We start from the raw sequence: 141,646 nt of genomic DNA, 5'->3' as shown, positions 1-141,646 counted from the left end.
TGTGTGATAGATCTGTGTTTAAAGTGAAAGGTCAAAAAAAAATTTTAACAACCCCGGAAGATATCAAATTATGTCAAAGTGTGCTAGAAAAACCAAAAACTATTTTTCCAAATAGTGCAGTATGTGGAGCCTGTCGTATAAAAATGTATAAGCGCAAAGCTTCAGAAGCTTTCGATGAAACAGAAATTGAGCCGATTCCAGATTCGGACCCATCCGTTACTTATAAAGTACGGAGTGATTCTAACGAATTTTCAGAACATTATTTAGAACTCTTCATACCAAGAACTATATCTACACATAGATATTGTTTTATTTGTTCAAGCACTAGAGATTTAATTACTGTACCTGACAATGCACGCTTACACTGTTATTCAAAGAAGTCTATTTTCATTCCTACAGGGAACCGTTGTTGTTCAACCCATATAATTAATAATCGGTTTTATGAAGACGATTTACAGTTAATTAAAATATATTCCTATGACACAAAAATTACAGCGAAAGATGTGAAAAATATTTTACACTCAGTCGATTATTCTCAAAAGACAATATCACAGTAACGATTGAAGAAGACAGTGGCGAAGATTAATTATTATTATTATTATTAGTGCTGTGTGGCTACGGCACTAAAGAATTTAGCCACCCCCTCTCTTCCCGTGGGTGTCGTAAGAGGCGACTAAGGGATAACAAGGTTCCATAACCACCTTGGAACTTAAGAAGCCGACCGATGGCGGGATAACCATCCAACTGCTGGCTTTGAAATACACAGGCCGAAGACGGGCAACAGCGTCTTCGGTGCGACAAAGCCAGTACTGCGGTCACCAACCCGCCTGCCCAGCTTGGTGACTATGGGCAAAACACATGAGTTCACGTTATTTTTGGCGTAAACTTGTGGAGGCCTATGTCCAGCAGTGGACTGTATAGGCTGTAATGATGATGATGATGATTATTATTATTATTATTATTATTGTTATTATTATTGTTCTTATTATTAAAATTACATTAAAAAAATAAAAGCAGTATTAATCAGATGCTCAATTATTCATATGAGGATAGTAATAATATTTTTTTTAACACTGATCTACCCTAGAGAAAATTTTGAAAAAAATATATTTTATAGAGCGTAGTAAGGGCTATTTATAAAAAAAAAATCGTGATAGTGTCTCTTAAAATACGTGAGATTTAAAATTTTAAAATTTTGAATTTGTGATATTCCGATATATCAATTGCTGCGAAGACTTCAAAAGTACCTTATTTAATGCTTTTTTAGTGTATCTAGCGATTGGTAGAAAAATTACAAATAAATATTATATTGCAAGAGAAAAAAAATTTTTTTTCAAAATTTGAAAAAAAATTTTTTTTGAAAAACTAGCGCGTTCAGAGGTGTGGTAACCTAGGGAAATGTTCCTCTTAACACGGTGATTTCGTCATCAAAATTTTGACATAAATTCCCCCAGGGGCATCTGACCCGTGCTTATACTGCTACACTCTTTGTAATCGTATGATTGAAATGTCTCAATAGCGTCAGCCTTGTTGCCAAGTTAATAGCAACGTTTATCATTTACACATTTACTACAATGTTTCAAAGATAATCTCTTGCGCTTTACTATTGAATTAAGTTTTTAAACGTACACACGATTTCGACTATTTTGATGACAGATACATTACGAAAACTAATCGCTCCTGTCATCAGGGTTGCCAAAAGTTTTCTTACATGCGATACAACTATCTGTTGGTTTTGACTTCGCTACACTAGCTGTACACCGCGTTTTTACCCATATTAATTTGATGAAAAACGAATTAAATATTGCATAGCCTATAGTCTTCCTGGTTTAATGGACTCTCCGATCACGCAAATAGTTTTTCAATTTAAACAAACAAAAAAGCAAACAAACTCTTCAGCTTTACAATATTATTGCAGATTTCATAGGAATCCCTTTAACAAAATTACAACTACATTAATTTTAAATTGACGAAATAGAACCAGATGCTAAAATTTACAAATTTAACAAGATCCAGTAGCGTGTCGAAGCTGACACACTTGTTTTTGTCCGTATACTTAGAAAATGATTCGTAATTCTCAAAAAAAATTTTTTGGTCCGAAATTCGCGGGGTCATCTTGTATATAATAATTACAACTCATGCACAATAGTATATTAACGTACTTTGTGGTGTAGCCCTGCGAGTGATGGCGAGCGATTGGGCAAGTGCGTGCACGCAACGTAATGGGAAAAACCGATGAATACTGAATGCTCCAATGGTAATTAGATCCTGAGATATCTGTGTCTGTGAGCCGATCTTGTCTCTAACACAGTTGTGATGAGATTGACTAATTATTTTCATTTCTTGAGGGAGTTTGTGGATTAAAAGTATTTTGAATTTGATACAGGGTAAGGGTCAGAGCAAAAGTTATGTTACCCTATGTGGTATGTTGGTGTAATTGGTCGGACAAATGAATTCATTCGGTTTTTCTGTAAATATCACTTTTATTGTATTTAAAATGTGTGACATAAATCGTATCGTCACCATCTTGCTGTGGGATCTCAAAATTGTAATATTTCTTAATGAAACTTGATCAGATTCCTTCTGTTCGGTCATGTATATATTATTTTAAAATGTCAAATATTTGCATCGGCGAATGTTCGTCTTTCTTTGAGCCTTTTTGTTTGTGTTGCCGGATACCCATACAGGTTTCACATCTTATTGAGGGCCGTTATGAGTGAATCGTTTATTTATTATGATTACTTAATTGCTAGGTAATGGCGGTTATTTTATACATAAATAAATATTATGTCTCTAAATTCTATTGTCGAAACACCATAAAACGGTCGTAAAACGTTATATATCCCCAAACAAATACTGATGAGCAATAAAATAACATAATCACATAACGCACGCTCCGGTCAGACAATACGAGAGACTGCGTTAAATCAATTGTTAGAAGACCGTGTAGTCTGACGTAACTGATGTACTTGTAAATGGCGGAAAGTACAAATGTGTGTCACCGTGTTAAGGGCGTGTTCGATCAATGTACTCCAAGCAATATACTATATAATTTAATTATATACACTTTAAATTTATCAAAATCTACTTTTTATGTTAATATATGATTGACGGAATTTTTGATGATTGTATGAAAGAAGTTCCTTATTAGGCCTTGCAGAGGGCCCTAGCCGGCAAAAAACGCCCGTAATGTTAAATTATTAAGCGTGAGATTCTTATGTATAGTCTAGTGATGACTGTTATTATTAGTGATGACTGTTATTGCAGTTTACGATTATTTTTATATCATTCGATAACTATTATATATTTTTATAAATCATTGTAACTAAAATAAAAGTGTTAAGGTAATTTTGTAAAGTAGTTTCTTTGATTTTTATCGATAAAAAAATCACAATAAAAATGTATTTTTTTTATGTCACTAGGTCGGCAAACAAGCGTACGGCTCACCTGATGGTAAGCGATTACCGTAGCTTATAGACACCTGCAACACCAGAAGCATCGCAAGCGCGTTGCCGACCCAATCCCCAATCCCCCCAGGAGCTCTGGTCACCTTACTCACCAACAGGAACACAATACTGCTTGAAAACAGTATTATTTAGCTGTGATCTTCTGGAAGGGTACTACCCCAGTCGGGCTGCTCCATATTTTGAGCAGGAAATTCCTGCTGTGCCCTACCTCAGTTGAATATGTATATGTTGTATACCCGAATAATAAAAGAAAATATTCTTTATACCTCGAACAGAACTTGAAATTAATATTTTATAAAAGGAACGTCGTTCCTATCTGGTGTCTTACGACACCACACGGTTTTTATTAACCGTTGAGTGTCTTGACAATTATTCTCAGCAGAATCATCATCTCGAATCCGATCGTAGTTCCACAATAACTGTAATAAATCAATTAAAATATTATATACTTTGTGTATCTATATCTATATAAATAAAAATGAATGTTGCTAATCGCATAACTCGAGAATGGCTCGACCATTGTATGTTCCTTAAGGACCACAGAAGGTTTTTATCATCATTACAGTCTATATACAGTCCACTGCTGGACATAGGCCTCCACAAGTTTACGCCAAAAATAACGTAAACTCATGTGTTTTGCCCATAGTCACCACGCTGGGCAGGCGGGTTGGTGACCGCAGTACTGGCTTTGTCGCACCAAAGACGCTGCTGCCCTTCTTCGGCCTGTGTATTTCAAAGCCAGCAGTTGGATGGATGGTTATCCCGCCATCGGTCAGCTTCTTAAGTTCCAAAATGGTTGTGGAACCTTGTTATCCCTTAGTCGCCTCTTACGACACCCACAAGAAGAGAGGGGGTGGCTAAATTCTTTAGTGCCGTAGCCACACAGCACGAAGCACAGAAGGTTTTTATACCAAAAAAAAGTTAATAAAAAAAATAACTTTTACTAGTAACTTTTGACAGAACGAAGTCTGTTCGGGCAGCTAGTTTTAGAATATAATAATATTTAATCATTTATAAAGTGCCTTTAAAGCTTAGATATAAAAATTTTCGAATAAATTACTACCAACTAACTTATTGGTTTCAAACAGCAGCGTCTGTTTAATTTCCGCCCCAGTCTGAATATAATATTTATAAACGTATAAGGTTATTACTAAAAAGAAATTATAATGAAACACATTTTTCGGATTTTATTGCGGTTTATTAGGTTTTATACATGCCCGACGTTTCGGATACTCTACAGCAACCAAAGAAATTGAGAATATGTACGTATCAGACGGATGTTACCAAAATACAGGCCATTAAGTAGTCTACTTTAGAAACAAAAGATCTTCTGTGTATGTTATAATATTCTTCATATTACATACACAGGACGTAGGCCAAACTTCAGACAATGCTAAAACTAACTCAACTCGACATCATAAAGTTCGCGGTCAACAAACAAGTAATAACTCATAGCGAGAACGCCAAGAATACGTTAAGTAATTACATTCCATAACTGAGCCAAAGGAACTTTCAACTCATTATTTTAATAGGGCAATATACTTAAAAAGCTTGGTTGAGAGTTGAAGAGGGTTGGCGTTGGGACTTGGCAGTCTTAAAACTTACGTTGAAAGAGAAAACAGAAAAAAAGTTATAAAATTAGTTTTACGAGTATATAGGCCTTGCCCTCAATATTGTTACAAAGAATTTTTTTTTCTATTGCATGTATAATTTATTGCTATTATTACTGTGTGTTAGTTTAATCTATATACTCGTATATATAAAAGATTTCTACCTACATATTAACTCATCACGATATCTCTGGAACCATAAGGCTTGAAATTTGGTATCTATATTATATGAATCTATAATTTGGTCCAACTAGGCATGCGTGTGGGTCTCCTGACAGGCCCGAGTGTCTGTCTGGGTACGGGCCTCGAGGTTACCCTACCCGGGCTTTCTTCACCGGGACCTCGCCTCCGGGGTCACATTCTGTCCAACTAGGGAGATAGGGTAGTTTTTGTCTCAATTGGATCTGGTAGGTGGCGCTGCTATCGGTATGTAAGCTATCAAATTTGGTAGCTGTTTTCCGGGCAGGACAACGTCTGCCGGGTCCGCTAGTACATTAATATAAAACTTAAAAAAATATAACGCTTATTCGAAGTGGTCTCCGTTGGCTGCAACACAGTCCTTTAAACGTTAAATTGTCCAAAAAAAATGAATGTAGAAACTATAAGTTATGGGCCGCGGTTTTAACTATAATGTAGTCTGTAAATGTAAAAATGTTGCTTCATATAAAATAGTTGTGACCGCAACTTCGTCCTCGTAGAATTTAATAAAATATTTATAAAAGTAGCCTATGTTACTCCTTATTTGATCGGCTATCTGCCAGTGAAAGTCACGTCAAAATCAGTCCGGCCGTTTCAGAGATTAGCCGGAACAAACAGACCGACAGACAGACAAAAATTATAAAAAATGTTATTTTGGTATATGTAGCGTGTATACATACACATGAATTTAGTAAGAAGCGGTTATTTTATAATATTATAAACAGACACTCCAATTTTATTCATTTGTATAGATAGTTGTTAGCAAATAATACAATTTATTAAAAAACCAAATACAATGGATGCTTAGAATTTCATCATTTATTTTTGCAAAAAAAAGAGTTAGGTGTATATGCAGTTATAAATAAATATCTGCTATTTGTAACCGACTTCAAGAAAGGACGAGGTTCTGAATTCGACTGATTTTTTATGCATGTTACCTCAACTTTTTGCTGGGTGTACCGATTTTAATGATTTTTTTTCATTTCATAGCTGGTGTTTGTCATGTCTGTTTGTCCAATTTTGATCAAGATCTGACGTACTTTTTGAGTTATCTTTAACAATGCGTATTTACTTGATGTTTTCATTCGTCTACCCTCGTCGTACTTGTCGACGTAATTGAAGTCCGTTTTGTTTACTTTTATGAGCAAACACAATAATTATTGTTACAGTTATATATTCAATTCTAAAAAATGCACGGGTTCATGTGATAGCTTAACATATTGGATAACATTAAAATTTCCCGCATGACTCAAATGGGTTTGTCGTCAAAAGAATCATAACACGTACATGACTTGTGCTTAACGAATACCTTATTATGTTGTTTACGACTGATAGCGTGCCAGCTCTCCATAACTCTGTGGGGTCTCCTTGATCTATTTTTGCGACCTCTTCTATAAAATACTCTATGTTCAGTCTGTTTTAGTGCAGTGGTACGATAGCCGAATAAATGATAATAATCACAGTTTATATTCAAATTCGGAGAGGATCTGGTCGTTTGTCCTTGTGCATGACTAGCCCGTTGGCGCAGTTTGTAGTGACCCTGCTTTCTGCTCCGAGGGTTGTGGGTTCGATTCCCACCCCGAGTCTGGGTGTAATATAAATATTTATTTATATATTTATATATGTATTATTTATAAGTATGTTTATCGAAAAAAAAATGTAGCTATATACCAGTCGGTTGTAACCTATAACACAAGCATTAAGTTGCTTACTTTAGGAACAGACGACCGTGTGTGTATTGTGTAAATATTTATATATTTATTATTATTATTATCTAATCCTGGAATTTAGAACTACTTAAGGCACCAATAAGATTTGTTGTTATGAAAAAGTAAAAGTAATGGTCGCTCGTAGTGACGAAGTTATCCGCTACTAGTTATTAAAAGAATAGCAACGTAGCAGATTGAGATTCCAATTCTTCTTCAATATGGAATAGAAGGAGAAAACTCAGGAGGGTGACACTTACATCTTGTTTTGATTTAGTGTTACAAGTTTCTGATCATAAAGAATTAATGATTAGAGGCAAAATAAATACACATTCGAATAACTTCGACAAGTAGGAGCTAAATTCATAGCTACTGGCGTAAATCTTTGCAATTACAACAATAGAACGATCAGTTTACAATGTTACATTATATATTAATACTAGCTGACCCCGCTAACGTTGTTTTGCCATATATGTTATTAACCCCCTTAATCCTCTTCCCCTTATAGCTTAGGCGTATGAAAAATACATATTGACCGATTCTCAGACCTACCCGATATGCACAGAAAATTTCATAAAAATCGGTCCAGCCGTTTCGGAGGAGTATTTAAACTAACATTGTGACACGAGAATTATATATATAAGACTAGCTGACCCGGCAAACGTTGTCTTGCCGCTAAACGCTATTTAAAAATAGGGGTTGATGGTAGAGGGTTGGAAATTTAGGGTTGTATGTATTTTTTAATGTTGTATCATAAAAAAATAGAAATTAAAAATTTTGTCTAAAAAATAAAAATAAAAATTTAGGGGTGGACTACCCCTAACATTTAGGGGTATGAAAAATAGATGTTGGCCGATTCTCATAGATACCGGATAAGCAGAAAAAATTTCATCAAAATCGGTCAAGCCGTTTCGGAGGAGTATGGCAACGAAAACTGTGACACGAGAATTTTATATATAAGATTATATAAATACTAGCTGTGCCCGCGGCTTCGCCCGCGTGAAATTAGTGTGTCACAAAGTTTTCTCGGCAAACTTCCAGTGAAACTCTCATCAAAATCGGCTTAGCCGTTCCGTAAACCTTCCTCTTGAAGCTCTCTCTCCATTGGTGAAACCGCGTGAAAATCCGTTCAGTAGATTTTGAGGGAATCGATCACATACACTTTTGGGGACTTTGTTTTATAATAATTAACTGTTGCCCGCGACTACGTCCGCGTGGTTATGAAGATATACATTACTATCAAGATGTTTAACGCAAATTATTTATTTATTTCAGTCACTTGAAATGCTTATCACACTGAGTAAGTTTTTAAAAGGCACAATTTAGTATAATTTAATAGTTTTTTTATAAAGCCTCTCTATACACCACATTTTTAGTTTTATTTTTAGGCTGCAGTATAAATAACCTATCAGGCGAACCTATAGCTGCTGTATATGTTTCATACAAACTATCAACCCCAATTAAACCCCTTTAGCGGTGGAATATCGCAAAATCCGTTCTTAGCGGACGTCTACTAACTATAATCTACCTCCCTGCTAAATTTCATCTTTGTCAGTTTTTGAGTTCTCATGATGAGTCAGTGACCTTTCTATTTTATATATATTGATTACGATGCATTATTTGGACATCTTCTCACCATCTATAGAGCATACATTTTAAATTTCAAGTCTCTTACTTCAAAAACATAGGACTTTCATACAAACTTCCAAGCCCCGTTTTACCCCTTTAGGGGTCGAGTTTCGTAAAATCCGTTCTTAATTGATGTTTACGCCCTATAAGAAACCTACCTGCCAAATTTCAAGTTTGTAGGTGTTATAGTTTCGGAGATTTTGTGATAAGTGAGTCAACCTACCATCCCCCGTTTTAACCCCAAAAGGGAGTTGATTTCTAAAGATATATTATTTGGACACCTTGTCATCATCTATAGAGCATACATTTTAAATTTCAAGTCTCTTACTTCAAAAACATAGGACTTTCATACAAACTTGCAACCATCGTTTTACCCCTTTAGGGGTCGAGTTTCGTAAAATCCGTTCTTAGCGGATGTCTACGCCCTATAAGGACCTGCCAAATTTCAAGTTTGTAGCTGTTATAGTTTCGGAGATTTTGTGATGATTTAGTCAACCTGTCATCCCCCGTTTTTACCCCAAAAGGGAGTTGATTTCTAAAGATACATTATTTAGACACCTTCTCACCATCTATAGAATATACATTTTAAATTTCAAGTCTATTACTTCAAAAATTTAGGACTTTCATACAAACTTCCAAGCCCCGTTTTACCCCTTTAGGGGTCGAGTTTCGTAAAATCCGTTCTTAATTGATGTTTACGCCCTATAAGAAACCTACCTGCCAAATTTCAAGTTTGTAGGTGTTATAGTTTCGGAGATTTTGTGATAAGTGAGTCAACCTACCATCCCCCGTTTTAACCCCAAAAGGGAGTTGATTTCTAAAGATATATTATTTGGACACCTTGTCATCATCTATAGAGCATACATTTTAAATTTCAAGTCTCTTACTTCAAAAACATAGGACTTTCATACAAACTTGCAACCATCGTTTTACCCCTTTAGGGGTCGAGTTTCGTAAAATCCGTTCTTAGCGGATGTCTACGTCCTATAAGGAGCCTACCTGCCAAATTTCAAGTTTGTAGGTATTATAGTTTCGGAGATTTCGTGATGAGTGAGTGACCTTTCGCTTTTATATATATTAGAGATAATTTTTAAGAGATAATATAACATAGTCTCAAATATAGCACGTCAATCAGTCGATTTATATTGATTATGAATTAAAAGTTAAATGAACCCGTAGGCCTTTCAAAGGTAGTTTTTAAAGTTAGTACGACTTATACCTAACGGGTAAAACACGAATTTATTTTTATAAAACTAGGTCGGCAAACACTTTACCGTAGCTTATAGATGCCTGCACTATCAGAAGCGTCGTAAGCGCGTTGGAGACCCTACCCGCGACCCATCCCAGGAGCTCTAGTCACCTTGCTCACCACAAAGACACAACACTGCTTGAAAGCAGTATTATTTAGCCGTGATCTTCAGGCCGAAGACGGGCAGCAGCGTCTTCGGTGCGACAAAGCCAGTACTGCGGTCACCAACCCGCCTGCCCAGCGTGGTGACTATGGGCAAAACACATGAGTTCACGTTATGTTTGGCGTAAACTTGTGGAGGCCTATGTCCAGCAGTGGACTTTATAGGCTGTAATGAAAATAATGATGATCTTCAGTAAGGAAGAGGTAGTCCGCAGTCTTGCTGTTTCAATTTTGAGCAGGATATTTCCTGCCGTATCCTTCCTTGTTTAAATTTAGTAATAGTTATGAGAATATGACATACTCAACAGTTTATTGAGACTACGTTTGACATCGGCGAGAATTTCGATATCACAGTATCGGGTATTTGGGTGTATCCCGTGATATGGAAGTCGGACAAGCCAACGGCAAACGGCCTAATTATTTTCTTTTACATCTCAATGTGTTTAGTGTTAGTGACTATGAAAGTTAAAAAAATTGCACGTACCTTAATGTCAAACTAACGAGTGTTTAATTGAAATAATCGTAAACCTATTTCTTTACTATTGCATTTTTCTTTGTACAAAAGTATCAAAAGTTCAAGGGTTCAATTTCGTTAAGGTTTAAAAACGGCGGTATTATACCAGAAAATTTAATGTACATTTACGTTACAGAAATTCCGACATACAAGCGAAATTATATGCATTATCGTAATCAAATGCATGCTCAAGCTTACTCTCAACGTACTTCCTCCACTTAGCATTTCCTTTGTTTTTTTTTTATATCAATTAGGACTATTGGCTCAGTATTAACTTATGGCTAGCTAGATAATTGATCTTTCATCACGCAAAACACCAGGATCGTCATACTCGTACGCGTTACGTACATTATTAAATCCATTACCTTTCCTTTAGTGAGTAGACGGTCGATTGCAATTCAAATGTTATTTTGCAACCAACCTCTAGTATAACGACTTACATTCCTGTTGTTAACGCGAAAGTATGATTGTAATGTCTCGTTATAAAACGTACTAATGCACCGGTAATGTTTATTAATGTTTATTCAAATTTAATTCGACGCCGTTAGCTTGTAAGAGTAATTGTTGAATTTACATGTGTTGTGTAATCGACGCACTGGGTGTTTCGAGTGCTTTTTTGTTATTATCTTACATATTTGTTCTTACGTCGGACATGAGCTTGTTTGACGTGTACATTAAGGAAAGGTAGCAACTCAAAACTGGTCTCATCTTTCTCAACTGATAAAGTAACGCTTTCATCCGCTACTATGCCAAATTCCTTTAGGTTGTGATGTGGTAGTCCTATTTGGTTTGTAGTTGAAATAAACTCATATTGAGATTATACTTTTCATTTTAATTGAATTAAGTAAGTATTCGTCTTAATAACCTTAATTTAAGTAAATGTATTACAAAAATAATTCATCATCATCATCATCATTAGAGCCTATACAGTTCACTGCTGGACATAGGCCTCCACAAGTTTACGCCAAAAATAACGTGAACTCATGTGTTTTGCCCATAGTCACCACGCTGGGCAAGCGGGTTGGTGACCGCAGGGCTGGCTTTGTCGCGACGAAGACGCTGCTGCCCGTCTTCGGCCTGTGTATTTCAAAGCCAGCAGTTGGATGGTTATCCCGCCACCGGTCGTCTTTTTAAGTCCCAGGGTGGTAGCGGAACTGTGTTATCCCTTAGTCGCCTCTTACGACACCCACACCACACAAATACACCACACAAATAATTTTCATCTTCTTTTTTTGCATGTGGTAATAATTTTGTTATTAGAAGTTTGTATGATAATGTTTACAATGTAATTAATTACTCTCGGTGAGTCTAAATTAATAAATAATTTTGTGAATATTTTTTAACAAAACAATAAAAAATGTGTATATCTTGTCTATTTTAAGCTATAATTAGTTATTTAACAAAAAAAACCTTAACGTCCAGAAACAAGTGTAATACATAACTTTCCTCAATACACCAATTAATAGGTTCAGTACAACAAACAAAATTTTTAATCTTACATTTACTAGACATTGCTGGAAATGAGAGGGATTGTCTTTTGCGAAAACCTCATCTATTTTTCGATTGTTGTTCATCAATAAATACGTTATATCACATTTCCTAGATTGTTCACAGAACAGATTTTAATTCTAGATAATGTTTTCTTGCTTTCACAAGCTAAATAGATAAAGAGTTGAAGTCTCTACAATCGTGTACGACGAGGCGATATATTACGGAATATCTCTTCAATCTTTGTCTTTTTATGTAATCTTAATTGCAAATAATACATTTTCAATATCAGACCCTGTGCGAGTATTCCGCGGAACCTTTGTAGGCTATCGATTTATCTTTGCTGAAGTTATAAAATGTATCTCGTAACATCATTATATCATAATGATTTAAGTGACGGGTCACGATGATGCCTGTTGAATTATATGAAATTGTTGATTGGTATTAACTTCAATTGATAAGTATTATGTAAGCTCTGAATTAGGGACGATGAAAGAAGAAGGACGCCTTTTCTTTCTGTAAGTTTTTGTCTAACTTATAATGAATTGGATAAAACTACTAATTCATTAGAATTATTCGTTAGCTGTTGATATAACACGTTTACACTTTTATATTTTGGCTGTTATCTGCGACAACATTTGCGTTGACATTTTTATGTGATACCATTTTAATGCTATCAAGTTGGAACTATTCTGTCGTTCAAGGACAAAAGAAGTTTACGTCATTCTCTGAAGCCTAAACTACGACCACGCTGAAATTTCACATCGGTACTTTGCTTTATGAAAAATAAACTAAATCATTCCCACGGGAACCTTGCATTTTTCGGGATAAAAGTAGATTTGTGTTTTATCAGACTATATGGTATCTACTTTGCCTTACATATACATTATAAGGCCTGCCGTCCCGCCGGGATTGAGTACCAAACATTGATCAAAACTTTCGACTTCGTAATGGTGGTAAGATTAATCAAAGGCTTGAATCCACTTAGGATTACATTAGATCACAGCTAAATAATACTATTAAAAAATGATATTTGAAAATGTTTCAATAATACTGCTTTGAAGCAGTGTTACGATCCTGTTAGTAAGTAAGGTGACCAGAGCTCCTGGGGGAATTGAGATTAGTTCGTTTGCGATGCTTCTGGTGTTGCAGATGTCTATAAGATACGGTAATCGCTTACCATCAGGCGAGCCGTAAGCTCATCTAGCAACCTAGTTATATAAATATAAAAAAGGAACGGTCTAACATAGGATAGGATTAGGTTGTCTAAGCCCGCCTGAAATGTTTCTATACATGTGTTGTAAAATATGAGCGTAAAATTCATATCGTCAGTATGTAACGTAATAATTCAAATTGGTCTCTACATTTGAGTGAAAGTTAAAAACTGAATAATTAACAAAATAACATATATTTTCAAGATAACACGAATAGATAAAACATTTGTACGTTCCTACTTACGGGGAACGTAGATTGCGCTATTAAAAAATAGGAAATAACTGATAATATTTGATGAAAATGTTTTGTCGATTTTTATTTTATTAGTCAGGAAAATTCGGGGAACTTCTTACCGCCTTTTTCCCTTGTCCTGACAATAACAAACCAGACATAAAAAACATTCAAACTGGTGCAGTCGAAGAAGTTAGATACGCACATAAGTTTCAGCGATTTATTTATATTTATGTTAAATTAAATTATTTAAGTATCTCAATAAAGAGAATTAATTGTATATTTAATGTTCTTTTTGATTAAATAGTTTCTTTAACTATAATTTTGACCATATATGTAGTACATGAAAACAAGTGTTATTATACCCACGTATATTTGTCATTTGAGTTACCATAGGTTAATAATATCACCGAAGTGGTAACCATGCGGTCAAAATCACGTGGGAGTCTTATTATCGTGTGGTTTTCGGTAGTCAAGGTGAAACACTGGCTTTGACCCAGTTCCGTGAACCAAGGCCGGGAGATGTCGACCACTGAACATTGTCTTAAAGATCACCCACTATAATGTTATTGTTTTGACTCACGCAGATGCTATGACGCGGGAAATGGTACAATTAAATTGTTACGGTCCCTTAACATACATAACGGCGTATGTACAAGGATTCTTGACAAGGCACCCATGCATGCGTGTAATGAATCGCTTAGTGTTTTAAATGCAGTCGCAAAACTAATGGAATTAATTTGATTGTATGTTAATTTGAATTTTAATTGTTTTTTCACTTTACTCACCAGCAGGAACATGATGTATATGTGTATATACGCTACACATATGTCGTATTTATTTACCTTAACTATAATGAGAATTAAAAACAGCTAGACAGTAAAGCGATCTCTAATCGCATTGCAAGCGAATCGCAAAGGCATCGCGTTATAATTGTTATGACATTTTTATACGGACAGTTAATACTTGATGTCTCCATATTTTCCGTTATTTTTAGCACTTTTCTATTTCGTTTGCGTAAACTAACATATGAGCTACTATATGTTAATATTACTACACGTCGCGTTTGTTTGACTCTCAAATATTTGTTATGTAAAGTTTTATTGTTTGTTTAGATGTGAATTGTAGGGAATTGGGACGTTCAAACTACTTACCTTCTACCTACTGAGCCTATACTAACCGGTAACTAGTATAAGCAAAGTAAATTGTGAGCTGTTAAAATATCCGGTGTTCGTAATTGTACTTTACATTGATAACTTAGAATAGAAGCTATGCTTATTTAGAATTTACTCCACACTGCCACCACTAGTGAAAAAAAGGCCTGGTGCATTTTTAGCCCAGAGAATCGGTATTGCAATTCAAAAGCTGCCGTCAGCATTCTCAAAACCATTCTATGTGGAAATGGCTTATACTGTAAAAATTATCATATCATAATAATATGATATATTTTTACAGTATATGTTATTAGACCATTACTTATTATAAAGTTGAGATGTGAACGAATTTCTGTGTTTTTGTGAAAGAGGCGTGTGGGAGTAATGTAGTGGTAAGGCTTTAAAAACACACCGTTAGCTGTTTTAGGACAAGATGACGGTGCTCTTGGGGTTAATTTAATGGATGCCGAGAGCGGGATATAACGGATCATCATTAGACTTCATCTTTGCGTCGCTTAATACTTTAATCGTTGTGAGTTCAAGTTGAACATCTCGAATATTCTTTTGATGATTTCTAAAAAAGTGTGTAGGGACGAAATAAAATAAAAAATATTTATTTCACCATAAGTTGATTAAATATCCTCTACACCCCTCTGCAGCTAAATACACTAAACAAACTCTAAATATTAATATAATTATATAATTTCATTGTAAAACAGGTCACCAACCCGCCTGCCCAGCGTGGTGGCTATGGGCAAAACACGTGAGTTCACGCCACTTTTAGCCCGAGCTTGTGGAGGCCTATGTCCAGCAGTGGACTGTAATAGGCTGAAATGATGATGATGATGATGATATTGTTTTCTAATGTTTACGTGTATTTCACTCATTATAATAAAACAACCTTTTCTGATTTTATCGCTAGTTTATTAAGTTTTTTAGATTAAATCCGACGCTAAAAAGTCCTCCCGTGACTATGATAAAGTATCCGAAACGCATTTGAAGTCGGTAAAATAAGCTTGCTTCATGATGTTTGTGGTCACACTCCTTCAAAACGATTTTTATTGAATATAAATGTATATTTTAAATTTATATATTGAGAAGAGGTCGTAAAGTATATTTCATACGTCGATCACTGACCTAGGCACAGCACGAAATTTCCTACTCATTATATGGAGCAGCACGCCTGGGGCAGTATCTCGACCTCACAGAAGATCACGGTTAAATAATACTGTTTTCAATCAGTGTTGTGTTCCTGTGATGAGCAAGGTGACCAGAGTTCCTAGGGAATTGGGGATAAGGTTGGCAACACGCTTGCGATGTTTCTGGTATAGCAGACGTCTATAAGCTACGGTAAACACTTACCATCGGGTTAGCCGTACGCTTGTTTGCCGTCCTAGTTATAAAACAAAAACTGTAGGTAATATGATTTCCTATATTTCTTAATTTTTCTATTCACAATTTTAATCAAGAGAAGAAAGCGAGAGGTATTATATAAAATATTGTACATATGTCATACTATTTATTGGTTTAATTATAAAAATTAGGTCGGTATTTTATCTTTGATCCTATATTAAGTCCAAGCGGAAAGGATCTTACCCTCGTTACGTTAATATAATTAAATAATTATCTCTGTTAACTTTAGTAATATGAATTTACACACAGGTTTAGAATTTTAATAATATTTACGTTTAGATAAATATTTTAAGCAACTTCGGACTAAAATTTTTAATAAAATTAAAAGAGATTGAGAAATTAATTGAATTCATAAATTAAAAAAAATTATTGATAATAAAAACGTTATAAATTATTTCGGAAAAATAAAGAAAAAAAGTCTCAAGTGATTTAATTTTTATTTTATACCAAAATGCAGTGGTGCTGGCTCGTCGAATCTATTAACATTTGGCTTTAGATCCAAGTGCCCATTGAGGCTATTCGGTTCAGCACTCTATTAACTCTCTCTTCCAAGCTATTCATTCTATGTGGCTGTGAGGTCAGCATTACTTATTTATCTCTTTCACTTCGCTCTTACTCCGACATCGTCATCAGTTACATCTCTCCATTTTGTCAGGGGTCTGCTTCTGGGTCTTCTACCAGGAAGAGAAAACTGCAGTGCTAAAATGACCATAGTCAGGTGGTCTTCTTTTTACATGTATATACAAACGCAGTCTACTTTCTTGCATGTTATCGGTGCTGTCGTAGGCTACCCCGTACATAATCGTTACGAATCTTATCGAGTTCGCTTCAGCCTGTAATATCCCACTGCTGGACATAGGCCTCTTTACCCATGTAGGAGAAGGATCAGAGCTTACCATGCTGCTCTAATGCTGGTTGGTGGATACTTATCGGGTTCATCATTACAGCCTATACAGTCTACTGCTGGACATAGGCCTCCACAAGTTTACGCCAAAAATAACGTGAACTCATGAACTTGTCGGGTTAATTGTTACTAATAACCGGTAACAATTATGTTAAGTACACATCAATTCTTTCATAAATATATTTGCATATTAATAATACATAAGAACAATTATTTACTATTCACGTCTTGTCTATAAAATGACGAGAGCAACTTGAGCAACAATTCGTCACAACGTATAGATCGGCTCTTGTGTAACGGTCGTCGTGACGCGTCAGAATCGCGTAGATGACGAGCAAATGACCGTCAGTCATTTAGATGACACGGTATTTATGGCGGTTGCACACTGTTGATTGCAGATAAAATTTCTTTTGAATTTAGATTTTATAACCAATTACTACCATTTCATTGAAGGTGTAAGTTTAAAACTGTCTATCGTTCCTCTTGGTTTTAAATTTATTTTCATATTATGTTTTTCTTCCACATATTATTTTTGATATCAGTTAATGTATCCTGTCACAATATTTCAATTATGAAAGAGGTAAATTTATTATATAATATTATTTTGAAAATTTATCTAGTTTAAAAGGGTGTATCTTTTTACTATCTTTTTGGGGTTCATTAGGTTAGGTTACTATTGTGATATCATTCTTTCACTGGTCTGTCTTTATTTAAAAATAATACTTTTTGGCTACAATTATACACTCAATTACTGTCATTAATATGTTATCTAGATGGCATTGAGGAAGCATGGCAAACGAATAGTGCCGTTGACACTGATGCGATATAGCTTTCTTTAAATTACAAATAGTAGAGTACATTACGACATTTTTTAAAAGAAGGTCACAAGAGATGGAGATAAGATTTTAGCACTCACACTAATAACACTAACGGTTGAACTTTAAAAATTAGCATATTAGACATAATTTTATGATTCAATAGATTTGTGGGGAATAAAAATGTTATAAACTTGATAACATAATATGTTAAGCAATAAGCAGACTTAAAGTCACAAGCATTATTTGCCAGTTATCCTTAAGGCCAGACAAGTCTGTAATAGCAACTTATACTTTTCCTTCAAGCTTCTACGAATGCTTTTTTTCTTTAACAGGTAAAAATTTTGTCTTAAAATCACTCTGCTTAAATGTTTGTTTACAACAATACAAATGAACGTTATTTATAAGTATCATCATTATCATCATTCACTGCTGGACATAGGCCTCCACAAGTTTACGCCAAAAATAACGTGAACTCATGTGTTTTGCCCATAGTCACCACGCTGGGCAGGCGGATTGGTGACCGCAGTACTGACTATGTCGCACCGAAGACGCTGCTGTCCGTCTTCGGCCTGTGTATTTCAAAGCCAGCAAATTTATAAGTATAAAGTATAAGAAATTTAAAGTATAGTTTGGCTTTGGGAATTATTATATAATAATAATTTAAGTTACATCTTTCTTTGCAGCGGCTCCCGCTTTTAAGGTTGTTTCCCTGATACGGGACGGAGCAGGTTGCGTCCCACAAAAGTGTCCATTCCCTTTCCCAGAAAACCAACGTCAATCCATCAAGTCTCTTGCCATTATAGCGACTAATTCCAGTAAGTTCGAAAAAAAAAATTAAAATTAAATATTGTGCACTTCTCTTAATTCTAGAATTAGCATTTAACAAAGATGGACGCGTGGTAGCAACTGGTGCATTAATATTGCCAACATTAAACGAGTCTCCAGTACTGAGACTGTTTACTATCGTCACGACTTTTCATGGCAGAAGAAATCACGTGATAGACTTAAGTGTGTACTTCATAATCTTCATCTATTACAATTACACGTAATTCTTGAACAGTATTGCCAAATATTATGCAATATTTTTTCCGAAATTAATAAAGTAAGAACAAAAGAAGAGGCATTTGCTTTAAAATAATTTATGTTCTGCTGTTAGTGTGGACAAAAGATTCACTAAAATCTACGGTTCAATGCCTTTTTTAAGTATAAAATGTCTTTATATATACATATACATTGTTATGGTCTAGGTGTTTGTTCGTATAGATTTTAAAGCGCTTTCCTTAAATTACTTGCTTAAATCTATCAAACCTTCAAACAAAACACTAAGTTTATTGTAATCGTAGGATGATAAGATTAAAAAAAAAGACTTTTTGTATAGATGGCCATGTATGTGTGTGTGTTAAAATTGCTAATCACTTGATTATACATAGTACAAAACAAAGTCGCCTTCCGCTGTCTGTATGCTTAGATATTTAAAACTACGCAACGGATTTTGATGTGGTTTTCTTTAGTAAATAGAGTGGTTCCAGATCCACATGATACATGCATAATATAGTAGGTAGGTTTCTAATCTGATGTCGTAAATAAACACATTTTTTTGCGCTTACATCGCAAATATTTATTTTATATTTTAAATTTAGTATCAGCATTGCACCCGTGCGAAGTCGAGGCGGGTCGCTAGTCCTATGTATTATGATTACTAAATCACATACCTAATAGCATTAAAATAATTTCGATTTACATACAATCATAAATGTAGTTAACATATACAAAAATAACTTTAACATTACACTTACTTGATGTAACATCATTTATTAAACTCAGGTTTTAAGCTAGGCCATGACTAGACTTCTCACTTAGGACACATGTAATACATTCAAATATTAGGTGATTATACAACAGAAGATAATCAAATGACATAATATAAGATAAACATTAAAGTCAATTCTTTTTTTCACGGATTTTAGAAATGAGATTTTCTCGCGATTGCCAAATTGTCGTAAGTAACATTACATACTTCGTAATATTTAAACAAATTCACGTAACTCTGGTCTTACGCGTAATATTGTTTGATTGGACCGTTGGCGCAGTTGGCAGGCAATGACCATGCTTTGTGTTCTACATATAATTATACTTATTTATGTGTGTGCATTATTATGCTGTGTGGTTACGGCTGTAAAGAATATAGCCACCCCCCTCTCTTCCCGTGGGTGTCGTAAGAGGTGACTAAGGGATAGCACAGTTCCACTACCACCTTGGAACTTATAAACCCGACCGATGGTGGGATAACCATCCAACTGCTGGCTTAGAAATACATCCCCTCTCTTCCCGTGGGTATCGTAAGAGGTGACTAAGGGATAACAAAGTTATACTACCACCTTGGAACTTATATAGTCGACCGATGTCACGCTAACGATCCTACTGCAGGTTTTTAAATACACAGGCCGAAAACGGGCAGCAGCATCTTTTGTGAGACAAAGCCAGCCCTACGGTCACCAACTCACCTGCCCAGCGTGGTGACTATGGCCAAATCACATCAGTTCGCGCCATAATGGTTAGCACGAACTTAGGAAAGATTATGTCCAAAAGTGAACTGTGATAGGCTGAAGTGATGAGTTTGAATTTTTTACATACATTTGTAATGAAAAAAAGCCAGTACTGCGGTCACCAATCCGCCTGCCCAGCGTGGTGACTATGGGCAAAACACATGAGTTCACGTTATTTTTGGCGTGAACTTGTGGAGGCCTATGTCCAGCAGTGGACTGTATAGGCTGTAATGATGATGTAATGAAAAAAAGTATATCAGCCGGTTATCATATGTAACACTGGCATTAAGTTGCCATTTTAAGAATAGATGGTATGTGTGTGTTAATTTTTTAGCTATTTATATTACTCGTATTTATACTTGCATAGGTGACATCGCTGTGTTGTAGCGGCGCGTGTGTCGTTTATGCGCCAACCGCCAAACGCGCCCACACCAGGATTCCGGGTTCGAATGGATATTGGTATTTGTACAAATATTTCTTTTGCGCGTGTGTGTCTGTCCTTGTGCGTCTTCCCATCGTGTTTCGGAGAGCACGTCAAGCTGTCGGTACCGGTTTTTATCATGTACACCTGATGGCGATCGTTACTCATAGTAGGGAATATATCCGCCAACCCGCAGTCGAGCAGCGTGGTGGATTAAGCTCTGATCCTTCTCCTATATGGAGAAAGAGGCCTATGCCCAACAGTGGGATGTTACCAAGCAACTATACCTTTCAACCAACACTAAGGACATTAGCTTAATTAATTTAATAAATCTGATGACTTAATATTTTAGATTGCGTGATGTCAACCATGTAATATTACGGATCAGCTCAGGTTAAGTCAAACACTGAAATTAAACTTAAGATTAATGGTTAATATTAAGTACAATTTACTGTGCCTACAGTGTACATAATGTTATATGGGCCAGTGGAACTTGATTCTAATTAAATTCTGATAACACTGGAAACACAAGCAAAGTTTATAATCTCTATTTATTTAATAAAGGCTTATTAATATTAATAAACGTTTATTCAATAAAGTTAATCACTTTACTCAGCACAAAGTTTGGTGATAATCCAGAGTTCAGAACCCTATACGCTACTCAAATACAAACGTGAAGACTACACATACATACACATGTACACATATTGCTCATACAACTATTTGTTGTGATTAAGTCTGTGACCGCTAGCGCATTAATTAGATGCGACAACAGCGCCAATGCGTCGTCAAGCTTAAGTTATATATATGTAATACTTTTGAAGTCTTATACAAAAACTAGCTGACTCGGCAAACGTTATCTTGCCGCTAAATGTTATTTAAAAATAGGGGTTGGTGCTAGAAGGGTGAAAATTTAGGGTTGTATGTATTTTTTAACGCCAAATCATAATAAAATAAAAAATAAATAATTTATCTAAAAATTAAAAAAAAAATTAGGAATGGACTACCCTTAAGATTTAGGGGGATGAAAAATAGATGTTGTTCGATTCTTAGACTTACCCAATATAAACACAAAATTTCATGAGAATCGGTAAAGTCGTTTCGGAGGAGTTTAACTACAAACACCGCGACACGAGAATTTTATATATTAGATAAATACATATCTTAATTATCTTCATCCATATAATATGAGAACATTGTTAACGTAGTTGAAGACAACTAAACACACATTTTCATGGATAACTCAAAAATGTCTCGTTAGATCTTGCTTATATGAGACAAAATGACAAACGAGAAGTAATGATAAAGTGTAAAGTATAATTTAAGGTAAGGTTTATATAAAAAATATTACTATTTGGGAATCTTTTCTTATTGTTATTATCTCTTTTTTTATCTTATTATCTTTATTGTCGACGCGTTGGTGCAGCGCTTACAGCACTGCCTGTTGCGCTGGCTGGATATAGATGTTTGTCGTGGTCTAAGCGTTTGTACTCGTGTATTGTATGTGTTTTCAGACCCCCCACATAGGAGAAAATCCTACTGGGGGCCGTTGAGTATGAAGCATTTATTTTATTATTAATTATGAAATCGTATAAAAAGGAATGTAAATGAGCGGATTTTAAGTGGTTTTGCCACACGTCTGCAATATTAGAGTAATCGTGTGCGCGCTGCCGTCCTTACGAATGGAATGTTTTTTAAGAAATTTTTCAAAAAAACATCCTCAAACAAACAATTGACCATAAAAAAGGTTATACGCTCTGCATGCTAACTACCTCTAACTTGAGGTATTTACTAGATGAGATGACGAAACAGAATCGGTTATAGATATCGTTAAGTATTCAATACATCACTTCGTTAGCTATTATCCATCTATGTCTTAAGTAAGGCCGGTGATCGACGAATTCATTTAAAATTTATCGCATTTAACCTATGTATCCGATGTGAGAAACGAAACTTAAAAACTGCACTGCACGAGGTGGGAAACTCAGTTCGATGAAACATCTTGTAGATTTTTTTATATACGGCCAAGGGGCAAACAAGCATACGGTCTACCCGACTAGAAAAAAGCTCAGGCTCAACCAGATCATGTATCTGGACCGGACCAGGATAGAATGAGGCATGCCAGATCCGGCAAGCTCTATTAGGACCAGGTCTCGCCCAGTCGGGCTGCTCCATATTTTGAGCAGGAAATTCCTGCTGTGCCCCACCTCAGTTAAAGTTAAGTAAGTTAAGTTGTTGTGTAAAATGTAGTACTTCTTTAGGGTATTTGGGCTGTCAAGTATTAGCTCAGAATAAAAAACAAAAATAAAAAATAAAAAAATGAAAAAAATATCTTGTATCATTCGCTAGAACAAGAGCCGTTCGGTGGACTCACGTCTCTGTTAGAGACATTAAGTTAGTCTAACTCAAACAATGATGTGGTTCAATAGCGCCTACCTTGATTTAAAAAAAATAGCATGTTTTAGAAATAAAAAAGGACATGGGTTTCAAAAGCCCGTAGATGTATCTTAATTATATATATATATATATACTAGCTGACCCCGCTAACGTTGTTTTGCCATATATGTTATTAACCCCCTCATTCCCCCCCTCCCTATTACTTAGGGGGATGGAAAATAGATGTTGTTCGATTCTCAGACCTACCCAATATGCTCACAAAATTTCATGAGAATCGGTCGAGCTGTTTCGGAGGAGTTTAACTACAAACACCGCGACACGAGAATTTTATATATTAGATAATAGGTCAGAATGGCTAGCTATTTTGGGGTAAAATAATATTAAAATTAATGCACATACATAAGTACTGATGGCACTTTCGCTAAGTGTGTAAAATCTTTATACCTTACCAATTATATATACACTATGAACAAATAAATATTTTCATGTCATTTCATTATTCACAAAATCTAGCAGAAGGATGTGTTACGCTACTAAAAGTTGAGCAAGGCGTGGTTTTCATACCAGAACACCTCTACTGCAATATGTGAGATATACCCAGTACTAGATCAGTTTACTAATCCTTTAACAGTAACAAAATTAAAGATATCTGTGGTTTAAAGCCAGCCTTAATATGAGAGTTAGGAAAATGTTGCAATGGGCTGGATCTGTCACTTGTGACGTGATCCTACGTGAGCCACGGGGCGCTCGAGGACGACCGTTCTTGTGAATGGTACCTATTAATAGATTATGATGTTACTAGCTCTTGATACTATAAAAAAACGCATTAAATACTTATTGCTTATAATTTGACCAACGTTCCTTTAAAAAATGTTTAGTAAATATACTGAAAAGAAATTATAAATTTATTAATAATGTTAATCTATAATATAAAAATGAGTCGCTCAATGTGTTGCTAAGCGCAAAACTCGAGAACGGTTGGACCGATTTCGCTAATTCTTTTTTTAAAATATTCCTTGAAGTACAAGGATGGTTCTTAGGGAGAAAAAAAAATTTAAATTTCCTGAAAAAGTCTAAAAACAACACTTTTCTATACTCCTATACAAAAGATTTGTGATAATACTTAAAAGTCACTGTTAGGCGATACGAAGTTCGCCGGGTCAGCTAGTTATTTAATAAATAAATTGAAAAAAATAATAATAAATTTATTAATAATGTTAATGAAATGAATGTTATTCAACGGCTTTCAGTAGGATGAAAATATCGTACAACAAAAATACCCAGAGCACGACAGACGGTAAGATCTATAGAAATATTTATCATGAGCGGGGTTCGATCGCACGTGAAACAGGCTGCTCTGTGATGACTGTACGAACTCATCATTTAGACTCTAGATAAATTAAACTTTGACAGAAAGGAAGAAAACTTATTTATTGGCCATTCAACACTTTACAAATGACAAAGGTAAAAAGATGCATAAATAACAAAATTACACAATCAAAAAGGGGGGTGAAGTTGGTATTAGGTACGGGTGGGGGCGCTAAGAACCGAGCTTAGTGTCTTCTATAAAAAGCCCGTCTTCTGACTGCAGTGCTCTGATGGTGGAGCATAAGTATGCAGGTACCAACCAGTCCGATCTGTCCACGTCCACGTCGTACCCCCTGGGACCTTCTGCGCCCGTACTGTAAGTACGATCACCATCCCTTTCTCAGAGCGCAGATGCTAAGGACAAAGGGCGAAGGCGAGCAACCGGCGCCTTAAAACTGGTTTCAACTCGGAAGGGACGATACCTGAAAATAAACGGAGCTAGGTCTTGAGCTCAAAAGTGGCAGCCCCACTAAAGGCCTAGGACGCAGGGGGTTAATCACCCACTCGTCTGAACACAAACGATTGTGAAAGGAAAAGCAAAACTTACGGACCGGATTTTAAACCAACGACCTGGCTACTCAATAATGGCTAACGAATTTACCTTATGTACATGGAACTTAAGAACACTGTACAGACCAGCGGGCCTTCAACTTTTATGTCAACAACTTGCAAATCACAGGGCTGATATAACAGCGGTTCAGGAACTTAGATGGTTGGGACATGGCATTGTTAATAAATCAGATTTCGCCGTATATTATAGTTGTAATGAAAAAGACCATACCTTTGGAACGGGTTTCGTCGTGAGCAAACGCCTAAAACATCTTGTAATTGATTTCCAACCAATTAATGAACGTATGTGTAAAATCAGACTTAAAGGTAAATTTCAAAATTACACAATCATTAATGTGCACGCTCCGACGGAAGATACTGACCTAGAAGAGAAGGAAAGATGGTATTCTGATGTGGAAGGCGTGTATTCTAAATCTCCCAAAGGTGACATCAAGATTATAATTGGAGATATGAATGCAAAGGTAGGAAGAGAAAGTATGTATCGAGCAACGATAGGCTCCCACAGCCTACATGAAACGTCTAACGACAATGGCATACGTCTCATTGATTTGGCAACTTCCCTAGGAATGGTCATCGGCAGCACACGCTTTCCACACAAGAATATCCATAAGATAACGTGGGTCTCCGCGGATAACGTCACCCGAAACCAAATAGACCATATTTTGATAGACGGGAGACACTGCTCTAATCTTTTAGATGTCAGAAGCCATAGAGGAGCAAACATCGACTCCGATCACCATCTTGTTGTATGCAAAATAAGAGCACGAATATCACGCTACAAGTACACCAAAACTGTAAGAACGAAAAAGATTGACACAACAAGGCTAAAGAGCGAGCAGGATGTCAGACACAAATATATGGACACAGTTAACAGGGAACTTATGAAAGTGGGCGAAAGAAATAGCAACAGCATTGGCGATCCTGATAGCACCTGGCGGAAACTTAAGGAAGTTTTATATAAGGCCGCTGGTGAGATTCTGGGATTTGAGGAAAAACTGAAGCGTAACGACTGGTTTGATAATGAATGTCAGAAGGTCACTAATGAGAAAAATGATGCGTACAGATTAATGCAACAGAAGTACACTCGCAGGCGTAGAGAAGATTATAAGGAGCGAAGAAGAAGAGAAAAACACCTACATAAGAAAAAGAAAAGATCGTACGAAGAACAAAAACTGCGGGAGATTGCATCTAGTTACACGCAAAAAGAAACTAGAAACTTCTACAACCAAGTGAATAGGGGACGGAAAGAATTCAAACCCAGAACCACAGCGTGTAGAAGTAAGACTGGACAGCTACTTAATGATAAAGATGAGATCGTTCAAAGATGGGCTGAATACTTTCGTGAGCTCCTTAACAGCTCAGTGCAGACTCGTCCACTTTCTGTACCAGTACCTGAGTTTCTACTAAACGATCAACAGACAGATGAATCTTTGTACCCCACCATAGAAGATACTATACGAGCCATTCAATTCAGTAAAAATAACAAATCTCCGGGAATAGACGATATCCAAGGCGAGCTTATAAAGTATGCCGGAACTGGTTTCGAGAAGGAGTTTCACCACCTGGTTCTCCAGATTTGGTATGATGAAAAAATGCCTGATGATTGGAATACATCTGTTATCTGTCCCCTACATAAGAAAGGCGACATATTGGAGTGCAATAATTACCGAGGCATATCTCTCTTGAACACAGGTTATAAAGTTTTTGCCAATATGCTTTTCAATAAACTAAAGCCATATGTAGAATCCAGCTTGGGGGAGTATCAGTGTGGGTTCCGTCCAAACAGGTCCACAATAGACCAAATCTTCTCGCTTAGGCAGATCCTTGAGAAAACGTTTGAATACAACGTGAACACTCACCACCTTTTCGTAGACTTTAAGGCTGCCTATGACAATGTGCACAGAAGTTTCCTGTACCAGGCTATGATGGAGATCGGCATCCCAACAAAGCTCGTGCGCCTGACGGAGATGACTCTTAGAAACTCTCAGAGCGTTGTCAGAGTTCAAACAAGTGTATCAGAACCGTTCAGAACCAATGACGGCTTAAGACAAGGGGATGCGCTCTCGTGCCTACTGTTCAACATCGCTCTCGACAAGTGTATTCGCGACTCAAAGATCGAGACCAAAGGCACTATCTACCACAAATCCGTTCAAATTCTAGGGTATGCGGATGACCTCGATGTGATAGGAAGATCTCTACCTGCAATGGAGAGTGCATACCTTGCTCTTGAAAAATCAGCTGTGGAGGCCGGTCTTCAAATTAACATGGCTAAGACTAAGTACCTGAAAGCGTCAAAAGACCAGCAAACCGTACTACAAGGAGTTAATATTGGCAATAACACCTTCGCTAGCGTCAATCATTTCGTATACCTGGGATCCTTGGTAACCGATAACAACGATGTGTCTTCAGAAATAAGTAGAAGAATAATGGCGGCTAACAAGTGCTACTTCGGACTACTAAGATACATACGTTCGAAACTCCTTTCAAGAAGCATAAAACTTCTCTTGTACAAAACCTTACTAAGGCCCATACTCACCTACGGTTCCGAATGTTGGGTGCTGAGCAAAAAAGACGAAAATTCCTTGTTGGTATTTGAGCGGAAAATACTAAGACGCATTTTCGGAGCTGTGATGGAAAATGAGAGATGGCGAACGCGTTATAACCACGAGCTATACCAAATGTACGATGAGCCAAATATAATTAAGACCATAAAGATTGGGCGCCTGCGTTGGGCAGGGCACGTATTGCGAATGGACGAGGCCAGAGTACCCAAGCGCCTTTTAGAAGGCCGACCGGAGGGCCGCAGAAGTCGAGGAAGGCCCAAGCTCAGATGGTTGGACGGCGTCGAACAAGACATCAAGACGTTGGGAATAACAAGTTGGAGAAGGAAAGCCTCTAACAGATCGGACTGGAGAGCTTTGCTGGACCAGGCTAAGGCCCACCCGCGGCTGTAATGCCTCAGATGATGATGATGACACAATAAAAAGAGAAAAAAAAAAACGACGGGCGAGGAATATACAGAAAGGATGCGACAGAAAAGAGGATAGCAGCAGAAAGGAAAAAGCCAACTAGGTTACTGCCTCGGCATTGTTTTTGACAGTAAAAATTAGCTGTCAAAAATCCTGTACAGTGTACAATTCAACTACCACCTTGAAACTTAAATAGCCGATATGGCGACATAACCAACCAACTTCTGGCTTTGAAATACACAGGCCGAAGACGGGCAGCACGTCTTCGGTGCGACAAAGCCAGCCCTGCGGTCACCAACCCGCCTGCCCAGGTGGTGACTATAGGCAACACACTCGAGTTAATGTCATTTTTGGCGCGAACTTGTGAAGGTCTGTGTCGTTAATATATTTTTTTAGCTAAAAATATATTAACGTATAAGTAATTAATACTAAAAATTAATAATTATAAAATTTATACAGCGTATTAACGTTAATTATACCCACATATTACATTATTAAACATTTAATTACATTATTACGAGTACATACAAGCAGTATAGAAGTCGAGACTCATCACAGCGGAACATATGATATAAGCATTGTCCACAAAATAATTTTTTTTTAGTAACGCAATAAGCGTGTAACGTGAGTGTGACGTATTGTCATAAAATGTTCAAAATTGTTATTAAATTTAAAATTTATGTATATTTGTTACTATGTCTGAAACACATGCCATATTTTTATCCAGTTTTATAGAACAATTAAACACCGACACCTCCTGTTTTCTGTATATTTCGTGAGAGAACTATATTTATTAGCAAAAATATAAATAGTTACGTACTACTACACTCATAATAGTGGCGAAGTTACCTAAAAAAAAAAACCGATAAAAATATGATAAAACAGATTAACACATTTTATATAAATATTCTTGACAAAACTTTAAAGCGGTTATAATTTCAACGATAATATTAAAAAAAAAAACAGAAAAAACTTTTTAAATTAATTATCGTTGGTATAAAAAGTGTAAAAAATATTTAAAAATAGAATAATTTATACACGTGCATATACACAGATATGTGTCCGTAGAGTACAATCGTGACACAACGAACTGTCAGAACAATGAGTTGCGTAACCAAGTAACGGTCGGCCACGATTCACAAATTGTAACATTAATTTATATTACGCTTCGTAATGTGCAAATATGAGATAAAATCTTTATCGTGTTCAACATTACTAATGTACTTCTTGTCTTAATTGTTTAGCTTTTTTATACAAGAATTTTTATATTAGTTTTTATTAATTGTTTAGATTTTTTATATAAAGTTTTTAGATATATGAGTTTCTCAATTCGACTGCATCCAATAGAGATCTGATAAGTGCTTTTTGAGTAATCTTTAATCATTTCAATCTGTCACAGTCCACTGCTGGACATAGGCTTCCACAAGTTCGCGCCAAAAGTAGCGTGAACTCATGTGTGTTGCCCATAGTCACCACGCTGGGCAGGCGGGTTGGTGACCGCAGGCTGGCTTTGTCGCACCGAAGACGCTGCTGTCCGTCTTCGGCCTGTGTATTTCAAAGCCAGCAGTTGGATGGTTATCCCGCCCCCGGTCGGCTTTTTAAGTTCCAAGGTGGTAGCGGAACTGTGTTATCCCTTAGTCGCCTCTTACGATATCCACGGGAAGAGATGCCATGCCAGAAGAGATGTCGTAGCCACACAATATGTCTATAATAATTTTTAATAATAGATATTAACTTGACTATTTTTTCGTCTACTTACGTTGTATTACTTATAGATGTAATTAAAGTCGGTTTTTTTATTCGTTTGCAAGCAAACAATTATTTCACACCACCAAAGTTAAAGAGTTTGCACAACAACAACATTCGTTCAGTTCTTTTATGGTATGCAGTTATAAGTCAATAGATTCCTAAAACACCATAAACATCACTAGCGCATAGTCAATCTACTTACCAACTTACCCCCGCAGTCAACAGAGTGCATCCTCAGGAGATCTGACTACTTTACTCACCACAGAACCACAACACACTGGAGAGCAATATTATTCGGCTATGATCTTCTTTTAGATTGAGGTACATACCCAGTTATGCTGCTCCAGATTTTGAGTAATTTTTCCTGCTCCATCTGACCTTAATTTTAAGGCATACTTAGCGGAATTTACTTAAGTTTTTTTTGTTACATTTCTGAAAATTACGTGTTTTTTTAAACGACGGGGAGAACCAATAAGACTGACGCTCAGATCGAAATCATATATTTTATAAATACAAATATCCAGCCCAAGCGGGTATTGAACTTACCGCCGTCGGTTTTTGGTGCCTACGCAAAGTACTGCACCAGAGCGGTTGTTGGTGTTTCAAATCATTACATAGTAAAAACAAAGTCGCTTTCCGTTGTCTGTATACTTAGATCTTTAAAACTACACAACGAATTTTGATGCGGTTTTCTTTAGTAAATAGAGTGATTCCAGAGGTAGGTTTATATGTATAATACATGTACTCGTATAATATAGTAGAGAAACACTGATAGTTTTTGCAACCATGCGAAGCCGGGGCGGTTCGCTAGTATTAGTATAAATAAAATCAGACACATAATTATGTTGGTGACACAGTAGAAACGTGCAATTGCGTAAGTGTGTTATTCCTCCTTATTTTAAATGGCAATAATTTCACCTTTGTGTTAATTCCATCTAACAGAATATGGCCGAGTAACCTTATGAAGGTGGTGGCCTTACGATGGGGTATCTTAAGGTCATTCCGCAATCTTCAATGGTGATTTGGTTATATAAGAGCAACTAGCGTCAATTACCACACGTGGTAAATATTTGTTAGCCATAGAGAGCGACATAGATATTTTCCGTGGTATAGGCGTGTGGCGTAGCTGTGTGTGATTGCGCTTGTGTATTGTGGTATTTTGAATCTCCGTATACTGACCTCGATCATTTTGATTATGTTTATAGGATAAATGCCTTAAGCGGAGACAGGAAAACAGAGGTCGTTGCGTACATACGCTTGCCCAAAGATCCAGGACCATGTACGTTTGAGAGCAGAAAGGGAAACTAAGATACCTAATTATTCAAGGCAAGGTTTCCTTTTATTATTTATGGTTTTACGAAGGAAAAGCCATCTAGAAAATTTCGTTTATATAATAATACAGCAGAAAGTGATTTTTTTAAAACTGTATGCTCAAATATGTTTCATGATTCATGGAAAATATCCTTCGAAACATATGTTTTGTAAAAAAATTCATCATTACAGCCTATACAGTCCACTGCTGGACATAGGCCTCCACAAGTTTACGCCAAAAATAACGTGAACTCATGTGTTTTGCCCATAGTCACCACGCTGGGCAGGCGGGTTGGTGACCGCAGTACTGGCTTTGTCGCACCGAAGACGCTGCTGCCCGTCTTCGGCCTGTGTATTTCAAAAATATTAGTAAAAAAATTAGGAAATAACTAATTTAATTCTAAAACTTACCGTTTTCTAGTAGAAAAACTTTTTTGATAGCGGAACTTACAAGCACAAAGTTATAGTACATGTCGGCGCGTGGAAAAGTTATGTTATTACCAATATAATTGAGATTATTAATTAAAAAAAAAGTTATGAACAAAGATTCAAAGACATCATTTTAGTTATTTTTGGTTATCGTTTTTGCTATATGACACAAAAAAAGTTGCGAAAAATGGTTAAAAGTTTTTTCCCGTGTATATAGTTATATACATATGTGTTTGTTTATCCCATACCATGTTGATGATCTTTTTAACGGTAACGGTAAACGCCCGTTATGTAGTTGTAAATACTGTATGCCTTTATTTGTATCTACAACAAAGAGAGAATAAATAACGAATGAATAAAAGTTTATTTTATAAGTGGCTTTATAAATTTATCCACTAACCAGCCGCGGAACAACGTCCGTTCTCTTACATGGAGTAATAGGCCTATGCCCAGCAGTAGGATGTTATAGGCTGAATCGTGATCGAATCATGATTGTAAATGTATCTTCAGCTTAACTACTAAATACTAAAAGATTTGTAATTACTCGATGTCTCGCAACACAATCCCGTGAATTAACATCTTCATTAATCTTTTTACAGTCGATATAACAATTACGAAGATTAAATGGATCTTTTTTATCTGTAAAGTTTTACGTTTCATTGCTTTCGCTCCATACAAGTGTCAGAACATCGGAAACGCGGGAAATGTCCCGGTTATTAGTGACGTCTTTACACGCAAGCTTTAGATCACATTATTCTGTAGTTCGTAGATTAAAAAGTATTTTAAGTGGAAACTTGACTGGATCATATTTTTTATACAACTATTAAGGCACACTTCTACACCACACTATTTGAGGGCAATATTAATTGATCTGTAAATCTTTTGTAAGGTTGAGGTACCTCCCCAAAAATAAATTGAATAAAAATTAATTCAAATGTTATTTAGTTTCAAAAACTGTTTTAGCTACGCTTTTGTCTGTTTTTCTTCAAAGCCATTATATTAATTTAATTGATCTTGATATCTATATATTATTTGATACTTGTCCGTTGTCCTACACCATTTTAGTATGAAATTAAGTTAACAGTTCTGTTAATTACTTTTAAGAGACGCAATTAAAAAAAAAAAATAACTTACGTCAGCTTATTTTAATTAAATATTTTTGTGTGAGTCATTTTAAAAGTGAACATTAGATGGTCAACGGGTTTTGAGTCTAAGAACGACAGTGAGGTATGGTCTAAACTTGATTTTATCAAGTTCTTTGAAACGATTTTTCCGAGTTATCCGCACTTGTTGTTAAAAATTTTACAATTCTGGGAAAACAGTAAGTTTATTAACCTAGTACGTGATTGACGCTTTGTAATCATTAACCATAGTTGGTCGTGAAGTTGATTTCCTCGAGGAAATTTTTTTTGTTTATAGAATTATACAAATTTCTGGTCTAGAATTATCTTTGTGAGATTCCTAACGGTAACTCGGAGAGCACGTAAAGCTGTCAGTCACGGTTGTAATCAAAGTCTCTTGATAGCGATAGTTACTTTTGCTTGGTGTAGTCGTAGTACGAAATAAATAGCTTATCATCCATCATTCCAGCCTATTGCAGTCCACTGCTGGACACAGGCCTCCACAAGTTCGCGCCAAATTGCGTGAACTCATGTGTTTTGCCCATAGTTACCACGCTGGGCAGGCGGGTTGGTGACCGCAGGGCTGGCTTTGTCGTATTTATAGTACTAAAATTTCGTAATGGTATTTATTCAAGGAGTCTAAGCGATTTAAATAGAGCCTTGATCCTCTAAGTGTGGTACCATAATAAGGAAACCAGGATCTCATAATGGCATCCCAGAGAAATCGAGGGAAACCCTAGAAAATCGTAATGACGACTAGCGCGTTTGTTATTTTTTTTTTCGCTTACTTACGTTGTATTCCTTGTCGATGTAATTGAAGTCGGTTTTTTTCATTTGCAAGCAAACACAGATATTTTTTATATCGTTTAAATGGTGTGTAGTAGGTATATGGCTTAATTTATTGACTCTCTGTTACATCTACCTGTAAGTGTTTTTTACTTTTTTCCGTAGAAATTTCATTTAATGTTCTTGTTGTTTTAGGTTAGCGTGTAATAATAAAATTCTCAGTATCTCGTTAATCTCTATGATGTTAGGAGATTACATATTCTGCGAATTGGAAACATAAAAAAACGAATTTTGTACGAGTTTTTTTGTCTTGATTGAAATAATTTTTGTTTATATTAATTTTATTAAAAACGAATTAATTTTTATTATTAATGTAATTGTTATTATCATTAGAAATATAAGTGGGTCGTACCAACATTAAATGTACATTAAGACCTTTACAATAAAAATAAATATCAAAAAAAAAATTAAAACATTATATTCTCCATACATTTGTTGAACAGATGATTGCTAAATGAACTGTATAAATTAAAAAAATATATATTAGACCCCAATTTCATTGTTTGAGTAATACCTTCTATATATTGATACGTGCAGAAAAAACTTTGTCTCCATTTTTATGAAAATTGCGCGAATGGAGGAGTATGAAATTATAAAACTTATAGTTTATATATTATAAATAAGGAGTTCAGAATGCATATATTTTTTTTAATTGTAAATCGATAAATAGAATAAAAAATATAATAAATAAATCAAAAGAACATTACACACGCTATTATGTATTTGACAGACATACACGCGTATACATTCTTCTGTTTATTATTATAGATTTGACAACTCTTCTCTTTGACAACAACTTTGAGTCTTTGACAACAGAACCTTAATAATGTCCAAACTTATAATTTAAATTAATTATGGTGAAATTTCGACCATTGGGCGACCACTAGTAAGTAATAAGTAAGTAGGACAAGAGGGCTAGTGAATTTTTGCACAAAGAATCGGCTTAGCGATTCAACGGGGAATACGATATTTGATCAGTACGTGTAGTGTAACGATTACTTTTACGAATGAATTGTCACTTTTAACTGCGATAGGGTACAGCTGAAATATCCTGCTTATAACCTGAAGCAGCCCGACTGAGGAAGTACCTCGACCATACGGAAGATCACAGCTAAATAATATTATTTTCAAGCAGTGTTGTGTTCCTGGGGTGAGTAAGGTGACCAGAGCTCTTAGGGGGGATTGGGGGTAGGGTCGGCAACGCGGTTGCGATTCTGATGTTGCAGGCGTCTATGAGCTACGGTAATAGTCTACCATTAGGTGAACCGTACGCTTGTTTGCCGACCTAGTGGTATAAAAATGCACACATAATTCACACGCAGACAATTCATACCACAACTATCTGTTAATATTTAGTTCTTAAGTTGTGAATTGTAAATAATATGTAGAATTTCGAAAAAGAGAAAATTTGATTTTGTAAGTATAGGAGTAACTGATAATATTTTCATACATTTAGTCAATTATCTATGAAAGCTATTAAGTACTTATTACTACTTAGCTATTCAACGGACGCTGTCCTATCTTACGTGGTATTCAACGCGTAAAACTAACAAAAAATCTGGACGGTTAAAACCCTAATCACCTTACGTTATGAAATATACTCTGTGACCTACTTTTATACAAAAAAAGGTACCAAAAATTTTACCAAAAATAAATTTTTAAAAATCAATTGAGCCATACACACAAGGACATGATTATTTAAAAGATATTATCTTATTCAATTTTGTTTGTAACTGGAATAAACTCTATATCAATTAAATCAAAACTAAAATTTTTTACTAAATCAAGAGAAATTATTGAAATTAATAATTAGTGTTACTTTTGATTGTAAACCTAAGTAATACGATTATTTATTCAACTAGCCAAAATTAGTACCATTATTTACTACCACATATATATCATATAACTGTGCCCTCGACTTCGTTCGCGTGGAATTTAACAAAAAAGCTATAGTTCAGTTCGCAGAGTTATAAAATAAATACATTTCTAAAATAAAAGTAGCTCAAATTACTCCTTATTACATCAGCTGAGTATACATATAGTACCAGTGAAAGTCCTATCAAAATCGATCCAGCCGTGTCAGAGATTAGCCGGAACAAATAGACAGACAGACAAAAATAGTAAAAAAAAAAAATTAAACATTTTTTAAATGATTCCTAATGCTTGGGTAACACAAAAATAAAATCGTACATATTAAAAAAATATTATTTTAGTATATGTACCGTGTATACATCCATATACATTTAGTAAAAAAGCAGTTATTTTAATATTACAGACAGACACACTCCAATTTTATTTATTTTTATAGACATATTTACTATAGATATATTCTCTTGACATTTTTTCTCATTAGTATGAGTAGATATAATGAATTAATGAATGGAATTTTACTATCCCAGTAACTTTGTTAGAAGGAGAAAGTTGTGTACTCAAAAAGGTGTGAAAATGCCTCTTAACGAATGTGTGACGTAAAAATACATATACTTACCACGTTTTATCCATTAATATGTCTTTATTACATAAGATATAAGTATATTTTACGTAACAAAAGTTTTATTATATGTATGTATGTATGTGTATATGTGATATTTGTGAATCTAAATGAAATGCTGTTTTTATATGTCGCTTTGAAGTAATATCAAGTATAACTATAAAAGTGGAGGGGCAGTAAACACTTCTATTATGAGTCCTAAATAATAATTCAAATATATATATATATATATATATATATATATATAATTTATACTTATAATATTTGCTATGTAGTAACAAATATGTTATTCTAATTTATGAATATTTTTATAAAGCGCTGTACGCTTTTAATAAATTGTTATCTTGCTCGCTTCAGCCTGTAATATCCCAATACTGGGCATATACCTCTTTTCCCATGTAGGAGAAGGATCAGAGCTTAATTTACCACACTGCTCCAATGCGGGTTGGTGGATATATTCCCCACTTTGAGTAACGATCGCTATCAGGTGTACATGATAACAGCTGGGGCTTAATGTGCTATTCGAGGCACGGTGAGGGGACCCACAAGGACTGCACAAACACTCAGACCACGGCAAACATCTGTATGGCCAATACAAATGTTTGTCATGTGCGGGAATCGAACCCACAATCGCTAGCGCAACAGCCACAAACCAGTGCTGTGACCATTGCGCCAACGCAACAAATATTAAACAATATTCTTTCTTTTTACTTTACTATACATATATTGTAAAATTTTATCTAAATAATGACTATACTATATATATTATATTTAAAATAATTAAACAATTTTCAAAAGGAAAAGTTAATTAAATACACAAACTTAAAAATCAATACTTTTTGCGATGTAAGTAATTCAGTTTTCAATTTATTTTTTATAGTCAACTTATGAGGTATCGTATATTCGATTACTTTTACTCGAGGTTGCCTGTTAGAGATTGCAAATCACAATAAAAGCGCCTTTGTGCGCTGAACATTTTGTGTTTTATTTTTCTTTTTTCCTTCAATTACAGAAATGGAAGTGTCAGTAATAAAGCTTTTATATATCTTACTAGCTGTGTCCGCGACTTCGTCCGCTTGTAATTTGAAAAAATAATTATTGTTTAGTTCGCAGAGTTATTAAAAAAAACTAAAACGAAAGTAACCTAAGCTACTTCTTATTACATCAGCTATCTGCCAGTGAAAGTCCCGTCAAAATCAGATTCAGAGATTAGCTGGAACAAAAATACAGACAGACAGACAGACAGACAAAAATTGTAAAAAATGTTATTGTGGTATATGTACCGTGAATCCATATGAATTTAGTGAAAATCGGTTATTTGAATATTACAAACTGACACTCCAATTTTATTTTTTTGTATAGATTATGTAATATGTACACATACATCAATATTGTAAAAAGTTGGACTTGTAATCAATAAATGCATTTGAAAAGATATAATTTATTTATTAAGATCAATATCTTAAAAGCAAGTCGAAAATATGTATGTGAGTCTTGTTCACTATTATCACTTATTATAAAGGGTTCTCTACTAAAGTTTATAAGGATTTTTTAAATAACATTTTTGTTAAATTCGAACTCAAAACATTTAAATTATATTTCTTATGTAAAAGTTATAATTTAATTGAAGCACTACTTTGTTATGAAGTGTCGTCAGGCGGTGACGGTGATGTCAAATTTTGTTAAGCTTCTAATTGTTACCATTCTTGCTTCCTTGTTTCAAGCTTTACATAAAAATGGACAGCGGGCTCTATTTATGTGTTTCGTTAACATCTATTTTACGTTAATTATAAAATCCTTAGCCGTAATATATTCTAAAAGATTGTATGAGTTCTTGTTCTAAAAATAAGAAAAAAGTAATGTTCAAAAAATGAAAATTAATAAATATAATAGAAAACTGGCTTTTGCCCGCGGCTTCGCTCGCGCAGGAAACCTACCTAAGAAGGTACCTAAGGGTTAAGACTATTTATTTTTATTATCGATATGGTTTATATTAGGAAACAATTTAAGTAAATTTGTGTCATGTCCGCCGTCTTAGTCTTTGAAATACTGCTATTTTCACAATCAATGTCCCAAAAGACATAAATAACGACACTCATGTAAATTATTAGGTTTATTTACCCCCACTTCACCCCCTAAGGGGTTGATTTTCGAAAAATCACGAAAGGCGTATTTGCTTATTTATTTTTGGGAGTACTCCTACGAAGTTTCGAATCGAAATGTCTATTTAATATTGTTTCGCCATACAAATTTTGAACCACCATTTTACCCCTTTAGGGGTTGAATTTCGAAATATTATTCGTTATTTCTTGTATACATCATAAAGGAAAACTCTCTGCAAAATTTCACCTTTTTAGGTCCAAGGGTTTGTTGGGCTGGGCGTTGATGAGTGAGTCAGGACTTTTTTATATATGTATAAAAAGATGTAACGGGTCGCTGTCTGTACATTTAAGATATATGAGAAAAAATATCATTGGTAACTTTATCTATGTAAATAAAACCCAAAACAATGATTGTCAGAAATTTTGTCTGTTTGTCTGTGCGTTTGTGCACGCTTATCTCAGAAACGGCTTATCTCATTTAAATATGCTTTTAATAATATATTGTGAAAAGCTTAACTTAACATATAGTTTTTGTTCATGTCAATCGGTTCATAAATAAAAAAGTTATGCCAATTTAAAGAATTACGTTGAACATGTAAAGTGTCTATTCCACGCGGACGAAGTCGCGGGCACAGCGCAGAGCAGTCAATAATAAATGTATACATATAAGCTTCAAAAGCATCATTGAACCGTCATCCTACAAATTTAAATTTTAATTATAGTTAAAAGTGAAGGTAATTAACCACCACATTGCATGAATCGAAGCATAATATTAAAAAGTAAACCCGTTCATACTTATAATTCTTGAACCCCCACCCCCAGTATTATTCGAATCTTTTGTTCGGGTCTAAAGCATTATGTATTCTTATACATAGGTATAATGCTCCGATCACGACGAATGTCTGTATCACCTTAAGTATATATACTATGCTTGGATCGAAACCGTGACCGCTAGATAGACCTGGATCTGTTACCACTAAGCCTAATATCGTCGAATTATAGAATAACTCCAGCAGCGTCTTCGGTACGACAAAGCCAGTACTGCGGTCACCAACCCGCCTGCCCAGCGTGGTGACTATGGGCAAGACACATGAGTTCACGTTATTTTTGGCGTAAACTTGTGGAGGCCTATGTCCGGCAGTGGACTGTATAGGCTGTAATGATAGAATAACTCCAGTATATAAGATATCTTTACATTATATTTAATAGGTACCTAAAACGAAAATTAATATAAATTTCTAATTTGAACTGACATAAATCTTGACTTGTGTAAAATACAAATTATAATATGTACTAATTAGTTCCATAAATCAAAAGATAATAAACAAAATGGTACGGCAATGTGTTGTTACGTTATAATATCATATTCTAATTTAATATAATAATTATATTGTTTGATTTACGATTGTATCAAGAGATATTTATTGCTCGTTGTTTTGTTCAGGCGAATTTTATGTTCAAATACGGTGTTGGATTTATGCATTACGTACAAGTATATAAAGGTATGAATAGTATGGTAATATCCTTACATTTGTGCAAAATTACTTTGTTATGCCTTCACTGCAATTGTTCAGACGTTTATACTTGTAGCTCTAGTTCCAGATGGTATATTAAGGTGAAATGTATATCAGATTATAAGTTTCTAGCGACCCGCCCCGGCTTCGCACGGGTGCAATGCTGATACTAAATAAACTACAGAATGTCTTTATTTATAGTGTGAAGCTAGCTTATGACATGGTTATTAACATAATAACAACAACATTCAAATATGCGTCGTTAGATTACATGTTGTTACAGAATGCGTTGAAGAAATAAAGGCTCACTGCTCGTTCCCCGTAGGTGATAGCGTGATAATATGTAGCCTATATGCCAAATTTGAAGTAAATCCATGCAGTAATTTTTAAGTTTATCCCGGACATACATACAGACAAACAGAAAAACAGACAAAAATTCTAAAAACTATATTTTTGGCTTCGGTATCGATTGTAGATCACACCCCAAGTATTCTTTAAAAAAATATTCAGTGTACAGTTTTGACTTTCCTACCATTTTATTATATGTATAGATATCACCAGGACTACAACTATGTAAATTGTATGTAATTTCATGAGGCGGGTTTTGCGTAATGCTGGAATAAACCTATCGACTTACAGCCAAAAACTTTGAACTTATAGTAATAATTGTTTTCCGTTTGCGAGCAAACCCTGCTGAAAGTTCCAAATACAAAACGATGATTGTATGGGAAGTTATTGTAAACTATTGTGTGTGTGAAACTGGGATTCCAAAATTTTCATACTATTTTTATCTGGATTTATCTTTAGATTCTATCTGAATCCAGATTGCCCAGATAAATTACTCAAAAACGATGAGATCTCGATGAAATTTAAATGGGACCACATGACACGCACCACTTTTCGATTAATAAAGAATCACGGAAATCGGTCCACCCAGTAGAAAGTTTAGAGGTAACTAACATACATAAAAAAATACAACCGAATTGAGAACCTCCTCTTTTTTTGGAATCGGTTAATATAGTTGTGCTATTATAACACAAAATAACTATAAATTATCTTATAGCGTATCAAGTTTATCATTTTAATATTTATAAAAGTAATAAACTTCTCATGAAAGTAAATGACTAAAAAAAAAGTTTTTATTTGCGGTAAAAGATATTCCATGATATAATTGTACCTGTCAGCAACATCACGGTGTGTCTATTTACGTTTTTCGTTATTAAATATTGAAAGGCGTTTTAGTAAAGCACGAAAATTTAGAACAAATTTAGATATTCTTCTGATAAAGTGTCATTTAATGAAGTCTAATTATGAAAAAAATTTAGGATTTGACAAACAGAAATAATACATATCAATAATTATGTATTTTTAATGAGATTCTTCGTAAAATTTTAAACATTTTATTATTTTATTGAATTACTACGTTAACTATGACTCGCAAAAAAAATCGCCAATGTTGAACAGGTAAATTTCCTGCTCAAAATATGGAGCAGCCCGACTGGGGTAGTACCTTGACCTTACAGAAGATCACAACTACATAATACTGTTTTCAAGCAGTATTGTGTTCCTGTTGGTGAGTAATATTCCAAAGGACCCATTTCTCTTATACATACATACTTTATTATTTTTAACTGGAAAAATAATAAAATGTAATATTTACCAAAAACTCGGATAATATTTAAAAGAGTAAACAAATCCTAGTCTAAGAAAAAGATCAACACCCCATCATGTAGTAATTAAACAAGAGAGCCCGTAGAAGTCCGTCATGGAACCAGATGTGTTTAATTCGATTACCACTGTAGTTGCACGATGTGGCCGTCGCGTTGGGGGAGTTTTTAGAAGGGGAAGGGGGAGGGGGAGTGGGCGTGGCGCGCTCGATACCAAGATGATACAGAAAAACCTTCCGATTGACTTCGAATTGGGCTACCCAGTGATATTTATAAGTTTTTGTTAGGTCTTAGGACTTTGGAAGAGATGTGGTTTAATTATTTTTTGTATTTATTAAAATTGCGCGCATATGAGGTTTCGATATTTATTGCTATTTATTTTCAATTAATATGAGTGATGATTAAATAGTGTTGTTTCACAATGTCTATTATTTCTGGGTAGCTTGTAATTAGTAAATGTATTTTAGTGGATATAAGATGAATTGTCAAACAGTTCAGTCCACCGCTGGATATAGGCCTCCCAAAGTTCGCGCCAGACATCCCGGTTTTCCGCAATGCTCATCCAGCCTACACGGGCAAACATACTTAGGTCGTCTGTCTAGCGGGCCAGAGAACGTCCCACACTGCTGTCTTTAAGACTGTCTTAAAAGACAGAATAACTAAAAGTAATATACTACGAGTATAGCATATACATCTATAAAGAAATTCTTTTTTTTTAATATAGTAAAAACAAAATGTGGTTTGAAATTATCCTAATATAAACAGTTCATATGTGTATATGTGAATAGTTCATAATATTAGTAAATGTTTTTTAGTAATTTCAGAATAAATCTTGTAGATTTTTAAGGTTCCGTACCTCAAAAGGAAAAAACGGAACCCTCTTTGGATCACTTTATTGTTCGTCTGTCTGTCACGGCCCTTTTTCTCAGGAACGCGTTAAGGTATCAAGCTGAAATTCATATCAAATACTTAAACTACTATCCCTTGGATCGTGAAAATATCAACTTCTCAACCAATATAACATAAATAGTAATTAATCGAATTTCTAAATCAATTTCACTAGCCCGGTGTTGCAGTTTGTAGTGACCCTGCTTTCTGCTCCGGGGGTTGTGGGTTCGATTCCCACCCTGAGTCTGGGTGTAATGTATATATTATTTATATATTTATATATGTAATATTTATAAGTGTGTTTATCAAAAAAAAAAATGTAGCTATAGCAGTCGGCTGTTACCTGTAACACAAGCATTATGTTGCTTACTTTAGGAACAGACGACCGTGTATGTATTGTGTAGATATTTATTTATTTATTTATTTATTTATACAACAACAACAAAAAAAGGCAATCAAAAGATACAGCCATTTATGCTGCAAATTTTCAACACTCGTAAGGGAATCAAAACTTACAGGGTACTACCGTGAACTCAGAATCTTGAAATTTGGTACGAAGCAACGTTTTGTAGTCCAGATAGAGTGAAAATTGCGAAAAGCATAAATTTTTAGTTACATCAAATAATAAAAATATTTTAATAATTTTGTTTGTACGGAACCCTCATTGCGCGAGTCCGATTCGCACTTGGCCGGTTTTTTTTTTGTTTCATACTTACTCGTAGCAGTCGTAAATCTATAGTACTGATCAGAGTTTTAACAGTCGATTATTAAATATTTTAGTTTAGTCATTATTAACAGAAAATCATACATACACTTTGTAAAATGACGAGTGATGAAAGTGCTTCTAAACTTAGGTAAACAAGTTTTTGAAATTAATTGATTTGACTATTATCATAACATACACAAATAAATAAATTAAGGAGTTAATAGATAAAAAAGATTTTTTTTAATTGGAGATCATCTCTATGACGTTTCAAAGTTTCTAACTGTGCAAAGTAAACGTTTCCTTTCGGGGTATTCGCATGTATAATAAAATCGTACAAACGATTTTGTAATTGTCTCAATATAAATTTAAAGTAAAGTTAAGAAATTAATAGATACAGCGTATTATTCGGTGTAGGATTACATAGATAGATGACAAAGACGTGTGGACTTAGTGACGCTGTATCTCATGCAAGATATTACTAATTTTGTACTAAAACACAGTTTATATATTATTTTCAAAAGTGTAACTACGAAGTTACTTGGCGACTCTTCTCTACAAAACCTAAATTCCGAATAGTGTTAGCTTCACTTTTAAAATTTCAATTTCTGAGATGACGATTCGAAAATGAAGCCTATTTGAATAAAGTTGTTTTGATTTGATTTGGTACTTTTTCTAAGACGGATAAAAATAGATATGTGAATGATTTAGTGAGCTACTTTATTTCATATAACTTTACTGTCTGTACGAAAACACTTTTAAATCGCCTGGGATTTTATGATCGGGATTCTCCTTGTTACCGCTTCAGCATTAAAGTAACTGGATTGGTGTGAGCAATCTCGTACAAGTGATAAAATTAAAGTGATATTACTTGCTTCTTTATTGCCGATTTTTGTTGTTAATATGAGGCTGTGTTTTTAGTACCTTTTGTGTTAGAATCATAGTACATTTTTGTACGATTTTATTTTTGTGTTACCCACACATTAGGATATTCTAAACATTTTTTAATATCATATCAAAAATCGACCTTTCCAGCGGGGATCGAACCTGCATCTCCGACAGACCGTGTCGGTCGGTCGATTTTTGGTAGTCAACAAAATAATCGATCAAATACGCATTATTTGACACCTCAAAAATATAATATGACAAAAGAAACATTAACATCGGTAGCCATAGTAAAAAGTCCTCATAGGTCTCAAATAAAAAAATATAGTACTAATTTAGAACCTCCTTGAGTCCTCCTTTTATGAAAGTTGAGAAGCCTTCTCAAAGATATAAATAACAAGATAAAGTAAAATATCTGTAACGATTCCATTCACAGTTCATTCGGGTAAATTTTTTCATTCAGTCTTCATTAGCGTCGTACAATCAAATTAAGAGACATTCATTACATCCGTCTTCGGGCGAACTAAGTTTCAGGCACAAAGGACCAATATCGTAAGATGAACGATCCTTCATTAAACCATCTTGGTATATTTTAAACTAACATTACAATATACACTATACAATTATACACATCATATATATATATACACATCATAATATAATAATAATGTAAAGTTGAAGATTTTATTTGTTAATTTGAACGCGTATACCTCAGGATATACCAGTTCGAATTTTAAAAATATTTTTTTTTTCTAAAATTAACGCCAGTGAAATCGCGAGACACAGCAGTTGGTATAATAACGTGAGACGATCGTGGTCACGAACGCTCTGATGAAATTATGAAATAAATAAACAGGATTAAAGTACTGAATATATTATAATCACGATGTGTTATTTAAATGAATTTGAAGTGTTCCATTATTTATATATATTCGTCTTGATTGTATTGCTATTGCATTGTTATTGCACGAATAAAGGTTAATTGCGAAGTTATCGCTGACAGATATCTTTCAGTCAAACGGGTGGTTGAGAATTATGTTACTACTTAAAATAAAGGGTTCTTGTTACGCATATTATAGTAATATAATAATATATATACGGTTGTTTTATTACTTTATGCAATATAATGGCCGCCTCTCAACTGTGATGCACACTGATCATTTTCACTCACTCATCACTCTCGCACTTTTTTTAAATGTCGTAATATATTGTTCTTAGATTAAATTTTTTATTTTATTATGGATCCATTTCCAAGATTACAAAATAATATTTCGAAACGAATTATTTCCAAACGAATTTAGATTGATCTCATTATAAAAATTAAAAAGAAATTTCGGTCTAAGCATCGTTAGTTCGGTTTCTTTGCTTTCATTTCGTACTATTTCGTATTTTAAAAATTCAATTTAGTTGAGCTAATTGCTCCGGTCATTCAGTGTTGTATTGCTTCTGGTATATCTAAGTAAAGAGAAAAAAAGAGATCGAACAAGAGGTGGCGAGACGTTTTTAATATAAAACTATACGATAAAGAGCGATAGCGTTACGAAAAGTGTGATCGGGCGAGGCGAACGGAACAAGAGAGAGAGGTGCGAGCACACATTTTCTTTCAGATCCAGTCTGCTGAATGGAAATGTCTGTTTTGAGGGTACAAATTAATTTTAAAAATTTCGAAAGAATTCTTTTAAATTTATGTAGTAAGAATTAAATGAAATGAAACGGTAGTTAAAGTGAAAAATTGAAGTTAATCTACAGCAGCTATAGCTGATAAACATTTCTCAGCGTGTTTCTCTGAACTCTCATTACGTTTTTACCTCATGTTTGTAATGATTTACTAATCTCTCTAAAAGATTTAGAAATTTTATGTCTTACTAGCTGGCTCCGCAAACGTTGTTTTGCCATATATGTTATTAACCCCTTTAATCCCCCCCCCCCCCTTATAACTTAGGGGTATAAAAAATAGATGTCGGCTGATTCTCAGACCTACCCGATATGCATACAAAATTTCAAGAAAATCGGTCCGGCCGTTTCGAAGGAATATTTTAACTAAAATTGTGACACGAGAATTTTATAAATAAGATAAAGTTTCATTAATTTAACCGGGGGTTTAGTTTTATTCCATTTTCAAATTAGATTTAGCGGTTAATCTAAAATTTTAGTACTCAGATAGCGACCACAAGAACCTAGAAATCGGGTCTAGTAGATAATAGAAGGTTATAATTGAGTTTGAGCCACATTCCCTTGTATTATGGCTCATTTTTGTAGTACATTATTCCGAAATAAATTTTCATTATCGATAAAAGGTCATAACAACAATGTTTAGGTAGGTTAAAATTAAGCTTTATGTAACTTGTAAAAGGTTTGAAATTCCATTAAACGTTCTATTGGAGGTGAATGAATGCGATTCCCGGGTGATGGTAAAGGATTGTTGAGTTTTAAAGCTTGTACTTTTATGAAATAAAGGCTTTCGGAATTACTGGTGTGCGTAAAGATTAGGTGTTGTTAAAAACGTATTAAATGTTTGGTTAAAATTACGTAACTTAAAAGTTTATTATATTATTTATGAGGATATAGACAGTACTTTAAAAATATTATTACATTTAAGTATAAAAAAATAAAAGACAAAAAAATTTATAGTACACTAGCGACCCGCCCCGGTTTCCCACGGGGGCAGTGCTGATCTATCAACAACAAAAGATACGTTAGAAACTTCTAAAATTATCAGTGTTTCTCTGTTCCTGTGTTTCCTCCTACATTAAAATCCGTTGTGTAGTTTTAAAGATCTAAGCATACATAGGGACAGACAGCGAGAAGCAACTTTGTCCTATACTATGTTAAGAAGTTAGATATTTCCTGGACTTCGAAACATCACAATGTTTTTTAACCGACTTCAAAAAAGGAGGAGGTTACTCAATTCGACCGTATATATATTTTTTTATTTATGTTCGGGGATAACTTCGTCGTTTAGGAACCGATTTAGATAATTCTTTTTTTTTGGAAAGGAGATATTACAGGTGTGGTACCATGATAAGGAAACCAGGATCTGATGATGGAATCCCAGAGAAATCGGGGAAACCCTTGAAAATCCGCATAATTTTTAACTGGGTTTACCGATTTTGATGATTTTACACAACTATTTCGTCTCAACTTAATAGTTTAGATACGTGCGTTTGTGAATATTGAAATATAGAAATATGGTGGAATTAGATGGTCACATCTAGAATACCTCGAATAACTCATTAGCATAACACCGAATATACTGGCGAATGTTGTATAGCACCGTCCTTGGCGCCTCTACGCGCATGCGCGCCGACATCGACCGCCATATTTATACTCCTCATACCGCTAGCTAGTGAGCGAATTTTACGAAACTTTAACTTACTGAATCGTCGAATAACTCTCAAACATCCCAATCAGTTGCTAGTAAAAAGTAATAAAAAGGAGGAGGTTCTCAATTCGACTGTATTTTTGTATGTTTTTTAATCGAAAGCTAAAGTATATATATTCGATCGAGCTCTGACGATTACTGTTTGAGCTATCTCTAATTATGTGTATTTATTTGATTATTTATTCGACTACCCACTTTGTATTTATTACTTGTCGATTAGTGGCATAGCGTGAGGGGGGAGGGGGATCATGCAACGAGCGCTACTCACTCGGGCTCCAAATGGTCCGCGAAACAAAAAATTGCTGGGAATATTACACGGTTTTCGAATTGGGCTCAAAACGTATTATGCCGTCACTGTTGTCGATGTAATTGAAGTCGGTTTTATTTCGTTTGCGAGAAAACACAATTATCGTATTACTATTAAGGATTAAGATGACAAGAAGTTATTTATAACGTGATAAAACTACCCCTGACCGATATTTTTTTGTGCTTATGACATGTACATAAATTGTTTTACGCCTATGTTGTGGTTGCGTGTTAAGTATCGCAACCTCGAACATTTCGACTTAAGTGTACTGCTAGGTCGTTTAAATATAAAACAATCTTATTGAAAACCTAATTCGAGATAAATATGGGGCGTACGTGGGTCGAGCTTAGATAAAGATCGGAAATTGTTTTCACATTTTTTGTAAAAACGTAAGTGAAAGTTACGTGTGTTATTTTAAGCGCTGTATTTTTATATTGGCAATAGTTATTTTTTCTGAGATGTTTAATATTCATTGGAAATATCTTAGACAAACTTCACCCTCAACGGTACCTAGTAGGATATGAACACTCTGATGGGGGTTTGAAAAATCACACAACATACAAGCATAAAAGCCCAAACTATGACAAGCATTTTTAATTTTTTTTTTATAAATCCGGTCTGCAAACAATCGTGCGACTCACCTGATGGTAAACGATTACCGTAGCTTATAGACCCTTGCAACTCTCGCGAGCATCGCAAGAGCTTCGCCGACCCTACCCCCAATTCCCTCAGGAGCACAAGCATCTGAATGGATATTTCTAAGATGCTATATTAGAATATAACATCGCCTTTGTAAATCAATTATTTGTTTTGCCACATTAATCTTGCACTTAAAAAAGCTTTAGACGGATTTGTATAACAATGGTTTCTTATGAACGAAAATAAATAAATGTGTATGTATATCTATTATATAAAGGTATACTGAGGTGAGACTGCAGACCGTAGATCCTTAGGAGGTTTATATTTTTTTGTAATCATTACTTAGTATAAAACAAAGTCGCTTCCCGATGTCTGTACGCTTAGATCTTTAAAACTACGCAACGGATTTTGATGCGATTTCTTTAGTGAATAGAGTGATTCCAGAGAAAGGATTGTATGTATAATACATGCATAATATAGTAGAGTAACACTGATAGTTTTAGAGCTTTTCAAATGTGATGTCGTAAATAAACACATTTTTTTTTCACTTACATTCCAGTATTTATTTTATATTTTATATTTAGTATCAGCATTACACCCGTGCGAAGTCGGGGTGGGTCGCTAGTATCTTCATAAAATAATCGTAAGATACTATGAAAAACTAAAACAAACAAAACAAATGATTTTAGGACCTAGAACATCAGACACCTGCCTTATTATATGTGACAAATGTATATGTCAACCCGGCAAGGTGACAAAGACAGTTCCTGTGATAATTTATACATAAAATCGTGTACAGAATTCAAGAATAGGTGAAAATTACGTATTAGATGTCATTTCATAATGAAATATACTCGAGGTGCCACAGGAGGCAGGAGGAGGCATACCGGGGAGGCAGTATTTATTCATACTTTTAGTGAATTAAAATTAATAATTTAATGATATATGGGACCGTAATGCCCAATGTTGTGCCAAAATGACAAATCACTTAGTTGCATTTTGTTTGATTATTTGGGGTATGACGATAATTATAAAAAGTATTACCCAACAAAATATTATTTTTCAAAAGAGTAACTGCGGAGTTTCTTTCCGATTCTTCTCTGCAGAATCTACATTCCGAATCGGTGGTAGCTTTAAATGACGATTCGAAAGTGCTCTTGGAGCCTATTTGTATAAAGCTGTTTTTGATTTTAATTTCATGAAATTTTGTGTGCATATTGGGTAGGTCTGAGAATCGAACAACATCTATTTTTCATACCCCTCAGTTATAAGGGGGGGGGGGGGATCAAGGTGGTTAATAACATATATGGCAAAACAACGTTTGCTGGGTTAGCTAGTTATCACTATAAAAGATATAAATAAACCACTTACACACTTGAAATTAAACATATGTACCTTGTAATAAATACGCAAATATAAAAAATATTACAATGACAACGTTAACGGTAAAAATATCTTAAAAAAATATACACACGCTTTATTAAGTTTCGTCGATGAGAGTAGTTATTTTTATGGTTTCGACTAGGTTTAGCAGGATTATAAAAACACATAAAGTTTTACCATCACTTCTCTTTCATGAGCATTTCGGCTCATAATTCGAACCCAATTATCTATAATATAAAAATGAGTCGCTGAATGTGTTGCTAAGCGCAAAACTCGAGAACGGTTGGACCGATTTCGCTAATTCTTTTTTAAAATATTCCTTGAAGTACGAGGATGGTTCTTACGGAGAGAAAAATTCAAAAAAAAAAAATTTTAATTTCCTGAAAAAGTCTAAAAACAACACTTTTCTATACTCCCATACAAAAGATTTGTGATAATACTTAAAAGTCAATTTGAACTTTAATACCATACGATAAAGTTTGTGTTAGGCGATACGAAGTTCGCCGGGTCAGCTAGTTTACTATAAAAAGTAAAAAATTCAAGGCTCATTAAACTAATCATACCTACATACTTCAGTTTATAACGTTGTATGAGGTTAACATAAGGGTCGAATAGGAAACGGTTAAACCATTATTAAATCTATTAATAAATAATTACTACTTGAGTACTTTACTTTGAGTGCTATGATGTTTTGTCTTTCGTTTAAAATTTATCAAGTCAATTATTATTTTTTTAATTTTTTATTGATATATGTGTATTTGTGTATGTATATGTATGTGTATGTATATGTATATGTTTATATATATGTGTATATGTGAATGTATGCATATGTATGTAAATGTTTTTGGTGTACATGTACGTATGTGTGTATAATATGTTCACGTGTATGGTACATAACATTTTTGCGCCCCATCCCACACTTCTTATTTAGTCCTCTGCCCAAAGGTTGCCTGGAAGAGATCGCTGTATTAGCGATAAGGCCGCCTGTTGCAGCTGATGGCAATCCTATTTTTATATATCATTTGTTATGCTGTTAAAACCTTGTATTAGTGTGCGAAAGTGTGAATAAATAAAAAATAATTATATAAGGCCGTTTCTTTCATTTCCATATAAAATTATTTCAAACGAGTACAAATGAATTCGAAATACACCAAATATTTTGTCTAGCCCCAGGGCCCTCAGTCAACGAGAATCAATGTTTCGTTAACAGCTGTAAAGCTCGCGTAAGCGTTGCGTGACGGTGGTGAGCCCGGCCAAGTTCGTAGCACTGTAAAATTTGCAATATACTTCTACTACAAATGTTTTTACGGTTTGTCTGTCCGAAAATTATATATGGTTAAATTTTTTCTTCAAAATATTTTGTTAACTAAAGTGGAGATAGTGTGGGTTGTGGGGTCTACATTGCAGTTTAAACTGATACACCGGTTCGCTCATCATCATTAATGGATGTGAAAAAGCCAGTGAAGTGATAAGAGTTACTAATCCTTTGCCAATTGGACCCATCATTGAGCAGCTACATATTTATTGCTGGTATTTTCCCATGGTATATTTCATGTTGAATCTCTTTGTGAATGTTTTGAACAAATATTTCGAATTTCGCTTCAGCCTGTTTGTTATATCCCACTGCAGGGCCTAATCGGCCTAGCTTGGGCCTTGATAGGCCTCTATCCCCATATACGAGAAGGGTCAGAGCTTAATCCACAACGCTGGTCTAATGCTGGTTGACGGATATATTTCCTACTATGAGTAAAGATCGCCATCAGGTGTACATGATAACAACCGGGACCGACGACTTAACGTGCTCTCCGAAACACCGTGGAACCCGTAAGAACTGCACAAACACCCATACTACGGCAAACGTCTGTATGGCCAGTACAAATGTTTGCCATGTGCGGGGATCGAACCCGCTACCGCCAGCGCAACAGCCACAAACTAGGGCTGTGACCGTTGCACCAACGCGTCGTAGGTGACAATTTGCATGATGTTGAAAACGTTGCCGACTCGTTAACCCAAACTAGATCGCTATTTTAGCAAAAAACATTCTTATAGTAATGTATTAGTCGCGACATAAAACAACCCCGCGTCAAGTCTCGCTATAAATCACGTCACTTTGAATGTTATATCTGCTGCGAGGTTTTGTTTATTCTAATAGAAACCTGGGAAGCCATTTTGCATAGCCATTTTGTCCTAACAGAACCGGAATTTTCCGGTTTTTTCGGTACTCTCGGTTCTTTTTTTAAATTATATGAAATTAGTGTTATTTTCAAAATTCTACTACAATTAAACATTTAAGTAGCTGTCGTTGAGTTTAAAGTAATTTTACGAAATAAAAAAATAGAGTGTGTGCTTAAGACCGCACGGCAGAAGTGAAAATCCGTACAAATAATAATTATGCTGCAGTGCCAATCCGTACAAATAATAATTATGAAATTAATAATGACAATTATTACATATTAATTGATGTACCTGGGTGACCGAGTTTAGCTCGGTATTTTTAGTAAATAGTGTTTTTTGGAAATCATATTTAAACAATAATTACATATTGATAAAATATGAATAATAATTTCCGATTTTATTATTTTTTATATTAATAATAAAAACTATGAACTGGTAATTTAAATCAATATTATGAGTTAAATAAAAATTAGAAAAAAAAGTAATTGATCTGTAGACATGGGGATATGAACCGTGGCCTTCTCGGTCGATCCCGACCGGCCGATTTCCCACCTGAGCTATTACAACTTTATTAACAATTGCGAAATTTACCTTCGTATTCTAACGATATTTTAGCCATTTTTTCATTGCCTAAAAACAGGGATAAAACTACTTTTTCTAAAAATGAATCCTAGCTATATCGTTTTATCGTCCCCGAAATCCCCAGCATACTAAATTTCACGAAAATTGTTGGAGCAGTTTCCGTTATTATATATATATATATATATATATATATATATATATATATATATATATATATATATATATATATATATATATATTTTATTGCTCGTTTAATAGTATTACATATACAGCTGACTGTGTCTTTCTCGCTTGGGTACACTCGGCGGTCCCAAGTTAACCCGACCGAGCCTTTCACCTCTATTTGTAATATTTAACACAGTTACTTTTAAAACAGTTCCACTAGCACCCTGGAACATAAAAAGCCGACCGATGGCGAGATAACCATCCAACTGCTGGCTTTGAAATACACAGGCCGAAGACGGGCAGCAGCGTCTTCGGTGCGACAAAGCCAGCTCTGTGATCACTAACCCGCCTGCCCAGCGTGATGACTATGGGCAAAACACACGAGTTCATGTCATTTTTGACGCGAACTTGCGGAGGCCTATGTTTAGCAGGCAGGCTGTCTGGACTGCTATAGGCTGAAGTGAGTGAGCGAGTGTGAGTCATGTATTAATAATCTATTAGGGAGTCAATTCTAATAGAAGCCGTTCAATGTAACGTGTTCTGTTTATTTTTTATTTATTCCCGTTCATTTTTAGGTTTTTTTTTAAATCTTAATTTTTTTTAATCTGCGTCAATTAGCGCTTTCAAACAAACAACCTCGTTAGATTTAAGTAACCTACTTATAATTTGATATCTTAATGCGAAAGTCAACGAAATCAACCTTATGATAAATGGTGGTCTAGAGAGGCAAAAAGCAGACAGCTCGCCTGAGCATACGATCATGGACACCACAACGCCAGGACAGCCTTATAGACGCTTATGTTATATCACCAATTCTGTCGATTTTCCGCATTTAATAATCATTGTGTTTGCTCACAAAGGAAAAAAACAGACTTCAATTATATAGACAAGTAATACAACGTAAGTTGACGAAAAAAATTAACTAATGCACTAGTCGTCACTACGATTTTCGAGGGTTCCTCTCGATTTCTCTGGAATTCCATCATCAGATACTGGTTTCCTTATCATGGTATCATCCCCGGGATATCTCCTTTCTAAAAAAAAAAGAATTATCAAAATCGGTTTATAAACGACGAAGTTTTTTCCGAATATACATAAAATAATTGTGTTAGCTCGCAAACGAAAAAAAAAAAACCGACTTCAATTACATCGACGAGTAATACAACGTAGATCGACGAAAAAATAGTCAAGTAACTACGCGTTATCAAAGATTACTCAAAAAGTAGTCATCAGATCTCGATAAATATTTCGATTAATATGTGACCACATGATAAACATCAGCTTTCGATTAAATTAAAAATTATTAAAATCGGTACACCAAGTAAAAAGTTATTGCGGATTTTCAAGAGTTTCCCTCGATTTCTCTGGGATCCCATCATCAGATCCTGATTTCCTTATCATGGTACCAAACTAGAGATATCCCCTTTCCAACAAAATAAGAATTATCAAAATCTGGACATCCAGTAGAAAGTTATGCGGTATAATACAACGTAGGTCGACGAAAAAAGCGTCAAGTAAAAACGCATTATTAGATATAACTCGAAAAGTAGTTGTTAGATCTCAAATAAATTTAAATGGGACCAAATCACACACATCACCTTTCGATGAAAAGAAAATTTGTCGAAATCGCTCCACCTAGTCAAAAGTTCTGAAGTAACATAAATTAAAAAAAAAATACAGTCGAATTGAGAACCTCTTCCTTTTTTGAAGTTGGTTAAAAATAACCACATCTTTCCATGTTTATAACAAATACAATGTTCATATTTTATTATATTTAAATATTCTTAAAAGTTAGTCGCAATATCTTTGCTGTCAAAGTTTAAAGTAATTTCACCCATTCCACTTAGCACTGCTTCCCGGCGTCCCCAATCACTTTGCGGAATAAAAAAGTTTTAACTACGATCAATTTGGTATCATTTGCAATTCAATCCCATTTTTTGCAATATCATTTAGGTTGAATTTTTTTCGAGATTTTTATAAAACGAGATCGTCGAACTGAAAAGGGTATATTTTTAAACCAAAAATCGTTACAAAATATCTTGAATTGGATTGGGTTACCAATTATATTTATTGTTCTAATCTTCTAATTTCTTAAAAATAAATAAGAAAACCACTATTACAAGCAGATAAAAACTATCTCCCATTGATGTGCTGCTAATGTTGATTTTTAATTTATTTAACAAATGTATTCTTGCTTTTAGTTTCGGCGAAAGCTGATCGTGTTAAGCTTATTTGTGGACACAGTTTTGGTTTATGTTTTATGTTTGTAACTTTAATTGTATGTGTTTATTTTTAAATGTTTGTGTTCCTTAACAAAAAAAAAAAACTTTAAAAATCAATTATTATATTTGTAGAAGTAAAGCTACCACCGATTCAGAATGTAGATTCTGCAGAGAAGAATCGGCAAGAAACTCCGCAGTTACTCTTTTGAAAAATAATGTATAAACTGTGTTTTAGTACAAAATTAGAATCGCTATCGGAGTGCTATCGTTCAAGTATGATACTAGCAGATGACGTCAAGGGAAAGCGTACATAAACAATAGTAAACCTAGAAACATAGTAGCTTTTTCGGTTGAAAGAATAAATCATAATCAAGTTTAGCCACTTCTAAAAATACTTAGACTAAACTGGAAGACTAAATAATTAAATATATAAATAACGCGAAATTAATTTCATAATTGTATTTTTAACATTATTAATATATTATAGTTATCCGCCAACCCCCCTTGGAGCAGCGTGGTGGATTAAGCTCTGATCCTTCTCCTACATGGGGAAAGAGGCATACACCAGTGGGATATTACAGGTTGAAGCGTAATATATAGTTAATTTCATTTTATTTCTTTGTATTATTAATTAAGAATTTATTATTCTAACTTGAACTTTTAATTAATATCCACCAAAAAATACTTATATAAAATTATTTTTGTAAAGTAAAGGTAATAATTAAAAAAAATTAAAACAAGCCAAGACAAAGCTTAGAAAATAATCTTTATTTTTTCTTCTTTGTTGTGAAATAATTGGTCTCATTAAAATATCTTTTGATTGCGTCTTAGGGTTCGTTAAATGTGTTATTTAATTTTAAACCTTTTCGCAATTTGTTGGCAACACTTGAGTTAAATCAACAAATAAAACAATTCGAATGCTCTATTTGGAGATTAAATTACATAAAATTAAAAATATTATCATCTTTAACCTTTATACACCCGCGCGTTGGTCTGTCAGGCCTACGACATACATTTTCCTATTTTTTTAAAAACGGATAACGTTAGTACTATTGATTTTTAGTAGCTTCATGATTCCAGGCTAACTATTAGTTAGTAAAGTACAATCTATGTGCAACATATGTCTGTACTCACGACAACAATGGGTATGTCAAATAAACGCAGGTATACGTGTCACAAAATTAGGTAAGATTTTTTTGAAAATTTTCAATTTTGCCTTTCTTTTTGACTATTAATTTCATTTTTAGGTTATATCATATCCCTTAAAAATGCATTAGAAGAGCACTTGTCTACAGAGATACAGAAACTGATAAGGCATATAAGGGATGAAATTTGCAAAATAGATGCCCCTTAGACAACTGTGACAGCAAATAACAATAAAATATTTGTTATTATTGGCTCACTAATAAAAGTCGGTAGAATTGCATCAATCGTAAAAAATATTTTTGTTTAGATCATGCTAAGTTCTGATTGCTCAGTTGAGTCATCTAAAGTAGCTTAAAATATTTTTTGTCTAAGTTCCATAGATGTTCTTTTTAAACTTAAGACTTTTTTGTATAAATAAAGAGAAGTGAACTTTAATGTAAATAACATTAAAGTTTTGTAGCTACTGAGATTTATGGATTTTTTTCAAGGCTGTAATGAAATACTGTTAGTTGATAATAAAAGTAAATATTTTCTATAATCTTCTGTTTTAAATACTTTTACACATTCTTATCTATATTCAAACTACATTTTGTGATGATAGTTTACTAAATAATTTACTAAAACGGCTTTAATATTTTCGGTCCCACAGACCGCGCATGGTCTTACGTGTTATATTTTTTTCACGGGAGTATAGGACGGTTAATTACTTCGTAAGTTTTTAATGATCTTTTTGGAGTGTTGTCGAGGGGAGGTATGTGATGAAGTGGGGTTGGACGTGGTCCAAATGGAGCGGAGTCGAAATAAGGGGTCAAATGAAGTGTGCTTCACAGAGCTTCGTGATGTACTGGTTGTTGCGTGCGACATTGTCTGATTCATAGTTTTAAAATCAATTCAATATGTAATGTTACTTTAAATTACTATTATTATAATTATATATTATGACGTCACAGAATATCTAGGACCGACAGTTGGGTATACGCCTCTACGTATTCGTAGAAGGCTTGAACTGAGCCCGCTACGCTGGTTCTGTGTACATTGTTAGGTTCTGGATGAATTAGGATGAAACTTGAAATACTGGTAATAATAACCAGCGATTTTTGGAGCCTCTCAATTTTTTTTAATCAAAAGGTGGTGTGTGTCATTTGGTCCGACTTAAATTTATTGGAGATCTATCCACTACTTTTTGAGCTATATCTTATAATGCGTTTTTACTTGACTATTTTTTCGTCGACCTACGTTGTATTATACCGCATAACTTTTTACTGGATGTACCGATTTTGATCATTTTTCATTTAATCGATAGCTGATGTTTATCATATGGTCATATTTAAATTTCATTGAGATCTAATAACAACTTTTTGAGTAATCTTTGATAATGCGTATTTACTTGACTAATTTTTCGTCTACCTACGTTGTATTACTTGTCGATGTAATTGAAGTCGGTTTTTAGTTTGCAAGCAAATGCAATTATAATGTACCTTCATCTATTACAAATGTACTAAAATATACAATCGTCAGTATTACTCCTACTGTCCTGAGTTATGAACTAAAGTTTACATATATTTGTTTTATGTAATATTCGAGCGAAAAATACGTTTTGAGAAAATGTAAAAAAAATTAAATTCTTTTTATACTTATTTGTAATTCTCCTCTCTTATTTCTGTACATGAAAGCTCTATTATTTAATATTCAAATGGAATAAGAGAAAAAGCTTTATAAATATTTAAGAACTTTCCTTTGAGGTCTTAAGAGTCTTGACTTTGAAGGAATTTTTTTATTGAGGTAAAAATAATATAATACCTCAATAGTCGTAATACCTAATCTGTTTCACAAATCAACGACGCATTTCTAATGGAATCACTTCGGGTAAATTCAGACGAAAATTTTCGATACGTGATGGCGTATCGACCATAGCCATCGCCCAAACCTATATTTAGCGATCGACCCATTTGCCTGCTATACCTACATGAATTTCAGGAGCACGCGATTGGTTGGTGTCGGATGACGTCACAATGGGACGTCGGCCAATCGGAGGTGGAGGCTCTGCGCATGGCCGGGAAGGCTCATCGGCAGCAAGACCGACCGAAGTCAGTCTGGGCTCGCGAAACTCAGGTGTGCCAAGCTCGCGCTCAAACAAGAAAAGGTTAATATCTATCTCATATTATTCCGCCATTTTGTTTTCTTACGACGGTTACGTTTGAATTTCGAGTTCTAGAAATTCGATTTTCGAATTAATTTTTTATGTGATTGTGGGTTTTTTCGTGCTTTGCATAGTTATGTATTTGTGTGAATGTTATATAACGGTGAGATGTTGCGTAATGTATGTGCGAGTGAGGGGGAGCGTGTGTGCGAAAGAGACGGGTAGATTTAGTGATTTTTATGAATGTTTTTTATGTCAATTAATATGCATTCTTAACTGGCGTTAACTAATTTTGTGTAAAAGTACTTGAGTATACAAACAAGGTTTTAACAGCAATGCGGTGTTTTCCCGCCCGCCTTGATTTTTGATGAGTTCGAATACCTGCAATTAGACTTATATAAAGACATCGATGACTTGATGGTATTTGTTTAAACATTATATTTCTCAAGGGTTAAAAAGTATTAAGGGCTAGACATTATTAAAAAAAGATCGGATTCTACCTAATAATGACTCAATTTTTCAACTTCACCATATTGAGTATTTTTGGTTTATTTTTATTTTTAATTAGTTATTTTGGGTATAAAAATAAAATATATAACTAAATTAACTAATTCAAATACGTGTAATGTTTAACTTAGGTCCAAAATTGAGTGGATTTAATGACATTAGGTTCAACAATAACTAAATTTATAAATAATATACACAAATAAATTTTTTTATTCGTGAATATTATTTTCTCCAGAATGAAATACCGTTATTATATTAGTATAATATTATTTATTTTTGTAAAATCGTAAATTAAAATCAAAACTTTCTTAAAGTCGACATTGAGGCTCGTTTTAATATTCTCATTATTTTTATTATTGTACGTATAAATATTTAATAAATCAAAATTAAAAATTTCTTTATTAAAACGGCTATGGAAAAGCTTGAATCATTATTTCCCAAATTGATATTATATTTGTTTTATAAGTTAATTAATTATCATTAAAGAGAAGCTACAACCGATTCGGAACGTAGAGTCTGGAGATAAGAAACAGCAAGAAATCATTTGTTTTATTATTAGATCGTTTGGTAACATAAATTTAATGTAATAAAATAAATAAATATAACTTACATATTCAGTGTAATGTACTTTCGTCTAGATTATGTTCATACAAAACTTTTGCAGAAATTACGTTTCGAGTTGAGAGATTTCGGATGTATGCCGCCGGAACTAGCTTCTCCGGCCACTTCCGGTCGCCATCTTGTGAACGGAAACCTTCTGTTTATGACTTCCGTTTCTTTGCGCACAAAAATATAAATTCTCTGTGAATAGTGTTTTACTTCTTTAAATTGTAATATGAGTCTTAAAATAAGAACGTAGATTTAAAAAAAATCTGTGTATCTGAGATTTTCAAAAGCAAATACTACAAAAAAAGTAGAAACTACTTACGTACAACATTTATGTATTGGGCGGGGGTTAAAATAAGATTTTAAAGTTATAGTTGAATGTAAGTTGTTGACCATATCACCGAGGATTTGACTTCCATTGCTAGTTATAAGTTCTATTGGTCATACAAATGTTATTGATATCGGTTTCTTTCAGTCCATCTTTGAAGCTGATGGATCGGAATAATTTATATGTTATTATTTTGACTTCCTATAAATAAAATTTAAAATTTATCTATTAATTAAGTAACTAATTTGCTATAAAAGCTTATGTTCCTATGTAGCAAAATCTATACCCTGGTTAGTTCGTTTCTTATCTAGAAGTTAAAGAGATTGTAGCAAAGTTCTTTGAAATATCTTCCAAAGTTTATTTTCGCCTTAAAATGTGTTTCAGTTTACAAATTTTTGGTAATTACTAGCGACCCGCCCCGGCTTCGCACGGTTGCGGAAACTATCAGTGTTCCCCTACTATACCATACACATATTATACATATAAACCTTCCTCTGGAATCACTCTATTTACTGAATAAAACCGCATTAAAATCGACTGCGTAGTTTTAAAGATCTAAGCATACATACAGCAGGACGCGACTTACGTTTTATACTACGTAATGATTTATAGTTAAGTACCATTAGTGGTAGTCTAGATACTACAGTTGACCTCTTAATTTAGTTTTCTATGTAACGGTATTATTTTACCGCTCCGTAAAAATCTTGTATTAGTCTGTAATGTATATAAATCGTAAGTAAAGCTTTTACAGTCGAACAGACCACGATGTCTAATATCTTACCTTCCTCCCAAAAATATTTAAACGCGTCCATCCTTACCAAGAATATTTTAACGCAATATTTTCTTCCATCTTTTATTGATTATATAATAGAAGTTATCTAAAAAATATTTTAACGCAATCCTTTCTTCCGTCTTTTATTGATTATGTAATAGAAATTATCTAAATTCTTTAGTAGCTCAAAAATTATGTTGCTCGGCATATACTCGTTATTCCAATTCATTATGTTATCAGATTTTGATTACAGCGTTGGATTTTAGTACACTCTCACATAACACTTTTTTTATCTTCTGTACTGTGCGTTATTGTTTTCAAAGATTCAGTGTTTTCAAATATTCAAAAACAAAAATGAATATAAACTTATTATGTAAAAATGATTTTGAAATATCTTTTTATTTGGGATATATTGGGTAAATGAAATGATAAAATAAATGGTAAAGTACTTGTTGTTGTACTTAGTTGGGTAAATGAAATGATAAAATAAATGGTAAGGTAAGACGACGCCGCGTTGGCGCAGCGGTCACAGCCATGGATTGTACCTGTTGCACCTGGCGGTTGCGGGTTCGATCCTCGCACATGACTAACATTTGTATTGGCCATACAGGTGTTTGCCGTGGTCTAGGTGTTGATGCAGTCTTTGTGGGTCTCCTCACCGTGCCTGTTAGAGCACCTTAAGCCGTCGGTCCCGGTTGTTATTATGTACACCTGATAGCGATCGTTACTCATAGTAGGGAATTGGAGCAGCGTGGTGGATTAAGCTCTGATCCTTCTCCTACATGGGGAAAGAGGCCTATGCCCAGTAGTGGGATATTACAGGCTGAAGCGAAATGATAAAGTAGAGATAACATTAGTTATTAATACTCTTTTTGTAATTATTCGTTAACGATTATAGTATATTTGTATTAAAGTGTAAGTAAATAATGGAATTTTCCTTTTATCGAATGAAATATTGTTTCAGAATCATAACCGGCGCACCATGAGCAAACAATAAGCCCACAAAATTTCAACAAATCAATACATATCAAAAATGCACTGATAGCATTAGACCATAGATTATATTATATATATAAAAAAACTATTCAATTGTATTTTAAATTAAGAATACCGAAGACTGGCACAGAACATATAATAAAAAAAGTAGTGTTGCTATTGCCACGCGTGGGGCAGTCGCCCCCTGGGGCTCGAAGGTGGAGGACGAGGGGGGAGCGCTGCTCGGGCGGCTGCAGGGCGCGCTGCGAGGCGGCGCCGCAGCCGCTTCGCCCTCGCGTGTCGCCAGCTCCATCAAGGGCTACCTCACTAACAAGGTCGGCTCGCTTCAACTGAAGGATACAGGTAAGATCTAATGCATAAATAAATAATAAATAAATATCTATAGCACACACGGTCGTCTGTTTCAAGTTAAGGAACCTAATGCTTGTGTTATACGTAACAGTCGACTGTTATAGCTAAGTATTTTCTTGATAAATGTACATAGCAAAAATATTATGAAAAGTACACCCAGACTCAGGTGCGAATTGAATCCATAAATAACCCTTGGAGCAGAAAGCCTGGCCACTACAAACTGCGTCAACGGACTAGAAAGAAAACTTTATCTGTTACCTCTCCCACACAAAACAGATACAAAGTACAAATTTTACATGGTTAATATAAACAAAGTCTGTGTGAAAGACTGGTGACTACTAAGAGACTTGAATTACATATGTATATAGTTTAAATTTTCAAATTAAAACATCTTTATTCAAATAGGCTTCAAAAGCACATCAAATCATCATCTTCCAAATTAAAATTTTAATTATCGGTAATCATCGATTAATATTGATTAATATTGATCACTAGCTGCCCGGGCAGACTTCGTTCTTTCAAAAGTTAATAGTAAATTTTTTTCTAATATAAAACCTTCCGTGGGCCTTAAGGAACATACAAAAAAAGAATTTACCGAACTGGTCGAGCCATTCTCGAGTTATTCGCTTAGCAACATTCATTTTTATTTATATAAGATCCCTCATTTAAAGGAAGATCCTGCGAAACTAATAAATATTCATAATATTTTAATTACACAATGCTTTAAAATACATTTTAGTTATTTGTGAATAACGAAAATCAAAACAATAGTTAATTAAATTAAAATATAAACAGATAAAGTCATAATATAGATAAAGTATAGTCGCGATTTATTCATAACTTCAAAAACATTTTTAATTAGTAACTAAAATCATAGGTCATAAATATGTAGCTTATCTCAAATCTGAAATATTTTTACGTAATATTTTTACAGTTACACAGTAAAACAAAATTATACATCAATTTTACCAGTAAATTGTTATCTGTAGCACAAAAGAAACACCGAATCGAATTATTTTTCTATGACAATTTTTTAACCACCGCTCTGGTGTAGCGTGTACCATTTACGCGCCTAAACACCGTCGGCTTGCGAGTTCGATTGACGGATTTGTACAAATATTTCCTTCCGGTTTAGATGTCCGTCTTCGTGGGTCTCCCCAATGCTTTCCGAGAGAGCACGCTAAGCTGCTGGTTTCATTTGTCATCAGAAATACTAGATAGCAATCTTTATTAATAGTTTGGGAGCGTGAGGAAAAGGGAGGATCCTCCGGCCAGACGGATGTTGTGTCTGAGTGAGCTAACGCCCCGACGGTTGTTGTCAGGATCTTGTATATATACTTAATCACTTTGAAAACTCTGATAGCGCGATGTAGCATACGTCAGTTTTTCTCTAATTTCGTAGTTTGTACGTTCGTATTTCGCGCGATAGATATCGCCACAATAGTAGGGAATATATCCGGCAAATCACAGTGCAGCAGCATGGTGGATTAAGCTCCGATTCTTCTTCTGCATGGAGAAAGAGGCCTAGGCCTGTCAATGGGATGTTACTGGCCGGATCATGATCGAATCGATAATGTTTAATAAAATATTAATTGCAATGGAGACATACCACGTTAACGAATACAATACCCTAAAACGTGAAGGGAAGTACAAGGAAATAAAAGCATAACGCCACGGTATTAAGTAAACAATAGCTGTAGGTTGGGACAGAGCAAACGATTTTCAAATATTTGCTTATTATTGAATAGGGGGAGATGACGCCAGAACAGTAAATAGCGCATGGGAATATGTCGCTGACGATTGTGACCGTGTTTGAAAAATATCGAAAATTGACTCATTTCTACTGGACTTAAGTCAACGCCCTGACCATACAAAAAATTGGAAATACTTCGCAAATGTTTGTCATGAAACGGGAAAGCAACTAGTGTTAGCATTTACCGGAAATCGTTATAAATCCGTTATGAGACAAGTTAATAAGAATTAAAAAAAATCTGTTTACTCAAATAGGTTCAAGCCACTCTTGAATCGGCATTTTACAATTAAAATCATGATAATATTTTTTATTTTAATAAATATAATTATGAAATAATTTTTATAAAAACAAGCAAGATTTTGTAAACAAGTATTTGTATATTTGTTTCTCAGTTAGGACAAGCGCACGTTACAATCCGGTATTAATTCAATTTTGAACGAAGTTGTAGTGACGAGCTTACTTGACAATCACTTACATAGGATCAAAGGAACGCGTACCGTCGTAAACTTACCGCGATGGTTGATTTGATAACGAATAATTTGGGATATTTAGCAATATTGAATTTATCATATTAATAAATATTAAACCTCATGACATTTTACTGGGTATTACGATTTTCGACGATATCTAATCGAGTACTTTTTACGATATTAATATGTAATCCGTAAAACATTGATAATTTTTCCAGTGTTGTATTATTTGTCGATGTAATTTTAAGTGGTTCATTTTCATTTTTGAGTAAACACAATCATATTCAGAGGAGTATTGATTCTTCGTACGGTATATTTTGATATAAATATAACCATATGCTAACCACCGGAAAATGCTTAATATAAATTTGCACACAATAACAAATTGTACTTAGCCAGATATTTGATTATCAGCTCGTGTCCTCAAGTTGATAAAGTACTTGATTTCAAATATTAGTTCTCACATAACATTGGAGATGTTTGGTCGTTTATTATCAAAAATCTTTCGGATATTAAGTGAGTATTTTAAATATGTTTAAATAAGTCAGATATAGACCAACCATTTTTTTTTAATAATCTAAATACTGTCAAATCTTATGATAGAAATAAATCTTATATATAAAATTCTCGTGTCACAATGTTAGTTACCACACTCCTCCGAAACGGCTAGACCGATTTAAATAAAATTTTATTTGCATATCGGGTAGGTTGAAGAATCGGCCAACATCTATTTTTTCATACCCCCATAAGTTATAAGGGGATTAAGGGGGTTATAAATATAAATTTAGTACGATACGGTACGTACGATAAAACTAGATACCTGTCATTAAGCGTATTGAAACTAAAATAATCGTATCATTTGTTTAATTAAACACTTTACTGATCAACAATTTGGTAGTCTTTCCTTGTCAAACTATTGGCAAAATTGAATAAATGAAGGAAAAGGAATTAGGTGGTAAGTACACCGTACACTGCACAACCTCCACTAAGATTTATTCCGTAGTCATTCACGGGTTTTAAAACACACACAAACACACTGACTAAACTTCTTTTTGAATAATGCAAACGTTTGTAAATAAGTGATATCAAAATCGCTACTAGCCAGTGACGTGACCGCTAAGCTGAAGAATTTATAAGCTAATATAAATGAAATGACGAAAATCAGGATTTCCTAATTGCCAAAAGATTTTAAGAAGAAGGATTGTCGTTTGTGTTAAAGTTAAACGCAAACTGCCTCTCAGTAAGCAACAAACTAACCAACCTAATAAAATTCACCAATGCTAAAATTCAGAATTTCGTCACTGCCCAAAGATTTTGAAATATTACTGTGGTGGCTTTAGAAATTGGACTAAATTGTCATTTATGTTAAAGTAAAACGCAAACTGACTAACATCGTTCAAAGGTCGCGGATAATTCGCTAACTTCTGCTCCTCTCTCGTTAATTGCATCAATTAACTCCCGACGTTACTCTCGCTTGTATTACGATATTAAGATGATTTTACCTAAGACTTGAATCCATTGCTTGATTTATTTGGTTGACGAATTTAACTTTTCCTGTTGGACTAGCAACGTTCATGAAATTAAGGAATCTAGTGAAATATTTCAATAACTTTTAAATAAATAGATATGTTTTAACATATACATGTGATCATTTGTCCCTAATGTATATAACTGAGATAGGGCACAGCAGGAATTTCCTGCTCAAAATATGGAGCAGCCCGACTGAGTTATAGCTCGACCTTACAGAAGACCACAGCTAAATAATACTGTTTTCAAGGAGTATTGTGTTCCTGTTGGTGAGTAAGGTGACCAGAGCTCCTGGGGGGGATTAGGGATTGGGTCGGCAACGCGCTTGCGATGCTTCTGGTTTTGCAGGCGTCAATAAGCTACGGTAATCTCTTACCATCAGGTGAGCCGTACGCTTGTTTGCCGAACTAGTGAAATAAAAAAATAAAAAAAAAAAACAATATATTGCCTGTGTTTTAGGTACCAGCAGACTTATCTAGATGTATTTTAATACATATGTACGCAAACCACATAATCAAGTTCCTCAAGTTCAATTGATTTTTATTATTTATTCGCTGAAGCTGTTTATATTTACAAAAGAAAAATTGTTAAAACATTATTGTCAGTCCTACATTTTAAAATATAATAGTTATACAAAGCCTTTTCATATCGTTCAACAGTTTTAAAACTATTTAAGTCATAAGTTAAACCATCGCGTAGCAACTATACCACTTCTGCAGACGGTGGGGAGGGTGGGGAGGAACGTACATGAATATTTGATGCTACGCCGCAGGCCCGAGTCGAAACCCACGTACCGAGCAGATATAAATATACCGTGCTATTTAAACCAACTTTATTTGCCAAGCAAATTTAATCTCAGTTTAGTTCTGTATATTAAGTTTGTATTTGTCTTTAAGGCATATTATCGCTTGTTCTAAAATTCACATCACACACACATTTGTTCAGTTCTGTTTATAAATTATTAAACAGTGTTTTCTTAGTGTATTTCTATTTCAAACTAAAATCGATACTAGCGCTATTATTTTCGTTCGTATTTCATGAAATTCGTTTGACCTTCACCTTTCCAGAAACGATTACACAATATATTTCACTCTAAAGCTTAAATAAACTACTTTGTATAAAACGCTTAATGAAAATAGATATTGTTTACGATTTCTAAGCTTAATTCCTGTAAGCCGTTGTGTAATTATGTATCCACACATAATTTATTTCACGTTTTCTCTATACAGAATATATAACGCAGTAAAGCCTTTTTTAGTCGACCTTCGTTAAGATTAGTTAAAACAAAAACTTATAATTATTAATAACTTATATTTTATAACTTATTATTATTATTATCCTTAGAGTATTTGTTAGATGTCTGCTACTTATAATTAACAACGTTAATATAATTTTAAACTTTAATAAATCTTATTGAAAGTTAAGCTCGTTTATTGTACCTACCTAGTTTGGTTTTGGTGGGGGGTTGAGGGTCGGTATAAGTTATTTACGAAGGTAAATTGGATAATGTCGGTCTAGGGGTCGAGTTTGTAACGGTCAGTCGTATTGATTTTGATTCTTGGTAACAAAGCTTTGATCTTCGTTAGGAGTCAATTTAGGATTAATTATTTAAAAGGTTTCATCTATATTTTGACTACTTATTATAAAATTTACTAAGATGTCTTTTCTGTTGTATATCATCAATTTTGTAATTTTAATTAATAAAGGTTCTCTTTGCCATCGCGTTTATTTATTTGATGTTTTAAGATGAATTATCAGCTAACCCACAGTAAAGCAGAGTTCATTTAGCTCTCAGAAATATATATATATTCTTTATTGCACTTAAAAAAAAAATTACAGTTATTTGTATACAAATTTAGTTAGCAACGGTGACAAATATGTGACTTTTAAAGTTTTGTGGTCACTAAAATATGTTATTGATATGAAAAATGGAATATACTCTGTTTATTTATTTAAAAATTTCAAAGAATTTAGTTCGTATTACCATATTTTTGTATATTATTAATAACTTTTATAGTTGTTAGTGATTAAAAAGTGTAGTGTTATTTTCTATGTTAAACTTTTGCTAGTTGAGTAAATTTAGACAACGTTGATGTTAATTTGTAATTTACCCAATTAACCTAAAACATTTAAATTAACTTCTTAGATGTAACAGAAACCCAAAAAAAAAAACAATTGATGTTTATATGAAGGGCATCTCCAATTTTATTACCAAATAAAAAAATGGTGAAATCATTAAAAGCCGATTAAAAATACTAACAGCACTTGAGTAACAATTACGATTGTTGTCGATTGTCGTTGATTGTCGCGTGGCCCTTCAAGTTGTGACGTCGCGTGACTAATGGGTTTTCCGGGGCCCCGTGCGACGCGGGTCGTGTGGTAAAAATATAAATGGGGTGTAGACCTATGCGACCTACATTACAGCTTTGAAATTGGGAAATATATTGAAACTACTGAGTCAGTCGTAGTAGAAAGAAATTTAATTTTCGATTTTTAGACATATCATAGATTTGTAGGAACAATGTTTAGACTTTTAGGACATTTATAAGTTCTAAATATCTGTTTTTCGTTTTCTGTTTCTCTTTTCATCGTATAGGTAATTGTTAGAGATAGGTAAATTAAGGACAAAAATAATTAAATTAACTTCATTACTGTTAGTAAAAGTGTTTCTATATAAAAATCGATTTTCAAGCGTTTACTTGGCTTGGAGTAAGGTTTATGGTACCTCTTTTGTAAACACAATTCACAACCAAAATAAATTTGTTGTGTAAAAAAAAATCCAATACATTTATTATTACGCCTAATATAGTTTCTTAAGTTCTTTAATATAACGTCAATAAATAGAGTTAATATATGTTATTAAAAGAATTGCTTATCTCAGCTGATCACAGCCCCTCAATGTACGGTCGGTATTCACAACGGTACAAATTCCGATCACGCCGCAGTCGTTCAGGCAATCAACGCCCTCTGCCCCGCGGCGATTTATCTGCGTAACTAACTAATATAGCACCCTTCCACCCGAATGTCCCCTAGCCATCCCTCTGCACAAGAAACAGGTCATCAAAGAATTTTACCATTGATGGCGTATTTCGATTAATTTTGATTTACTCTTTATTTATTTTTTCAGATTAACATGTACAATAATTGCGCCTAAATTGTAGTCCAAAAGGTTGTTTGAAAGAGATCGCTCCTAGCGATAAGACCATCATGTACATCTTTCTTTGTATGTATTAATGCTAGTTTTTCTTCTTCATGATGTACATTAAGGAGTGTTTGGCGAACATCGTATCGCCTTATTTTTTTTCTTAAATATAATAATTACATATATCAAAATAAATATAGCCTATCTTTTAAGTTGGATCAAACTGCACACGCTGTGCCAATATTCAAATCGGTTGAGTAGTTTAGTAGTCCATCGCGGAGAAATAACGTGACGCGTAATTTATATATATATATATACTTTTAATGTCCAAAATAAAGAAGTATTTTATCCTAGCTTAATATATGTACATATATGCACATATCTTAATATATATAAATCTCGTGTCACAATGTTTGTCCTCAATGGACTCCTAAATCACTTAACCGATTATAATAAAATTCGCACACCATGTGCAGTTCGATCCAACTTGAAAGATAGGCTATATTTTATTTTGATATATTAATTATTATATTTAAGAAAAAAATAAAGAAGGCGGTACAAAGTTCGCCAGGTCAGCTAGTATACATATATATATTAAGATAAGATAAAATAGTCTCATCACAAGAACTCCATTCTCCATTTCTCATTACAATAAACAACATTCTTGTGAGCGGGATAACAAAGTCAAAAACGTATCTGCGTTGTTAAGCACGTAACGGACGGATAGTAAATTACGTTAACATGAAATTTTCATTTGAGATGAATTGTTTCCATCGCGAATTGAACAATAGAACCGTCCAATAAAGAGACCAGGCAACTTCCACTGTGAACTGGTTTTCCACTGGTTACGTATATTGTTAAGCTATATGAAGCTAACAATCAGAATCAAAATTTACTTTGCACAAGTAGGCTTCAATACCACCTTTGAATCGTCATTTTACAAATTAAAAGTAAAGTGGTTTTTCATTAATTAATTGTAGTTAAAATATCTAATTATAATTAAAGTGAAGTTGTCACTGTCACACAATTGGAACGCTAGTTTGATAAAGGATGCCTAGTGTTTGTATTTTTGAACTTAGACGAATTGTAACAAACAATACAATATGTCAAATTAATTGATTAACTCTGACATTTACTTGATTATATCTGTCATAAGAATTGATACAGGATTGGTCAAAATAGTACTTAAATTAGTTTACCACTTTAAAAGTGAATGGTTGTTGAAAAATACATAAACTAATATATACTTTAAATCGTCTATTACTGTATGTTTTATGGCGTATATAGCTTTACGCTATAGCGTTCTCAGGGTGCTTTATATTTTATAGCGCACATTAGCTTTACATTGCGCTATATTTTTATAGGACGATACCCTAATTCGGTACTCCGCTAACAATATCTGCACCCTCCGACCTCCATTCGAGCCGGTATTGTTGCGGTTCGGATATAACTAAGCCATGACGAGGGACACCAACAAAGGGAAAACCGTGTTTATTAAAAGAGGGATTAAGTTTGTTCCACGCCAAGTTGTTAGACCAGCGATTGACTGTATATTCTCGTTACAAAGTTTGAATACTGGAAATGGCGGTTACATGTAGCGGAGAGAAATGTTTGTAGTTTAAAAAGGAAAAAGAATAACACTATGTTTAGACACACTCGAAGACAGTTTTGGTTTGCCATGGTCTGAAGGTTTGTTTTACGTTTAACGTACACACACGGTTAACTTTTCCTAAAGAAGGCAACTTAATCCCTGTAAGCAATTTTTATGTAGAAGCTGATTGTTGTATAGACACATATCCATATTTGTTTTGACGAAATTAGGAATGCTTATTGTCTTTGGCAATGTGTCAGTTAAATTTCCAATTATCTTATTCAGAACTTTTAAAAAGAAAAAGAAGAAAGTAAGAAGAAGATTAATAAGTATTAAAAATATAAACTGTAAAAGTAATTTAAGGATTTCATAGTAAATCTTAAAGAGTTAGTCAGTTGTTCATTTTATTCCGTAAAATTATAGGCTACGGGGAAGCTTTGTATTTTACATTACCTTACTTAGATGGCCACAAGACCATCTAAGTGTTCCAATATCACCCAAAAGTTTTTTTGCCTCTTTTAAAGAGAATCGTTAGAGTTTAACTGCGCATGATACGCAGGGCACTGCCATTTTGTAAATATACAGTAAGGCTTTCGACGAAATTTCCTTCGAAATATGAATCGTCAAGTTCGACAAGAGATATCGATGATAAGATGAATTTTAAAGATAAATTTAGAAGTTGAAAATTTCATTTTGCTAGTTATTTGTGCTCGTGACAGTCAACCAACCTTTAACTAACCGCAAATTCCTAACATTAGTAAATTATGTCAACACAGATGGAAATAAAAGGCGTTTCATGAAAGTTTTGCATCGAGTGCGAGAGAAACTCTGATTTACATTAAAACTTTTTAATAAGGTAATGTTGTTTTCAACAATTTCTTTGAGTACCAGAGTTAGAGCTAAGAGCATTATTTTAGTCTTAATGCGTTGTAAAGAAGGAAGCAGGATTCAATCTGACGTGATATACCTATACGATATCACATCAGCTTGCGGGCAGGCTGACTGGCATTAATGAAAATCACGGTATAACACCTAGATGAAGATTCCAGTAATTAAAAAAAAAATATTTAAAAAAAGAAGAAAAATTCTGTTTAAAATATTCTGGAAAGATATAAAAAATGTAACGAAATAACATAGATAGGCGACGTTTTCTAAAGCTGATGATTTTACTTACTCATATTTTGTCTGTTAAAAACTTCAAATGTCGAGATTTTTAATTACGTACTCTTGTTTTGCAGGGTTTACAAACTTTTTTTGTGCACTAAGTCTAATTACTTTTCTTTAACTAAAATAAAATAAGGTTGTATTTACCTTTCGTGATAAAATTTTTGCTTTTTGTTGACGTTATTTAAGTTACCTTATAAAAAACCGTTTGTATGTTACTATGTTGTTTAATAGTAACAACATCGATAGCGATTGTTACTATTGTTCTGACGACATGTACTCTTATATAATACAGATATTATGAGGACAAATAAGAGAGTAATCAAGCAGCTACGTCGTAGCTTAACTGTAATAATTACTTTCTTAAAAAAATTAACAATTTCCTTCTCATTCATTCGTTTATTTAGATTAACAGCTTTCAGTAGTGCTATGATAGGTCGTGTAAATTTGCCAATGGTCACATAGAATAGACAAGATACAAAGAAGATTAACTCATTCGGATTGTTTCCAAAATTGCCAAACAATAAAGAAAACTAGTAGTCGCTCGGTGATCGAAATTCCACCATAATTAATTTAAACTATAAGTTTGAACATTATTAATGTTCTGCTGTCGATGACTATACTTCTATAATAATAAACCAAATAGTATACATGCGTGTATGTGTCAAACACATGGTAGTGTGTGTATTCTTTTATAGATTTAATATATTTTTTATGCATAATTTAAAAAATATATTAGCATTCTGCGCTCCGTCTTTATATAAACTATAAGTGTGCAAAATTTCATACTCCACGCAATTTTAAAATAACATAACATGAACACAAAGAAAATAGCATGGGTGATTTTGCCAAGGTCACGTAGAACAGAGAAGACACGAAGAGATTATTTCATTCATGCATTCTGAATGATAGCTTCCAATAGTGCTGAATAATAAGGAAAAAAAAAGTAAAGAAAATTGGACGGGTGATTTGTTAATGTCACGTAGAATGGAGAAGACACTAAGGGGGTTTATTCGGTACGGTGGAGATTGTAAAGGATTAAATTAGTTATTTTAATGTTGGTCTATCAATCCTATAAAAATCTAGATCCAACGGCCGACGACAATGACGTCATTAGTTATACTTGACTTTATTATTTTTCAATTACATTAATAGCTGTCACAGTTACATAAATGTAAAAGTATTTAATGTTAAATATTAGCTGCTTATGCCAATGGGTGTCCAATGATGTAGCAACAATAAAAACATATAGTAAAAAATAGCACATGTGAGGTATAAAAACACAACTATGAAAAAAAATCTCTAAAATATGAAAGAAGATGAGTGCTAGAAACAAAAGACTTAAGTTAAAATCAGTATTTATAGGCTAATTATTTCGAATGTTGCAAAATACGAAACAGATAAAAAATATTCAGCGTTTGTCAAAATCCTAGTTGCAACCATCTGGTTTTTATGAACACACCTACGGAATTAACATAAAGACATATTCAAAATCTTTAGTACCGCGGTGAAGAAACTTAAGAAAAGAACATTTATGTTTGAACTTTGAACTCAATTTACTTCTCTCTCTTTGCTGTCTTTGGTGTTCAATGTTCTTTGAAATAATTCTCTTAATTTGGTTATTAAGGCAAAATAAGGCTAATCTTATTTAAACAAAATATTCTTAAATATTTTCAAAAGATTTATATAAACGCTTATCCCAATTATACTGCCATTCAAGAGGGTCTATTGAAGACATCTATAACAATAATATATCACGCTCCGGCTAATGGTGCGTGAAACGGAACGTATAAAAATATTGTCAGGGGCGGAGAGCCTCGTTATGACAATAATATTTGTGTCACCAACCCCGACCATGACTTATTTCTCTATTTTTGTATAGTGGTTTTTATGTTGATGACACGGTTAAGTTTTTTATAACATATCGGAAGAGTTTGGTTATAACCAGTTACTTAAATCTCGGTGGTTACGGTGTGGTTGCGGTAAGGAATATAGCCACCCCTTGTCTTCCCGTGGGTGTCGTAAGAGGCGAGTAAGGGATATCACAGTTCTACTACCACCTTGGAACTTAAAAAGTCAACCGATGACTGGATAACCATCCAATTGCTGGCTTTGAAATGAAGGCACGGCAGGAAACACCGACTGAAGGCGGGCAGCAGCGTCTTCGGTGCGACAAAGCCAGCCCTGCGGTCGCCAACCCGCCTGCCCCGTGTGGTGACTATGGGCAAATACATGAGTTCACGCCATTTTTGGCGTGAACTTGTGGAGGCCTATGTCCAGCAGTGGACTGCGAAAGGCTGCTGTGCTGCAATTAATTAATAAGCAAACAATCTATTATGAAATACATTGCACAATTATGTAGTTATTTTGTTATTTTTATCCTTTACAAAGAATTTTATATTATAAATGTGACAAATGGGACTAAATAAAAGAAAGAAAAAAGATTCAAAGCACAACTTTCGTCCTACATCTTAACTTTACCCCTTACCACAACTTTAAAATATTGTCATATTTTGCTATTAGTGGTTATAAAAGTCGGTCCTTCCTAAACAGTACACATGTTCTTTTGTGCTTGTTAAATTAGCCGTCAGTAAGGAAGGGGAGATGATTTGTGGCGATCGAGATAAGGCTCGCTAATACCCGAAACACGTTCGGGAGGAAAATTGACCGAGATTCTCATCTCAGAGGGTTGAATAACGATGATGGCGCGACCAGCATCCGGTATTAGGGTGAGATTATGGATATGTTTTAAACATTTAGGTATTATTGACGCATCTGTTTCAGTGAATCGATCTCGTTGATTTGAAATTTTATGATTCGGTGTTACAGTTTAATAACATAACATAACATAACATAACAATACACTTTATTGTACACCAAAACAGAAATAGTACATATTATGGACTTATACAGAATATCATCAGGCACAAAGGGTTTAATGAGTTTGAAGTAAAAATCTTATAATAATATAAATAATAAAAAATAAAGATAATAAGCCTGATGACAGAAAGGGGCTCCTTAGAAAATGAGTGTGTGAGCGTCCGGAAGATGCTTTCTTTTATATCCATTAAAAAAACATAAAAGTTCAATTTTTATTTCTATATTATTTATTCTTATTTCATTTGTACTTATTTTTTTATGTTTTATTACAACAGAAATGTAGTTTTAATATACATCCATACAACTAAATAAAATTGGTGTCTGTTTGTAATAAAAAAAACGTATGTATGTATACGGTACATATACAAAAATAACATTTTTTACAAATTTTGTCTGTCTGTTTATTTTTTCCGGCTAATCTCTGAAACGGCTGGACCGATTTTCATAGGATTTTCGCTGGCAGATAGCTGATGTAATTAGGAGTAACTTAGGCTACGTTTATTTTAGAAATTTATTAATTTTATAACTCTGCGAACTGAACAATAACTTTTTTATTAAGTTCCACGCGGACGAAGTCGCGGGCACAGCTAATTCAAAATAAATTTAAGTGACATACATTTACCAGTTAAGTCTTCACGTAATACAATATTTTAACAAAAAAAAACACGCTTTATATTAAATAAAACATCGAGAAAAAAATTGTACCTCGATAAATAAAATGTGTTTTAGGATGTGTGTCATCTCAAAATATAGCAAGGGGACCAGCACGTAATGGAACAGGAACGATTCTTTTGGGCGGGGATAAAAGCTTTTCGCAGTGTAAGCACAAAGACAGAATAAATGGCTAATACACGAACAAAGTGCCCATCACGTTTACTGTCTCTATAAAATGTATGTTGGACGGTCGGACCGGCGAATATAATAAAGTGTAACGATCTACAAGCGAAATGGACGATAGGCCTAGTTTTAGAGCTAAATAGATTCAAATTAGTGTTTCGAAACCAAATAATTGTGTTTGCAGGCAAACGAAGAAAAACCGACTTCAATTATATCGACAAGTAATACAACGTAGACAAAAAAATTATCAAGTAAATACGCATTATCAAAGATTACTCCAAAAGTTGTAATCCGATCTCGATAAAATTTAAATGAGACCACATGATAAACATCGGCTTTCGATTAAATTAAAAATCATTAAAGTCGGTACATCCAGTAAAATGTTATGCAGATTTTCGAGTTTCCCTCGATTTCTCTAGGATCCCATCATCAGATCCTGGTTTCCTTATCGTGGTACCAAACTAGAGATATCTCCTTTCCAACTAAAAAAGAATTATCAAAATCGGTTCATAAATGACGGAGTTATCCCCGAACATACATAAAAAAAATATAAATATATAGGTCGAATTGAGTAACCTCCTCCTTTTGTTGAATTCGGTTAAAAAAAGTGTCAAATTATCGTACATATTAAATACATAAGAAATAAAAATCGTGAATGAGGTAATCGTCATAAAATTTAGTCCGTAAATATACGTAATCATTGCCTAAAAATATTATAATTTCCTCTTTTTTCTTGTTACGTATTCAAATTGCAAATTTATATTCAAAATTCAATTTTTGGGCATGTTATTTTTTTTTTGTTTAAGAATAATTTTCATACATTTTTACCTATTCAATTTTTTTTCATGTGGTAATAATACAGTATTACCTAATCAAGTTCTTTTTATCGTTATATGTAATGTAAATTTGTCAACCTTTAGCATTTATTATTCATGCAGCGGACCCCAGGATGAAGCGTCCCCTCCCACTCGACATTTCAATCAAACGTCAAAACAAACTGTAAGGAATCCGTGGCATTTCGCGTGCCTTTTACAACCAGGAGGCACTTACAGAAAAAAAAAAAAATAATAAATAGCGTTATATTACTATAAAATGTATATAAAAATGTATATTTCTACTTATAACGAACTGGCTTACACAATATATTAGCTCTTCCGTTTTCTACTTTTAAAATATAGCCTATGTCACTATGAGGACATAAGATTCTCCTTGTGAATCAATATTTAAAATCAATTAACTGGGGTAGGGCTTAGTAGGATATATCCTGCAAAAAATCTGGAGCAGCCCGACTGGGGAAGACCTCGACCTTACAGAAGATCACAGCTAAATAATACTGCTTTCAAGCAGTGTTGTGTTCCTGTAGTGAGTAAGGTGACCAGAATACTTTTGTATTGAGGGGTAGGTTGGCAACGCGCTAGTGATGCTTGTAGTAATGCAAGCGCCTATAAGCTACGGTAATCGTTTACCATCAGATGCCGTAATTACGCTTGTTTACCGACCTAGTAATAAAAAAAAACGGTCCAGTAAGTAGATAGTATTGATATTATCCATTACAAATAAATAAATAACAAATATTTCCTCTTATTACTATATAGATGAGATAAAAGAAAGATTATTCATATAACAATAGTAATTATTAATGAAATAAAGTTCGGAACTTGAAACACTTACCTAAACAGTGCAATTTCATGACACATTACACGGTAAAGTTGCTACGATCATTATTTATGTCAAACTACACGTATTCGGAAACCTTATCCAGCTTCTTAATCTCCTACACAAAAACCAACCATATTCCTAACTTTTAAGGTTGAAAATAATATAAAGGTCATGGTGTTCTCGAGATGAATGACTTCATCCGTCGCCCCTGCGTTTCGTTCTACGCAGCGCAATTATCCCGGGTCTGCTTCGTAGTCCGTGCAAATTTAATGGCTGTAGTGGCGCTTTCCAATTAGTGCAGCATTGTGAATTATAATGTAACAATTTATAGAGGTGAACGATGAAATTCATAAATAAACTGAATGAGTATTTGATATACAAAAATAATGTTTATTTAAATCTGCGATGGTTTATGGTATTAGTCAATTTTGTTCCCTGGTATTTTAAGCTATTAAGCTTTTTTTATATCACTAGGTCGGCAAAGAAGCGTACGGCTCACCTGATGGTAAGAGATTACCGTAGCTTATAGACGCCTGCAACACCAGAAGCATCGCAAGCGCGTTGCCGACCCAATCCCCAATCCCCCCAGGAGCTCTGGTTGCCTTACTCACCAAAAGGAACACAATACTGCTTGAAACATTATACTACCCCAGTCGAGCTGCTCCAGATTTTGAGCAGGAAATTCCTGCTGTGCCCTACCTCAGTTAAAAATTGCAGCTTTAAAATTGTTTGAAACATCATATAAGTTCGGACATTATACAAGAGCATTGCCGATCGTACCTCTGCTGTCAACACTTTGCCTACCTACGTCATCACAGGAATACGAAAATATTTGAGAGTGTTATTATTTGGCTCGAACCTTCTGTACGGTTGAGTTACTTTCCCAGTCAGGCTGCTCCATATTTTGAACAAGATGCTATGCCCTACCGTAGTCAGCGTCTGTATTATTACGTCTGTATATTACAGTGTACAGAATATTAATGATAAGCTGAAAAATTAAGGTCCAAATACAGAATAGAGCTAGATAGAGAACACTGCTAAGCACGTTTATAAATTTGAGTTTGTTGAGTAATTCATGGATAAAATGTACGATAAAAATACAAGAATAAATAGAAGTAAAATCTAGGTCTATTTACGTGAAAGCTGAGAGGTTAATGAAGGTAAATTAAATATTCTCTGGAGAGGCGGATAGAATAACGGCTTGTTATGTAGACGGTGCTTTCACGAGCGCTTTAGTAAAAATATATTGTTCGAATATGGAGTGTATTGTTGTATTGTTGTATTGTTGTATTGTGATGTTTTTGAATGAAATTTTGATAAAGAGTTTATGTATTTTATTAATTTTATGTATTGTTTTCTAATATTTACGCGAATTTCACTCATAATAATGAAAACATTTTTTTTGGATTTTACCACGGTTTCATTATAATATTACGAATTTTTGTTACTTTTCTCCTGTATTCTGTATTCTGTTTATGACGTTATTTGCATCTTCTTTTCGTTGATGTTTATTTCTACTGACTAACTATAAATAGAAAGCTGCAAACATATTATTCGCGGCCAATAGCCTGGAGTTTACTTTACCATACTGCACCATTGTAGGTTGGTGAATAATTTCACCACCATGAGAAATGATCGCTTTCAAGTGTCTATGATAACCACCAGAATCAAAGAGTTAGCATAATAATTAATTTAGTACGTTAAGCCGTCAGTCCCGGTTGTTATCATGTACACCTGATAGCGATCGTTACTCATAGTAGAGAATAATATCTCCGCTAACCCATATTGGAGCAGCATGGTGGATTAAGCTCTGATCCTTCCCCTACATGGGGAAAGAGGCCCATGCCCAGTAGTGGCATATTACAGGCTGAAGTGTAATAATTAATAGCAGATACTTATATCATCTACTCGTATACTGAAATTGTCCTAAGCCATACTCGAATTCGAGATCACTAAAGTAGAAGCCAATTGCTGTGATAACTACGCCAAAGTGTCTTTAATCTATCTTTCTATATAAATAAAAACAGATCCTCAAAATGAATCTTAGCACATAATTTGCGAAGGACAGCACCAAATCAGACAATTCTTTTCTTTGTGTTCGTTAGAGATAGGACAAAGTATCAAGAATAAAATAATGGCACAATGCTGGCTGGTTCAGCTAGTGATAAATTTATCGAGATAAAACGGCCGTAGACAAGGGATTTTGCACCTTTGTGGTAGAAACAAGTATCCTTAAACGATAACAAAGATAACACGCTAGACTTCAGAAACAAGCCAAAGCCAAGTGCAGATAAAGTCGTAACTCGTCCCCGCTAACCCGCCTCGTCAAACGGGATTACAGTTGACTTGCCAACTTTCCCTCACACCCGTCCCTCCCCACCCGCGTCCCCCGGGACCCCGGGGATATAATCCAGTTTTGCTCATTCTCCCCTTGAAAATGTCTAAAAAAACCAATTTATTCTCTCGTTTACATTTTCGTTTCCGCTATTACGTTTGTGTCGAAATGGATCTTTCTAGTTCGTGCCCTTCATTCTATTTAAGATTTATTACATATAGACATCGCTATCTTTACTATTCAAACTGAGTAATTGAAGACAAAAAGCAAATCACAAAAAAGACATACGATAAGTGTATAAAAATGTGTTAAAAAAAATTTCGATTCCACCCTTTTTCGGTCCAATATTCGACATAGGTCTCACCAAAGTTGTACATAACATCTAACACGAAAAAAAAAACATTCATAAACATTCTGAAATAAATAAAAAATGTTTTATTCTTATTTTTATTTTTATCTCTGCTCATACACTTACTATTTTGAACGCGTACCTCTAAATGTATAAACTAAAGGTGTATAATATTATGTACATGTACTATATGACTGCTATCTTTGTTATAAGACTAATTAACTAAAAACCTTTTCTTAGGATTGACCTGCATACGTTCCTCCTTTGAAGAGCCACTTTGACTTAGTTTTATATTTTACCATTTATCACTGTTGGTATGTGTAATTGTGTACTATAGATAAGGTAAAGGTATATAAGAAGTACAATCTCATGACAAGCGGGAAGATAATACGGATTAACAAACACTGCTGGCAAACGTCTCGTGGGAAGCATTTCAATTAGTAAAATTAGCCAAATCGATTCCACCATTGTAAAAAAAAAAAACTAAAGCGTACTCAACATCGAAGTTTTAATATATAAATATAAAACTAATACAAGCGCACACAGCGATGTAAAGCGACGGGGGCGAAACGAAAGCACTTGAATAACAAAGGGCTTGTAGCGCCCTGAGAGCGAGACAAAGGTCAAGTATTCGTGCCCTATCACCGGCGGACCTCGTTACCGGGAGCACCTCGCGCAAGTTAATGGTTCTAGAATATTCTTATCTTTGTTAAGAACGCGGTTAGGAATTTATTTGTACAAAAAGTATGTGAAATAAAAAAAAAACGAAAAAACAAATTATTCATTTAGATGTCATCGAGATAATAAAGTGGTCTTACCGGACCTTATCATTACCGATTAGAGTTGTGACTCTAAAAGATTCTTATGCAACTATTTTTGCAGTTCCAAGATTTGTCAAAAAAAATTCAAATTATCTTAATCCGACAGGAGTGTAGCATTTTTACTCAAAAATTGTAAGGAATATTTGATTTGGAAAAACAGTAGAATGAATCATCCAATCCCTACAGCCAATTGCAGTCCACTGCTGGACATAAGCCTCCACAAGTTCGCGCCAAAAATGGCATGAACTTATGTGTTGTGTCATGTTTTAGAATGAATATCGATTTAGAATTACCAAAAATACTGTGTTTTTCTGATTACTACTAAGTTCTCAATCTAAGTATAGTCTTTGAAATAAAAATATACATATTACAAAAAATATTACAAAAAATACAATCGTTTACACATGTTTTTTTTTTATATAATATAATTAGATCGAATGTTAAGCCTTCTTCCGTCGGTTAATAACAGTGTTTAAGGCAGGCGGTGAAGGTGGTAGGGTCGCGTCAACAGCAGGCCGAGAGATGAAAGAACAATGGGCCCCTCGCTTGATACCGTGTCAAAATCCCTCACTCAACCTGTTTACAATATACAGGTTTATCACGTTCCTGTTTAGTGAATTGTAAAATAATGATTACGTTGTTTTTATGTGATTTAAGTTAAGGTTCAATTATTTTATAAATTGGCTTTAGAGGATACTGAAAAGTTGTTTTTAACGTGTACTTAGTTTTTCGTGTAATAGTCTAAGATCCGAACTATATATATATTCTATTAAATTTATTCTTTAAACTTGTAGGTGCGTTTTAAAATTCTTTAATTTTAAATTAAATTATATCTCTAACACTCTAAAGTAGATAGTAAAATAATTTTTATGCATTAATGAGATGGGTAAAGTTTGCTGGATCTCGTACTATAATTTTTTTTTATACGTGTAAGTATTCCAAAAAATAAACAAAAAAGGCAGCATGAATAAAATAAAGTCGGAAAAGTAGAACTTTTTCTAAATTTTTTCTACGTTCCTTTGAGTAAATTTTCTGAAGCAAGCCTTTTTCTCTTAAAGAAAAAGGTACGACATTAAAGAACAATTTTGTCTTGTGTATAAAGAAATGTAATACTGATGTTCGTTCTGCGACGTGTGAGGATTTATTACGCGAAAAAAGAAAAAAAAAACGGTAAAGAACAAGTTTTTCCAAGATTTTTTCTTGGTTTCTTTTTCTAAATATTTCCGAGTTTGGAATTGGGATTTTTCCACTTAAAGTAAAAGGTACGAAACATATTTATGAATATAGGGAAAATATTGTCTTTCAGTAAAATGTAATGTTATATTAGGATTTACTGATATTGGCGTCGTAAGGGATGTTTATGTTAGCGTGATGCCAGAAATATTTTTACCTATTCCCACGCGTCGGAATTTTATCCCGTATTTTATAAACGCGTATACCGTAATAAAAGTTATCAAGTACATAACAGTAAAATTATATTTACGACAGAAATTGACTTCAATGAGCTTGTTTCTTTACTTTTAAGCCTGAAATTGTCTAAATATTAATGTACATACGATAAAGAATGAGGTATACATGTAGATATCTTTATATTTAACTATTCGATTGATTCATGTAATGTTCAATTCTGGACAAAGGGCTCTTTCTCCGTATTGGTCGGGACTAAGTCCACGATTCTGTTCCATCGTGAGTATATATAGTGGCGGATATATACCCCTATTACGAGTGAAGACTGCTCTCGTGCGTCTATGATTACAACCGGAACTGACAGTTTAATGTGCTCTCCGAGGCACGGTGGGGAGAATAACAAGGACAGTTACCCAGGTGGGAAGTAAATATACGTACAAATATAAATATCCATCCAGGCGCGAATCAAACCCGCCACCGTCGGTGTTTAGGCGTCTACACAGAACATGGACCGCTACACCAGAGCGATTGTCTATAATCTCTATGTTTTTAAGTGAATGACGTCAAAAAACAGAAAAATGTAGCGTTCCGTTTATAAATTCTCTTAAAATGTATAACTTTTTATGTGTCAGAAAAGATAAAGGAGCAAAAAATAACTGTTCTAATAATTAACGTGGATCTGACGCTAAAAGCCTTTTTTTAAATTCAGAGTTTGTTCCCTACAAGATCCTGTCTGCAGTATTTTTATCGCATATATTATAGAGTTGATTCTTAACGCTGTACAAATAAGGTCGAAAGTCCTATAACCTAGTTTATGGAAATTGAACCTTGTGGCACACAGAATAGGGTTGTAATGAATGCTGAAGTTGGTTGCATGTCTGAAGGTCACTCCCCTACAGCGGGATAGTACACCCTTGTGAGTTACCTCGCCCTAGCTCACCTGCCCTTTGAAGACGCCGACTATAACGGTAGAGCCGCAGGAGACTCACAATTAGTGAGGAAAAATTTGTACTAAAATAAAAATACCAAGCACTTGTGTCAATTAAAAAACCAATTATTTATTTTTTCGATCGAATGTACTAAGATTTTTTGATGAAATAAAACTACATACCCGGGTTATATCTCTTTATAGTGGCCAGTTGTTTTAATCCATACGTCTTTTTTTAAACAGCAAGTAGGTATATTTTTATATTCTGCATATTGACAGTCCTTAGAAATATTATCTATATTTAAAAATATAAATTGACAGCTGACTTCTTCTCTATTTTTATCACTTCTTTTAAATCTCCCCATTTATTTAATAACTACAATAAGCTAATAATAATTCCTACAATTCTTATAACACCGTTAAATCCATTATTATTTTCCGATATAAAATACATAGCCCTACATAAAAGTGTATTCATTAAACGAATATCTAACTCCAAACACGTCTACTTTGAGAAGTATCAGCTGAACCTGTACTCAGCGGGGCGCGGTGCTGTGCAATTTCATTTCATTTTAATACGTTTGTTTACCTTCGATATAATCCCGTTAGCGGGAGGGGTGCTAGAGGGGGCAAGTAATTACTTATATTCACGACATGGGCCCCAGTGTTTTTTTATGGATAATTGACGAGAGCCAGATGAGCAAATTTTCCAATAATAAAAAGAAATCTTAAGCACACATGGTTTTATCTTGACCTTAGGAATTTATTGAGGTGATTATGATGCCATACTCTCCGTCCAAAAACAAAATTCAGTTATCATTGGTATAAAGTTATACTAACATAGCCACTGTTTAGTTACTATAGCAATTAAACAAAAAAAAAAAAACTTTATTATAGATAACATCACTTTTCTCGAACCTGTTATACAGTTTTTTGTTTGTAAAGATAAGGTTTTGTTAACAGTTAAAGCTAGAGAATGTTATCTCGATGAGCCCTCGATCCCTTTGTAACATGAACCGTGAACTGTAATTACGAGCGCTCTCCAGCCGAGTGTGTGTAGCGTTACGGGATGAGAGGTAACGAGATGAGAGGTTTCGGGTGTAGCCGAATTTGTAGTGTTATTGATTTCGAGAGTATTTCAATCGAGCGTTTGTGATTCATAATAATTAGGTTTAATACTAATAATAACTTGGTAAAATGAAACTACGGGAGCGGCGATATATAATATTACAATTGAATTCATTAGAGTACTATTTATTTGTGTTTTTACTGTGTTTGTGTGTGTGTTTCCGTTGAGCATTTATTTAATGGTTTTATCATCACTAAAATATGCATAAAACATAGATAAAAAATAATATATATATTGAGTAAATCACGTTTAAGTCTGTTATAATATTAAAAGTAGTAGAGAAAACTCTACATTCCTATATTAGTGAGTAAAGGTAAAGCTAAATAAACTTTTTATTGTATTTATAACGTGCAATAATATTATACACATTTATACTTGGATACGATCATGATTCAGGCACGCCATACTTGCCCTTTAAAACCATGGCGTTTATTTTCTTCAACCCCATGAAAGGGGTCACGCGATGTTCGTGCCGGTAAGGTTTGTTCTTGGTCCAGGGAAAAGTAGCAACGAAAATACGTTTTGGTAGAAAATATGAATATTTTAATTAGTTTAATAATTAAAAGTTTTGGGTAAAGGATTAAAGAATTAATCGTGTTACCACTTGACTCTTACGGAATTTTTTTATCTACTTTACTTGACTCTATCTATTGAAATATAAAGAGTAGAATACATTTTTTAATTACAAGTAGGTCGGCAAACCAACGTACGGCTCAACAAGCGATTACCGTACCTTATAGATGCTTGCAACACCAGCAGCGTAAATGTGTTGCCTAACCTACCCCCATTCGCCCAGGAGCTTTCACTCACCACAGGACCACCACACTGATTGAAAGCAGTATTATTTAGCAGTGATCTTCTGTAAGGTCGAGGTACTTCCCCAGTTGGGCTGTTCCAAATTTTGAATTGGACGTTTCTTGCTGTGCTCTACCATATAATACGTCGACCTATGTATTTGTGTATCATCGAAATGGCATAAACATTTATAGTATGCTTCGTGGCTATATGTATAAACTATACATATAGCCACGAAGACAAGTGACACGTAATATTCATTATTCCATAATATTGAATTACGGTAACAGTAATTTCTACTTTGAAGTTATGTTTTACAGTACCAGGGCTTGGCACTTCATTTGCATACATAACAACTGTATATAATTATTATAATGTGTTCAACGTTCCTTGTGTCATCGTCTAATTTGCATATTCTAATAAAATTATATTTACATATATTGCACGAATATTATATTATTCAGCCTATAATATCCCACGGCTGGGATATAGGTCCCTTTCTCCGTGCAGGAGAAGGTTTCAATAATTATATAGACATATAATTAATAATTATAAATAAAACCTATTCTGAATATCCTTACATACTGAATATTAATTTGTAGTTCTAACTTTATGTTGGAAGGAAGGACACTTTTTCTACGTTGATATTGTTCGTGAGAACGAGCGCTTGCGGCAACGATGCTCGACCTACTTCGCTGTCTTTCAGTTTACACGTTAAAAATGTGAAACTTTTATATATTCACTTATAAAAGTTATTTCAAACATTAAATCTTGTAGCAACGATGTATTTTTTTTCTTCTTTATAATTCGTTCTTAAATCTCTTTTGACTAAAAAGAAAAAAGAAAAAAAGCCATACATAATGCCATATATGAATAATCAGTTGAAAGACTAGTGTTAACAGATTTCTAACAAGGGTTTTGAAACTACTTTAATAGATATATAATTAGTAAAAAATTCGTCTTTTAGGGTCACAGGACAGACATACTAAAAATATATTCGTACAAATACAGAGTTCCTGTCCCGAGCGGGGAGTCATTCCACTGTGAATATTACAATGTGTTATAGATTCATTCATGTAGGCGTATTAAAAACACGTAGTTGAGTTATTTTAAAAGCTTTTATTTAACTTGCAAAGTTTGTGTGTTATTAAAAATAAGTTATTAAGTAAATTCAGCATTCAATTGTGCTGTGTGGCTACGGCACCAAAGAAGAATATAGCCACCCCCTCTGTTCCCGTGGGTGTCGTAAGAGGCGACTAAGGGATAACAAGGTTCCACTACCACCTTGGAACTTAAGAAGCCGACCGATGGCGGGATATCCATCTAACCGCTGGCTTTAAAAACACAGGCCGAAGATGGGCAGCAGCGTCTTAGGTGCGAAAAAGCCAGCCCTGCGGTCACCAACCCGCCTGCCCAGCGTGGTGACTATGGGCAACACACATGAGTTCACGCATTTTTGGCGCGAACTTGTGGAGGCCTATGTCCAACAGTGGACTGCATTAGGCTGTAGTGATGATGATAGTGATGAAGTAAATTCAGTATGTTAGTGTATGTTTAGGGTATGACGATAGATCACGATATGAAAATACAAAAAAGATACAAAAAATTGATCTGTCACAACACGTTCCTTATTGCAAATTTTATCAATTGTGATATAAATATTGTTAAAATATACACCAAACTAATGCAAGTATAAATATAAAATTATTTCCTTGAGGAAAAATTGAGGCAAACACTTTCCTAGAAAATGAAATATCGTTGCATAAAGCGTGTGGAGAAAAATCACTTCTTTTAAACATAAAGCTTGTGGAAGTATAGGGTTATATGTGAAATACTTTTAAATAAATCTCCCGCCTCATTAAAACGGTACTTATTAGTGTTTTTATAAGACAAATATATATGTATAAGTTCCCATAAAAATTAATTTAGTGTTGACCCGTTTTCTGTAGTAGTGATTGCGTGTTCAAAGATTATAATTTGGATAGCTTAAGCGAAAATTATGTCAACTCTACTACTTCGATTAAATTTCCATATTTCTGCTTTTATAAACAAAGTTTGATAGACATAAAAGTACGTTTATTGAAAAAAATCGTTTATTTATATTTTAGTATTGATTTTAATTTTTAATTTTAAATGTAATTTTGATTGAATTTTAGTATTGATTTTAATTATGATATCAATTCTAAGTTGATTGGATTTTTATTACATATAATTTTTTTGTTACAATTATTAAAACTATAGCATAGTTTAAGAAAAAAAAAATAACTAACAAAAATATGGACTAATGTCTTAAATAAGTGATTATTATTATTATTATTATTATATTATAATTGTAACAAATAAAAAACGTCAATACGTTCATAGAGAAATTTTGTAATATTTGTATGACGTGTATTCGCTAATTCGCAACGGATCGAAAGATTCTATCGGATTTCTCACCTGTTTATCTTCTGAAATGATATTACGTCTTATAATGGGAAATTTTGTGACTTTATATATCCTAGTCGTATTAATTAAAAATATGTTAAGCCGTGAGAAAGCTTTGTAAAGGAGCAATTTATTCGAACAGTGTCCGCAACATCAATAGTCTAGTAAGTTCTATCGAGCGTGAAAGAACCCGCGCACCCTTCCATTTCAAGTTTTTTCTTTCCTTCATTGAAATTCTATGTCCGTATTTCGTACTCTTGCTTCAATCCTCTTTACGGATGTTCCTTTACAAGAGCCGGGATAACTGCGGGGCTTCACTAAATTAATATCGAGATTTGCTAATATTGGTATAATACGGTTTCTGTTTTTCATTTTAATTAACTAAGTTGATAGTACATTTAGTAATCATTTTCTTTATTTTATGGCTTCAAATTTATTAAGATGTTTATGTATATTCTTAATATTGACGGAAGGGTTTGGATAAAGCAGTAAACAGCTCCATCTGATGACATGATACAAAGCTGTCTAGCCGGTTGTAACCTTTTGCACCGCATAATTCTGATTTCTCTTGACTGTCTTCTTTAAGGTCTAAATAAATTATCATCTTTCTGAAAGCAGCATAATTTACTAGCAGGTTATTCAATAGTCCTTTACTAAACAATGTTCGCTCATCTAAATTGGTAAATAATTCAAGAACAAAGAAAATATTGTAGCGTTTTTGTAAAAGTATATTTTGTGACGCAACATAAAAGTCCCGTCAAGTTGAATGAGGAATAGGGAGAGGTCCCTCTGTAGCGATGTAATGAGGTTGACTCCGACGTAAATTGGATTCCGTCGAAACAAGTCGTTAGAATCGTTTCCAAACGCTGTTTGTGGCTTATTTACAATGAAGTAATATCGTATTTTGTACTTATGTCTGACTTTATAACGTAAAAGTTCAAGCTATATGCCTGTTTAAAACGCAACACTAACTCATAAGATTTCATGATATAAGTATACTGTAGAACTCGTATATTTCAATCAAGGAACATTTTCTTAAGGACATAAGCGTATAGTAAGAAATGAGCTATAGCTTACTTTAATAAATGTTATATTAGTGTCATCTACAGGTTGATGGGCAATTTTAAATATACTCGTACTAAAATCGTTTATTTGCAATCCACTTTATTTATTAATTTAGACCAATGGCAAACATTTGGATTGTCATTACATCGCATTTGTATATGCTAAGATTTAAGATTCAGTTATTAACAAAATATATATATCGCAATATAATGTTGTATATATATAACATTATATTGTAAACAAAATTGATTTTGAATCTTTGTAGTGTTGTATTCAAAAGGACTCTGAATCGTCTTTGCCAGTTGCAGATCATGTAATATTTTACACATCTGGGATAGAGGAACCATGTCAACCAACAGAAACAAAGATCGATCAAATTCCTTTTGAAAGCAATCGCCCGCTCCCGGGCTTTCTATAACCGTGACGAGGAAATGATAATTAAATGATCATTTCTGTCTGTTGTCAGGTTCCGAAGTCCCAATCGAGAGTCGCGGCGAGGGGCGAGACGTTGCGAATAATCAGTGAACGAGAAGACACAAGAACTTAAACAGAACGATGGTCGTAGCTGATCGGCTGATCTCTTACATATATTAAAACGCGAGTGCAGAAAAAAATCAAGATGGCGGAGGGACCACAAACAATATGGCAGAAAATCGACAGCTCCGTCATCCCCGTTGTGAACCTCGAAGTGCGGGAGGTCCGGGAGATACTATGGGAGAAGATAAAGGAGCCTACATCTCAGAGGAAGATCATTCTAGTAATAGTGTCCATAGCTCTTTTACTAGACAATATGCTTTACATGGTCATCGTACCGATCATACCCGACTATTTACGATACATCGGAGCATGGGGCGAAGCGGCGTATGACCATGTCGTAACTCTACCGCCAATCCAAGAAGGTAATAGGACCATAATACCGACTAAAATCATCCCAGCCTCGCACGAAGGTCAAGACTCAGCGACGGGAGTACTATTCGCTTCGAAGGCTATTGTGCAGCTGATGATAAATCCTTTTTCCGGTGCCTTAATCGATCGTATTGGATACGATATACCGATGATGATAGGGCTCATCATAATGTTTCTGTCGACTTCAATATTCGCATGTGGACGAAGTTACAGCATGTTGTTCTTTGCGAGAAGTCTACAAGGGGTGGGTTCTGCTTTTGCAGATACTTCAGGACTAGCCATGATCGCTGATAGATTCACTGAGGAAAACGAACGATCAAAAGCTTTGGGTATCGCTTTAGCGTTTATAAGCTTTGGGTGTCTCGTAGCTCCACCTTTTGGCGGCGCGCTATATCAATTTGCTGGAAAAGAGGTTCCTTTCCTCATACTTGCACTGATATCGTTGATGGACGGTTTCATGTTGCTTCTTGTAATGAAACCTTTAAAAACTCAAATGAAAGAAGCATCTGAGCCAAAACCTCCTGGTACCCCTATTTGGAAATTATTGATGGATCCATACATAGCGGTTTGTGCTGGAGCTCTTATGATGTCTAACGTCGCATTGGCCTTCTTAGAACCAACTATCTCTCTGTGGATGGAAGATAACCTAACAAAGGATAACTGGAAGATCGGAATGATTTGGTTACCGGCATTCTTCCCTCACGTGCTCGGCGTAATAATAACTGTAAAGATGGCAAAGAAATATCCACAGCACCAGTGGTTGATGGCAGCTGGAGGTTTAGCGTTGGAAGGCTTATGCTGTTTCATTATTCCATTCGCAAATTCTTACAAAATGCTTATGATACCAATTTGCGGTATTTGCTTTGGCATTGCACTTATTGACACAGCCTTGTTACCCACTCTCGGTTATCTTGTAGACGTTCGTTATGTCTCTGTATATGGAAGCATCTATGCCATAGCTGACATATCATATTCTTTCGCCTACGCTGTTGGACCTATCATAGCTGGCGAAGTAGTCGAGATGATAGGATTTACTGCACTTAATCTATTTATTGCATTTAGTAATTTACTTTACGCTCCTGTATTGATGTACCTCAGGCACATTTACGACTTTAAGCCCTTCGAGAATGAAGCGAATATTTTAATGGCTGATCCACCTGACAAGGAGTATCAAACTTACAGTATGCAAGATCAAAGGCCAGTAAACGGTGAATTTAAAAACCACTTAGAATACAGCAGCGTTCCAGGTCAGGGTGACTCGATTCAGGAATCCAACGTTGATCAGTCAAGATATGACTACCAAGAGGGTTATCAAAATTACTCTCAAGGTTATGAGCAGCAAGGTTTCCAGCAAGAGGCTTACAGTCAGCCTCGTCAGTTGCCAGCGCAACCACAGCCGACGGCAAGCAATCCATTCAGGGCGCCGGGAGCTGGACCCGCGCCCGCTTCGGCGCCAACACCAGCGCCTACACCTGCTCCAACACAGAATCCGATCAGGAACCCCTTCCGACAAGGCTTCTAGAGCTATTTAGTATTGTTGTCTATATTTTTTAATTTACTTGTTGTGTATTTATAAATGTCTCATATAGTTGATAACTTCGATCACTGAGTCGCGACCAGCCAGCGGCAATATTTAACCTTTGACTAGATGTCTATATTCTAAACGTGCTTGTAATCTATACTGTAGAGTCTGTGCTGCTCATGAGGTGACCTCATCGTATCTTAGATACATAATATATAGAGCGTACATCGAGTATATTTAAAAGAAAATGATGTCATTTCGTCAATAGCAGCCAGTCTTGTTGATCTTGATTAACTGTTACAAACTATAATATTAAGAACTTAAAAACCCATCGGTTTGATGATCGTAATCTTTACTTGATTTTTAATATATTGTACTACTCGTGACAAAAGAAATATATATAACGTAAACTTGATAAAAGGACAGCTATACCTATTATGTGTGAAGATTAAATAATAATAGATTTGTATTTGTAACATGTACACAATATATCATTTAAACTATTTAAGTGGATATTCTCGAAGCAATGAAAGACGTCTTAAATTAATTATTAATTAGAATAGGTTATAGAATAGAAATAGATGTGAAGAGGTCTAATTATTTGTAAATTTTAAATGGCACTTACATCTACTAGTGATTGTTAACTTTAAGGTAAATTAAAAAACCTTTATTTCACGTTTGCATGTAATGTATCGACTAAAAGCAGTCATGTTTTCGTTTATTGTGGAATTGGATGGTCTTAGCTGGTTCGAAGCGATACAGGTTTTAATATAAAGTGTGAGCAAATCTAAATAAAACAATATGTATAGTATGTTATGCGTACTTTTTATTATTTTGACTGTATACACATATTCAGATTTTTGAAATACATTGAAAATTGCTTGCACTGTTTTGTAGAACAACAATTTGAATAATATTCTTTATTATTGCTGTAATGTTGGTATCGTCGGGATCCTCCATAAAGAAAGCAGAGACTGCTTTTAGGTAAAGAAAATAGTAATATTACTTACGGATTTATTTAAATATTTTAATAGTTCGAAGAAAGGATGGAAAAAAGGAAACTCTGAAGGGAAAAGCTAAATAGATACTGTGACAGTAAATATAAATAAAAAAAGTATCAATGAACTAAATATAAGAGCTATAGGCATTTGTAACTATATGATACTATTAAAAATTTCTAAATAAATCCGTAAAAAATAGTACAAAATTAACATTAGTCAAAACTTTATAAATTAGTCATAATATAACGCAATTGCTTTAGCAATATGATTATCATATCTCGCTAACAATTTAACATAATCAATTATAATTATCAATTAGTGGTTAAGATCAACTTGTGATAAAGTTGCAACCAAGGTAACGAAACATATCAGAATCTTTTGATTCACTTAGACTAAGATAGAGTAAGTTTATTCTCTTGTATAGTTAGCGCTGGTCTTAGCCGCGTAATTTATTCGTATTGTTTAGCTTTAGCGTGTCAAGGAAGAGCATGGGGTCAGAGCGGTGGGTCAAAGAGTTCCTATTGCAATTTAAGTGACGAGTGAAAATTAAAAAAAAAAAACTATTAGAGAAAATGTGTGTCGTCGTGCTTCAGGTTCAAGTTAAATTTAAAAAGAAAAAAAAAATTGAAATTCCAAATTGTACAAATTAAAAAAAAAATGAACATATATTGTTCGAAATATAAAGACTGTATCAAAAACATATCAATTTTTAATCTGTTCTATTATAAAAATTATAAAAGGTGAACAGGACCCCCACCGCAATGACCTAACAACATATTCACAGACTCGGTTATAATGGATACAAAATTAAAAAAAAAAAATACTATTTAATTGTACAAGAAAATGTGACGAGCCCGACATGTCAATTGAAAGAGTGTATAAAGTAAACGTGTCTAATGTGAATATAATTATTTAAATTAACGTCTTATAAATGCTTTAGACAACTTATTCAATTGTGAATTTTGTTACTAAAAGAAATATCGACTTTGCTATTGCCTCAGATTGCAAAGACGAAAGACCCAATCGAAAAAAACAGTAGGAAAATAGGAGATTTTACTTGATGCAAGGAGAAATATATCCAAGTCACCGTTACAAATATTTGATATAGATAATAAGTATAAAAGGTTGGTTGTAAGCCAACTAAAATTAAATTACGAACTAAATAGTGGTTAAAACAATACGAAAATGATGTTGTATAAATCTGGATACGATTAATTCGATTTAACTACAATTTCAAGTACATATTTTTGAATATGTTTGCGTTTGCAAATTTTTTTGCGTTTTCAATAATTGTAAAAATGTATCTATATTTGGTTGCACTTTTAACAGAAACTGACATTTATTCAAAAACTGTAATTTATAAAAAATAAGCAACGTCAATGTGTACTATAAAAGTAATTTTAATCGATTACCTTCAACTGTGTGATTATGATTGCAAATTGCTGTAATCATACTTCTAAATAATTAATTAATTAAAATGTCTATCAATCGTTTTGAGAATGATTAATAAGATTTGGTAACATAATTCACAATTCACAGAGTAGTTGTTGATTATTTTGCGATTGTTTTTGAGGCAATGTGTGTGTCAGACTATTTCCTCGCGGAGGTATCGGTAGCCTGCAAAGTACAATAGTATTCGTAGGATCGATCCAGAGCACATTTTTTTAAACGCACAAATTTTTTTGCACCCGACGAAAGTAAATTTGTTATTTCATTTAAATTTACTTCCTAACTTTGTTTTACTATATAATATAATTAAAATATGTCGGTATGTTTGTGATTTACGTAAAATCAATTTCCGAATTAAAGAAAGTTATTAATTATTTACCAATCGATTTAACTTGTTAACTAGATAACTAACTACTACTAACTAGATAAGTTGTTATTAGACATCTAATTTATATTGTATGTCGTGTAATTATATTTTTAACGAATATTTTGCAATTTATTTTCGTTGGGTGCATGTTATAAAGCATGATTGCTAATTGTAAAGAGTAAGGGGTAAATTATATGATCATAATTCCGATCAGATATTGTTTAATCGTAAGTTAAGTCAATTTCGTGTCAAATTCTCCCGAAATTCAATTACTTAGTAGTGTATCAGGGCTGAGTGAGGCTTGCTGTTAGACGCTCGTAATATCGTTGATTTGAACCAAATAAAAACATATAAGACCTCATTTGTGCAAATCCTTATTTTGCGCCAGTAAACAAACTGGTTTGACTTTTAAAAAAAATGTGTGATTCGAATCCACGTTATTACGATTTTCGTGTTTCGCTATATTATCTCGATGATGTATTTTAAATATCTTATACCATAGAGTTATCACTAAAGAGGATTAACATCGCATACATATCACTAGGTTAAGGTTATACATTATTAATGAATTTTATATGTGTGTAATTCTATATTTACTTACTGTATATTTAAATTAATTGTAACGCACATCTTAGAAATTCGGATAAATTTAAGATTGTATTACGTGATATTATATTATTGTATCATGTTTTTAATTATCGTACATATTTTTTATGAAACATAATAGACAAAAAAAATATATTTTACCGTATCCGATATATAAATGTGTCGTATATAATAATTATAAAATAACAAAACAAGTCCATAACAATACATATCTGAATGCATTTTTAAACCGACTATTTTTTTAAAATTGACACATTTTCCAACATAGAATTTTATATATTTGTCCAATATTTCTTTCAAATATTTAACATATCTTAAATACCATAAAATTATTTCAATAGTATGCGTAATAACCTTTTCTTTCACCTTTATGTCTGTATTATATACCTATAACTTATTTTTTATATGGGTAATTGAGTATCTACATGTGTAGCTTCACACACAGATTTATGGCATCAATTAAAGATGTCACTTCTGCTGGTCAGCGAACTGTGTGTAGGAATACACCCATTGTGCGGTAGTGTATTTCTTCTTTATATGTGTGAGTGAGTCTCTTTAATATCTATTTCTATTGGAATTTAACTGCAAACATAATTTATTTTAGTTAATTTTATTTAAGTATTAAAAAAGACACTATATATATAATTTAGATATATATATACAAACTCCAACTTAATAATGCAGTTTATTAAAGTACATAATGTGGGTAAAATTTAAAATATATAAATAATAATATTCATTTTTATAATCCACGAAGTAAATAACATTACTATATATATTTATAAGATTTGTAAATTGACACATTGATTGGGTCATTGAAATTATACATTAGATTTCTTTTCATATAAAAAAAAAAATAGGCGTAGCATCTTTGATGTGTTATTTAAATTAATTTCATTTTGATTTTTTTACCATTATCTCATTTTTATCATCATCATTACAGTCTATACAGTCCACTGCTGGACATAGGCCTCCACAAGTTTACGCCAAAAATAACGTGAACTCATGTGTTTTGCCTATAGTCACCACGCTGGGCAGGCGAGTTGGTGACCGCAGGGCTGGCTTTGTCTTTTACCAATATGTACGTATGTATATTTTGGTATGTCTTATACATGTTTGCAGTTAGTACTTCAATCTAGATCGATACCCGTCCGTTAGCCCTATGTCACGCTATCTATAGTTGATCTACTTAACTTTTAACTCCTTTACTAAGTAATAGCTTATCTAAAATCTTAGCTACGTCGAAAATTTACTTTTTATTTATCAGACGTAAAAATATTTTAATACTATTATAGAAATTGCCTCAACTTTCTTAGTTTTCAATTGATTTGAAATATAAATCGTATTCGAAACCCTAATAATTTAAATATTTTATTAATTTTAACAAATGATTCCGATAAAAAAATTCTGGCGTGTGCATGTTGAATGGGGTGTAAAAAAATCATAGCAATATAATATTATATATATAATATAATCATATATTAGTGAAATTTGCGAATGAGAGATTGCTATTTGTTTTTGGAATTAAGGTTAAATTCAAATTTAATATATTAATGTACTCGGCTACTCGTTTGTATAAATCTGGCTGTTTATAGTTACATTTAACTGATAGTTATGTAGTTCACAACTTATGAGATTTCATTCGTAACACATCACACGAAATTTGTAAAATCATTGTATAGAATGTGACTATTGTGTTAATTTAAGATTCGATTTATTGTACTTAATGAGAACATTCGTTATTTCGTTTAATATATTATAATATTATTATTTAATATAACTTCATTTAGGATGCGCTAAAAGTTTAGATCTAGACTTTTTTACTATCAAAGCGTACAAATTTGAACTTATTGTTACTTTATTTGCATTTTACTGTTTTTAATAGTTTATAATTTCACAAATTTTCTTAAATTTGAATATCGTGTATAAAATTTCTTATAAATTTAGTCTAAATTTTAAATAATAGTATATAAACGTTTAATTTTAAACGTAGATAAGTATATAAAATCAAATATTCATATAATAATTACAAAATTATATTAAGGTATTTCTTAACTTAATAAGTACCTCATTCGTTTGAATATTCTGTATATATTCAATATAGAATTAGCTTTAGAGAAACATTCTCTTAAAGAACGTGTCACAAGTATTTCGCTTACGAAGTTGGTTTGCATTAAAATATAATCTAACACGTAAAACATATTTAAGCCTAGTATTTAACTTGGATTAAGGGAACAGTGAGTAAGATAAGGTCCATATTACTTATGTTTTTGACATTCTTAGAAACATGTATTTTTACCTTATAAGTAATTATTAAAATGGAATATAAATCAACGATGTAGCATCTTAATAATGCCTTATTTAGACAGCACTACCTCTGGTTGTTATGTTGTAATTTCGCTGTTAAATTTCTATTGGTACAACTTGCTTTTAATTAAAATATTACAACATTATTATAAAAAACATCAAAAACTATTCAAGACTATTTGTATTTAATCTATTAGATATATATGATTCAAAAACAAAGTAATGTGGACATAATGAACATAAAATTAATTCTAGTTATAACGTTTAAAATAAAGGCATATAATATAATACATGTAACCACGCATATTAGATACGTCTGTTACGTAATTAGAAACCTTTATAGTCAAAATGCTGTATAAATATTAATGTAGCATCATACAATTATATCATGTATATCTTAATTATATGTACCAGTGGCAATGAACACATAAAGTCTAAATTATACACGCTATTTCAGTTGTTATACAAAGAATTTCGACTCGAAATCGCTTGTATAATTGGGGCATATCGAAATTGCCCGTCTTATATATTCTTGAAATTAGATTTTTAAAATTATATAAATGGCTCGCTTCATTGGCAAGCACGGAGATGTTAAGGATCTAAAGTTATGGGGATGATTATTATAATACAACTATTTTTTCCCTATTTGGATAGAAAATAGAGTAATTTAGTGTGTTAGTTCGTGTTTGCTGATGCAAGCGGCCGGTAGAGCGTAACTCATTAGATTAACCAGTTATAACACTAATCGGATATTCTATCTAGTTGTATGTAACGTGATCAAAATTAATTCAGTGATCGGAATATACTTGTTACATCAAATACATTTCGTTTTAATTGTATACCTACCATTATTCTCGTTAGCAATATTAAAAAAGTCATTGAAATAAATCGAAGTTACGGTACTTCTAAAGAAAAATGAAATGGTTCAACGACGTTTGACATAAATACATACTTTGTACCTTCTGATAATATTCAAATATTACGTACAAAAACATATTGTCCGATTTGTCTTACTATACAAGTTAAAAAACACTGTTAGTGGTATGGACTAAGTTTAACTTACATGTTTATATAGTTGATGGAAGGAATCCTTTTTTCAAGAGATCTTTACAAATTTTAATCGGCTAAAAATCAAAAGTAAACACTTATTTTTTTAAATATATAGACTAGCGCTTGACTGCGATCTCACCTGATGGTAAGTGATGCAGCCTTAGATAGTCCGCACTTGAAGATGCCTAATCACTCTTGATTTGAAGATACCCAAGCTATAATTATTTGGAAAAACGGAATCCGAAAGGGCATTGCAAATTTTTCCAAATTACTTATTTTTGGTTAAGCAGGCTTAAAAATACATTTTCGAATCATCATTGTTGAAAGTACGTATTATTTAGTTAATTAATCATAGCTAATACAGGCTATTACCGCTAATTTACATAGTAAATTATGTTGAAAAGAATCGGCAAGAAACCCGACAATCTCTAAAAAATCGTCAATAAATTACTCAACCATTATAAATACATCACTATTCTTAACCATCGCTTTATTTAACCCTAATGACTTACTTTCGAATTAGCCTTATTTACGGCTAGTTTCAAAACTTTATCTATCTATAAATTTGCTTACTAGAGATAGAATTTTGAAGTAAGCACGGATTGTGTCAAAATTGTATCCCTAGTAGAAAATCCCAGAGATAGACGGACGCCTTCAATTATTTTTTATATAATAATTAGGCATTTGAAGTATATTTTTATCATCCACAATTCATTCGAACGTACCTGGAATTATTCACGGTTCTTAACACCAATCTCGCAAACTATGCAAATTAACCTATTAGGCGTATCGATTTTATTTACCTTCAACTGAATTTAGACATTATCTTTATCACTTTAAAAACTAATTTCGTAAAACCAGTCCATACCTTTTCAGCTGAAGGTCGCTTAACATTTCAATAAAATTAGAACCTTAAAATATCTCTATTGAAGCGCAGTTTTGTATATCAAATAGATTTATTTAAGGACTTAATAGCAATTTCAGTTCTATGGTATACGGTTAAGGTCGAAAATGGATTATATTTAATTTGGAGATCGAACGAGGCAGGGCACGGTGTTTTTAATAGTAATTAGTCTAATTGAAGGGCTACGTGATGTTCTGCGGGCGATTGCTAGATAAGATTATGTTATGGTATTAATTTATTTTGTTTCGTCCACAAATTCTTTAGTTTATAAATCTTGAGATAAAGAGTAATATACACTTAATTTAGTCAGTTTTTTCGAATTACTTTAGATCATTTTACGTGACAACTTTTACGTCGACAACCAACGGCATGGCTCACCAGATTGTAAGCTATTATCGTAGCTTATAGACGCTTGCAACACCGGAGGCAGGCGCGTTTCCGACCCTGTCCCCAATCCCTCCAAGAGCTCTGTTCACCTTACTCCCCACAGGAACACAACACTCTCAGAAAGCAGTATTATTTAGCTGTGATCTGTAAAGTCGAGGTACTTTCTCAGTCGCGCTGCTTCAAATTTTGAGCAGGATATTTCCTGTTGTGCCAATAACTAGATATTAATTTAACATTTTGTTGTATATCAGTACACACATTAAACTTTTAATATAATTGAAAACTAAGAGATCTGGCGAACTTCGTTTGACCATATCTTTTTCCACGAAATTTTTGGTTCGATTTTTATTTTTATACGAACTTAGTCCTGTCCATAATGAACATAAATAATAATTTATAATTGTGTTTGCAGACAAACGAAAAAAAACCGACTTCAATTACAGCGACAAGTAATACAACGTAGATCGACGAAAAAATAGTCAAGTAACTACGCGTTATCAAAGATTACTCAAAAAGTAGTTATCAGATCTCGATAAAATTTAAATGTGACCACATGATAAACATCAGCTTATTAAATTAAAAATTATCAAAATCGGTACACCCAGTAAAAAGTTATGCGGATTTTCGAGAGCTTCCCTCGATTTCTCTGGGATCCCATCATCAAATCCTGGTTTCCACATTCCTCCATCATGGCATAAAACTAGGGATATCTCCTTTCCAACAAAAAAATAATTATCAAAATCGGTACATCCAGTAAAAAGTTATGTAGTATAATACAACGTAGGTCGACGAAAAAAGCGTCAAGTAAAAACGCATTATTAGATATAACCCGAAAAGTAGTTGTTAGATCTCAAATAAATTTAAATGGGACCAATTGACACACACCACCTTTCGATTAAAAATTTTTTTATCGAAATCGGTCCACCCGGTCAAAAGTTCTGATGTAACATACATTAAAAAAAATACAGTCGAATTGAGAACCTCCTCCTTTTTTGGAAGTCGGTTAAAAAGAAACACTCGATTTGGTGCAGTCACGTCATTTGATTCATTCGCATTTTTTTTTAAATTATACTTCACAACATCCACGGCCCTTAGTTGCCCATGCCATTTGTACTACATGAAATATTTGTTTTATTATCAGCGTTTTGTTTTTGACTGCGTAACGTTTTTTACATTAGCTTAGCTTGAGACCAGCAGTTCTAAAGCTGTCTAGATTTGCTTGGATGATCCAACACTGACAGTTTTTTGCTGTTATAAATGTATGTATGGTTTTATTTTTTAATTTTCAACATATGTTTTTATATACGTACATGTAAGGAAGTATGTTAGGATCGTAGCAAGTGGAAAGAAGTGGTCTCTGCCTACCCCTACGGGAAAGAGGCGTGATTATATGTATGTATGTATACGTACATATAAAATCTCTCTCTGCGATGTATGAGATTCATTTTGTTTAAATAGATTTTGATTATTATCGTAAATTAACGCTTCAGCCTGTAATATCCCACTACTGGGCATATGCCTCTTTCCCCATGTAGGAGAAGGATCAGAGCTTAATCCACCACGCTGCTCCAATGCGGGTTGGCGGATATATTCCCTACTATGAGTAACGATCTCTATCACGTGTATATGATAACAACAGGGACCGACGGCTTAACGTGTTCTCCGAGGCACGGTGGGGAGACCCACAAGGACTGCACAAACACCCAGACCACGGCAAACACCTGTACGGCCAATGTTTGTCATGTGTGGGGATCGAACCCGCAACCGCTAGCGCAACCGGCACAATCCATGGCTGTGATCGTTGCGCCAACGCGGCGTCGTAAACTAAACTTATCGTTTATTCTGATATATATTCATGTATGATTTTAACATATTATCTCACCAGATGCTCTGTCCTTTATTATCTAGATATCAATACAAGTTGTCAAAGTAAAATATAATGCTTTTTATATTTGAAAACCGATATAGATACCAATTATTGACGGTTAATATAAACTCATCTGACGAACGAAAGAAGGTACCTTGACATTTGTGTCACTTGAATTAGACCCCGGACGTCTGAGAAAGTGGTGGCTATGATGAAGCGGGATATGAGAGCCAACTGTCTAACCTGGGTGATGCAAAAAATTGTGCAAAATGGATAGCGTTAGCCGAAAGGCAGACCCTTTTTACGTGGGGAAAATCCTTATGGACACCCTTCGGCGCGAGGGCACCAGAGGGGTGTCAGACTCTTACTGACTAAAAACCACCACGTGTGTTCCGCCGATGCGCCTATATGGCGGGATGGCAATTAGAGTACGTCGGTCATTAACCTAAATTCTATAACTATAGCCGATATTTTAAGTTGGACAAAGTTATATATATATCTGTGCAAAATTTTATTAAAATCGGTCGGTATATATATTTTATCGATATACAAAAAGTAAATAAGTATAACAAGTACGAACATCGAATAAAATAATTCAAGATGACAAGTAATTTTTTCTTTAGTCTGGAATAGATATAAGTCCCGTCGATCGCTGGCGGTCCGCGCCCCTCGGTTGTAACGTTTTTATAGCGTTTTAAATATTTTATGAGCGAGCCTCGGGTGCTTGTTAAATTTTCATGGTCCCGTGATACCGACCTCTCATTATTTTCGAATTGAACTATAGGTTATAACGAAAAATCGTTAGAGCAGATATTATTATTCGTGCAATATTTGAATTAAATAAAAGGCACTGGTTGAAGTTTTAACGTTTATTTATTAGTCTTTAATATCCAAATTGAGACAACATTATACAAGTAGTAAGTATGTAAAGGACTCACTATAGACGGCGCCACGGTCGCTTAGACCGAATATAAAATCATCATATCAAAAATTTCGATCTAGCGAGTACATCGTTCCATAACTTAATTGGCTCAAGCACCGACACGGTAAGTCGGAGATGCAGGTTCGATCCCCGCTGGAACGGTCGATTTTTGATATGATATTAAAAAATTGTTTATTGTACTAGTATCTCATATCTTCTTGCGTTAAAAAAGTTAGAAATTAATTTACATATTTTCCTGCATTTTTATATTAATAAGAAAACGCAAAGTTTCAACTTCTTTTGTGAAGTCTAATAATAACATTTAATAATTAAATATAGACATTTTTATTTTTTACTTCGTCAAAAACTATTAAAAAACGTTTAAAAAATTTTATTTGCTAGATTTATAATAAACTCAACAACAATATTGTAACCGAAAAACAGAGCTCTCAAACGAACATTTTTATTTAGTTCCAAATATAAATATTACAACGAAATCCTATATAAAAGCATTTATATATTAATAGTTTCATTCCTGGCCAAATAATTTAATTAACTGGTGCTTCACAGTTCTAGTGTATCGAAACATTTCAATTAACATAAAAGCTAGCGGTCGAGAGGTATTGACGCGCCCTCAAAGGATTCTGTTTGCTGAGGACCCAGCGAACCCGGGGGTGATTCTAGTGTTTGTATAGCTTCAATTACATTCGAAAAGGTAGACTGTATTTGTTCAGCATCAGTGAAATAATTTATATCTTATTTTGTTTTAAAGGATTTGTTTTGTTGATTTTGTTTTTTTTTTTGTTTAAACAGAAATTATGTTTGGTATTAATATGCATAAGGTTATAAAAATCTACTTATTTTATTTTTGGAATATTATAGAAGAAAAAAAAAACAAAATAATAAGTTGAAAAAAACAAATAAGAATACGCAATAGTTCTCATTCCTGTAAGTGATAGTCGTAGCGTACGTAGCAACATCTACGCCGTAGTCGAGGTGTCTCCGGCATACGCTAACGTTCATACATAACTTTGTTGTATTCAATAAAACCGACAATTTCAAGAATAATATATTTTTTTACTGCATCAACAAATAATATATGTAATAAAATTTATTCTGATACCGAATATTTATTTAATTGATAAAAATATAAACAAGTAGCTGCGCCACGTGGTTTAACTCGTGCAATTCTCGATCCCGTGAGAGTATCGGGATAAAAGGTTGCCTATGTGTTATTTTAGATCTCCAACTATTTACGTACCAAGTCCCATTAAAATCGTACCAGTAGTGTTTGCGTGAAAGAGAATCCTCACAAACTTTTGTATATATTACTAGCTGTGCCCGCGATTTCGTCGCGTGGGATTTAAAAAAAATATTGTTCAGTTTGGAGAGTTACAAAATAAATAAATTTCTAAAATAAAGGTAGTAAATAAGAGTGACATACACTCTTTATTATATCAGTTATCTACCAGTAAAAGTCCCGTCACAATCGGTCCAGCCTTTTCAGAAAATTAGCCGGAATAAACAAACAGACAGACAGACAAACAGACAGATAGACAGACAAAAATTGTAAAAAATGTTATTTTAGTATATGTACCGTGTATACATCCATATGCATTTAGCAAAAAGCGATTATTTTAATATTACAAACAGACACTCCAATTTTATTTATTTGTATAGATATTAGTAGATATTACATTTACAGGTGGTTATAAAGGTTAATATATCAAAATTCTAGTAATTCAAATTAATTGGATGGTTGTGATTTTTGGTGGTGGATTAAGCTCCAATCCTTCTCCTATATGTAGAAAGAGGCCTATGCCCAGCAGTGGAATGTTACAGGCTGAATGCAAAAGCGAGTAATTGAAATATTACATATCCAAATAGATTTTAATATGTACATTTTATTTATTTTTCTTTCCTCATTCTTAAATTTCCTTTACTGCCCTTTTACAAGGCCTATTTTATTACGAATCGTAGACTACATTCACTATCTCTTAAGGAAGACAACAGTTACTTGTAAGGAAGGGGTGCACAGCCAGCCTCGTTAGAACGCTACGGGCAGCGGTTCTAATTACCTGGTGACTTAGTTTCGTCCTTGTTAGCGAGACGCTTATAATGAGGTAATGTATTCTAAAACTAGAGACTTATAATTATTATTACATAAAGAAAGAATTCTTATGTTATCTATTTCATTTCTAAGGGGACGTCCATTTCATGTGATATTTTTAGCATCTTTTTGCCTCTTACCCCTCTAGGTGATTTTTGGTGAAGTATTCACGTATCCCAAAAAAAATTTTTCTGGGCAAATTAATTAAAATTTTCAGAATATTATCTTGAAATACGGGTATAATCTGATTAAATTTGAAAAATTTAGTATCATGATACAAATTTCTAAGAACATTCAAATCCAATAGATCCCAATTTCCTGCTTAAAATATGGAGCAACCCGACTGGGGTTACTAACCCTCCTCGGCGTAGGTACTCCTCGACCCTACAGAAGATCACAGCTAAATAACACTGTTTTCAAGGAGTGTTGTGTTCCTGTTGATGAGTAAGGTGACCAGGGCTTCTGGAGGGAACTGGGGATGGGGTCGGCAACACGCTTGCGATGCTTCTAGTGTTGCAGACGTCTAAGAGCTACGGTAATCGCTTACCATCATGTGAGCCGTCCGCCTGTTTGCCGATTTAGTTGTATAAAAAAAAACTCTAAACGAATGTATTATTATTATTAAAACTTCTATTTATAAAATGTTAATGATTATTAATTAAAAGTTATTTAACGATATCATTTTATATTTTTCTTTATAAATTACGATGCCTTATTGGTCGAAATAACAAAGAAGAACATACAAAGTTACATCATTAATTTCATTTAATAATCGTAATCTTTGATACAAAAGTTTGACTTAAGCAACAAGAAATTGTTTTAATCTCATAAAATAATAATATTTATTTATTTTAGGGATAACAATACAATTTGTAAAAACAATATTCTGCACAATATAAAGACCCATTACCATTAATTGTTTTACAATCAAAGTTAAACAAACATGTGCTAAACGGAACTAAAAAAAAGCAATATATTTTTTGTTTATAAAATTTATATAACACATTTAAAACTACATATTTCTCCATTAGTATATCAAATATACATTTATATCAATATCTACGTCATACTGTCTGTCTGTCGTCGTATCCAATGCAATAAACAGTGGGGTGTGTGCGGCACACCTGGTCGATCGATCCGCGCACCTGCGTCGTCATAGCGACGCACACTGGAATATGGTAGAACAAACGCATATAATAAATAATTTTTGCACTTACCAAAATAGGGCTACGATGTTATATGCGATAATAGTTCGAAAGTCATACTTTAATGTTCTATAGCGTAATTTGTGCTGTATTTAGTACAAGTAATTGTTTTCATGTGGGAAAGTTAAACATTTTTGCGATTCACAAATTTTAATTTTTCAGTTAAGATTTTCAAACTGAATTTATTTTAAAATTTTGGGTTGAAGGTATACATTATTTAACCGACTTCAAAAAAGGAGGAGGTTACTCAATTCGACCGTGTATATATATATATATATATATATATATATATATATATATATATATATATATATATATATATATATATATAATATCGTCGTTTATGAAGTCGTTTTTTTTCATATGCCTGCAAACACAATTATTTTATATATTTTAAAAGATAATCTATCGTGTATTTAAAATAAAAATATTATATATTATCATTTATTTTAACACATGTGTATGAAAGTGATTCTTGATAATCACAGCTAAATAATACTGTTTCCAAGCAGTGGTGTTCTTGTTGGTGAGTAAGGTGACCAGAGCTCCTAGGGGAAGTAACGGCAGCAACGTGCTTGCGATGCTTCTGGTGTTGCAGACGTCTATAAGCTATGATAATCGCTTAACATAAGGAGCCCTTGCTTTCCGACCTAGTAATATAAAAAAAATCCTTCCGCCATGATATTAATTATAATTCCATATCGACGACAGTTTAAATCCTTCAACATATTATGCTTTGACAACTTGTACATACCACAACAAAGGTTTTGTATTATGTGACAATATTTAGATCACGTAGCAAGGACTGTGGTCGCAGCTTAAGTCCCCTCCGCTCATCACTGTATCCCATCCTCCTGCACACACCGAGGGTACTATAATTAAATAACCCGGAGTCCGGCAAATGTATTTCAGGACTCACGTCTACAACACGTAAAAGGCTTTTAGATACTTTTAAAAAGCCTGAATACTCTTATCTCTCTTATGTATAAAGGGTTTTAAAAATGATAATTTTAAATTAATTAATTCGGTTTTTTTTCAATAAAGTTAAAATTACATCTATGTGTGTATATATCTATTTTGCATCTATATATATGAGAGTAAATTTTATAAAATTGACCTAGCATTGTTTTGTTTGCCTTTTAGTAAATATTGTATGTTATTCGCCAACCCGCATTGGTGTAGCCCACCACGGTTTCACACGTGTTAATTTGATTAAAAAAAGCCTAAAGCCCTCCCCCGTAAATGAGATATAAAACAAAAAAATAATTTTTCAAATCGAACCAGAAGTTTCTGAGTTAGAGATCAGTATAAATAATAATATTATAACAAGTAAATAGGCTCCAAAACTACTGAACCGATTTGAAAAATTCTTTCAATGCTGGGAAGCTACACTATCCGCGGATGACATGGGCTATATTATATTTTGAAAAAAAATTAGGAAAAAAAAATGTTTTGAATTTTTTGTTAAATACCCGTCCGAAGCTAGGGCGGCATGTTAGTATAGATATAAAACTAAGAGAATCGTATAGCTAAATATATAGTAATGTGATTTGATATAAAGTGTTGGTAAGCGTTAGGCGAGAATCGTTTTGAAGGAGAATCGAACCCTCATACTCCCCGTGGGAAGACACACCTGGTGGCTACATAAATTTATACAACGCTAGGCATTGTGAACGTTTTTATACGGAACAGGGGGGATTAATGGAAATTGATGTTTTGAATTCGTTTCTGTCTTGAACTAATACGGGTTGGGGTTGTTTGTATTCAAATATATATTGATTCACGAAGTTTTAATTAATAAAAGATTATACAATGCTAGTTTTTTTTTAAGTCTATTATTATAAAGTGTGTTGAGTTTTGGGAAATAGTTGAGTACTTAATAATTGAGTACTTAATAAGATTAGTAATATGTTCATTACTTTTGGAAAATCAGAGATTAATCCACTACGCTGCTCGACTGCGGGTTGGCGGATATTCCCTACTATGAGTAACGATCGCTATGAGGTGTACATGATAACAACCGGGACCGACGGTTTAACGTACTCTGCGAGGCACGGTGGGGAGACCCAAAAGAACTAACAATCAGACCGGAAATAAATATTTGTATAACGACACGGCACACGCAGCATTACACCAGAGCGGTCGTTGAATATATTAAAAAAAATACTATAATTGTCCATAGTGTAATAACTGAATTTTTTGACGGTGTATTTGGCAAAAGATGAATTAAAATAAATAAATGAAACTTTTATTGACAAAAGTTAAATTTTGAGGATTATATAACTGTTATCTAAAATGCATCAAATTTGAAAAAATAAAAACATTTTTGATTTAGAACTAACAGTACTGCGGTCACCGACCCGCCTGCCCAGCGTGGTAGTCACCAACCATAAAATTATCTCATTGAAAAACTGCAGAATTTTGTTTGATTGTTCTTTTCTTTTCAAAATTTTACAAAATGTCATAAATTGTCCACAATTACTTGAGAGGTTTCAATTCCGTGTGCCTAGAACGTATCCTCGAATTGCTATTACTTCGCTGTCCCCACCTTTTCGCAAAACAACTCTGGGTGCCAATTCATTGGTACCGATGTTGTCCACGCTCCTTAACGTAACTAACATCGACGTCTTTGCTGACTCATTTAACAAGCTCAGACGGGAATTGTGCGAGACATGGCCGAATTGTTCTTATGATCGCTACTTCTTATGTATAATTGATGACTGTTGATTTTTATTCATTTGAAATATTTTTATTTTATTTTGGAATGTAACGCTTTTTCATGTGTGTGTAACGTGTCATTGTGTTTTTCACCTTAAGAAATTGTAACATTTAGCTGTATCGTATTTATTAAGATTAAGTTAACGTTATCGTTCAATTAGTGTAAACAACTACAGGTGATTCTAAATAAATAAATAAATAAAATAATTTCAAAACATAAGTGAGCACTAAGCGAGGGTTATTAAAAATTTATCTCTTAAGAAGACTAAAATGAAAGTTTTGCAAGAAAGCCGAAAGTTATAAATGTTGAAGTTTTACTACCCGCCCATTACTGTAATACGCAATAGAGTTAGGTTCAACGAAATATCAAGTGAAGCTGAAAATATATCTACAATTTATTCGATCCAGACGTGGAGACAGTTTTAGATTTCGTCTGCTTTAGAATCCAATCTTGATTGAATTTACAACTACGAACTACATTTTATCGAGTTATTCAAATGTATTTTCATATTATTTGAATGTTGCCTGCTGTTGCGTTCCTTTTTGCGTAATTTGAGGCGTCGTATATGATTTTAAAATGGTAGATAGTAGCGATAGGTGACGACAGGGTATTTCGTGCGATTATAATTTGATATTATTAATCAAAATAAAAAGCAAAATTTTTGGAGTATAATTTCTTTACGCACGCTTGATTTGGGATGTAAGCTGATGAATGTGTGACGAGAGCGTTACGATAAGTGTAATCGGGCGAGGTGAACGGAAGTTGAGAGGGAGATATAACTTAGTGAAGATGGAAAGAGAGAGCACACAAATTTTTTAAATTAAAATTAGTTTCAAAATACGATCCTCTAATAAATATACGATCCCCTATACTAATAAATGGAGAAACGGTTTTTGTTCGGTTATACTGCGAAAAGTACTGAACTGGTCAGAATAATACTTATACCATAAGATGCAGCGTGTCTCGGAGAAGATTTTAGTATATGACATATTGGTGATTACTTTCGTGTTAAAAGATATGGACAGACAGAGGTCGCTAGTATTTTTAGTAAATTAATTATCTATAGTTATTTCAAATCTATCACCGATTCGAACTGCAAATTATACTGAAAAGAATCGACAAGTTCATAAATTTATTGAAACCATCAGTAAAATTTTAGTTAGTCGTACAATTACGTATGTATTATAACTGGATAGGTACACATTACATTTTCGTTTAAATATTCAGAGGGTAGTAAGCCCGCTGATCACAACTAGTGCGCTATAATTTACGTACGTTATTGACATTCGGGTGATACATATATGGACGCTGTAACAACATTTCGTCCCGGGGGAGCGATCGCATCGCTCACTGTCAACCGGAGGATGCACTGTGTCCCCGGGCTACCAGCTTCATACAAATAAACTAGTTACTAGTTTCGGAGTTAACTCTACACAATGAGTAATAGAACTACCCTATACTTTACTATCTGGCCTATACTCTGGCAGTCTATAAATATCAATGCTGGTCAAATATGTCTCGAGGAATGTCACGTCATGATGTGAAAATATAGCATATAATTATTGTCTCTGAACTCATTTTCAAAGACCTATGTACTCGTATTATATACATTCTATTGAAACCCATAAAGAGAAGTATAATTTACTTCACGATTAAATTCACGAGCGATAGCTAGTTTTGATAAATGACGTAAGTGCCTTGATATACTGTCACTTACATAAAGTTTCTAATGAGCTACAGATATTGAAAATAAATTGTGAAATTATAGACATTCAAATACAAAACTACATAAAAAAGTTCCGCGAAAATCTTACAAATCATCATCATCATCATCACAGCAGCCTTCGCAGTCCACTACTGGACATAGGCCTCCACAAGTTCACGCCAAAAATGGCGTGAACTGATGTGTTTTGTGACCGATGGCGGGATAGCCATCCAACTGCTGGCTTTGAAATACACAGGCCGAAGACGAGCAGCAGCGTCTTCGGTGCAACAAAGCCAGCCCTGCAATCACCAACCCACCTGCCCAGCGTGGTGACTAGGGGCAAAACACATGAGTTCACGCCATCTTACAAATAATGATCTTAAATAGCACAAAATTGCAACACAAGTTAACGTATTATAAACTACAAAGAGTCATGTATTAAACGTAATAAATAGTTGTATAAAAGAACAAATTCACAAACATGCTCACCAAATAAGTCTCCGGATCGGTCTGTAAACAAATCGACCAACAAATTCAGAAACAGTCGACGTTATTTCCCACCGGATATTGGCACTACGATTTAACGCCTCCCTAATCCCTCGTGTGATGATGACATCCAGTTACCAAGAAATATACAGGTGTAATGGAATTATAAATTTAAACTTTGTAAAGTAGGTATTAATGATTAATACGAGTATGTTAAAATAATCATTTTTGTTACGTGTGACGCAAGTAGGTACCTCCTAATTTACTTAAAATAAAATTGACTTCAAATAAGATGATGATCAAAATAAATAAATTTCAAGTTTTTTTTTTATAAAACCAGCCCAGCAACCATACCAGCTGACCCCGCAAACGTTGTTTTGCCATATATTTTATTAACCTTTTTAATCCCCCCCACCCCCCTATAACTTAGACCTCATTAGATTCATTCCTACATTCAGACCTACCCGATATGCACACAAAATTTCATAATATTTTATTAACCCTCTTAACCCCCCCCCCCTATAACTTAGGGGTATGAAAAATCGATGTTATTCGATTCTCAGACTTACCCGATATGCACATAAAATTTCATGAGAATCGGTCAAGCCGTTTCGAAATTTTATATATTAATATCCAAGGGATAATATTTTACATTTTTAATTTTAACTTATCGTCTAGCTACTTTGATAGACTCGAATTCACAGTGAAACCTTTACACGAGATAAATAATACGTTTTCATATGCTGTTAGTTGGTTGGGTCCCGCAGTTAGTATTAATATTTCACTTTATAGAGTTTTTTTTGTGCTGTGTGGCTACGGCACCAAATAATATAGCCACCCCTTCTCTTCCCGTGGGTGTCGTAAGCGGCGACTAAGGGATAACAAGGTTCCACTACCACCTTGGAACTTAAGAAGCCGACCGATGGTGGGATAACCATCTAACCGCTGGCTATGAAACACACAGGCCGAAGACGGGCAGCAGCGTCATGGGCAACACACGAACTTGTGGAGGTCTATGTCCAGTAGTGGACTGCGAAAGGCTGCTGTGATGATGATGTGATAATGACGTTGCTAGAGTAGCTCGTACCTTATCGTAGAATCGTAGATATGGCAAACATTATCATTATATTATATTAGTCATGCAGATGTTTGGGCAGATGCATGGTCTTGGAGTTTGTGCTTGTGTTTGTGTTCCGGATCTCCCACACAGGAGTAAATCCCAGTAGGGGAGTAAATCCCATTGACTGTGAAGTATTTATTTAATTTTATATATGAAAAATATCTCTTAAAACCTATTTAAATAAATATATTTTAATTTTTTTTTGGTGAACTTTAAAACCTTATTATTTATCGTTGTGTCCATTTGTTATAAGTATTCTTTGACGGTCTACGTGTAAAGATGCCTGATGATGATCCAATAAAGGATCGAAACGTCGCATGAATTTGCAATTAGTGGTTTGATTGGCACCTTATGTCCACTTTCCTGCGAACCGTCAAAGAATATTTAAAACCTTATATTACAACAAGTCACTCAAATGCTCAAATTGTATATCATGCATAGGTAAATCAGATACTCTTTGATATCTGGTCAATGACTACTACTAGAATAGTATTCTACAAATAAGTCGTCATTTTAAATTTAATAAATATTTATATATTAATTCCATTTGTTATGGTAATTTATAATTTTCTGTACATTGATATAGGATGGGGAGAGTCACTGCTTTCACTGCCAAGGAAATGGCTCAGCACCCAGGTTTACGGCGCCGACGACGAGGACTTCCAGGTAAATTTTTACATAAATATTTAAATAATGGAAGAATTATTACATAATCTAAATTCTCAATGATGGGGTTGTTCTAACCACAAAAAAATATTAGTACCTACACAGTTAATACCACATCTATCTTTTTGTTTCTTTTCAACACTGGTAAAAATAAAATCTCAGTCCGAAAATATACTAAGTGCCTGTTTCACCAATTGTGAATAACGCTATTTGACGGATGACGATATCCAGCAGATAAAACTTTTTGATGTATTGTTCTTTTTCACCATCGAATTTCACTGTATTTACAAAAGATTTTTACTCGCAAATGTGTATTTAAACTTGTACTTTTTTAATTAATGTGTAACATGTTTCAATGGCCTATTCTACATCCCGCTGGTAAAGATTAATCGTAACTATTTGTAGGGTAACCTTTATCCACAGCTGGGAAAACAGGCCTTTAGAGGAATAATGTTTGTTAGCGCCAAAGCGCCTGTATAAATTATGGTAGCAAGACGACTCATCGCGGAATAGGTTCCTCAAACGCACAGGCGGCATATTTATAATTACCGTGTTGTATATTTTTATATTTATATACATTTTAACCTCTTCTTTCCGATTGATTCTTCGCCAGCACAAGCATTGTAACACCTTTGTTCTATAAATATACAGTTGCACTAGTTTATCTATGTTTCATTAAAGCTCAATTAATGTAAGTATAATAAAACAATAAGTATGAAAATATAATCCAAAATAAATACAGTTTGTCCAGGTTGCCAAACTCCCAGTTCCGGAGCTGCAAGCCACGCTGGACTCCTACCTGGACTTTGCATCGGTGATTGTGAACCCACAACAACTAGAGAAAACCCGGGAGATCGTGAAGAGGTTCGCAGAAGACCTGGGGCCGAAGATGCAAAATGTCCTCGTAGAAAAACAGAAAGAGACGATTAATTGGGTAAGGAAAATAGTATAGGCTCTTTTTTGTTAAATATTGATATTTTTAAATTCTATTACAATTATTATGTAAGTACAAATTTTGAAATTTTAAAACTATTCTCACGCAACTGTTTCTATATTATAGACCTTAAAATAAAAACATTTATTCTACATCTATCATACATTAATTTAGACAACTGTTATTATTCATAAAGAAATCGTATATAATTGAAATGTACTTTATTTTTCCTGAATACATGTAGTAGATGTTTGTATTTATCTGGACTTTTATGTTAGTGTTTGTTGTAATTTCCCCGACATTTATCTCACCAGGGACCGTTGCGTATGAAGCATTATGAAGTACTTTAGGCGTTTTTTGACATATGCTGACATAATTTATAAATTTTTATTGAAACAAAAGCTAATAAACTAATATACGAAAACATAATTTTATATACATTTTAAATAACCTAATTTTATTCTCACAAACAAATCTTGTAAAAGTTACAAAGTTAAAGCGTCAGTCTTTTGTCTCTAATCAGGCTCAAACAATGGAATTGTGATTTCAAATTCATAACAAATAACAAGGTTATTACGGAAACGCCTTTCTTTCATAATTCAGTTTCGAAAAAAATAACAAACATCCACAATGTGAGCCGTTAACGTTACTGAAATGAATTCAGTGACTCAAAAATTATACGTTTTATTATTATTTTTTAATCAAATCACAGACAATGTTGGTTTAGTTAGCGTAAATAATGATAATCCACTGTTGTCAAAAGTATTAAAATTCTTAGACAACGCAACAAGCAATGGAAATATTTTTGAAGTTACATTAAAGTTATTAGAAAGTGTTTGTGTGTGTATTGAGGAAGTATTGAAGAAGAAACAGACGTATTCAAATTTTCCTACAAGTACATTACATATTGAGGATGAAGAAGATAATGAAAGACAGTTAAATATTTATAAACAAATTTACAACAAAACATGTGTACATTTAAAAAGAGAATTAAAAGAGAATATAAAAAGAAAACATAACGCGCAAGATATTGATGGGCCAGTGAAGAAAAGACTAAAAGAAATCAATGAAAACGCTGAACTATATTACAAACTTTTATTCAAATTTCTAATTGAAACTCAAAACTATCATACGTATAATATTCAAAGACATTATTTATACAGAAATAAATTTAAACTAGAAAAAGAAAATGAGAACAGCGTAATAATTATTGTAACTTTACATCCTAATACTACAGAATCAAATATTAAAGAATCAAAAACAATAAGCAAGGATTTACTGAATAAAATACTATATTCGCAAAATCCAATAGATATAGATATCATCAACAAAGGAGAACTGCAAACTATCGATGAAATACTTAAATCAGGCCACGTAGAAAAATGTCATCTATATTCAATTTATCGCTTTTTATTATTAAGTAAGCGGAACGGTAAAAATAAAATATTTAAACTGTTATCCGTAAAGGGCACAGTCAAAATGTACATAGATGTTGTAACAAGTCAAAGTGATGTCAATTTCTTAAACAAGTGTTGTTATGATGAATCTATTATTAAGTCATGTGAATCTGAAATAATAAAATTAAATGATGAAAAATCAGCAACAATTGAAAACAAAAACCACGAAAAAGAAAAAGAAAATTACCATCAGATTATTTCTAACATTAAATTTTTAGTAGACCAATTCAGTAAAAAGGCTAGCATTAAAGATATGACGACAAATGATCTTGACGATTTGAACTATAGAAATGAATGTTATTTAGAAAACTTGTATACAACTGTTTTATCTGATTTTACCACTGACAATGACAATAATAGCACGTTTTTGAATAATCAATCGCAAATTCAACTTAAATATCAAACATCTGAAAAGTCAAATTTATACATTTCAACACTATTCAACATTTTACTCACAAATCCAACAGAATCTGAAATATCAACTAGTGATAATGCATTAAATACTCAGCATGACTTTGTAACCAACATATTAAATAGAAACGATAGATTAGCAGATTCTAAAAACCAGACTGTTCTAAAAAAATCAACACCAAATTGGGGATTAGATGTGTTAAATACAACAAAAACTATTAAAAAATTTGCATTTACAACAAATAACACCAAATACATTAACAGAAATTTTACACTCGATCGAGTTATACACTTAGTCAGTGAAAATGACTTGGAACATTATTCTCAAAACGCAAGCACTCTTACGATTTATCGAAACGATAATAAAAATAAAAGTTTTGCCATCGACGAAACAACACCGATCAGTAAAGCTACTGCAACAAATGACTTGACAACAATAACAAGTATAACAACAAGAAAAAACAATGCCACACCCACTAATTTGATAACTTTCAGTGAGATGTACACATCAAAAACATATAATATATTAAGAAATAAAAAACTGAGTTCTTTGTCTTGTAATCCAAAACCGAGTAACTTGAAACTTGCCTCCCGGCTTAATACTGAGAAAATATCACCTACATTAAAAATAGAGCCTTCACTTTACTTGAATACAGATATATCTCATCAAATATTGACAAAATCGTTTGTAAATTCTATCAGTAGTGATAATGTTACTACTAAACCATATGAATGTAATACACATAGTCTAAATAATACATATACTACAATAAAAACTGATACAACAAATTTTGAGTATACCGGAGGGCTTAAAATGGAAGAAAACAATAAACTAACAAGCAATGCAGCAACACCTGAACAATATGTAGCTAATACAAACCTACAGAACAACTTAAATAAAGTTTTGATGGAAAAGTTGTATCCGAAACAGGAAAGAAATAATTTAAATTATTCTTTTCAAAATAGTAGTCCAATTAATATATATGTGACTTCAAAATTTACAAAAACAAAGAACAGTAGGCTAACAAGTGTAAGTGTTTGGAAAAAGTCTACCCAATCATCATCGTTTACACCAAAAATCGAAAACGTTGTAGACCATGTAACTAAATCCACAAATTTGGATATAAGCTACAATGAACCCAACAATACAATAGTAAATCGATCTCAATATTCCTCATCAAAAGAGAAAATATATAAAGCAACAGAATTTAATATGAATGTAAATGCATTTAATGTAAAACAGAATACTACAGAACATAGTAAACTAGAGGGACATTTTATTTTAACAATTAAAAATTCAACTTTAGCACCAATTAACAAATTATATACAAGATATCTTGTATATACTAGTGAAGTTAGACCAGGGATATCATCTTTAGTTGGGATTTTAAACAACAAAACAAAATATAACGTTTTGCTTAATACTCCAAAAATATCAAATGAAAACAATTCTAAAACAATGCCACATAATCAAAATCAGATCACGACAATACCTTTAACAAAATCGATCATTTACTCAACTAACGACGACAAAGACAAGCTATTTACATCAAAATTTACAAATTCAACTCTGAATGGAAAAATATTCCATAGCAAAATAATTGGGCAAAATAAACATTCTACGCCGAAGTTGAGTAATCAAAATTTTGCGATATCTACTATAACGAAACTGAATAGAGGTACGGAATCGTTAAATACTGATAACAATAAAAGTTTTAAAGGAGTTATTAAACACGAAGAACCCATTACCTTGGGACCGAAAAATAATTCACTATCAATAAATGTTTTCCGCCTGAAAGATGAAAACAAATTTACAGATACCGTCAAAGTAAGCACTGATCAATCATCATTATCAATGGTCGATCGAAGCAATGAAGATTATCATAACTTTATTGTAAATAAAAAGACAAATATAAATAACTTACTTAGGTTTGAATCTAAACAAAATAGCAATTTAAGGGCAAGTACACAACAAATTACTCCAACATCCTTTAAAATAAAACATACTATTTCAATAAAAAATAAAAATCATAACAAACAAATATTAAATTTAGCAAGGTCATTTAAAGAATCAAATACAAATAATTACGAAATCGTGACGCAACATCAATATATTGATGAAAACATAAATATGACAGAAGTAAACATTAATGACAGTAGTAAGAAAGCTTATAAACATGAGAGCTTTTCCACACCTTTGCAAAACTTAAGTTTACCGATAAAAAATGAATTTGGTCAAGTCAGTGAACGATATTTATTACATAATTACACAAATTATGACGTTCTCTTTGAGCCCTCACGAGTTCAACAGTCATTTGAGCAAACTACTCCAAAATCATTTGAAAAATCTTCTTCGTCTTTAAAAAATAATAACGATCAACAACTTAGTCGCAAAGCATTGAAGCCATATCCATATAACGCAAGAAAAGTTGATGTAAATGTAAAAAAGTTGAATTTGAAAAATAATAACCGTACTTATCTACAAGAAGAAACTTTCACCGAGGCATATAAAAATTTAAGTTTAATAATAATTAGAAACGAATCTAGTACAAGAGATGCAAATAAATTAGTGATGACACCGCCTGCAGATGTTAACAATATGACAGAAAAGCTAAGTGTTTTTTTATCAGATAAATATATATTAAAACCTAAATTAAAGGAAAAATCATTTACTACGCAGTTAAAAAAACCAATGGAAATATTTTCATCTGTTGCAGCAAATGTTACACCAGTATTGCCTTCGATATTAATTGGCAATTTAAATTTTAGTTCGACACATGTCAAAAAAAATATTACACCTGGTTTTTCAAAAACGTATTCAAATATTCAAATCGACACAACGACAAATTATGTTCTAGAAGCTTCAAACAAAACTTACACAATGGAAAAGAATCAAACGTCAAATGATCAAATAACTAATACAAGCGATATTTATAGTGACAATCTGGAAACACCAAATAATATAAAAGGAACTTTACAGAAAAAATTTATGACTTTAAGTTTATTTAGTACAGATGGCATAAAAGCAACACAAATAGGTAATGTGAGCTTGAAAACAACGATTCCTAGTTTGATAACCAAATCATTTCTTTATATGAAAGATATTCCTGATACTACTTCCTACAGTTATATATCGTACGAGACTAAACTACCGAGTAAGAAAAAAGAGCAAAATACTTACACATATATATCTACCAAAAGAAAGAGCTATTCAAAAGCAGAACCATATTTACCTGATAATGTTAGAGATAGGAAAAAAATCAAGTATCAAAAAACTACACAAACCACATCATTACCTACAGATTTGATAAACTCAGCGACCGTAGCATCTAAAACTGAATTTAAAAGTCACAGAAAGATAACTGAATCCGAAACCAGTACATTGAAAATAATACTTACACAAAAAGAAGAAGAACTATTTAAAATGACCACAGTTAAAACATACCCGACTAATATTACAATAATAAATACTATAGAAAAGAAAAATAATGAAACTGATTTGATACCTAATAAATCACGTTATGATTACAAGCAAATGAAAATATCAACACCATCTTCAAGTGAAATTGAAATTGTAAATATTTCAAAAGATAGAAAAGAAATCAAAGTCGAACGCTTAACCAAGAATGACTCAGTAATTTTTACGATATTCGATGGCATTTTAAAAAATAAAAGCAGTTTGTTGATTTATGGAAACAGAAACCAAACAGAACCATTTCCTATTGGTTTGCAAACAACGATAAAAGAATTAATTGAGCCTAGGATGAAATATAGCGATGATATCGACGTTAATCAAACATTTGCCAATTTTCATAAAGAATCAGCGGTTAAAAGAAAAGAGAAAAATGAGATGTTTGAAATAAACAAAAAAGGTTTAACGTTTGAAAACTTTTCTAATAAAAACAAAACCTTGTTGCGAAGTTCAACACCAAAAACTGTACCTTTTAGTAACAAATATTATAACTTTAGAAAAACTCAATATCATTTGCAAAACCATATTCTTGAAAACAAAGGTCAAATTAATAAAAAATTTAGAAAATTTCATAATATTTTAAGTAAAAGTGTATATGAAAATTTAAATTCCTCTTCCTTTCAAAATAATACGAGAAATACACAGTTGCATCTCGAAGAAAAGATACAATCATCGACAAAACCTGTGGCACCATTCGATAAAGATCTCAAGGCTATAAAAAGGCAAACCATAAGCGATAAGACTCTAAATCGTAATCGACACAAAAAGTTTACATTAGCTCCAAAATTTCAAAATCTGAGATCTTTCGTTACAATATCACAAACAGAGCTGACAAAGTACCCCATGAAATCAAGTAAAGAGATACAAGCCACAACAGTAGCACTTACAAACTACACGAATAATGAACAGGATCTTACGACTGCTATAAATAATAAATATGAAATTAATCAGAGTTCTAACATCACACATGATGGCTCTTATCAAAATGTATTCAGTAAAATTACGCCGAATATAATATCTTACGAATATTTTTTAAATTTAAATACAACTTATGCTTATTATAACGAAAACAAAATTACCAAAATATACCCTTTAAGTAAACCGCGAAATAAGGTCCTGACCTCAAAATCCTTAAATACAACAAAGAATCCGAATACATATACAAACCTACCTACTAAAGAAATAGGTTCTGAAATACAGCATTTGGAAAATTCATCAATCCAAACCGATTTTATAAAAAATATTACAAAATATCCAATAATTTCCAATCATCATTTTTCCTTTTTTGAATTCTTAGGAACTCAAACAGGACATTTATCAGAAAGTGTAACAAAATTTCCTATCTATATCACTAATAGAGAAAAAGAATATGTCAAAAACACGATATCTAAAGAAAAAAGAATAAAAGAGATTATTTCGAATAATCAACCAACGATTTGTAGTGATAAAATCATAAGACTAACTTCGACATACGCCAATTTACAAAGACAAAGTAAGAACAATAGTAATAATCAGACAGGTACTGAAAATTTTAATAGTCCGATAAAAATGTATGCATCAGGAGCACGTAATGGTACAAAAGTTGAAAAAAAGTTGAGAAATGATTTATATAGTCCAGAGAGTAATAATAAAACACAAATTTTTAAAACTGGTCATTATATAGATGCAGCGACAGATAATAAAAATTTAGATGAAAAAATAGCAAAGATAAATGATATAGCTACCACAAAGTTACTAAACACAAACCAAACAAATTTTACTTACTTTAAGAACTTTACACATAATTTAAGCAATGATGACGCTGTTTATTCAGTTGGAGCGAAATTGGTCTCAATCACACCTTTTGTAGATGTGACTACACCGACTATACAAACAGTCAAAACTTTAGACAAAATTTTATTTAATAATGTATCTCGTCGTTTAAAACAAGATAATGCTGAAAAAATATATACGAATTCAACTAATTTACATACAAAAATAAACACAGATAATAACGTTTTAAGGCAGACAGAAGTTGAATTGGATTTAAAGACAGTAAATATAATCGAAAAGAAAATAACGAATAATTACATTTCTAATGTAAAAAATAATGCACTTACAAATTGCACTTCCAAAAACAATGTCAATATTTGCTACACACAACAAAAATTAAATGAAAATAATACAGAAAAAATAAGAACTTCAAATATTTCTACACCAGACTACACAAAAACATTTACAAAGCCAGATTTGCAACCCAATAAAATAAAATCACCAATAAAAGTTACAAAAAAAGTAAAAATAATTAAATACAATACGTATAAGCCCAATGAAGATGATGCTGATGACAAAATCAAATCGCAAACTTCAGCTAATTACAAAAAAATTCAAAGGCAGCTGGAATATCCGAATTATGCGTCTTCAACTATATCGATAAGGAAGAAATCAAATACAAGAACAAAACAATCACCGATAGCGAAACATTCTTTTGACATATCTAAAAAACATAAACCAAAAACCACAAAGGATGGAAATACTGAAGATCGTCACGAGAAAGACGCTGTACATTATACAAAAATAAACAAATTTAAGGAAAATTTGTTAGATCCTTTCGAAAAAACAAATCTCTATATTATCACTAAAACTCCATCTCACACGCAGCGAAAAGTTTTAAAAAGGATACGACTTCCTAACAAAGACAAAGATATAGTAACTATGAATACCAAAGATTTCTTCTCAAGAAGAAGCAATTTGCAACGTTTAAAAAACGTTCAAGCGCCTCGTCAAAATATAAATGTACCAAAACCCATTACTCCAATACCGAAACAGTACATTTTACGACCAAAATTTGATAAAATTGACGTTAACGTGAAACCTAGACAAGAATACATCAGACCAAAACCACTTTTCGTGATCTCTGATAACGATTTCTACAGAGACAACTTTAAAACTCATCACCGCAGTAATGCACTATCATTGCGGGAGAAAGTTAATTATATCAGATATTCTTTACCATCTAACGAGCCTGAACAAGTAATAGAACGTCCTACTTACCCTACTCCGAATGCTAGACCTACATTGTTGCGCGACAAGATAAACTACATTAGAAACTACCTTCATAATAGTAACTTTGCCAGATCGACCCAATTTCCTTTTAATAATAATTACTTCATTGAAACAACAACTTTTGATCCTCCTTATAAAGATCCTCTTTATTATTTCCGGAGAAGTGGCTGGTACGAAACGCCACCTTCATTAATCACAGAAGTAACTACGACTATGAGAAAACCAACAAGAAGACAAAGAAGAACAATTTTCTTTTTAAGTCCAACTGTACCATATTACCGTTACTTTTAATTTTGTCAATAAAATATATTAATAAGTATTAAGTACTCATTATTATTGAGTTACCTACATTACCACTACACATATGATATTTTATGTATAATAGTTTTTGCAACAAATAATAATAACGAAGCAGCGCTTAGAATTTGCACTAATAGCTTACATTTATCGTTTTATTCCAACAACAATTGATGATAAACACTGTAAAGCAAAATTGTTTATTTTATTAATATTAATGTATATACTTTTATAGTATATAATTTCTTGAATTTCTGGTTTTGATAAGGTGACAGACTGGTGGCTGGATGATATGTATCTGAAGGTTCGACTGCCAGTTCCCATCAACTCTAACCCTGGAATGGTGTTTCCTCGGAGGCAGTTTTCCAAAATCGACGAAGTGGCTGACCTTGCTGCCCTATACATTGATGACCTGCTAGACTACAAAGAAATGCTTGATAGGTAAATTTGATAGTTACAAAATCAAATCGCAAACGTACTGTAGCAAAATTAGACCAGGCTATTAACAGGTAATTTTTGCATGAATGTATTAATTATCTTATATTATATTTCGCATTTATAGAGGTGAATTGCCACAAGAACGGGCAACCAGTCGCGAGAAGGGACAACCATTATGTATGGAGCAGTTCTATAGGTTACTGGGAGTTTGTCGTATACCAGAAGTGGGCAAAGATCGCTTGGAACTACCAGTTACACCCAGTAATCCTGCGGAGTGTGAAGAGCTGGTGATCGTTGCTTGTAGAAACTATGTGAGTTTTTTTGTAGTATTGTATTAAATCAATCAGTAAATAGGTAACTACTGGGTAAAGTTCTTTTTTTCAAAACGTGTTTTAACCAAAAACAAAAATAATTGGAACTTACGCCCTGCTCCACACTCCTGGTTGTCAGTTTGGCAGCTTTAGATGGTAATCTCTTAACCGTAGATTTTTTAAGTTATTTTAACATCTCTCATTATATATCATATTATGTAGCCTTTATATTGTAATTAAGGTTTAAGATTAAGTAATAACAAGGTTCAACTTAACTAATGAATAAAGATGTACATAAGTTTTAACTGTCAAAGTTTTCGTCTACATAACCCTAACTTATGTATTTTAATTTAAATTTAGAACATCGAAATACATTAACTCGTATTTCGTGGCTTATTTCTAATTAAATAAGCTTATTTAATCAAGCTAAGACTACCCAATCCTTAGTTTATCACTTTACAAATATCCCCAATCTGAATAATGAAGACTATTTAAACTTTATTATTCTTAGACTTGAGCGTAATCATCTTACGATCCGTCCTAATTTAATTTAATGCTGAAACTTTATTAAACTTATTTCTTATGACGCTCATAGTTTCTATCCTAATTATATAACCTATCTGTCTCTAAGGGCTGTAAATTGATTAGAAGTTAATAAAACAAAGAAAAAACACATAACGATGATGAGTTACCATCTATTGTATGTACAATTACATTTAGAAGTGATGTGTACTTTCTAATTTATGAATACAGTTTACGGAAAAGTTTTTTGAAGTGAAATTTCTTTAGAATCGTTTTGATTTGAAACTCGATAAAACGAAAATGCGTCACGATAAAAAAACACATAAATGTATAGTAGAGTATGAGACAGAATACATTACTGCTTAAATAAGCGACGAGTTTTGCATGGCACTTACGACCTTTTTGATGAAACCGTGATCATCGTCGACAGGAAAAAATCATAGCGACCTAATCTACCTTTCCTACGTTTCAGAAGTTTCACTTCTGCCGTGTGAATTGCACACACACACTTTTTTTGTTACATTAACAAATCGTTTGCCATCATAAGGTCAATTTAAATTTCCTCTTAAGAATAAAGTTACTCCATATTTTTTTAAATGATAATATATTTAATCAATCATCAAAATCAAGTTAATATACTCAAAGACATTTTTCAGTTCGCAGAGTTATAAAATCTATCTGGCAGTGAAAGTCCCCTCAAAATCGGTCCAACCGTTTCAGACATTAGCCGGAACAAACAGAAAGATAGACAGACAAAAATCGTAAAAAATGTTATTTTGGTATATGTACATCTATATGAGTTTAGTAAAAAGCGTGTCTGTTTGTAAAATTTTAATATTACAAACAGACACTCCAATTTTATTTATTTGTATAGATGTTTTTTGTTTTCAATCTTTTCCCAGTTCTATCCTATACCAGTCAAGGCAGTGGATCGTGGACGCCTCACACCAGGAGAGATTCAGGCTCAAATACTACATGCGATGGTGGACGCGGCCGGGGCTCCACCCGCACCAAAGGTGGGGCTCCTCACCGCTATGAACAGAGATCAGTGGGCCAAGAGCAGGGAGCAGCTTATTAGAGGTTTGATATCTTTAAATGATAACAAATTAATGCACTGGTCACAGCAACTAGATTCTGTTCGATTAAGTTCGTTTGTTCTTTTCTGTGCATTTAGTTCATGTAGGGTTCGATTTCTACCTCGTATATATGTTTTATAGGCCACACAGATTTCTAGCGTTTGTGTTTACGTTGTGTTTGCTTCCGATGCACAAGGTTTTTTTTTTGTTCTGCTTTGTTGTTACTACTTTTTTGGACTATCTTATAAAGTTTAAAAAAAACATTTGAGTCAAGTCGTACTTAACGTATTTAAAACGAAATGTTTTGGTATTTTCATCTGTTGACGAAGCTTACTGACAATTTTATTTTATTTCTCTTGCTACACTTATTTATTTCTTATAAAGATATGCCTGTGCTTCTAAACCATTTTCCGAATACTAGAAAATACACAGACAACACAGTTGCAGACATTTATAAGACTAGGTTAAAATCTAAACAAATGAATCGAATTTATTTTTTATTAACAATTAATATATTTCTTTACTTTTATCAATACTTTAGATGAGAACAATCGAACCAACCTAGAACTGATATCCCGTGCACTGTGTATCATGTGCGTCGACGAGGCGGGCGGAGATCGTTCAGAACTCGACGCTGACACCAACGCTCTGCTGCGCGCCATGCATGGCGCTGGCAGTCGCTACCACTCTGCCAACCGCTGGTTCGATAAGACTGTCCAGGTTAGTTTTTGTAGGATATTTAGCAATCGTCTACATCATATATTAACAGCCTAAATCCCCTCGAGGTCTTATATAATAGAAATAATCTGTTAAAATTTTTGTCTGTATTTTTTTTTGATATATACAATAAACATTAATTATTTACTAGTATTATACTATTAACAATTTTATAAAAATGTTCAACGAGATAATTTAATGTAATTTTGTCAGATATTACAAGTTTATTACCTTCGATGGAATGGAATCAGACATGAAGAATTCCGTAGCAAGATCACGCCTCTTGTTTTTATTTACCACCAGGCACCATTTTGAATTCAACTGCTTTAATCCTAAAAGAGTCCGAATCAAATCTACCAAGCTAGTATCGACGTATTACCTACGTTTGATACAGCGCTTTCAGTAGAACAAGAATCAGCTATGCAGCACTTAATAAAGCCGCTTCTTATCTTCCACAGTTGATAATATCTTCAGACGGCACAATAGGCATGTGCTATGAGCACACTCCCGCTGAAGGTGTAGCAGTAGTCCGCCTTGCAGAACGTGCCCTTGCCAGGGCTGAAGTATCAGACCGACCAGCGCCCCCACCTGTCTTGCTGCCAGCACCGCAACCCATGAAGTGGAACTTAACCAATGAACTAAACAGGACCATTGAGAGTGCTGCCAGAGATATTGACAGGTGATACTGTATATAATGAGCCATGAAGATATGCACGATTTTATTTTTGTGTACCCACACATTAGGAATTCTAAACATTTTTTGAATATCATATCAAAAATTGACCGCTCCAGCGGGATTCGAACCCGCGTCTCCGACTGACCGTGTCGGCGCTCTAGCCAATTAAGCTATGGAACGATGTGCCCGCCAGGTTCGAATCCCGCTGGAGCGGTCAATTTTTGATATGATATTCAAAAAATGTTTAGAATTCCTAATGTGTGGGTACACAAAAATAAAATCGTGCATATTAAAAATAGCATGGTGTCGTCTCCTGTCAAAAGATTTTCATTGTAATATGAAACTTTGAATAGTTACGGGTCTCTGTAAAGAACTCACTATAGACGGCGCCACGGTTCGCTTAAACCGAAAATAGAAATCATCATATCAAGAATTTCGCTCTGGCGGGCACATCGTTCCATAGCTTAATTGGCTAGAGCGCCGACACGGTCAGTCGGAGACGCGGGTTCGAATCCCGCTGGAGCGGTCAATTTTTGATATGATATTCAAAAAATGTTTAGAGCCATGAAGATATTTAGCGAAAATACCGCCATTTTTATTCGTGTTGTTAGTATGTGATGTCACATCACATCAGCCTTTCGCAGTCCACTACTGAACATAGGCCCCCACAAGTTCACGCCAAAAATGGCGTGAACTCATGTGTTTGTGATGGTTGTACGATAAATTATACGTTTTATTAATTGTGATTATAAAGAAAAACGGGCTGGAATTTTATCGGCTAACGAGCGCCGAGATAATACGACAATCGTGAAAATCATCATCTTAAAATTTAATATTGTTGGTTAGCAGTAAGTAATGACTAATGTGTATTGTTACAGACAAATTTCCGACTTAGATCTGAAAGTGTACACGTACCGCGGCTACGGACGCGAGTTCATGAAGTCATGCCGCACTAGCCCCGATGTCTACATTCAGCTCGCCCTGCAGTACACTTACTACAAGTTAGATCATTTTTTATCATAACACAGACTCTTCTGTCTCACTCTTGTCTTATAGTGTACTGGTTATATAATGTAATATCTTCAAAATAGCTCCATAGTGGATATATGATAAGTGTCACTCCGATGTGTCATGAAAGTTATAAGAACTTTTATTTCCATTTACTTATTAATGTATTTTTAGCCAAACAAATAGCAAAGTTTGTCTATACGATTTAATTTTTTATAAGTTTTGACGGGATTCAACGATTTTTTTTATTCGAATGCTAATGCTCGCCCTCGATGTCGTGTGGGTCTATTTAAATCGAGCTATATTTGAAGATTCCTTTTAGAGTCATTTCGAAAAATGTGTATTTTACTATATCTACTTGTCAATGAAATTTGATTTCGGTTTTTTTTTTTGAGAACAATCATATAATAAAAACGTAACGGGGCGCTGTCTGTACATGGAAGATATATGAGAAAAAGTATTATCGGGACCTTTATCAACGCAAATAGCACCCAAAACAATGATTGTCAGAATTTTTGTCTGTTTGTCTGTGCGTTTGTGTACGCTAATCTCAGAAACGGGTTATCCGATTTAGATGTGGTTTTTACTAATATATTGTGCTAATATATAAGCTTAGATTAACGTTTAATTTTTGTTTCATATTAAACGGTTAATAAATAAAAAAGTTATGCCAATTGAAAGAATCACGTTGAACATGTAGTCACACGCTCTTTCCACGCTGACGAGGTCGCGTGCACAGCTAGTTATAAATATATTTTTTTTCGTGTTCAGAATGTACGGCTATCTAGTATCCACATACGAATCCGCTTCTCTCCGTCGCTTCCGTCACGGGCGCGTGGACAACATAAGATCGGCCCACAGCGCCGCCCACGCGTGGGCAGCCGCCATGTGCACCGCCGACACACCCCCGCAGGCCGACGACGATGGACAAAAGAAGGTCTCTTTCAATTTATACGGGGTTAGTATTTTATTGATAGCGGAAATAATAGATAACTACAGGTGAAAAGAGCAACATTCTTAAAACTTCTTAGTGATTTGATAGTGACCCAGTCGTTGTCACGCCACTCTATAATTGCAGTTTTTGGCGTTATATAATTTATGGAATGTTTACAGATTTAAGTTTTGCAATGCAATCAACACGCGTAATCATAATAATTACAAACATGGGCACGTGCCGAGTTACGCGACCCATCGACGCCACCGGCTCAAGTTCTAACAATGGCTGCTGACCAAGCGTTTCCGTGGGACAATTCAAAAGTGCATTTAGTTCATAAGTTTTAAATGTAATGTTTTAATTAATTATTATTTTAAGATTAGTCTTGTAGAACATTTGTAACTATAAACATCTTGTAATTAATAAATAAATATTTTTTTTAAAAGAAATTCGTTCGCCGTTATTTAACTGGCGCAGTCGGTAGGATCGCGACACTCGAACTTCGAATAAAACTCTCCGAATAGAGTGAACGATATCTATCGTTATTTTCGCGATCCGCTATACAAGAACCTACGAACGGCGATATCCTGCGGGAGTCCTGGCGAATTGGGAGTCCTGCTGTTCTACAAGGCCCGGCAAGAGATGCAGAGAATCCTTGGGTAAGTACGAATCGTTTACCCAGTATCCTGTGCTATATCTCATGTCGTTATATTATATTTATGCATACGAGTATTGTGTTATATGTGATTGTCTTTGTGCTATAATCGTGATTAGACAATTAGTTTAACAATAATATATTTTGTGTAATACTTAAATATTTTTTGTTCTTATGCTAAAATCGCATTAGACAATTAATTTAATAATAATATATTTTGTGTAAGACTTAAATAATTTTTGTCTTTATGCTAGAATCGCATTAGATAATAAATTTAACAATAGAATATTGTGTGCTATACGTAGTTATAGTTAGCGTAACGCCAACGCTATCGCTAATCGTAAACAAGTAGTTTTCTAATTTTACTCGATTTCTTTTTATTATTCAATATGAATAGTTCAGACATACATAATTTTAAATTTGTAAGGGATGTTATGCCCAGGTATGATGGTAATCCAAAAATACTTAATTATTATATAAGGGAGGTAGAGAATATACTGTGTATGCTCGATGCACCTGCTAGAGTAAGTCCGCCACTTATCTCTCTCATTAAAAGTAGGCTAAGCGGAACCGCGATAGATGCCGTGGCCTACGAAGAGTCACTCGATACGTGGGATAGCATTAAATCAGCATTAATACGTAGGTTAGGAGAGCCGCGTAATGAGATTCAAGTAATGCAGGAGCTAACGCGTGTCCGTCGTAATAAAAATGAAGACGCGGAGGCTTTCGGCAAACGTCTTAGAGATATATTAGATACGTTAAACTCGGTAGGTAGGCACAGTGATAAATCGTATTACGAAAATATGGTAATCGACCAATATATCAATAACCTTGAATTTCATGTCTCGATCGGGGTGCGTATTGCACAACCCACGACCCTGGAGGTAGCGATAATAACAGCTAGACAAGAGGAGGCACGATTAGCGCATAATAAATTTAATAGTTTTCATTCACCTCCCATACAAGCCAAACCAAAAGAGATGCCTAGACCTAATATGCCCATAAGTCAAACTAGCCTGCCGTTTAGGTTTAGTAATATACCCAAACATAGGTTCTTCGATAATGTTGGACCACAACAAAGACCACAGTGGGTACAGCCCGCGTCACCGTGGAAAAACAAGCAAGCTGTAGGTAATTTTACACCCCAAAGTTCTGGTAATTTTAGGAATTCTGGAAACTTTAGGAACTCTGGAAACTTCAGACAGCAGCAGAATATGCCACATCAACAAGTTAACCAGCCACAAAATATCTCAGATGTTACAATGAGGTCAGTAAATAAACCACCTAGACCTCAGTTGGGTCAGGAAGAATTTTTCTACACAAGTAACGAGCCAGAATTCGACCAAGATAACGACGACCCCTATTACGAACAAGGTGAGTACTTTACCACACAATTTTCTGACCAAGATTACGCAGATACGTCCTCAGATCAGACAAAACACCAGGATTTTCCCGAGGACAAGGTAAACGACGATCACAGTTAAACACTGTTGAGATAAAAAGACAAAGTAAGTCCCATCTACCATACATTGACCTCCCAGAGTTTATGGGTAAATTTTTATTAGACACAGGAGCAACTAACTGCATGATATCACCTAAAGCATTAATAGGAACTAGTTTTGAACATTGCATACAATATGAACCGTTTTTAGTGAAAACCGCACACGCTACTACTAAAAATGACTATGTTGCATATTTACCTTTACCCTCTTAATTTAATACCGATAAGTCTCATAAGTTTTTAGTGTTCGATGTTGATCCGAAGTATATAGGAATAATAGGAATAGATTTGTTGAAAGAATTAGGCTGTACAATTGACTTAAACAATAAATTATTGATATCTCCTACTTGTGAAATACCTATATATACAGATTATCCAGTTAAAAAAGTTAAAGTTGAACCTAAATGTGAAAAATTAATTATTGTCAAAACAAACTATACTGATGGTCAATATATTTGTGATGAGTTTTACTGGGATAAAGATCTTAAATCGCCAACAGCCCTAGTTACAGTTAAAAATGGCATTTTTAAGACATCCATAATTAATTTTAGCAATGAAAAGAAAATTGTCACCAATAATACCCAGGTAGCTCTTGAACCTGTACCCGAAAATGTAGTAAATAACTTGGAAGGCGTCTGTAATCTGAATAATTTAAATATTCAAGAAAATTTTGACCATGAATTAAAACAAAACCTGAATAAAATACGTACTGAGCATATGAACGACGAGGAAAAGCGAGAAATAGTTAGACTTTGTTATAATTATAGAGAAATTTTTCATTCAGACAAAATTCCACTGTCCTTCACCCATACCGTAAAACACGAACTAAGACTGACTGACCTCCTATTTTCGTTAGAAGTTACAGACAGGCCCCTCAACAGCGTAAAGAAATTCAGAACCAAGTCGACAACCTTTTAAAACAAGGAATCATTAGAGAAAGCATATCCCCATGGTCTTGCCCAGTACACATAGTCCCTAAAAAACCAGACGCCTCTGGAGAGGTTAAGTGGAGGCTTGTTATTGACTATAGACGACTGAATGACAGGATTGTAGAGGACAAATATCCCCTTCCCAACATAAACGACATATTAGACAGAGTAGGACGAGCACAATATTTTACTACCCTCGACCTCACGAGTAGCTATCATCAAATTGAGATGCACCCTAACGACATTGAAAAGACTGCCTTTACAACAGAAAGAGGTCATTATGAATTTTTACGAATGCCCTTTGGCTTGAAAAATGCCCCTAGTACTTTTCAACGTCTTATGGATCACATTTTAAGAGGTTTAGATAACGTTTTTACCTATTTAGATGACGTCATCATAGTATCTACATCTTTACAAGACCATATAGTTAAATTAAAACAAGTTTTTGATCGTTTCAAAGTCCACAATTTGAAGATTCAATTAGATAAATCCGAATTTTTACAAAAACAAGTTAATTTCCTAGGACACGAACTCACGGACCAGGGACTTAAGCCTAACAAAGATAAAATCAAAGCCGTATTAAATTTCCCTATACCGTGTAATCAAAAGGATATTAAGTCTTTTCTAGGTTTAGTAGGTTACTATCGTAAGTTCATTAAGGACTTCGCGAAATTAACCAAACCATTAACAGCATGTTTAAAGAAAAACGCTAAAGTAATACATACACCCGAATTTATAGACGCGGTAGACAAATGTAAGCAAATTTTAACAAACTCTCCCATCTTACAATACCCAGACTTTAACAAACCATTTATTTTGACAACTGATGCCTCTGATATAGCCATAGGAGCAGTCTTATCGCAGGGAAACGTAGGATCGGATAATCCTGTTGCTTACGCATCCAGGACACTATCAGATACAGAAAATCGTTATTCAACCATAGAGAAAGAATTATTAGCTATAATCTGGGCCATTAAGTACTTCAGGCCGTATTTATATGGTAGGAAGTTTACCATCTACACTGACCATAGACCTTTGTCATGGTTAATGTCCTTGAAAGACCCAAATTCAAAATTAACTCGTTGGAGACTTAAGCTTGCTGAGTATGATTATAAAGTAGTATATAAAAAGAGTAGTCAAAACACGAATGCAGATGCATTATCTAGAGTTAAAATTTTTCATAAGAGTGTTGATTCATTAGCCGTAAATCTTGACGACAACGATGACGATGAAATAATCAATCGCATTTTTGATAATGTACGTAGGGAAGCTCAAAACACAGACATTGACAATACGACTGAAGCGCAAAATACAGACACTGATAATGCAAATGAATCACAAAACACTGACATTGACAATGCGACTGACAATACTGACAACATTCACGTACAAAATCAAAGAGAAAATGACATGCAAACCCACAATGACCAAATGAGTGTTGACCAAGACCAGCTGATCTCCACTAATCATACCCAACCCGACAACGAAAATAGAGGTTTACCAATCTTATCAGACGCCATTGACAGACAACTTAAACAGTTTCATATAAGGTCTACACCCGGTTCAGAATGTAGAGTAGAAAATAGGTCGACAAACTCTAGAATTGTTATCAAAGACGTATTTATCCCCATAAACAACACTGAGTCTGAAATTATTAGATTTCTGAAAGAACATACTATAGCAGATCGTATCTTTCACTGCTATTTTTACGACGAAAGTTTATATTCAGCCTTTGCAAGGGTTTACACTACTATTTTTAATGATAGAGGACCAAAATTAATTAGGTGTAACTCGCGTGTGACTTTAGTCGAAAATAAGACAGAACAACAGGAATTAATAAAGAAATACCACGAAGGCAAAACAACGCATCGCGGTATTCAAGAAACATTTAAGCAACTCCGTAGAAACTATCATTGGTCTAATATGTTGCTTTCGATTCAAAAATTTATTAATCAATGTGATATTTGCTTAAAATCTAAGTACGAGAGAAATCCACTCAGACCCCCTTTGAACTTGACTCAGACACCAACAAAACCTCTTGAACATCTGTTTATGGACCTCTATTCTACAGGAGGCGCAACTTTTCTAACAATAATAGATAATTTTTCAAAATTTGCACAAGCTATGCCCCTAAATGCTGCAAGTAGTGTACACATCGCTGAAGCATTGATACAAGTTTTCTCTGTCATAGGCTTACCATTGAAAATAACAACCGATTCAGATAGTAAATTCGATAACGAAGTTATTAAGGAAATATGTGCATCTCACGACATTAACATTCACTTTACAACACCATACAACCCGAACTCCAACTCCCCCATAGAACGATTCCATTCAACTATAGGTGAGATTATCAGAATACAAAGAATGACAAATAAAGAAGACCCAATTAATTTAATAATGAATTACGCTATAATTGCCTATAATAACTCAATTCACTCTGTAACGGGTTATACGCCACGAGAACTGTTATTTGGTCACACAGCTTCTCGAAACCCCTTGGAATTATTCTATCCTAAAGAGTTTTACCAGGACTATGTCATCAAGCACCGCAGAAACGCAAAAGCAGTACAAGAATGTTTAGCAGCTCACATGGCCAAAAATAAAGAACAGGTAATAGAAAAACGTAACCAGGCCGCCAAGGAGATCACATTTAAGGTAGGAGAAATAGTTTACAAACAGGTAGCCAAAACTGCGCGCAATGACAAAACCAAACCAGTCTTCAAAGGTCCGTATAAAATAATTCACCTTCACCCCAACAATGTTGCTGAAATAATAGGTAACCACCCCAATTCAAAATCTATTAGAGTACATTATAAGCTTTTACGAAGACCACATCTTGTTACAGGACCCTCATCGCAGGAGCCTGGGTGCTCTTCGCAACAGCCAACTTGACCCTTAATCCCGTAAATAATGAAAATGGAATATTATTACTTAAACAAGGACTAGTTCTCAAACAGATTGATACTTTTAGTCTGGCTTGTGTCTATAATATCACTTACCTTCATGAGGTTACTATAAAAATTCTAGCACTATATGTTAGCACGAAAGAAGCAGAGGATACGTTATTAGGTAGTAAGGATACACGTTATCAAACATACAAGAACCAGATAGAAGCTAGTTTAAGTTTAATAAATAAGAAAATTATGTTTATAGCACCGCATTCAACTAGAGTTAGGCGTGGTATAATAAATGGGTTAGGATCTGTGGTTAAAGCAATTACAGGAAATTTAGACTACGAAGATGCTATTAAATTTGAAAATGAAATATCAAACTTACGAAATTCAGTTTATAAAATTCAAAATTCTCAGAAACAATCTTTATTTTTAGCGGAAAATACAATTAAAGAATTTAGCAAACAAATACAAATTATTAAAGAAAATGAGGAAAAATTAGTAAACCTGTTGAAAAATGCCACTATTAGTAGTAATTTAGTAATTAATCATATGAACTTTTTAGATTTATACATTCAAATAAATTTTAGTTTAGAGTTCCTATTAAATAAGCTCTTAGTTCTAGAAGATGCAATGACTTTTGCCCAGATAGGTATAATGCACCCAAGTATAATAGCTCCACATAATTTAATAGCTGAGATTCAGAACATGCAAAAGTCAAATAGATTTAAAGCAGTAGATAGCATAAGCATCAAAAATATACATAGTATAGAAAAGTCAATTAGTGTAAAAGCTTATAGCACAGAGCACGCATTAACATTTATCCTGGAAATACCCTCCGTTGATCCAAACGTTTTTGACCTTCTCCATATCTATTCCATCCCAGATAAGCAAAATTTAACTATTATTCCCAAATCCAAATACCTAGTACTGGGTAGCGAGGAGTACTCTTACCTGGAGGACAGCTGCAAGAAGATCACGCAAGACACCCATCTCTGCGCGACACTGAACACTCAACCCATAGATAAATCTGAAGACTGCGTTATATCACTCATCAAACATCAAAAAGCAAACTGTACAAGAGCGAAAATGAATCTCAAGCAACAGAAAATACAGAAAATAGAAGAAAACAAATGGCTGATAATTCTACAACACGATGAAATTTTAAGAATTCATTGTGGTTCAAAAACAACATACAAAAGGATATCCGGTATTCAAATAGTCAGCATCACACGTGACTGTCAATTGGAAATATCAAATAAAATATTGAGAACAAATTCTGACACAATAACAATAGATGAAATCATTCCATTACCAAGTACTCCAATCATACCAGAAGAAAAGATACATTATAACCTTCAGCTCGAAGACATCTCACTGGACAGTATCCATGAGTTGATGGAACGTGCAGAAGACATCCCAAACGAAGATGGCATTAATTGGCAAGTTATGATGGCTACCCCGAGTTGGCCCACCATCGCAATATACATCATCTGCGCTGGGATTATATGCTGGAAATTATACCTATGGAGACAAAGCCGAAGTAAATCATACCAGACGGCGGAACCTGCAGTCAGACAGAACAGTTGCAGCGAGGACGCTACAGGAAGCTGCAAAATGCGCTTCCAGCTTAAGGAGGGAGGAGTTACGCGACCCATCGACGCCACCGGCTCAAGTTCTAACAATGGCTGCTGACCAAGCGTTTCCGTGGGACAATTCAAAAGTGCATTTAGTTCATAAGTTTTAAATGTAATGTTTTAATTAATTATTATTTTAAGATTAGTCTTGTAGAACATTTGTAACTATAAACATCTTGTAATTAATAAATAAATATTTTTTTTAAAAGAAATTCGTTCGCCGTTATTTAACTGCCGATCGCTTTTTTTTAGTTATGTGTGTTATTTAAATGTAGTTTTAAATATTTAACAAATGTCTGCGATAAATGGTAGACGGTAGAATTATTACAAGCTTATGTTGTACCTTAAAGTGATATATGTACCAACTTTATAATTATTCAATAATTTTTTTTTATTAAAAAGATATGAGTATAATTATATATATTCTCTATATTATTTACAGGAGCAAAAGAAGTTAGAACTCTTCGAGGAAGCGGCACGTAAGCAGACAGCTGTTATGGAAGCAAATATTCTTGGGCGAGGCATCGATAACCATTTGTTGGGTCTTAGAGAAGCAGCGCGAGAAACGCTTGGAGAAATTCCGGAAATGTTCAAGGACCCTACTTATAGCCGCATGATTGAATTCAAACTTAGTACAAGTCAGGTAGGATAAGGAATGACTTTTTCAACTAAGTACTGAAATGTCAATTTAATTTTTTTTTTGATTATTGGTGTCAAATGACACAGATTATTTCACCAATGCGAAGTCGATTGAGAAGATACGAAAGATATTTATTAGTGTGGTTGAGACAGCAACCCTAATTCGATACTTCCCTCTACTAGTAGCAATTTTATGACTAGATCTTAACCTAGAATATTATAAAATGTCAAAAACATTAAATTGATATCATACTCACTTTTTAATTGACTTTTACTTATGTCAGAAATAAATAACGTAAATATCTTATTATATAATTATTAATGTGTAGGTGGCCACAACTACCGACGGTACATTTATGGGCTACGGAGCCGTGGTTCCCGATGGTTACGGTTGCAGTTACAATCCAAAGAAGGACTCTGTCATCTTCTGCATAGCTTCTTTCACATCCTCCAGCGTCACTAACACTGAAGCCTTCAGGCAATCTTTGGAAGAAGCTCTTAACACTATGAAACTGATGTTCCAAAATCGAAAAGTAGACAGCTAAGTATTTATATGAAACTAAAAAGCCATATCTTCGTAAAAAGGATGACTTAAAAAGTTATTATTATTAAAAGCTATATATAAAGCTATATTATAATACATAATATGCGTTGCCTTTGACGCTTTATCCATTGATATAGGTAATATATATATATATACATACATTGCAAAGTTATTAAAATTTATATTTAATACTATTTCTTGCTTCAAGGAAGTTTAATTTTAATGTACTTTATAAAGTACGAAATTTATTTAAGTATTTAAAAAATTAAATTTTATTAGAATGCATAATTAATGCCAAAATGGTAAATATTATAATTATGGCTATTTAATGAAATAAAATTTATATTTATTCAAATTTTTGGTACGAAATATCGGCATTGATAAAATGGTTAACTATAAAAGTGATTTTACGTGTCCCATGAAATGGTATAACTTCAAAAGCTACTTTGACCACAAGTTATTGTGGAATATTTTAGTAGTTTTTAATAAGAAAATTTTCGTAATTTGTGGAAAAATATTACTGAAAAGAAAAAGTATGCCATTTAGTAGATAAATATAACTTGATGTGGAAGAATTTGTTACGTATTACGTAAATCACATTAATTGTAACAAAATATTTCGTACTTTTTCTTCCATTTGGAAAGGCCAAGTTAAGTCTTTAAAGTGTTTTTGAGAAGGTATCCCAAGTACGGAATTAATATAACTTGTCTAAAAAATGTAAGCTATGACAACACCAATCCGGTGGCATTTAAATGGGTAAGCGTTGTTCTTTATGGTATAGTGTTGTTTGAAAAAGTAAAATTCTAAATTCGAAACTTGTGAAATGGTAAAATGTAGCGGTATATTCTATGCTCGTAGTATGTATAATGATATTACATACTTACATAGGTAAATGAAGAAATTCAAAATGTTCGAAATGGTGTTTGACATCTTCGTAATAAATTAAATAAATAACAATTAATTGATAAAATTATAATTATATACAAAAATATCGTATAAAGTACGCACATTATTTATATTACAAAAATAAATGTAACTGTAACGTATACATATCACTTGCGCAGACTTAAATCAATATTTTGTAGATATATTTAGATATTATTTAAATGCTAAGGTAGACAAATTATATTCTAAAAATTATATCACGTTAGGATGTTTTTGTAAATACACTATTTGGATTTAATTAGCTTTTAGCTAACATTTTGAAAGTTTATCGAGAAATTTTTATTAAAATTAATAATTTGTTAAGTAAAGTTATAGAGCAAAAAATGTAATTATTATTGCTTGGTTGATAATATTGAAATATTATCTATACATTTTGTTGAAATTATTCAAACATATTATATCAAAAAATAAATCATATATATATATATATATATATATGATTTATATATATATATATATATATATATATATTTGTATATATATATATATATATATATATATATATATATATATATGTATATATATATACAAATCACAAGACGATAGTGTTAAAATTCAAATTTTATTCTTCTTTAAATGAATACTAAAAGCGGAATTTTATATGATGAAAATTAATATCTGGATTCCTTTTTATTCAATTAACTTTATTTATTCAGCTGTGTAAAAGATCTTTATGAATCTTATGGCAGAACTTTAAAGTACGTTGCCGCTAGTTATGAAATTTTGACAGGTATGCCATTCATTTTCGACACGGTCGAAGTTATTACGGAGTGTAGAAGAGATTAGCATAATCTTTATATATCAGAAAGTATCTGTTGAAATGCATTAAATTAGGACAGTGGCGTAGCGAGGAGGTGGCAAGGGGCTTCTCTCAAAGGGGCGCCATGTAGTCCGCAAAACAATAAATTGCTGGAAATATTATATGGTTTTCAATTTAGGCTAAAAAGGTTTTATGCCCCGGGCGCGACTTAAGCTCACTACGCCACTGAATTAGGGTGACGCCACATTAGAATCAGGGTAAATCTAAATATGGAGGCATACTTCACGTTCCCTGTAATTGCTCATTTCTTAACAAACTTTTGGTCAAATTTTGAACTATAATTGATAAATTCTTACTTTCGCTTTGTCTACACCCGATTGAGGAAAGTTTTTGAACTGTTATTTATAGCATACAGGTGGACACTTTTTCATCTTGTCTCCATATAAGATACTCCTTCCTTCTGTACTCCATAGAAGTTATAAAGTAAATTATTATCAAACTTTAATACTATTATATTCTTTATAATAATAAAAAAAACATGTTAATTTTTACCTAATCTAGGTAAAGTAATGACACATGATAGTTTCTTAGCGAAGTAATTCTATCGATATCATTATTGCCGTGATCCAAGTCTTATGCTAATAATTGTTGAAAATCGACTAAGTCGTTATATTTTAAATTCGTGTACTTCGATGTACATGTAGAAAACCTTTATTTTTAAAATTTTAGGGCCGAAATTGAGTATTATTTTTAGGCAGTAATATTTTTTTATGTAAATTATTTGCTGAATGATAATTGTACCTAAGTTCCTACTTACATTAATTTTTTAGGCTATTTTTTTTCTCTGCTAACAATTTCATGATTCTGACAGGATTTTTTGAATTGTTATTAATAATATATTATTTAGCTACATAGTATAAGTTGCTAAGGACCTTAAAATAACAAATATCTCGTATTATAAATGAATATACATAGTAATAATTAATAAAATACATATGAAATCCAAGTTTATATATACGTTAGAGTTGATAAAATATTTTTATGATATTCGAGATTCATATATATTATATACCTGTTGCAGTTTTCTAGCTCTTATATCGAATTATGTGTTTATACGATGCATATTTTTTTAAAATTTCATATATGTATATATCTTTGAAAAGTAGAACGAACTCTGCTGACAACAGACCCTTGTGTGGTATATATATTACGCCTTAATTGTTTTATTATGGAAATTTTGGAATCACAAACTAGTTATTTGGACTAAACAAAAAAAATGCATACCTATAAGATACTCGATTTTTTTTTAAATTATGTCATTACAAATTTTAAACACATTAATCAAATTGGTCCAAAAGTTTTCAATTGATACGGCTACCGGTAAACAGTAAATTAAATTTAAATTTTATAGCATTTGTCTGTAGTTATTATAATTTACTAATTCCAATTTCAAATTTCTTTGAAACAAATTTAATACTCTTTGCGTGATAGAGTAACAAATAGCTTTTAAAAATATTGTACTCTGAGCATTGGATATCTCCTTGCTTTAAGAGAACGTCAGCAGAGATTATTCTTCTAGCTTCGACATCAATCCATTGCAATAAGCGATCATGCTAAGCAGGTCCATTTCTTTATTGTATTATATATAAGATTGTTAGATCTAATTAGTACATTATTATAAAATATTTGTTAAATAAGAAAATATTCAAATAATTGTCAATGCTGTGGTGATAACATAAAAATTAGATTTGTAATATAAAATTTATGTAGAAAATTTGTCTCCACGTAGTCTCAAAGAATTTTTTAACTTGCCCAATTGTTGCATGTAATTGTTTAAGTACTCACTCTTTGTTAATAATGTCAAAATAATTTTTAAAATATTAACTTAATAGATGTAGGTTTATAGCACAATGAAGGACGATTTATTAAAAGTATGAGTAGTTGTGGAGAATTAATTTGTTAAGGAGAACCATCTTTGCGTATGAATAGGACCGTAAAAATACTTTAAAGCCAACCGCGTTACCACACTAATGTAAAATAGAAATACAAACCTTACTATTTTCAGTTTAAATGGGCTTTAATATAAATAATTGTTTTTATTTATTTTTTTAAAAATGCGATAAGTATCAATTTTGAACTTATGTTTATAAGTGCTCATTTTATGACATTATGATGCTTGACTATAGTATAATTCTCACATAAGAGATCTCCTTATCTTTATACTCAGATTCTAAGATTAGATTTAAGGGAACGTATACATATCAAAATGAGTGTCATGTTTATGACATGGCCAATTATGCGCAAATTATATCAAAAATTTAGTAGGTAATTAGGTTAATGTTATATTCCTAGCTTTAACCTAGTAACTTGAATTGTAATATTATTTATTTATTTATTTTATTTATTCATAATATAGACCGAAATACAGACACATTACACACGATATGACGACAGACGCTATTATCATTTGGTCGACATTTGTCCATGTTTTATTCGATTTTTTCCATACGGTACTTATCTAAATGAAAATTATTACAAATGTTTAAGGTCATTTTTTTAAATTGGTTAACTTAAAATAAAAAAACAAATTTAACAACTTTTCAGATATTTGTTCTATACCTACCTATTCTAATTTTAAGATTAGATTTAAGGGAACTTATACATATCAAAATGTGACTCATGTTTGACATGACCAAGAATATGAAAAAACATATCAAAGATGTAGTAATTAGGATTAAGGTGTTAGCAAGAATACTGACGTACCTAATGTTATATTCCTAACTTTAGCTTAGTAATTAATATTGTACTAATTGTTAATTATTAGACAAAATAAAATTTAAACATCAAATCAATGTTATTAGAAAATTTTTAGACGCCATATTTAATTGGATGATTACGTTCTAAACTTGTGTCCTTAAATTATAAAAAAAAAATATACAAAAAAATATATAAAAAATATATGTACAAACGTATTATATTTAGACGTTTAAATGTAGGTATTATATGTGCGTAATTACGCTTCGTCATAGACATATTATTATTGTTTGTTTTAAATAACTATAATATGCTAATAACTATTATGATGTGTTCGTTGTAAAAGAAAAAAAATCCAAAGGTGTGTGACATATCTATGAAAAATTGTATATTCAACGTTAAATATTTTTTGTTTTTGCAAAAATTAGGTATATAATAATAAAAATATTTGTTGTAGTTTTAAGCTTTGTGTTAAAATAATTTGCCAAATTTATATCAAATGGGTTTTGACGTTTTAGAATTCTATTTGATGTTAAGGAAGTCGCTATGCGTAGGAGGCTTGAGTAATTAATCTTCATTACACAGGTATAACTATTTTAAAGAATATTACTTCTTCATATCTACAGAAAAAACATTAATTATTGGATACAGAGTTTTTATATCAAAGTTAATAACGTAAGCCAATTCTTCACTAGCAACTCGATGTTACTTGTAGTTTTTCGTAGTATTATTTAATCTCAAATAAAATTAATGTGTTCAAGTTAAAACAAATAAAGAAAAATAAAAAGTATTTAAATAAAAAATAATAAATGTACCCAATATTAAAAGCAAGGGTAGAAAAATGTGCGTTCATTATCTATCTCGGATTTTATATTCCTAAATTTATCGCATTAGTTGGTAGGTGATATTTGCGGCACAATATTATTGAGTGTTATAGTTCGACACTGTATGATTAATGTTAGAACAGGAAGTAAAACGATGACATATCATTTAGTTAAGATATCTGTGTCAATTTAAATGTCTTAATAAATTATCTGTGGCACCTCATGTTTTATTTCAAACCTGCGACGAATTACATACCGATATCTCGCAATTTAATATTGAAATTAACGCGGGAAACGGAAAAATTGGTTGGTTAGTTATTTATTTTTTATTTTATTGTACACCACAAATATATTACAAACAAAGCATAAAGATGGTTACAGACAGTGAAGTACAATGGGCGGACTTATGGCTAATTAGCCATTTCTTCCAGACAACCCATAGTTAGTTATTCTGTAAAATTACATTAATCACATTTTTTCCGTCAGTAATTTTAAGCAATGATTTGCCCAATTTTTATATTATATACTCTGATGTTAGATTAAGTGGGACGATATTTATGACACATACAGACAAAAGTTCTAAAAAATAATATTTTTGACTTCTATTCGTACCTACTATGAATTCTTTCAGCCTCATTCATACATTTTTTCTCAAATATCTTCTATGTACCGAGATAAATTAGTCAGTTTTATTATAGGTATCAATTTTTTAGGGTTTCAATAAAAGGCATTTTTAAACTTCACATTATATTTTCATAAATCAGTTCATAAAATAATTTTAAACTATAAATTTAAGAAACACGAGACATAATCGAAAACATTGCATGTTAACGTACAATAAAATAAATTTAAAAACAGTTTATCATAATTTATAAAATATAGTAAAATTATAATCAAATATAATGTAATCTGATATTTTAAAAATTTTATTTCATTTTCAAAAATATGTTATGACTAAATCTTAATAACAAAGTCCACTATTTACTGCTATTGCAATTTTTACTATAATACACATATTGATCACAATACAGCCTGTAATATCCCACTATTGGGCATAGGCCTCTTTTTCCATGTAACAGAAAGATCAGAGCTTAATCCACCACGCTGCTCCATGTGTACAGAATATCGTTAAAAAATATTATAGTTTCTTCAATTGTATTGCATATAATTTTGTACTAAATGTTTAACATAGATGACATTCTTATACATTAGTTGAACTTAATACACTAGTTGACTCTACAGACTTTATCCT

At 33.4% G+C, this 141,646-nt stretch overlaps 4 protein-coding genes and 1 long non-coding RNA gene across 5 annotated transcripts; all 5 read left to right on the top strand.

Annotated features, from left to right (window-relative positions):
- Positions 1–25,002: 25,002 nt before the first annotated feature.
- Positions 25,003–28,031, top strand: LOC123657970 (the record flags this gene model as incomplete). The annotated part of the gene is made up of 1 exon (XM_045593449.1): positions 25,003–28,031. A coding segment is annotated over one exon (3,012 nt), but the record flags the coding sequence as incomplete, so codon positions are not given.
- Positions 28,032–57,822: 29,791 nt separating this feature from the next.
- Positions 57,823–61,097, top strand: LOC123657814. Its single transcript, XR_006743774.1, has 2 exons — positions 57,823–57,879; positions 61,054–61,097. It is a non-coding gene; the product is annotated as an uncharacterized LOC123657814 (long non-coding RNA).
- Positions 61,098–61,267: 170 nt separating this feature from the next.
- LOC123657969 (choline O-acetyltransferase) lies at positions 61,268–135,112 on the top strand (the record flags this gene model as incomplete). Its single annotated transcript, XM_045593448.1, has 12 exons — positions 61,268–61,427; positions 110,935–111,014; positions 111,757–111,948; positions 120,899–121,071; positions 121,193–121,379; positions 122,804–122,981; positions 123,519–123,697; positions 124,153–124,373; positions 125,249–125,371; positions 126,150–126,336; positions 134,371–134,571; positions 134,897–135,112. Coding segments are annotated over 12 exons (2,097 nt in total), but the record flags the coding sequence as incomplete, so codon positions are not given.
- On the top strand, positions 88,335–90,143 carry LOC123657842 (vesicular acetylcholine transporter). Its single transcript, XM_045593347.1, has one exon. It carries the CDS (start codon positions 88,335–88,337, stop codon positions 90,141–90,143), a length of 1,809 nt encoding a protein of 602 aa, XP_045449303.1.
- On the top strand, positions 126,955–134,140 carry LOC123657843. The gene is made up of 2 exons (XM_045593348.1): positions 126,955–126,971; positions 132,246–134,140. The coding sequence occupies exons 1-2, from the start codon at positions 126,955–126,957 to the stop codon at positions 133,984–133,986; spliced, it is 1,758 nt and encodes a 585-aa protein (XP_045449304.1). The 3' UTR covers positions 133,987–134,140.
- Positions 135,113–141,646: the final 6,534 nt, after the last annotated feature.

Source organism: Melitaea cinxia, chromosome 11 (assembly GCF_905220565.1).
Source record: "Melitaea cinxia chromosome 11, ilMelCinx1.1, whole genome shotgun sequence".
NCBI classification, from domain to species: domain Eukaryota; kingdom Metazoa; phylum Arthropoda; class Insecta; order Lepidoptera; family Nymphalidae; genus Melitaea; species Melitaea cinxia.
The sequence above is the reverse complement of the archived record's forward strand: the minus strand, read 5'-3'. Positions and strand labels throughout refer to the sequence as shown.

Bases quoted from the DNA above. Each gene is read 5' to 3' on its own strand.
- LOC123657842 (XM_045593347.1), top strand. From the start codon at position 88,335: ATGGCGGAGGGACCACAAACAATATGGCAGAAAATCGACAGCTCCGTC.